Source organism: Anser brachyrhynchus (assembly GCF_964034855.1).
Source record: "Anser brachyrhynchus genome assembly, contig: SCAFFOLD_55, whole genome shotgun sequence".
NCBI lineage: Eukaryota > Metazoa > Chordata > Aves > Anseriformes > Anatidae > Anser > Anser brachyrhynchus.
In genome coordinates, this window is record NW_027663644.1 from 349,072 (window position 1) to 490,212 (window position 141,141).

Consider the following 141,141-nt stretch of genomic DNA (forward strand, 5'->3'; position numbering starts at 1 on the left):
ACCAGTGGGGATGCAGTGCAGTGAGTCCAGAGAGTGCACTGGTACCAGTGGGGATGCAGTGCAGTGAGTCCAGAGAGTGCACTGGCACCACTGCGGATCAGTGCAGTGACTCTAGAGAGTGCACTGGCACCAGTGGGAATGCAGTGCAGTGAGTCCAGAGAGTGCACTGGCACCAGTGGGGATGCAGTGCAGTGAGTGCAGAGAGTGCACTGGCACCAGTGGGGATGCAGTGCAGTGAGTCCCGAGAGTGCACTGGCACCAGTGGGCGTGCAGTGCAATGAGTCCAGAGAGTGCACTGGCACCAGTGGGGATGCAGTGCAGTGAGTCCAGAGAGTTCACTGGCACTACTGGGGATGCAGTGCAGTGAGTCCAGAGAGTGCACTGGCAACAGTGGGCATGCAGTGCAGTGAGTCCAGAGAGTTCACTGGCACCAGTGGGGATGCAGTGCAGTGACTCCAGAGAGTGCACTGGCACCAGTGGGGATGCACTGCAGTGAGTCCAGACAGTGCACTGGCACCAGTGGGGATGCAGTGCAGTGAGTGCAGAGAGTGCACTGGCACCAGTGGGGATGCAGTGTAGTGACTCTAGAGAGTGCACTGGCACCAGTGGGGATGCAGTGCAGTGAGTCCAGAGAGTGCACTGGCACCAGTGGGGATGCAGTGCAGTGAGTCCAGAGAGTGCACTGGCACCAGTGGGCATGCACTGCAGTGACTCCAGAGAGTGCACTGGCACCAGTGGGCGTGCAGTGCAATGAGTCCAGAGAGTGCACTGGCACCAGTGGGGATGCAGTGCAGTGAGTCCAGAGAGTGCCGTGGCACCACTGGGGATGCAGTGCAGTGAGTCCAGAGAGTGCACTGGCACCACTAGGGATGCAGTGCAGTGACTCCAGAAAGTGCACTGGCACTACTGGAGATGCAGTGCAGTGACTCCAGAAAGTGCACTGGCACTACTGGGGATGCAGTGCAGTGAGTCCAGAGAGTGCACTGGCACCAGTGGAGATGCAGTGCAGTGAGTCCAGAGTGTGCACTGGCACCAGTGGGGATGCAGTGTAGTGAGTCCAGAGAGTGCACTGGCACCAGTGGGGTTGCAGTGCAGTGAGTCCAGAGAGTGCACAGGCACCAGTGGGGATGCACTGCAGTGTCTCCAGAGAGTGCACTGGCACCACTGGGGATGCATTGCAGTGACTCCAGAGAGTGCACTGGCACCAGTGGGGATGCAGTGCAGTGAGTCCAGAGAGTGCACTGGCACCAGTGGGGATGCAGTGCAGTGAGTCCAGAGAGTGCACTGGCACCACTGGGAATGCAGTGCAGTGAGTCCAGAGAGTGCACTGGCACCAGTGGGGATGCACTGCAGTGACTCCAGAGAGTGCACTGGCACCAGTGGGGATGCAGTGCAGTGAGTCCAGAGAGTGCACTGGCACCACCGGGGATTCAGTGCAGTGAGTCCAGAGAGTTCACTGGCACCACTAGGGATGCAGTGCAGTGACTCCAGAAAGTGCACTGGCACCAGTGGGGATGCAGTGCAGTGAGTCCAGAGAGTGCACTGGCACCACTGGGAATGCAGTGCAGTGAGTCCAGAGAGTGCACTGGCACCAGTGGGGATGTAGTGCAGTGAGTCCAGAGAGTGCACTGGCACCAGTGGGGATGCAAAGCAGTGACTCCAGAGAGTGCACTGGCACCACTAGGGATGCAGTGCAGTGAGTCCAGAGAGTGCACTGGCACCAGTGGGGATGTAGTGCAGTGATTCCAGAGAGTGCACTGGCACCAGTGGGGATGCAGTGCAGTGAGTCCAGAGAGTGCACTGGCACCAGTGGGGATGCAAAGCAGTGAGTCCAGAGAGTGCACTGGCACCAGTGGGAATGCAGTGCAGTGAGTCCAGAGAGTGCACTGGCACCACTGGGGATGCAGTGCAGTGACTCCAGAAAGTGCACTGGCACTACTGGAGATGCAGTGCAGTGAGTCCAGAGAGTGCACTGGCACCATTGGGGATGCAGTGCAGTGAGTCCAGAGAGTGCACTGGCACCAGTGGGGATGCAGTGCAGTGAGTCCAGAGAGTGCACTGGCACCAGTGGGGATGCAGTGCAGTGAGTCCAGAGAGTGCAATGGCACCAGTGGGAATGGAAAGCAGTGAGTCCAGAGAGTGCACTGGCACCAGTGGGAATGCAGTGCAGTGAGTTGAGAGAGTGCACTGGAACCAGTGCGGATGCACTGCAGTGTCTCCAGAGAGTGCACTGGCACCACTTGTGATGCAGTGCAGTGAGTCCAGAGAGTGCATTGGCACCAGTGGGGATGCAGTGCACTGACTCCAGAGAGTGCACTGGCACCAGTGGGGATGCAGTGCAGTGAGTCCAGAGAGTGCACTGGCACCAGTGGGGTTGCAGTGCAGTGAGTCCAGAGAGTGCACTGGCACCAGTGGGGATGCAGTGCAGTGAGTCTAGAGAGTGCACTGGCAGCAGTGGTGATGCAGTGCAGTGAGTCCAGAGAGTGCACTGGCACCAGTGGGGATGCAGTGCAGTGACTCCAGAGAGTGCTCTGGCAGCAGTGGGGATGCAGTGCAGTGAGTCCAGAGAGTGCACTGGCACCAGTGGGGATGCAGTGCAGTGAGTCCAGAGAGTGCACTGGCACCAGTGGGGATGTAGTGCAGTGAGTCCAGAGAGTGCACTGGCACCAGTGGGGATGCAAAGCAGTGACGCCAGAGAGTGCACTGGCACCAGTGGGGATGCAGTGCAGTGAGTCCAGAGAGTGCACTGGCACCAGTGGGGATGTAATGCAGTGAGTCCAGAGAGTGCACTGGCACCAGTGGGGATGCAGTGCAGTGAGTCCAGAGAGTGCACTGGCACCACTGGGGATGCAGTGCAGTGAGTCCAGAGAGTTCACTGGCACCACTGGGGATGCAGTGCAGTGAGTCCAGAGAGTTCACTGGCACCACTGGGGATGCAGTGCAGTGTAGTGAGTCCTTAGAGTGCACTGGCACCAGTGGGGATGCAGTGCAGTGAGTCCAGAGAGTGCACTGGCACCAGTGGGGATGCACTGCAGTGACTCCAGAGAGTGCACTGGCACCAGTGGGGATGCAGTGCAGTTAGTCCAGAGAGTGCACTGGCACCACCGGGTATTCAGTGCAGTGAGTCCAGAGAGTTCACTGGCACCACTAGGGATGCAGTGCAGTGACTCCAGAAAGTGCACTGGCACCAGTGGGGATGCAGTGCAGTGAGTCCAGAGAGTGCACTGGCACCACTGGGAATGCAGTGCAGTGAGTCCAGAGAGTTCACTGGCACCAGTGGGGATGCAGTGCAGTGAGTCCAGAGAGTTCACTGGCACCAGTGGGGATGCAGTGCAGTGACTCCAGAGAGTGCACTGGCACCAGTGGGGATGCACTGCAGTGAGTCCAGAAAGTGCACTGGCACCAGTGGGGATGCAGTGCAGTGAGTCCAGAGAGTGCACTGGCACCACTGGGAATGCAGTGCAGTGAGTCCAGAGAGTTCACTGGCACCAGTGGGGATGCACTGCAGTGAGTCCAGAAAGTGCACTGGCACTACTGGGGATGCAGTGCAGTGAGTCCAGAGAGTGCACTGGCACCAGTGGAGATGCAGTGCAGTGAGTCCAGAGAGTGCACTGGCACCACTGGGGATGCAGTGTAGTGAGTCCAGAGAGTGCACTGGCACCAGTGGGGTTGCAGTGCAGTGACTCCAGAGAGTGCACTGGCACCAGTGGGTATGCAGTGCAGTGAGTGCAGAGAGTGCACTGGCACCAGTGGGGATGCAGTGCAGTCAGTCCAGAGAGTTCACTGGCACCAGTGGGGATGCAAAGCAGTGACTCCAGAGAGTGCACTGGCAACACTGGGGATGCACTGCAGTGTCTCCAGAGAGTGAACTGGCACCAGTGGGAATGCAGTGCAGTGAGTCCAGAGAGTGCACTGGCATCACTGGGGATGCAGTGCAGTGACTCCAGAGAGTGCACTGGCACCAGTGGGGTTGCAGTGCAGTGACTCCAGAGAGTGCACTGGCACCACTGGGAATGCATTGCAGTGAGTCCAGAGAGTGCACTGGCACCAGTGGGGATGCAGTGCAGTGAGTCCTGAGAGTGCACTGGCACCAGTGGGGATGCAGTGCAGTGACTCCAGAGAGTGTACTGGCACCAGTCGGGATGCAGTGCAGTGAGTCCAGACAGTGCACTGGCACCACTGGGGATGCACTGCAGTGAGTCCAGAGAGTGCACTGGCACCAGTGGGGATGCAGTGCAGTGAGTCCAGAGAGTTCACTGGCACCAGTGGGGATGCAGTGCAGTGAGTCCAGAGAGTGCACTGTCACCAGTGGGGATGCAGTGCAGTGACTCCAGAGAGTGCACTGGCAGCAGTGGGGATGCAGTGCAGTGACTCCAGAGAGTGCACTGGCACCAGTGGGGATGCAGTGCAGTGAGTCCAGAGAGTGCACTGGCACCACTGGGGATGCACCGCAGTGACTCCAGAGAGTGCACTGGCACCAGTGGGGATGCAGTGCAGTGACTCCAGAGAGTGCACTGGCACCAGTGGGTATGCAGTGCAGTGAGTGCAGAGAGTGCACTGGCACCAGTGGGGATGCAGTGCAGTCAGTCCAGAGAGTGCAATGGCACCAGTGGGGATGCAAAGCAGTGACTCCAGAGAGTGCACTGGCACCAGTGGGGATGCACTGCAGTGTCTCCAGAGAGTGCACTGGCACCAGTGGGGATGCAGTGCAGTGAGTCCAGAGAGTGCACTGGCATCACTGGGGATGCAGTGCAGTGAGTCCAGAGAGTGCACTGGCACCAGTGGGGTTGCAGTGCAGTGACTCCAGAGAGTGCACTGGCACCACTGGGGATGCATTGCAGTGAGTCCAGAGAGTGCACTGGCACCAGTGGGGATGCAGTGCAGTGAGTCCTGAGATTGCACTGGCACCAGTGGGAATGCAGTGCAGTGACTCCAGAGAGTGCACTGGCACCAGTCGGGATGCAGTGCAGTGAGTCCAGACAGTGCACTGGCACCACTGGGGATGCACTGCAGTGAGTCCAGAGAGTGCACTGGCACCACTGGGGATGCAGTGCAGTGAGTCCAGAGAGTTCACTGGCACCAGTGGGGATGCAGTGCAGTGAGTCCAGAGAGTGCACTGTCACTAGTGGGGATGCAGTGCAGTGAGTCCAGAGAGTGCACTGGCACCACTAGGGATGCAGTGCAGTGAGTCCAGAAAGTGCACTGGCACTACTGGGGATGCAGTGCAGTGAGTCCAGAGAGTGCACTGGCACCAGTGGGGATGCAGTGCAGTGAGTCCAGAGAGTTCACTGGCACCAGTGGGGATGCCGTGCAGTGACTCCAGAGAGTGCACTGGCACCAGTGGGGATGCACTGCAGTGAGTCCAGACAGTGCACTGGCACCACTGGGGATGCAGTGCAGTGACTCCATAGACTGCACTGGCACCAGTGGGGATGCAGTGCAGTGAGTCCAGAGAGTGCACTGGCACCAGTGGGGATGCAGTGCAGTGAGTCCAGAGAGTGCACTGGCTCCACTAGGGATGCAGTGCAGTGACTCCATAAAGTGCACTGGCACTACTGGGTATGCAGTGCAGTGAGTCCAGAGAGTGCACTGGCACCAGTGGGGATGCAGTGCAGTCAGTCCAGAGAGTGCACTGGCACCACTGGGGATGCAGTGCAGTGAGTCCAGAGAGTGCACTGGCACCAGTGGGGTTGCAGTGCAGTGAGTCCAGAGAGTGCACTGGCACCAGTGGGAATGCAGTGCAGTGAGTCCAGAGAGTGCACTGGCACCAGTGGGGATGCAGTGTAGTGAGTCCAGAGAGTGCACTGGCACCAGTGGGGTTGCAGTGCAGTGAGTCCAGAGAGTGCACTGGCACCAGTGGGAATACAGTGCAGTGAGTCCAGAGAGTGCACTGGCAGCAGTGGGTATGCAGTGCAGTGAGTCCAGAGAGTGCACTGGCACCAGTGGGGATGCAGTGCAGTGAGTCCAGAGAGTGCCGTGGCACCACTGGGGATGCAGTGCAGTGAGTCCAGAGAGTGCACTGGCACCACTAGGGATGCAGTGCAGTGACTCCAGAAAGTGCACTGGCACTACTGGAGATGCAGTGCAGTGAGTCCAGAGAGTGCACTGGCACCAGTCGGGATGCAGTGCAGTGAGTCCAGAGAGTGCACTGGCACCACTGGGGATGCAGTGCAGTGAGTCCAGAGAGTGCACTGGCACCAGTGGGGATGCAGTGTAGTGAGTCCAGAGAGTGCACTGGCACCAGTGGGGTTGCAGTGCAGTGAGTCCAGAGAGTGCACTGGCACCAGTGGGGATGCAGTGCAGTGAGTCCAGAGAGTGCACTGGCATCTGTGGGGATGCAGTGCAGTGAGTCCAGAGAGTGCACTGGCACCACTGGGGATGCAGTGCAGTGACTCCAGAGAGTGCACTGGCACCAGTGGGGATGCAGTGCAGTGAGTCCAGAGAGTCCACTGGCACCAGTGGGGATGCAGTTCAGTGAGCCCAGAGAGTGCACTGGCACCAGTGGGGATGCAGTGCAGTGAGTCCAGAGAGTGCACTGGCACAAGTGGGGATGCAGTGCAGTCAGTCCAGACAGTGCAATGGCACCAGTGGGGATGCAAAGCAGTGAGTCCAGAGAGTGCACTGGCACCAGTGGGAATGCAGTGCAGTGAGTTGAGAGAGTGCACTGGAACCAGTGCGGATGCACTGCAGTGTCTCCAGAGAGTGCACTGTCAGCAGTGGTTATGCAGTGTAGTGAGTCCAGAGAGTGCATTGGCACCAGTGGGGATGCAGTGCAGTGAGTCCAGAGAGTGCACTGGCACCAGTGGGGATGCAGTGCAGTGAGTCCAGAGAGTGCACTGGTACCAGTGGGGATGCAGTGCAGTGAGTCCAGAGAGTGCACTGGCACCACTGCGGATCAGTGCAGTGACTCTAGAGAGTGCACTGGCACCAGTGGGAATGCAGTGCAGTGAGTCCAGAGAGTGCACTGGCACCAGTGGGGATGCAGTGCAGTGAGTGCAGAGAGTGCACTGGCACCAGTGGGGATGCAGTGCAGTGAGTCCCGAGAGTGCACTGGCACCAGTGGGCGTGCAGTGCAATGAGTCCAGAGAGTGCACTGGCACCAGTGGGGATGCAGTGCAGTGAGTCCAGAGAGTTCACTGGCACTACTGGGGATGCAGTGCAGTGAGTCCAGAGAGTGCACTGGCAACAGTGGGCATGCAGTGCAGTGAGTCCAGAGAGTTCACTGGCACCAGTGGGGATGCAGTGCAGTGACTCCAGAGAGTGCACTGGCACCAGTGGGGATGCACTGCAGTGAGTCCAGACAGTGCACTGGCACCAGTGGGGATGCAGTGCAGTGAGTGCAGAGAGTGCACTGGCACCAGTGGGGATGCAGTGTAGTGACTCTAGAGAGTGCACTGGCACCAGTGGGGATGCAGTGCAGTGAGTCCAGAGAGTGCACTGGCACCAGTGGGGATGCAGTGCAGTGAGTCCAGAGAGTGCACTGGCACCAGTGGGGATGCAGTGCAGTGAGTCCCGAGAGTGCACTGGCACCAGTGGGCGTGCAGTGCAATGAGTCCAGAGAGTGCACTGGCACCAGTGGGGATGCAGTGCAGTGAGTCCAGAGAGTGCCGTGGCACCACTGGGGATGCAGTGCAGTGAGTCCAGAGAGTGCACTGGCACCACTAGGGATGCAGTGCAGTGACTCCAGAAAGTGCACTGGCACTACTGGAGATGCAGTGCAGTGACTCCAGAAAGTGCACTGGCACTACTGGGGATGCAGTGCAGTGAGTCCAGAGAGTGCACTGGCACCAGTGGAGATGCAGTGCAGTGAGTCCAGAGTGTGCACTGGCACCAGTGGGGATGCAGTGTAGTGAGTCCAGAGAGTGCACTGGCACCAGTGGGGTTGCAGTGCAGTGAGTCCAGAGAGTGCACAGGCACCAGTGGGGATGCACTGCAGTGTCTCCAGAGAGTGCACTGGCACCACTGGGGATGCATTGCAGTGACTCCAGAGAGTGCACTGGTACCAGTGGGGATGCAGTGCAGTGAGTCCAGAGAGTGCACTGGTACCAGTGGGGATGCAGTGCAGTGAGTCCAGAGAGTGCACTGGCACCACTGCGGATCAGTGCAGTGACTCTAGAGAGTGAACTGGCACCAGTGGGGATGCAGTGCAGTGACTCTAGAGAGTGCACTGGCACCAGTGGGGATGCAGTGCAGTGAGTCCAGAGAGTTCACTGGCACCACTGGGGATGCAGTGCAGTGAGTGCAGAGAGTGCACTGGCACCAGTGGGGATGCAGTGCAGTGAGTCCCGAGAGTGCACTGGCACCAGTGGGCGTGCAGTGCAATGAGTCCAGAGAGTGCACTGGCACCAGTGGGGATGCAGTGCAGTGAGTCCAGAGAGTTCACTGGCACTACTGGGGATGCAGTGCAGTGAGTCCAGAGAGTGCACTGGCACCAGTGGGCATGCAGTGCAGTGAGTCCAGAGAGTTCACTGGCACCAGTGGGGATGCAGTGCAGTGACTCCAGAGAGTGCACTGGCACCAGTGGGGATGCAGTGCAGTGAGTCCAGACAGTGCACTGGCACCAGTGGGGATGCAGTGCAGTGACTCCAGAGAGTGCACTGGCACCAGTGGGGATGCAGTGCAGTGAGTCCAGAGAGTGCACTGGCACCACTGGGGATGCAGTGCAGTCAGTCCAGAGAGTTCACTGGCACCAGTGGGGATGCAAAGCAGTGACTCCAGAGAGTGCACTGGCAACACTGGGGATGCACTGCAGTGTCTCCAGAGAGTGCACTGGCACCAGTGGGGATGCAGTGCAGTGAGTCCAGAGAGTGCACTGGCATCACTGGGGATGCAGTGCAGTGACTCCAGAGAGTGCACTGGCACCACTGGGGTTGCAGTGCAGTGACTCCAGAGAGTGCACTGGCACCACTGGGAATGCATTGCAGTGAGTCCAGAGAGTGCACTGGCACCAGTGGGGATGCAGTGCAGTGAGTCCTGAGAGTGCACTGGCACCAGTGGGGATGCAGTGCAGTGACTCCAGAGAGTGTACTGGCACCAGTCGGGATGCAGTGCAGTGAGTCCAGACAGTGCACTGGCACCACTGGGGATGCACTGCAGTGAGTCCAGAGAGTGCACTGGCACCAGTGGGGATGCAGTGCAGTGAGTCCAGAGAGTTCACTGGCACCAGTGGGGATGCAGTGCAGTGAGTCCAGAGAGTGCACTGTCACCAGTGGGGATGCAGTGCAGTGACTCCAGAGAGTGCACTGGCAGCAGTGGGGATGCAGTGCAGTGACTCCAGAGAGTGCACTGGCACCAGTGGGGATGCAGTGCAGTGAGTCCAGAGAGTGCACTGGCACCACTGGGGATGCACTGCAGTGACTCCAGAGAGTGCACTGGCACCAGTGGGGATGCAGTGCAGTGACTCCAGAGAGTGCACTGGCACCAGTGGTTATGCAGTGCAGTGAGTGCAGAGAGTGCACTGGCACCAGTGGGGATGCAGTGCAGTCAGTCCAGAGAGTGCAATGGCACCACTGGGGATGCACTGCAGTGACTCCAGAGAGTGCACTGGCACCAGTGGGGATGCAGTGCAGTGACTCCAGAGAGTGCACTGGCACCAGTGGGTATGCAGTGCAGTGAGTGCAGAGAGTGCACTGGCACCAGTGGGGATGCAGTGCAGTCAGTCCAGAGAGTGCAATGGCACCAGTGGGGATGCAAAGCAGTGACTCCAGAGAGTGCACTGGCACCAGTGGGGATGCACTGCAGTGTCTCCAGAGAGTTCACTGGCACCAGTGGGGATGCAGTGCAGTGAGTCCAGAGAGTGCACTGTCACCAGTGGGGATGCAGTGCAGTGAGTCCAGAGAGTGCACTGGCACCACTAGGGATGCAGTGCAGTGAGTCCAGAAAGTGCACTGGCACTACTGGGGATGCAGTGCAGTGAGTCCAGAGAGTGCACTGGCACCAGTGGGGATGCAGTGCAGTGAGTCCAGAGAGTTCACTGGCACCAGTGGGGATGCAGTGCAGTGACTCCAGAGAGTGCACTGGCACCAGTGGGGATGCACTGCAGTGAGTCCAGACAGTGCACTGGCACCACTGGGGATGCAGTGCAGTGACTCCATAGACTGCACTGGCACCAGTGGGGATGCAGTGCAGTGAGTCCAGAGAGTGCACTGGCACCAGTGGGGATGCAGTGCAGTGAGTCCAGAGAGTGCACTGGCTCCACTAGGGATGCAGTGCAGTGACTCCATAAAGTGCACTGGCACTACTGGGTATGCAGTGCAGTGAGTCCAGAGAGTGCACTGGCACCAGTGGGGATGCAGTGCAGTCAGTCCAGAGAGTGCACTGGCACCACTGGGGATGCAGTGCAGTGAGTCCAGAGAGTGCACTGGCACCAGTGGGGTTGCAGTGCAGTGAGTCCAGAGAGTGCACTGGCACCAGTGGGAATGCAGTGCAGTGAGTCCAGAGAGTGCACTGGCACCAGTGGGGATGCAGTGTAGTGAGTCCAGAGAGTGCACTGGCACCAGTGGGGTTGCAGTGCAGTGAGTCCAGAGAGTGCACTGGCACCAGTGGGAATACAGTGCAGTGAGTCCAGAGAGTGCACTGGCAGCAGTGGGTATGCAGTGCAGTGAGTCCAGAGAGTGCACTGGCACCAGTGGGGATGCAGTGTAGTGAGTCCAGAGAGTGCCGTGGCACCACTGGGGATGCAGTGCAGTGAGTCCAGAGAGTGCACTGGCACCACTAGGGATGCAGTGCAGTGACTCCAGAAAGTGCACTGGCACTACTGGAGATGCAGTGCAGTGAGTCCAGAGAGTGCACTGGCACCAGTCGGGATGCAGTGCAGTGAGTCCAGAGAGTGCACTGGCACCACTGGGGATGCAGTGCAGTGAGTCCAGAGAGTGCACTGGCACCAGTGGGGATGCAGTGTAGTGAGTCCAGAGAGTGCACTGGCACCACTGGGGATGCAGTGCAGTGAGTCCAGAGAGTGCACTGGCACCAGTGGGGATGCAGTGCAGTGAGTCCAGAGAGTGCACTGGCATCTGTGGGGATGCAGTGCAGTGAGTCCAGAGAGTGCACTGGCACCACTGGGGATGCAGTGCAGTGACTCCAGAGAGTGCACTGGCACCAGTGGGGATGCAGTGCAGTGAGTCCAGAGAGTCCACTGGCACCAGTGGGGATGCAGTTCAGTGAGCCCAGAGAGTGCACTGGCACCAGTGGGGATGCAGTGCAGTGAGTACAGAGAGTGCACTGGCACAAGTGGGGATGCAGTGCAGTGACTCCAGACAGTGCAATGGCACCAGTGGGGATGCAAAGCAGTGAGTCCAGAGAGTGCACTGGCACCAGTGGGAATGCAGTGCAGTGAGTTGAGAGAGTGCACTGGAACCAGTGCGGATGCACTGCAGTGTCTCCAGAGAGTGCACTGTCAGCAGTGGTTATGCAGTGCAGTGAGTCCAGAGAGTGCATTGGCACCAGTGGGGATGCAGTGCAGTGAGTCCAGAGAGTGCACTGGCACCAGTGGGGATGCAGTGCAGTGAGTCCAGAGAGTGCACTGGTACCAGTGGGGATGCAGTGCAGTGAGTCCAGAGAGTGCACTGGCACCACTGCGGATCAGTGCAGTGACTCTAGAGAGTGCACTGGCACCAGTGGGAATGCAGTGCAGTGAGTCCAGAGAGTGCACTGGCACCAGTGGGGATGCAGTGCAGTGAGTGCAGAGAGTGCACTGGCACCAGTGGGGATGCAGTGCAGTGAGTCCCGAGAGTGCACTGGCACCAGTGGGCGTGCAGTGCAATGAGTCCAGAGAGTGCACTGGCACCAGTGGGGATGCAGTGCAGTGAGTCCAGAGAGTTCACTGGCACTACTGGGGATGCAGTGCAGTGAGTCCAGAGAGTGCACTGGCAACAGTGGGCATGCAGTGCAGTGAGTCCAGAGAGTTCACTGGCACCAGTGGGGATGCAGTGCAGTGACTCCAGAGAGTGCACTGGCACCAGTGGGGATGCACTGCAGTGAGTCCAGACAGTGCACTGGCACCAGTGGGGATGCAGTGCAGTGAGTGCAGAGAGTGCACTGGCACCACTGGGGATGCAGTGCAGTGACTCCAGAGAGTGCACTGGCACCAGTGGGGATGCAGTGCAGTGAGTCCAGGGAGTGCACTGGCACCAGTGGGGATGCACTGCAGTGAGTCCAGACAGTGCACTGGCACCAGTGGGGATGCAGAGCAGTGACTCCAGAGAGTGCACTGGCACCAGTGGGGAGGCAGTGCAGTGAGTCCAGAGAGTGCACTGGCACCACTGGGGATGCAGTGCAGTGACTCCAGAGAGTGCACTGGCACCACTAGGGATGCAGTGAAGTGACTCCAGAAAGTGCACTGGCACTGCTGGGGATGCAGTGCAGTGAGTCCAGAGAGTGCACTGGCACCAGTGGGGATGCAGTGTAGTGAGTCCAGAGAGTGCACTGGCACCAGTGGGGATGTAGTGCAGTGAGTCCAGAGAGTGCACTGGCACCAGTGGGGATGCAAAGCAGTGACTCCAGAGAGTGCACTGGCACCAGTGGGGATGCAAAGCAGTGAGTCCAGAGAGTGCACTGGCACCAGTGGGGATGTAGTGCAGTGAGTCCAGAGAGTGCACTGGCACCAGTGGGGATGCACTGCAGTGAGTCCGGAGAGTGCAATGGCACCAGTGGGGATGCAAAGCAGTGAGTCCAGAGAGTGCACTGGCACCAGTGGGAATGCAGTGCAGTGAGTCCAGAGAGTGCACTGGCACCACTGGGGATGCAGTGCAGTGACTCCAGAAAGTGCACTGGCACTACTGGAGATGCAGTGCAGTGAGTCCAGAGAGTGCACTGGCACCAGTGGGGATGCAGTGCAGTGAGTCCAGAGAGTGCACTGGCACCAGTGGGGATGCAGTGCAGTGAGTCCAGAGAGTGCACTGGCACCAGTGGGGATGCAGTGCAGTGAGTCCAGAGAGTGCAATGGCACCAGTGGGAATGCAAAGCAGTGAGTCCAGAGAGTGCACTGGCACCAGTGGGAATGCAGTGCAGTGAGTTGAGAGAGTGCACTGGCACCAGTGGGGATGCAGTGCAGTGTCTCCAGAGAGTGCACTGGCACCACTGGGGATGCAGTGCAGTGAGTCCAGAGAGTGCATTGGCACCAGTGGGGATGCAGTGCACTGACTCCAGAGAGTGCACTGGCACCAGTGGGGATGCAGTGCAGTGAGTCCAGAGAGTGCACTGGCACCAGTGGGGTTGCAGTGCAGTGAGTCCAGAGAGTGCACTGGCACCAGTGGGGATGCAGTGCAGTGAGTCTAGAGAGTGCACTTGCAGCAGTGGTGATGCAGTGCAGTGAGTCCAGAGAGTGCACTGGCACCACTAGGGATGCAGTGCAGTGACTGCAGAGAGTGCTCTGGCAGCAGTGGGGATGCAGTGCAGTGAGTCCAGAGAGTGCACTGGCACCAGTGGTGATGCAGTGCAGTGAGTCCAGAGAGTGCACTGGCACCAGTGGGGATGCAGTGCAGTGACTCCAGAGAGTGCTCTGGCAGCAGTGGGGATGCAGTGCAGTGAGTCCAGAGAGTGCACTGGCACCAGTGGGGATGCAGTGCAGTGAGTCCAGAGAGTGCACTGGCACCAGTGGGGATGTAGTGCAGTGAGTCCAGAGAGTGCACTGGCACCAGTGGGGATGCAGTGCAGTGAGTCCAGAGAGTGCACTGGCACCACTGGGGATGCAGTGCAGTGAGTCCAGAGAGTTCATTGGCACCGCTGGGGATGCAGTGCAGTGAGTCCAGAGAGTTCACTGGCACCACTGGGGATGCAGTGCAGTGTAGTGAGTCCTTAGAGTGCACTGGCACCAGTGGGGATGCAGTGCAGTGAGTCCAGAGAGTGCACTGGCACCAGTGGGGATGCACTGCAGTGACTCCAGAGAGTGCACTGGCACCAGTGGGGATGCAGTGCAGTGAGTCCAGAGAGTGCACTGGCACCACCGGGGATTCAGTGCAGTGAGTCCAGAGAGTTCACTGGCACCACTAGGGATGCAGTGCAGTGACTCCAGAAAGTGCACTGGCACCAGTGGGGATGCAGTGCAGTGAGTCCAGAGAGTGCACTGGCACCACTGGGAATGCAGTGCAGTGAGTCCAGAGAGTGCACTGGCACCAGTGGGGATGCACTGCAGTGACTCCAGAGAGTGCACTGGCACCAGTGGGGATGCAGTGCAGTGAGTCCAGAGAGTGCACTGGCACCACCGGGGATTCAGTGCAGTGAGTCCAGAGAGTTTACTGGCACCACTAGGGATGCAGTGCAGTGACTCCAGAAAGTGCCCTGGCACCAGTGGGGATGCAGTGCAGTGAGTCCAGAGAGTGCACTGGCACCACTGGGAATGCAGTGCAGTGAGTCCAGAGAGTGCACTGGCACCAGTGGGAATGTAGTGCAGTGAGTCCAGAGAGTGCACTGGCACCAGTGGGGATGCAAAGCAGTGACTCCAGAGAGTGCACTGGCACCACTAGGGATGCAGTGCAGTGAGTCCAGAGAGTGCACTGGCACCAGTGGGGATGTAGTGCAGTGATTCCAGAGAGTGCACTGGCACCAGTGGGGATGCAGTGCAGTGAGTCCAGAGAGTGCACTGGCACCACTGGGGATGGAGTGCAGTGAGTCCAGAGAGTGCACTGGCACCAGTGGGAATGCAGTGCAGTGAGTCCAGAGAGTGCACTGGCACCACTGGGGATGCAGTGCAGTGACTCCAGAAAGTGCACTGGCACTACTGGAGATGCAGTGCAGTGAGTCCAGAGAGTGCACTGGCACCATTGGGGATGCAGTGCAGTGAGTCCAGAGAGTGCACTGGCACCAGTGGGGATGCAGTGCAGTGAGTCTAGAGAGTGCACTGGCAGCAGTGGTGATGCAGTGCAGTGAGTCCAGAGAGTGCACTGGCACCAGTGGGGATGCAGTGCAGTGACTCCAGAGAGTGCTCTGGCAGCAGTGGGGATGCAGTGCAGTGAGTCCAGAGAGTGCACTGGCACCAGTGGGGATGCAGTGCAGTGAGTCCAGAGAGTGCACTGGCACCAGTGGGGATGTAGTGCAGTGAGTCCAGAGAGTGCACTGGCACCAGTGGGGATGCAAAGCAGTGACTCCAGAGAGTGCACTGGCACTCTTGGGGATGCAGTGCAGTGAGTCCAGAGAGTGCACTGGCACCAGTGGGGATGTAGTGCAGTGAGTCCAGAGAGTGCACTGGCACCAGTGGGGATGCAGTGCAGTGAGTCCAGAGAGTGCACTGGCACCACTGGGGATGCAGTGCAGTGAGTCCAGAGAGTTCACTGGCACCACTGGGGATGCAGTGCAGTGAGTCCAGAGAGTTCACTGGCACCACTGGGGATGCAGTGCAGTGTAGTGAGTCCTTAGAGTGCACTGGCACCAGTGGGGATGCAGTGCAGTGAATCCAGAGAGTGCACTGGCACCAGTGGGGATGCACTGCAGTGACTCCAGAGAGTGCACTGGCACCAGTGGGGATGCAGTGCAGTGAGTCCAGAGAGTGCACTGGCACCACCGGGGATTCAGTGCAGTGAGTCCAGAGAGTTCACTGGCACCACTAGGGATGCAGTGCAGTGACAACAGAAAGTGCACTGGCACCAGTGGGGATGCAGTGCAGTGAGTCCAGAGAGTGCACTGGCACCACTGGGAATGCAGTGCAGTGAGTCCAGAGAGTTCACTGGCACCAGTGGGGATGCAGTGCAGTGAGTCCAGAGAGTTCACTGGCACCAGTGGGGATGCAGTGCAGTGAGTCCAGAGAGTGCACTGGCACCAGTGGGGATGCACTGCAGTGAGTCCAGAAAGTGCACTGGCACCAGTGGGGATGCAGTGCAGTGAGTCCAGAGAGTGCACTGGCACCACTGGGAATGCAGTGCAGTGAGTCCAGAGAGTTCACTGGCACCAGTGGGGATGCACTGCAGTGAGTCCAGAAAGTGCACTGGCACTACTGGGGATGCAGTGCAGTGAGTCCAGAGAGTGCACTGGCACCAGTGGAGATGCAGTGCAGTGAGTCCAGAGAGTGCACTGGCACCACTGGGGATGCAGTGTAGTGAGTCCAGAGAGTGCACTGGCACCAGTGGGGTTGCAGTGCAGTGACTCCAGAGAGTGCACTGGCACCAGTGGGTATGCAGTGCAGTGAGTGCAGAGAGTGCACTGGCACCAGTGGGGATGCAGTGCAGTCAGTCCAGAGAGTTCACTGGCACCAGTGGGGATGCAAAGCAGTGACTCCAGAGAGTGCACTGGCAACACTGGGGATGCACTGCAGTGTCTCCAGAGAGTGCACTGGCACCAGTGGGGATGCAGTGCAGTGAGTCCAGAGAGTGCACTGGCATCACTGGGGATGCAGTGCAGTGACTCCAGAGAGTGCACTGGTACCACTGGGGTTGCAGTGCAGTGACTCCAGAGAGTGCACTGGCACCACTGGGAATGCATTGCAGTGAGTCCAGAGAGTGCACTGGCACCAGTGGGGATGCAGTGCAGTGAGTCCTGAGAGTGCACTGGCACCAGTGGGGATGCAGTGCAGTGACTCCAGAGAGTGTACTGGCACCAGTCGGGATGCAGTGCAGTGAGTCCAGACAGTGCACTGGCACCACTGGGGATGCACTGCAGTGAGTCCAGAGAGTGCACTGGCACCAGTGGGGATGCAGTGCAGTGAGTCCAGAGAGTTCACTGGCACCAGTGGGGATGCAGTGCAGTGAGTCCAGAGAGTGCACTGTCACCAGTGGGGATGCAGTGCAGTGACTCCAGAGAGTGCACTGGCAGCAGTGGGGATGCAGTGCAGTGACTCCAGAGAGTGCACTGGCACCAGTGGGGATGCAGTGCAGTGAGTCCAGAGAGTGCACTGGCACCACTGGGGATGCACTGCAGTGACTCCAGAGAGTGCACTGGCACCAGTGGGGATGCAGTGCAGTGACTCCAGAGAGTGCACTGGCACCAGTGGGTATGCAGTGCAGTGAGTGCAGAGAGTGCACTGGCACCAGTGGGGATGCAGTGCAGTCAGTCCAGAGAGTGCAATGGCACCAGTGGGGATGCAAAGCAGTGACTCCAGAGAGTGCACTGGCACCAGTGGGGATGCACTGCAGTGTCTCCAGAGAGTGCACTGGCACCAGTGGGGATGCAGTGCAGTGAGTCCAGAGAGTGCACTGGCATCACTGGGGATGCAGTGCAGTGACTCCAGAGAGTGCACTGGCACCAGTGGGGTTGCAGTGCAGTGACTCCAGAGAGTGCACTGGCACCACTGGGGATGCATTGCAGTGAGTCCAGAGAGTGCACTGGCAGCAGTGGGGATGCAGTGCAGTGAGTCCTGAGAGTGCACTGGCACCAGTGGGAATGCAGTGCAGTGACTCCAGAGAGTGCACTGGCACCAGTTGGGATGCAGTGCAGTGAGTCCAGACAGTGCACTGGCACCACTGGGGATGCACTGCAGTGAGTCCAGAGAGTGCACTGGCACCACTGGGGATGCAGTGCAGTGAGTCCAGAGAGTTCACTGGCACCAGTGGGGATGCAGTGCAGTGAGTCCAGAGAGTGCACTGTCACTAGTGGGGATGCAGTGCAGTGAGTCCAGAGAGTGCACTGGCACCACTAGGGATGCAGTGCAGTGAGTCCAGAAAGTGCACTGGCACTACTGGGGATGCAGTGCAGTGAGTCCAGAGAGTGCACTGGCACCAGTGGGGATGCAGTGCAGTGAGTCCAGAGAGTTCACTGGCACCAGTGGGGATGCAGTGCAGTGACTCCAGAGAGTGCACTGGCACCAGTGGGGATGCACTGCAGTGAGTCCAGACAGTGCACTGGCACCACTGGGGATGCAGTGCAGTGACTCCATAGACTGCACTGGCACCAGTGGGGATGCAGTGCAGTGAGTCCAGAGAGTGCACTGGCACCAGTGGGGATGCAGTGCAGTGAGTCCAGAGAGTGCACTGGCTCCACTAGGGATGCAGTGCAGTGACTCCATAAAGTGCACTGGCACTACTGGGTATGCAGTGCAGTGAGTCCAGAGAGTGCACTGGCACCAGTGGGGATGCAGTGCAGTCAGTCCAGAGAGTGCACTGGCACCACTGGGGATGCAGTGCAGTGAGTCCAGAGAGTGCACTGGCACCAGTGGGGTTGCAGTGCAGTGAGTCCAGAGAGTGCACTGGCACCAGTGGGAATGCAGTGCAGTGAGTCCAGAGAGTGCACTGGCACCAGTGGGGATGCAGTGTAGTGAGTCCAGAGAGTGCACTGGCACCAGTGGGGTTGCAGTGCAGTGAGTCCAGAGAGTGCACTGGCACCAGTGGGAATACAGTGCAGTGAGTCCAGAGAGTGCACTGGCAGCAGTGGGTATGCAGTGCAGTGAGTCCAGAGAGTGCACTGGCACCAGTGGGGATGCAGTGCAGTGAGTCCAGAGAGTGCCGTGGCACCACTGGGGATGCAGTGCAGTGAGTCCAGAGAGTGCACTGGCACCACTAGGGATGCAGTGCAGTGACTCCAGAAAGTGCACTGGCACTACTGGAGATGCAGTGCAGTGAGTCCAGAGAGTGCACTGGCACCAGTCGGGATGCAGTGCAGTGAGTCCAGAGAGTGCACTGGCACCACTGGGGATGCAGTGCAGTGAGTCCAGAGAGTGCACTGGCACCAGTGGGGATGCAGTGTAGTGAGTCCAGAGAGTGCACTGGCACCAGTGGGGTTGCAGTGCAGTGAGTCCAGAGAGTGCACTGGCACCAGTGGGGATGCAGTGCAGTGAGTCCAGAGAGTGCACTGGCATCTGTGGGGATGCAGTGCAGTGAGTCCAGAGAGTGCACTGGCACCACTGGGGATGCAGTGCAGTGACTCCAGAGAGTGCACTGGCACCAGTGGGGATGCAGTGCAGTGAGTCCAGAGAGTCCACTGGCACCAGTGGGGATGCAGTTCAGCGAGCCCAGAGAGTGCACTGGCACCAGTGGGGATGCAGTGCAGTGAGTCCAGAGAGTGCACTGGCACAAGTGGGGATGCAGTGCAGTCAGTCCAGACAGTGCAATGGCACCAGTGGGGATGCAAAGCAGTGAGTCCAGAGAGTGCACTGGCACCAGTGGGAATGCAGTGCAGTGAGTTGAGAGAGTGCACTGGAACCAGTGCGGATGCACTGCAGTGTCTCCAGAGAGTGCACTGTCAGCAGTGGTTATGCAGTGTAGTGAGTCCAGAGAGTGCATTGGCACCAGTGGGGATGCAGTGCAGTGAGTCCAGAGAGTGCACTGGCACCAGTGGGGATGCAGTGCAGTGAGTCCAGAGAGTGCACTGGTACCAGTGGGGATGCAGTGCAGTGACTCCAGAAAGTGCACTGGCACTCTTGGGGATGCAGTGCAGTGAGTCCAGAGAGTGCACTGGCACCAGTGGGGATGCAGTGCAGTCAGTCCAGAGAGTGCACTGGCACCAGTGGGGATGCAAAGCAGTGACACCAGAGAGTGCACTGGCACCACTGGGGATGCACTGCAGTGTCTCCATAGAGTGCACTGGCACCAGTGGGGATGCAGTGCAGTGAGTCCAGAGAGTGCACTGGCATCACTGGGGATGCATTGCAGTGACTCCAGAGAGTGCACTGGCACCACTGGGGATGTCGTGCAGTGACTCCAGAGAGTGCACTGGCACCAGTGGGGATGCAGTGCAGTGAGTCCAGAGAGTGCACTGGCACCACTGGGGATGCAGTGCAGTGAGTCCAGAGAGTGCACTAGCACCACTGGGGATGCAGTTCAGCGAGCCCAGAGAGTGCACTGGCACCAGTGGGGATGCAGTGCAGTGAGTCCAGAGAGTGCACTGGCACAAGTGGGGATGCAGTGCAGTCAGTCCAGACAGTGCAATGGCACCAGTGGGGATGCAAAGCAGTGAGTCCAGAGAGTGCACTGGCACCAGTGGGAATGCAGTGCAGTGAGTTGAGAGAGTGCACTGGAACCAGTGCGGATGCACTGCAGTGTCTCCAGAGAGTGCACTGTCAGCAGTGGTTATGCAGTGTAGTGAGTCCAGAGAGTGCATTGGCACCAGTGGGGATGCAGTGCAGTGAGTCCAGAGAGTGCACTGGCACCAGTGGGGATTCAGTGCAGTGAGTCCAGAGAGTGCACTGGCACCACTAGGGATGCAGTGCAGTGACTCCAGAAAGTGCACTGGCACTCTTGGGGATGCAGTGCAGTGAGTCCAGAGAGTGCACTGGCACCAGTGGGGATGCAGTGCAGTCAGTCCAGAGAGTGCACTGGCACCAGTGGGGATGCAAAGCAGTGACACCAGAGAGTGCACTGGCACCACTGGGGATGCACTGCAGTGTCTCCATAGAGTGCACTGGCACCACTGGGGATGCAGTGCAGTGAGTCCAGAGAGTGCACTGGCATCACTGGGGATGCATTGCAGTGACTCCAGAGAGTGCACTGGCACCACTGGGGATGTCGTGCAGTGACTCCAGAGAGTGCACTGGCACCAGTGGGGATGCAGTGCAGTGAGTCCAGAGAGTGCACTGGCACCACTGGGGATGCAGTGCAGTGAGTCCAGAGAGTGCACTAGCACCACTGGGGATGCAGTGCAGTGAGTCCAGAGAGTGCACTGGCACCACTGGGGATGCAGTGCAGTGAGTCCAGGGAGTGCACTGGCACCAGTGGGGATGCACTGCAGTGAGTCCAGACAGTGCACTGGCACCAGTGGGGATGCAGAGCAGTGACTCCAGAGAGTGCACTGGCACCAGTGGGGAGGCAGTGCAGTGAGTCCAGAGAGTGCACTGGCACCACTGGGGATGCAGTGCAGTGAGTCCAGAGAGTGCACTGGCACCAGTGGGGATGTAGTGCAGTGAGTCCAGAGAGTGCACTGGCACCAGTGGGGATGCAAAGCAGTGACTCCAGAGAGTGCACTGGCACCAGTGGGGATGCAGTGTAGTGAGTCCAGAGAGTGCACTGGCACCAGTGGGGATGCAGTGCAGTGAGTCCAGAGAGTGCACTGGCACCAGTGGGGATGCACTGCAGTGAGTCCGGAGAGTGCAATGGCACCAGTGGGGATGCAAAGCAGTGAGTCCAGAGAGTGCACTGGCACCAGTGGGAATGCAGTGCAGTGAGTCCAGAGAGTGCACTGGCAGCACTGGGGATGCAGTGCAGTGACTCCAGAAAGTGCACTGGCACTACTGGAGATGCAGTGCAGTGAGTCCAGAGAGTGCACTGGCACCACTGGGGATGCAGTGCAGTGAGTCCAGAGAGTGCACTGGCAGCAGTGGGGATGCAGTGCAGTGAGTCCAGAGAGTGCACTGGCACCAGTGGGGATGCAGTGCAGTGAGTCCAGAGAGTGCAATGGCACCAGTGGGAATGCAAAGCAGTGAGTCCAGAGAGTGCACTGGCACCAGTGGGAATGCAGTGCAGTGAGTTGAGAGAGTGCACTGGAACCAGTGCGGATGCACTGCAGTGTCTCCAGAGAGTGCACTGGCACCACTGGGGATGCAGTGCAGTGAGTCCAGAGAGTGCATTGGCACCAGTGGGGATGCAGTGCACTGACTCCAGAGAGTGCACTGGCACCAGTGGGGATGCAGTGCAGTGAGTCCAGAGAGTGCACTGGCACCAGTGGGGTTGCAGTGCAGTGAGTCCAGAGAGTGCACTGGCACCAGTGGGGATGCAGTGCAGTGAGTCTAGAGAGTGCACTGGCAGCAGTGGTGATGCAGTGCAGTGAGTCCAGAGAGTGCACTGGCACCAGTGGGGATGCAGTGCAGTGACTCCAGAGAGTGCACTGGCACCAGTGGGGATGTAGTGCAGTGAGTCCAGAGAGTGCACTGGCACCAGTGGGGATGCAAAGCAGTGAGTCCAGAGAGTGCACTGGCACCAGTGGGGATGCAGTGCAGTGAGTCCAGAGAGTGCACTGGCACCAGTGGGGATGTAGTGCAGTGAGTCCAGAGAGTGCACTGGCACCAGTGGGGATGCAGTGCAGTGAGTCCAGAGAGTGCACTGGCACCACTGGGGATGCAGTGCAGTGAGTCCAGAGAGTTCACTGGCACTACTGGGGATGCAGTGCAGTGAGTCCAGAGAGTTCACTGGCACCACTGGGGATGCAGTGCAGTGTAGTGAGTCCTTAGAGTGCACTGGCACCAGTGGGGATGCAGTGCAGTGAGTCCAGAGAGTGCACTGGCACCAGTGGGGATGCACAGCAGTGACTCCAGAGAGTGCACTGGCACCAGTGGGGATGCAGTGCAGTGAGTCCAGAGAGTGCACTGGCACCACCGGGGATTCAGTGCAGTGAGTCCAGAAAGTGCACTGGCACCAGTGGGGATGCAGTGCAGTGAGTCCAGAGAGTGCACTGGCACCACTGGGAATGCAAAGCAGTGAGTCCAGAGAGTGCACTGGCACCAGTGGGGATGTAGTGCAGAGAGTCCAGAGAGTGCACTGGCACCAGTGGGGATGCAAAGCAGTGACTCCAGAGAGTGCACTGGCACCAGTGGGGATGCAAAGCAGTGAGTCCAGAGAGTGCACTGGCACCAGTGGGGATGTAGTGCAGAGAGTCCAGAGAGTGCACTGGCACCAGTGGGGATGCAAAGCAGTGACTCCAGAGAGTGCACTGGCACCAGTGGGGATGCAAAGCAGTGAGTCCAGAGAGTGCACTGGCACCAGTGGGGATGTAGTGCAGTGAGTCCAGAGAGTGCACTGGCACCACTGGGGATGCAGTGCAGTGACTCCAGAGAGTGCACTGGCACCAGTGGGGATGCAAAGCAGTGAGTCCAGAGAGTGCACTGGCACCAGTGGGAATGCAGTGCAGTGAGTGCAGAGAGTGCACTGGCACCACTGGGGATGCAGTGCAGTGACTCCAGAAAGTGCACTGGCACTACTGGAGATGCAGTGCAGTGAGTCCAGAGAGTGCACTGGCACCAGTGGGGATGCAAAGCAGTGAGTCCAGAGAGTGCACTGGCACCAGTGGGGATGTAGTGCAGTGAGTCCAGAGAGTGCACTGGCACCACTGGGGATGCAGTGCAGTGACTCCAGAGAGTGCACTGGCACCAGTGGGGATGCAAAGCAGTGAGTCCAGAGAGTGCACTGGCACCAGTGGGAATGCAGTGCAGTGAGTGCAGAGAGTGCACTGGCACCACTGGGGATGCAGTGCAGTGACTCCAGAAAGTGCACTGGCACTACTGGAGATGCAGTGCAGTGAGTCCAGAGAGTGCACTGGCACCAGTGGGGATGCAGTGCAGTGAGTCCAGAGAGTGCACTGGCACCAGTGGGGATGCAGTGCAGTGAGTCCAGAGAGTGCAATGGCACCAGTGGGAATGCAAAGCAGTGAGTCCAGAGAGTGCAATGGCACCAGTGGGAATGCAGTGCAGTGAGTTGAGAGAGTGCACTGGAACCAGTGCGGATGCACTGCAGTGTCTCCAGAGAGTGCACTGACACCACTGGGGATGCAGTGCAGTGAGTCCAGAGAGTGCATTGGCACCAGCGGGGATGCAGTGCACTGACTCCAGAGAGTGCACTGGCACCAGTGGGGATGCAGTGCAGTGAGTCCAGAGAGTGCACTGGCACCAGTGGGGTTGCAGTGCAGTGAGTCCAGAGAGTGCACTGGCACCAGTGGGGATGCAGTGCAGTGAGTCTAGAGAGTGCACTGGCAGCAGTGGGGATGCAGTGCAGTGAGTCCAGAGAGTGCACTGGCACCAGTGGGGATGCAGTGCAGTGACTCCAGAGAGTGCTCTGGCAGCAGTGGGGATGCAGTGCAGTGAGTCCAGAGAGTGCACTGGCACCAGTGGGGATGCAGTGCAGTGAGTCCAGAGAGTGCACTGGCACCAGTGGGGATGTAGTGCAGTGAGTCCAGAGAGTGCACTGGCACCAGTGGGGATGCAAAGCAGTGACTCCAGAGAGTGCACTGGCACCAGTGGGGATGCAGTGCAGTGAGTCCAGAGAGTGCACTGGCACCAGTGGGGATGTAGTGCAGTGAGTCCAGAGAGTGCACTGGCACCAGTGGGGATGCAGTGCAGTGAGTCCAGAGAGTGCACTGGCACCACTGGGGATGCAGTGCAGTGAGTCCAGAGAGTTCACTGGCACCACTGGGGATGCAGTGCAGTGAGTCCAGAGAGTTCACTGGCACCACTGGGGATGCAGTGCAGTGTAGTGAGTCCTTAGAGTGCACTGGCACTAGTGGGGATGCAGTGCAGTGAGTCCAGAGAGTGCACTGGCACCAGTGGGGATGCACTGCAGTGACTCCAGAGAGTGCACTGGCACCAGTGGGGATGCAGTGCAGTGAGTCCAGAGAGTGCACTGGCACCACCGGGGATTCAGTGCAGTGAGTCCAGAGAGTTCACTGGCACCACTAGGGATGCAGTGCAGTGACTCCAGAAAGTGCACTGGCACCAGTGGGGATGCAGTGCAGTGAGTCCAGAGAGTGCACTGGCACCACTGGGAATGCAGTGCAGTGAGTCCAGAGAGTTCACTGGCACCAGTGGGGATGCAGTGCAGTGAGTCCAGAGAGTTCACTGGCACCAGTGGGGATGCAGTGCAGTGACTCCAGAGAGTGCACTGGCACCAGTGGGGATGCACTGCAGTGAGTCCAGAAAGTGCACTGGCACCAGTGGGGATGCAGTGCAGTGAGTCCAGAGAGTGCACTGGCACCAGTGGAGATGCAGTGCAGTGAGTCCAGAGAGTGCACTGGCACCACTGGGGATGCAGTGTAGTGAGTCCAGAGAGTGCACTGGCACCAGTGGGGTTGCAGTGCAGTGACTCCAGAGAGTGCACTGGCACCAGTGGGTATGCAGTGCAGTGACTCCAGAGAGTGCACTGGCACCAGTGGGGATGCAGTGCAGTCAGTCCAGAGAGTGCAATGGCACCAGTGGTGATGCAAAGCAGTGACTCCAGAGAGTGCACTGGCACCACTGGGGATGCACTGCAGTGTCTCCAGAGATTGCACTGGCACCAGTGGGGATGCAGTGCAGTGAGTCCAGAGAGTGCACTGGCATCACTGGGGATGCAGTGCAGTGACTCCAGAGAGTGCACTGGCACCAGTGGGGTTGCAGTGCAGTGACTCCAGAGAGTGCACTGGCACCACTGGGGATGCATTGCAGTGAGTCCAGAGAGTGCACTGGCACCAGTGGGGATGCAGTGCAGTGAGTCCTGAGAGTGCACTGGCACCAGTGGGGATGCAGTGCAGTGACTCCAGAGAGTGCACTGGCACCAGTCGGGATGCAGTGCAGTGAGTCCAGACAGTGCACTGGCACCACTGGGGATGCACTGCAGTGAGTCCAGAGAGTGCACTGGCACCACTGGGGATGCAGTGCAGTGAGTCCAGAGAGTTCACTGGCACCACTTGGGATGCAGTGCAGTGAGTCCAGAGAGTGCACTGGTACCAGTGGGGATGCAGTGCAGTGACTCCAGAGAGTGCACTGGCACCACTAGGGATGCAGTGCAGTGAGTCCAGAAAGTGCACTGGCACTACTGGGGATGCAGTGCAGTGAGTCCAGAGAGTGCACTGGCACCAGTGGGGATGCAGTGCAGTGAGTCCAGAGAGTTCACTGGCACCAGTGGGGATGCAGTGCAGTGACTCCAGAGAGTGCACTGGCACCAGTGGGGATGCACTGCAGTGAGTCCAGACAGTGCACTGGCACCAGTGGGGATGCAGTGCAGTGAGTCCAGAGAGTGCACTGGCACCAGTGGGGATGCAGTGCAGTGAGTCCAGAGAGTACACTGGCACCACTGGGGATGCAGTGCAGTGTAGTGAGTCCTTAGAGTGCACTGGCACCAGTGGGGATGCAGTGCAGTGAGTCCAGAGAGTGCACTGGCACCACTGGGGATGCACTGCAGTGACTCCAGAGAGTGCACTGGCACCAGTGGGGATGCAGGGCAGTGAGTCCAGAGAGTGCACTGGCACCACCGGGGATTCAGTGCAGTGAGTCCAGAGAGTTCACTGGCACCACTAGGGATGCAGTGCAGTGACTCCAGAAAGTGCACTGGCACCAGAGGGGATGCAGTGCAGTGAGTCCAGAGAGTGCACTGGCACCACTGGGAATGCAGTGCAGTGAGTCCAGAGAGTTCACTGGCACCAGTGGGGATGCAGTGCAGTGAGTCCAGAAAGTGCACTGGCACTACTGGGGATGCAGTGCAGTGAGTCCAGAGAGTGCACTGGCACCAGTGGAGATGCACTGCAGTGAGTCCAGAGAGTGCACTGGCACCACTGGGGATGCAGTGCAGTGAGTCCAGAGAGTGCACTGGCACCAGTGGGGTTGCAGTGCAGTGACTCCAGAGAGTGCACTGGCACCAGTGGGGATGCACTGCAGTGAGTCCAGACAGTGCACTGGCACCAGTGGGGATGCAGTGCAGTGAGTCCAGAGACTGCACTGGCACCACTGGGGATGCAGTGCAGTGAGTCCAGAGAGTTCACTGGCACCACTGGGGATGCAGTGCAGTGTAGTGAGTCCTTAGAGTGCACTGGCACCAGTGGGGATGCAGTGCAGTGAGTCCAGAGAGTGCACTGGAACCACTGGGGATGCACTGCAGTGACTCCAGAGAGTGCACTGGCACCAGTGGGGATGCAGGGCAGTGAGTCCAGAGAGTGCACTGGCACCACCGGGGATTCAGTGCAGTGAGTCCACAGAGTTCACTGGCACCACTAGGGATGCAGTGCAGTGACTCCAGAAAGTGCACTGGCACCAGAGGGGATGCAGTGCAGTGAGTCCAGAGAGTGCACTGGCACCACTGGGAATGCAGTGCAGTGAGTCCAGAGAGTTCACTGGCACCAGTGGGGATGCAGTGCAGTGAGTCCAGAAAGTGCACTGGCACTACTGGGGATGCAGTGCAGTGAGTCCAGAGAGTGCACTGGCACCAGTGGAGATGCAGTGCAGTGAGTCCAGAGAGTGCACTGGCACCACTGGGGATGCAGTGCAGTGAGTCCAGAGAGTGCACTGGCACCAGTGGGGTTGCAGTGCAGTGACTCCAGAGAGTGCACTGGCACCACTGGGGATGCACTGCAGTGTCTCCAGAGAGTGCACTGGCACCAGTGGTGATGCAGTGCAGTGAGTCCAGAGAGTGCACTGGCATCACTGGGGATGCAGTGCAGTGACTCCAGAGAGTGCACTGGCACCACTGGGGTTGCAGTGCAGTGACTCCAGAGAGTGCACTGGCACCACTGGGAATGCATTGCAGTGAGTCCAGAGAGTGCACTGGCACCAGTGGGGATGCAGTGCAGTGAGTCCCGAGAGTGCACTGGCACCAGTGGGGATGCACTGCAGTGAGTCCAGAGAGTGCACTGGCACCACTGGGGATGCAGTGCAGTGAGTCCAGAGAGTTCACTGGCACCAGTGGGGATGCAGTGCAGTGAATCCAGAGAGTGCACTGTTACCAGTGGGGATGCAGTGCAGTGAGTCCAGAGAGTGCACTGGCAGCAGTGGGGATGCAGTGCAGTGACTCCAGAGAGTGCACTGGCACCAGTGGGGATGCAGTGCAGTGAGTCCAGAGAGTGCACTGGCACCACTGGGGATGCAGTGCAGTGACTCCAGAGAGTGCACTGGCACCAGTGGGGATGCAGTGCAGTGAGTCCAGAGAGTGCACTGGCACCAGTGGGGATGCACTGCAGTGAGTCCAGAAAGTGCACTGGCACTACTGGGGATGCAGTGCAGTTAGTCCAGAGAGTGCACTGGCACCAGTGGAGATGCAGTGCAGTGAGTCCAGAGAGTGCACTGGCACCACTGGGGATGCAGTGTAGTGAGTCCAGAGAGTGCACTGGCACCAGTGGGGTTGCAGTGCAGTGACTCCAGAGAGTGCACTGGCACCAGTGGGTATGCAGTGCAGTGAGTGCAGAGAGTGCACTGGCACCAGTGGGGATGCAGTGCAGTCAGTCCAGAGAGTGCAATGGCACCAGTGGGGATGCAAAGCAGTGACTCCAGAGAGTGCACTGGCACCACTGGGGATGCACTGCAGTGTCTCCAGAGAGTGCACTGGCACCAGTGGGGATGCAGTGCAGTGAGTCCAGAGAGTGCACTGGCATCACTGGGGATGCAGTGCAGTGACTCCAGAGAGTGCACTGGCACCAGTGGGGATGCAGTGCAGTGACTCCAGAGAGTGCACTGGCACCACTGGGGATGCATTGCAGTGAGTCCAGAGAGTGCACTGGCACCAGTGGGGATGCAGTGCAGTGAGTCCTGAGAGTGCGCTGGCACCAGTGGGAATGCAGTGCAGTGACTCCAGAGAGTGCACTGGCACCAGTCGGGATGCAGTGCAGTGAGTCCAGACAGTGCACTGGCACCACTGGGGATGCCGTGCAGTGAGTCCAGAGAGTGCACTGTCACCAGTTGGGATGCAGTGCAGTGAGTCCAGAGAGTTCACTGGCACCAGTGGGGATGCAGTGCAGTGAGTCCAGAGAGTGCACTGTCACCAGTGGGGATGCAGTGCAGTGAGTCCAGAGAGTGCACTGGCACCACTAGGGATGCAGTGCAGTGAGTCCAGAAAGTGCACTGGCACTACTGGGGATGCAGTGCAGTGAGTCCAGAGAGTGCACTGGCACCAGTGGGGATGCAGTGCAGTGAGTCCAGAGAGTTCACTGGCACCAGTGGGGATGCAGTGCAGTGACTCCAGAGAGTGCACTGGCACCAGTGGGGATGCACTGCAGTGAGTCCAGACAGTGCACTGGCACCACTGGGGATGCAGTGCAGTGACTCCAGAGACTGCACTGGCACCACTGGGGATGCAGTGCAGTGAGTCCAGAGAGTGCACTGGCACCAGTGGGGATGCAGTGCAGTGAGTCCAGAGAGTGCACTGGCTCCACTAGGGATGCAGTGCAGTGACTCCATAAAGTGCACTGGCACTACTGCGTATGCAGTGCAGTGAGTCCAGAGAGTGCACTGGCACCAGTGGGGATGCAGTGCAGTCAGTCCAGAGAGTGCACTGGCACCCCTGGGGATGCAGTGCAGTGAGTCCAGAGAGTGCACTGGCACCAGTGGGGTTGCAGTGCAGTGAGTCCAGAGAGTGCACTGGCACCAGTGGGAATGCAGTGCAGTGAGTCCAGAGAGTGCACTGGCAGCAGTGGGGATGCAGTGTAGTGAGTCCAGAGAGTGCACTGGCACCAGTGGGGTTGCAGTGCAGTGAGTCCAGAGAGTGCACTGGCACCAGTGGGAATACAGTGCAGTGAGTCCAGAGAGTGCACTGGCAGCAGTGGGGATGCAGTGCAGTAAGTCCAGAGAGTGCACTGGCACCACTGGGGACGCAGTGCAGTGACTCCAGAGAGTGCACTGGCACCAGTGGGGATGCAGTGCAGTGAGTCCAGAGAGTTCACTGGCACCAGTGGGGATGCAGTGCAGTGAGTCCAGAGAGTGCACTGGCACCAGTGGGGTTGCAGTGCAGTGAGTCCAGAGAGTGCACTGGCACCAGTGGGGATGCAGTGCAGTGAGTCCAGAGAGTGCAGTGGCACCAGTGGGGATGCAAAGCAGTGACTCCAGAGAGTGCACTGGCACCAGTGGGGATGCAGTGCAGTGAGTCCAGAGAGTGCATTGGCACCAGTGGGGATGCCGTGCAGTGACTCCAGAGAGTGCACTGGCAGCAGTGGGGATGCAGTGCAGTGAGTCCAGAGAGTGCACTGGCACCACTGGGGATGCAGTGCAGTGAGTCCAGAGAGTGCACTGGCACCACTGGGGATGCAGTGCAGTGAGTCTAGAGAGTGCACTGGCAGCACGGTGATGCAGTGCAGTGAGTCCAGAGAGTGCACTGGCACCAGTGGGGATGCAGTGCAGTGACTCCAGAGAGTGCTCTGGCAGCAGTGGGGATGCAGTGCAGTGAGTCCAGAGAGTGCACTGGCACCAGTGGGGATGCAGTGCAGTGACTCCAGACAGTGCACTGGCACCAGTGGGGATGCAGTGCAGTGAGTCCAGAGAGTGCACTGGCACCAGTGGGGATGCAGTGCAGTGAGTCCAGAGAGTGCATTGGCACCACTGGGGATGCAGTGCAGTGAGTCCAGAGAGTGCACTGGCACCAGTGGGGATGCAGTGCAGTGACTCCAGAGAGTGCACTGGCACCACTGGGGATGCAGTGCAGTGAGTCCAGAGAGTGCACTGGCACCACTGGGGATGCAGTGCAGTGACTCCAGAGAGTGCACTGGCAGCAGTGGGGATGCAGTGCAGTGAGTCCAGAGAGTGCACTGGCACCAGTGGGGATGCAGGGCAGTGAGTCCAGGGAGTGCACTGGTAGCAGTGGGGATGCAGTGCAGTGAGTCCAGAGAGTTCACTGGCACCAGTGGGGATGCAGTGCAGTGACTCCAGAGAGTGCACTGGCACCAGTGGGGATGCAGTGCAGTGAGTCCAGAGAGTTCACTGGCACCAGTGGGGATGCAGTGCAGTGAGTCCAGAGAGTGCACTGGCACCAGTGGGGATGCAGTGCAGTGAGTCCTTATAGTGCACTGGCACCACTGGGGATGCAGTGCAGTGACTCCAGAGAGTGCACTGGCACCAGTGCGGATGCAGTGTAGTGAGTCCAGAGAGTTCACTGGCACCAGTGGGGTTGCAGTGCAGTGAATCCAGAGAGTGCACTGGCACCAGTGGGGATGCAGTGCAGTGAGTCCAGGCAGTTCACTGGCACCAGTGGGGATGCAGTGCAGTGAGTCCAGGCAGTTCACTGGCACCAGTGGGGATGCAGTGCATTGTCTCCAGAGAGTATAGTGGCACCAGTGGGGATGCAGTGCAGTGACTCCAGAGAGTGCACTGGCACCAGTGGGGATGCAGTGCAGTGAGTCCAGAGAGTGCACTGGCACCAGTGGGGTTGCAGTGCAGTGAGTCCAGAAAGTGCACTGGCACCAGTGGGGATGCAGTGCAGTGAGTCCAGAGAGTGCACTGGCACCACTGGGGATGCAGTGCAGTGACTCCAGAGAGTGCACTGGCACCAGTGGGGATGCAGTGCAGTGAGTCCAGAGAGTGCACTGGCACCAGTGGGGTTGCAGTGCAGTGAGTCCAGAGAGTGCACTGGCACCAGTGCGGTTGCAGTGCAGTGAGTCCAGAGAGTGCACTGGCACCAGTGGGGATGCAGTGCAGTGAGTCCAGAGAGTGCACTGGCAGCAATGGGGATGCAGTGCAGTGACTCCAGAGAGTGCACTGGCACCACTGGGGATGCAGTGCAATGAGTCCAGAGAGTGCACTGGCACCACTGGGGATGCAGTGCAGTGAGTCCAGAGAGTTCACTGGCACCAGTGGGGATGCAGTGCAGTGAGTCCAGAGAGTGCACTGTTACCAGTGGGGATGCAGTGCAGTGACTCCAGAGAGTGCACTGGCAGCAGTGGGGATGCAGTGCAGTGACTCCAGAGAGTGCACTGGCACCAGTGGGGATGCAGTGCAGTGAGTCCAGAGAGTGCACTGGCACCAGTGGGGTTGCAGTGCAGTGAGTCCAGAGAGTGCACTGGCACCAGTGGGGATGCAGTGCAGTGAGTCCAGAGAGTGCACTGGCAGCAATGGGGATGCAGTGCAGTGACTCCAGAGAGTGCACTGGCACCACTGGGGATGCAGTGCAATGAGTCCAGAGAGTGCACTGGCACCACTGGGGATGCAGTGCAGTGAGTCCAGAGAGTTCACTGGCACCAGTGGGGATGCAGTGCAGTGAGTCCAGAGAGTGCACTGTTACCAGTGGGGATGCAGTGCAGTGACTCCAGAGAGTGCACTGGCAGCAGTGGGGATGCAGTGCAGTGACTCCAGAGAGTGCACTGGCACCAGTGGGGATGCAGTGCAGTGAGTCCAGAGAGTGCACTGGCACCACTGGGGATGCACTGCAGTGACTCCAGAGAGTGCACTGGCACCAGTGGGGATGCAGTGCAGTGAGTCCAGAGAGTGCACTGGCACCAGTGGGGATGCACTGCAGTGAGTCCAGAAAGTGAACTGGCACTACTGGGGATGCAGTGCAGTGAGTCCAGAGAGTGCACTGGCACCAGTGGAGATGCAGTGCAGTGAGTCCAGAGAGTGCACTGGCACCACTGGGGATGCAGTGTAGTGAGTCCAGAGAGTGCACTGGCACCAGTGGGTATGCAGTGCAGTGAGTGCAGAGAGTGCACTGGCACCAGTGGGGATGCAGTGCAGTCAGTCCAGCGAGTGCAATGGCACCAGTGGGGATGCAAAGCAGTGACTCCAGAGAGTGCACTGGCACCACTGGGGATGCACTGCAGTGTCTCCAGAGAGTGCACTGGCACCAGTGGGGATGCAGTGCAGTGAGTCCAGAGAGTGCACTGGCACCACTGGGGATGCAGTGCAGTGACTCCAGAGAGTGCACTGGCACCAGTGGGGTTGCAGTGCAGTGACTCCAGAGAGTGCACTGGCACTACTGGGGATGCAGTGCAGTGAGTCCAGAGAGTGCACTGGCACCACTGGGGATGCAGTGCAGTGAGTCCAGAGAGTGCACTGGCACCACTAGGGATGCAGTGCAGTGTCTCCAGAAAGTGCACTGGCACTACTGGGGATGCAGTGCAGTGAGTCCAGAGAGTGCACTGGCACCAGTGGTGTTGCAGTGCAGTGAGTCCAGAGAGTGCACTGGCACCAGTGGGGATGCAGTGCAGTGAGTCCAGAGAGTGCACTGGCACCAGTGGGGTTGCAGTGCAGTGAGTCCAGAGAGTGCACTGGCACCAGTGGGGATGCAGTGCAGTGAGTCCAGAGAGTGCACTGGCAGCAATGGGGATGCAGTGCAGTGACTCCAGAGAGTGCACTGGCACCACTGGGGATGCAGTGCAATGAGTCCAGAGAGTGCACTGGCACCAGTGGGGATGCAGTGCAGTGAGTCCAGAGAGTTCACTGGCACCAGTGGGGATGCAGTGCAGTGAGTCCAGAGAGTGCACTGGCACCAGTGGGGTTGCAGTGCAGTGAGTCCAGAGAGTGCACTGGCACCAGTGGGGATGCAGTGCAGTCAGTCCAGAGAGTGCAATGGCACCAGTGGGGATGCAAAGCAGTGAGTCCAGAGAGTGCACTGGCACCAGTGGGAATGCAGTGCAGTGAGTTGAGAGAGTGCACTGGAACCAGTGGGGATGCACTGCAGTGTCTCCAGAGAGTGCACTGGCACCAGTGGGGATGCAGTGCAGTGAGTCCAGAGAGTGCATTGGCACCAGTGGGAATGCAGTGCAGTGAGTCCAGAGAGTGCACTGGCACCACTGGGGATGCAGTGCAGTGAGTCCAGAGAGTGCACTGGCACCAGTGGGGATGCAGTGCAGTGACTCCAGAGAGTGCACTGGCAGCAGTGGGGATGCAGTGCAGTGAGTCTAGAGAGTGCACTGGCACCAGTGGGGATGCAGTGCAGTGAGTCCAGAGAGTGCACTGGCACCAGTGGGGATGCAGTGCAGTGACTCCAGACAGTGCACTGGCACCAGTGGGGATGCAGTGCAGTGAGTCCAGAGAGTGCACTGGTACCAGTGGCGTTGGAGTGCAGTGACTCTAGAGAGTGCACTGGCACCAGTGGGGATGCAGTGCAGTGACTCCAGAGTGTGCACTGGCACCACTGGGGATGCAGTGCAGTGTGTCCAGAGAGTGCATTGGCACCACTGGGGATGCAGTGCAGTGAGTCCAGAGAGTGCACTGGCACCAGTGGGGATGCAGTGCAGTGACTCCAGAGAGTGCACTGGCACCACTGGGGATGCAGTGCAGTGAGTCCAGAGAGTGCACTGGCACCCGTGGGGATGCAGTGCAGTGACTCCAGAGAGTGCACTGGCAGCAGTGGGGATGCAGTGCAGTGAGTCCAGAGAGTGCACTGGCACCAGTGGGGATGCAGGGCAGTGAGTCCAGGGAGTGCACTGGTAGCAGTGGGGATGCAGTGCAGTGAGTCCAGAGAGTTCACTGGCACCAGTGGGGATGCAGTGCAGTGACTCCAGAGAGTGCACTGGCACCAGTGGGGATGCAGTGCAGTGAGTCCAGAGAGTTCACTGGCACTACTGGGGATGCAGTGCAGTGAGTCCAGAGAGTGCACTGGCACCAGTGGGGATGCAGTGCAGTGAGTCCTTATAGTGCACTGGCACCACTGGGGATGCAGTGCAGTGACTCCAGAGAGTGCACTGGCACCAGTGGGGGATGCAGTGTAGTGAGTCCAGAGAGTTCACTGGCACCAGTGGGGTTGCAGTGCAGTGAATCCAGGCAGTTCACTGGCACCAGTGGGGATGCAGTGCAGTGAGTCCAGGCAGTTCACTGGCACCAGTGGGGATGCATTGCAGTGTCTCCAGAGAGTATAGTGGCACCAGTGGGGATGCAGTGCAGTGACTCCAGAGAGTGCACTGGCACCAGTGGGGATGCAGTGCAGTGAGTCCAGAGAGTGCACTGGCACCAGTGGGGATGCAGTGCAGTGAGTCCAGAAAGTGCACTGGCACCAGTGGGGATGCAGTGCAGTGAGTCCAGAGAGTGCACTGGCACCACTGGGGATGCAGTGCAGTGACTCCAGAGAGTGCACTGGCACCAGTGGGGATGCAGTGCAGTGAGTCCAGAGAGTGCACTGGCACCAGTGGGGATGCACTGCAGTGAGTCCAGAGAGTGCACTGGCACCAGTGGGGATGCAGTGCAGTGAGTCCAGAGAGTGCACTGGCACCAGTGGGCATGCAGTGCAGTGAGTCCAGAGAGTGCACTGGCAACAGTGCGGTTGCAGTGCAGTGAGTCCAGAGAGTGCACTGGCACCAGTGGGGATGCAGTGCAGTGAGTCCAGAGAGTGCACTGGCACCAGTGGGGATGCAGTGCAGTGAGTCCAGAGAGTGCACTGGCACCAGTGGGGTTGCAGTGCAGTGGGTCCAGAGAGTGCACTGGCACCAGTGGGGATGCAGTGCAGTGAGTCCAGAGAGTGCACTGGCAGCAATGGGGATGCAGTGCAGTGACTCCAGAGAGTGCACTGGCACCACTGGGGATGCACTGCAATGAGTCCAGAGAGTGCACTGGCACCACTGGGGATGCAGTGCAGTGAGTCCAGAGAGTTCACTGGCACCAGTGGGGATGCAGTGCAGTGAGTCCAGAGAGTGCACTGTTACCAGTGGGGATGCAGTGCAGTGACTCCAGAGAGTGCACTGGCAGCAGTGGGGATGCAGTGCAGTGACTCCAGAGAGTGCACTGGCACCAGTGGGGATGCAGTGCAGTGAGGCCAGAGAGTGCACTGGCACCACTGGGGATGCACTGCAGTGACTCCAGAGAGTGCACTGGCACCAGTGGGGATGCAGTGCAGTGAGTCCAGAGAGTGCACTGGCACCAGTGGGGATGCACTGCAGTGAGTCCAGAAAGTGCACTGGCACTACTGGGGATGCAGTGCAGTGAGTCCAGAGAGTGCACTGGCACCACTGGAGATGCAGTGCAGTGAGTCCAGAGAGTGCACTGGCACCACTGGGGATGCAGTGTAGTGAGTCCAGAGAGTGCACTGGCACCAGTGGGGTTGCAGTGCAGTGACTCCAGAGAGTGCACTGGCACCAGTGGGGATGCAGTGCAGTGAGTCCAGAGAGTGCACTGGCACCAGTGGGGATGCAGTGCAGTCAGTCCAGAGAGTGCAATGGCACCAGTGGGGATGCAAAGCAGTGACTCCAGAGAGTGCACTGGCACCACTGGGGATGCACTGCAGTGTCTCCAGAGAGTGCACTGGCACCAGTGGGGATGTAGTGCAGTGAGTCCAGAGAGTGCACTGGCATCACTGGGGATGCAGTGCAGTGACTCCAGAGAGTGCACTGGCACCAGTGGGGTTGCAGTGCAGTGACTCCAGAGAGTGCACTGGCACCACTGGGGATGCATTGCAGTGAGTCCAGAGAGTGCACTGGCACCAGTGGGGATGCAGTGCAGTGAGTCCTGAGAGTGCGCTGGCACCAGTGGGAATGCAGTGCAGTGACTCCAGAGAGTGCACTGGCACCAGTCGGGATGCAGTGCAGTGAGTCCAGACAGTGCACTGGCACCACTGGGGATGCCTTGCAGTGAGTCCAGAGAGTGCACTGTCACCAGTGGGGATGCAGTGCAGTGAGTCCAGAGAGTTCACTGGCACCAGTGGGGATGCAGTGCAGTGAGTCCAGAGAGTGCACTGTCACCAGTGGGGATGCAGTGCAGTGAGTTCAGAGAGTGCACTGGCACCACTAGGGATGCAGTGCAGTGAGTCCAGAAAGTGCACTGGCACTACTGGGGATGCAGTGCAGTGAGTCCAGAGAGTGCACTGGCACCAGTGGGGATGCAGTGCAGTGAGTCCAGAGAGTTCACTGGCACCAGTGGGGATGCAGTGCAGTGACTCCAGAGAGTGCACTGGCACCAGTGGGGATGCACTGCAGTGAGTCCAGACAGTGCACTGGCACCACTGGGGATGCAGTGCAGTGACTCCAGAGAGTGCACTGACACCAGTGGGGATGCAGTGCAGTGAGTCCAGAGAGTGCACTAGCACCACTGGGGATGCAGTTCAGCGAGCCCAGAGAGTGCACTGGCACCAGTGGGGATGCAGTGCAGTTACTCCATAAAGTGCACTGGCACTACTGCGTATGCAGTGCAGTGAGTCCAGAGAGTGCACTGGCACCAGTGGGGATGCAGTGCAGTCAGTCCAGAGAGTGCACTGGCACCCCTGGGGATGCAGTGCAGTGAGTCCAGAGAGTGCACTGGCACCAGTGGGGTTGCAGTGCAGTGAGTCCAGAGAGTGCACTGGCACCAGTGGGAATGCAGTGCAGTGAGTCCAGAGAGTGCACTGGCAGCAGTGGGGATGCAGTGTAGTGAGTCCAGAGAGTGCACTGGCACCAGTGGGGTTGCAGTGCAGTGAGTCCAGAGAGTGCACTGGCACCAGTGGGAATACAGTGCAGTCAGTCCAGAGAGTGCACTGGCAGCAGTGGGGATGCAGTGCAGTAAGTCCAGAGAGTGCACTGGCACCACTGGGGACGCAGTGCAGTGACTCCAGAGAGTGCACTGGCACCAGTGGGGATGCAGTGCAGTGAGTCCAGAGAGTGCACTGGCACCAGTGGGGATGCAGTGCAGTGAGTCCAGAGAGTGCACTGGCACCAGTGGGGTTGCAGTGCAGTGACTCCAGAGAGTGCACTGGCACCAGTGGGGATGCAGTGCAGTCAGTCCAGAGAGTGCAGTGGCACCAGTGGGGATGCAAAGCAGTGACTCCAGAGAGTGCACTGGCACCAGTGGGGATGCAGTGCAGTGAGTCCAGAGAGTGCATTGGCACCAGTGGGGATGCCGTGCAGTGACTCCAGAGAGTGCACTGGCAGCAGTGGGGATGCAGTGCAGTGAGTCCAGAGAGTGCACTGGCACCAGTGGGGATGCAGTGCAGTGACTCCAGAGAGTGCACTGGCACCAGTGGGGATGCAGTGCAGTGAGTCTAGAGAGTGCACTGGCACCAGTGGGGATGCAGTGCAGTGAGTCCAGAGAGTGCACTGGCACCAGTGGGGATGCAGTGCAGTGACTCCAGAGAGTGCTCTGGCAGCAGTGGGGATGCAGTGCAGTGAGTCCAGAGAGTGCACTGGCACCAGTGGGGATGCAGTGCAGTGAGTCCAGAGAGTGCACTGGCACCACTGGGGATGCAGTGCAGTGAGTCCAGAGAGTGCACTGGCACCAGTGGGGATGCAGTGCAGTGAGTCCAGAGAGTTCACTGGCACCACTGGGGATGCAGTGCAGTGACTCCAGAGAGTGCACTGGCACCAGTGGGGATGCACTGCAGTGAGTCCAGAGAGTGCATTGGCACCAGTGGGGATGCTGTGCAGTGAGTCCAGAGAGTGCACTGGTACAAGTGGGTATGCAGTGCAGTGAGTTCAGAGAGTGCACTGGCACCACTGCGGATCAGTGCAGTGACTCTAGAGAATGCACTGGCACCAGTGGGGTTGGAGTGCAGTGACTGTAGAGAGTGCACTGGCACCACTGCGGATCAGTGCAGTGACTCTAGAGAGTGCACTGTCACCAGTGGGGATGCAGTGCAGTGAGTGCAGAGAGTGCACTGGCAGCAGTGGGGATGCAGTGCAGTGAGTCCAGACAGTGCACTGGCACCACTGGGGATGCAGTGCAGTGAGTCCAGAGAGTGCACTGGAACCACTGGGGATGCAGTGCAGTGAGTCCAGAGAGTTCACTGGCACCAGTGGGGATGCAGTGCAGTGACTGCAGAGAGTGCACGGGCACCAGTGGGGATGCACTGCAATGACTCCAGAGAGTGCATTGGCACCAGTGGGGATGCAGTGCAGTGACTCCAGAGAGTGCACTGGCACCAGTGGGGATGCAGTGCAGTGAGTCCAGAGAGTGCACTGGCACCAGTGGGGATGCAGTGCAGTGACTCCAGAGAGTGCACTGGCACCAGTGGGGATGCAGTGCAGTGAGTCCAGAGAGTGCACTGGCACCAGTGGGGATGCAGTGTAGTGAGTCCAGAGAGTTCACTGGCACCAGTGGGGTTGCAGTGTAGTGAGTCCAGAGAGTGCACTGGCACCACTGGGGATGCAGTGCAGTGAGTCCCGAGAGTGCACTGGCACCACTGGGGATGCAGTGCAGTGAGCCCAGAGAGTGCACTGGCACCAGTGGGGATGCAGTGCAGTGAGTCCAGAGAGTGCACTGGCACCAGTGGGGTTGCAGTGCAGTGAGTCCAGAGAGTGCACTGGCACCACTGCGGATGCAGTGCAGTGACTCCAGAGAGTGCACTGGCACCAGTGGGGATGCAGTGCAGTGAGTCCAGAGAGTGCACTGGCACCAGTGGGGATGCAGTGCAGTGAGTCCAGAGAGTGCACTGGCACCAGTGGGGATGCAGTGTAGTGAGTCCAGAGAGTTCACTGGCACCAGTGGGGTTGCAGTGTAGTGAGTCCAGAGAGTGCACTGGCACCACTGGGGATGCAGTGAAGTGAGTCCCGAGAGTGCACTGGCACCAGTGGGGATGCAGTGCAGTGACTCCAGAGAGTGCACTGGCACCAGTGGGGATGCAGTGCAGTGACTCCAGAGAGTGCACTGGCACCAGTGGGGATGCAGTGCAGTGAGTCCAGAGAGTGCACTGGCACCACTGGGGATGCAGTGCAGTGACTCCAGAGCGTGCACTGGCACCAGTGGGGATGCAGTGCAGTGAGTCCGGAGAGTGCACTGGCACCAGTGGGGATGCAGTGCAGTGAGTCCAGAGAGTGCACTGGCACCACTTGGGATGCGGTGCAGTGACTCCAGAAAGTGCACTGGCACTACTGGGGATGCAGTGCAGTGAGTCCCGAGAGTGCACTGGCACCACTGGGGATGCAGTGCAGTGAGCCCAGAGAGTGCACTGGCACCAGTGGGGATGCAGTGCAGTGAGTCCAGAGAGTGCACTGGCACCAGTGGGGTTGCAGTGCAGTGAGTCCAGAGAGTGCACTGGGACCAGTGGGCATGCAGTGCAGTGACTCCAGAGAGTGCACTGGCAGCAGTGGGGTTGCAGTGCAGTGAGCCCAGAGAGTGCCCTGGCACCAGTGGGGATGCAGTGCAGTGAGTCCAGAGAGTGCACTGGCACCAGTTGGGATGCAGTGCAGTGGGTCCGAAGAGTGCACTGGCACCAGTGGGGATGCAGTGCAGTGACTCCAGAGAGTGCACTTGCACCAGTGGGGATGCAGTGCAGTGAGTCCAGAGAGTGCACTGGCACCACTGGGGATGCAGTGCAGTGAGTCCAGAGAGTGCACTGGCACCAGTGGGGATGCAGTGCAGTGAGTCCAGAGAGTGCACTGGCACCACTTGGGATGCGGTGCAGTGACTCCAGAAAGTGCACTGGCACTACTGGGGATGCAGTGCAGTGAGTCCCGAGAGTGCACTGGCACCAGTGGGGATGCAGTGCAGTGAGTCCAGAGAGTGCACTGGCAGCAGTGGGGCTGCAGTGCAGTGAGTCCAGAGAGTGCACTGGCAGCAGTGGGGATGCAGTGCAGTGACTCCAGAGAGTGGACTGGCACCAGTGGGGATGCACTGCAGTGAGTCCAGAGAGTGCACTGGCACCAGTGGGGATGCAGTGCAGTGACTCCAGAGAGTGCACTGGCACCACGGGGGATGCAGTGCAGTGACTCCAGACAGTGCACTGGCACCAGTGGGGATGCACTGCAGTGACTCCAGAGAGTGCATTGGCACCAGTGGGGATGCAGTGCAGTGACTCCAGAGAGTGCACTGGCACCACTGGGGATGCAGTGCAGTGAGTCCAGAGAGTTCACTGGCACCAGTGGGGATGCAGTGCAGTGACTCCAGAGAGTGCACTGGCACTACTGGGGATGCAGTGTAGTGAGTCCAGAGAGTGCACTGGCACCAGTGGGCATGCACTGCAGTGAGTCCAGAGAGTGCATTGGCACCAGTGGGGATGTAGTGCAGTGAGTCCAGAGAGTGCACTGGCACCACTGGGGATGCAGTGCAGTGAGTCCAGAGAGTGCACTGGCACCACTGGGGATGCAGTGCAGTGAGTCCAGAGAGTTCACTGGCACCACTAGGGATGCAGTGCAGTGACTCCAGAAAGTGCACTGGCACTACTGGGGATGCAGTGCAGTGAGTCCAGAGAGTGCACTGGCACCAGTGGGGGTGCAGTGCAGTGAGTCCAGAGAGTGCACTGGCACCAGTGGGGATGCAGTGCAGTGAGTCCAGAGAGTGCACTGGCACCAGTGGGGATGCACTGCAGTGAGTCCTTAGATTGCACTGGCACCAGTGGGGATGCAGTGCAGTGAGTCCAGAGAGTGCACTGGCACCAGTGGGGATGCAGTGTAGTGAGTCCAGAGAGTGCACTGGCACCAGTGGGGATGCAGTGCAGTGAGTCCAGAGAGTGCATTGGCACCAGTGGGGATGCAGTGCAGTGACTCCAGAGAGTACACTGGCACCACTGGGGATGCACTGCAGTGACTCCAGAGAGTGCACTGTCACCACTGGGGATGCAGTGCAGTGAGTCCAGAGAGTTCACTGGCACCACCAGGGATGCAGTGCAGTGACTCCAGAAAGTGCACTGGCACCAGTGGGGATGCAGTGCAGTGAGTCCAGAGAGTGCACTGGCACCACTGGGGATGCAGTGCAGTGAGTCCAGAGAGTTCACTGGCACCAGTGGGGATGCAGTGCAGTGACTCCAGAGAGTGCACTGGCACCAGTGGGGATGCACTGCAGTGAGTCCAGACAGTGCACTGGCACCACTGGGGATGCAGTGCAGTGACTCCAGAGAGTGCACTGGCACCACTGGGGATGCAGTGCAGTGAGTCCAGAGAGTGCACTGGCATCACTGGGGATGCAGTGCAGTGACTCCAGAGAGTGCACTGGCACCACTAGGGATGCAGTGCAGGGACTCCAGAAAGTGCACTGGCACCAGTGGGGATGCAGTGCAGTGAGTCCAGAGAGTGCACTGGCACCAGTGGGGATGCAGTGCGATGAGTCCAGAGAGTGCACTGGCACCAGTGGGGATGCAGTGTAGTGAGTCCAGAGAGTGCACTGGCACCAGTGGGGTTGCAGTGCAGTGATTCCAGAGAGTGCACTGGCACCACTGGGGATGCAGTGCAGTGAGTCCAGAGAGTGCACTGGCACCACTGGGGATGCATTGCAGTGACTCCAGAGAGTGCACTGGCACCAGTGGGGATGCAGTGCAGTGAGTCCAGAGAGTTCACTGGCACCAGTGGGGATGCAGTGCAGTGAGTCCAGAGAGTGCACTGGCACCAGTGGGGTTGCAGTGCAGTGAGTCCAGAGAGTGCACTGGCACCAGTGGGGATGCAGTGCAGTCAGTCCAGAGAGTGCAATGGCACCAGTGGGGATGCAAAGCAGTGAGTCCAGAGAGTGCACTGGCACCAGTGGGAATGCAGTGCAGTGAGTTGAGAGAGTGCACTGGAACCAGTGGGGATGCACTGCAGTGCCTCCAGAGAGTGCACTGGCACCAGTGGGGATGCAGTGCAGTGAGTCCAGAGAGTGCATTGACACCAGTGGGGATGCAGTGCAGTGACTCCAGAGAGTGCAATGGCACCAGTGGGGATGCAGTGCAGTGAGTCCAGAGAGTGCACTGGCACCACTGGGGATGCAGTGCAGTGACTCCAGAGAGTGCACTGGCACCAGTGGGGATGCAGTGCAGTGAGTCTAGAGAGTGCACTGGCACCACTGGGGATGCAGTGCAGTGACTCCAGAGAGTGCACTGGCACCAGTAGGGATGCAGTGCAGTGACTCCAGAGAGTGCTCTGGCAGCAGTGGGGATGCAGTGCAGTGAGTCCAGAGAGTGCACTGGTACCAGTGGGGTTGGAGTGCAGTGACTCTAGAGAGTGCACTGGCACCAGTGGGGATGCAGTGCAGTGAGTGCAGAGAGTGCACTGGCACCAGTGGGGATGCACTGCAGTGAGTCCAGACAGTGCACTGGCACTAGTGGGGATGCAGTGCAGTGACTCCAGAGAGTGCACTGGCACCAGTGGGGATGGAGTGCAGTGAGTCCAGAGAGTGCACTGGCACCACTAGGGATGCAGTGCAGTGTCTCCAGAAAGTGCACTGGCACTACTGGGGATGCAGTGCAGTGAGTCCAGAGAGTGCACTGGCACCAGTGGTGTTGCAGTGCAGTGAGTCCAGAGAGTGCACTGGCACCAGTGGGGATGCAGTGCAGTGAGTCCAGAGAGTGCACTGGCACCAGTGGGGTTGCAGTGCAGTGAGTCCAGAGAGTGCACTGGCACCAGTGGGGATGCAGTGCAGTGAGTCCAGAGAGTGCACTGGCAGCAATGGGGATGCAGTGCAGTGACTCCAGAGAGTGCACTGGCACCACTGGGGATGCAGTGCAATGAGTCCAGAGAGTGCACTGGCACCAGTGGGGATGCAGTGCAGTGAGTCCAGAGAGTTCACTGGCACCAGTGGGGATGCAGTGCAGTGAGTCCAGAGAGTGCACTGGCACCAGTGGGGTTGCAGTGCAGTGAGTCCAGAGAGTGCACTGGCACCAGTGGGGATGCAGTGCAGTCAGTCCAGAGAGTGCAATGGCACCAGTGGGGATGAAAAGCAGTGAGTCCAGAGAGTGCACTGGCACCAGTGGGAATGCAGTGCAGTGAGTTGAGAGAGTGCACTGGAACCAGTGGGGATGCACTGCAGTGTCTCCAGAGAGTGCACTGGCACCAGTGGGGATGCAGTGCAGTGAGTCCAGAGAGTGCATTGGCACCAGTGGGAATGCAGTGCAGTGACTCCAGAGAGTGCACTGGCACCACTGGGGATGCAGTGCAGTGAGTCCAGAGAGTGCACTGGCACCAGTGGGGATGCAGTGCAGTGACTCCAGAGAGTGCACTGGCAGCAGTGGGGATGCAGTGCAGTGAGTCTAGAGAGTGCACTGGCACCAGTGGGGATGCAGTGCAGTGAGTCCAGAGAGTGCACTGGCACCAGTGGGGATGCAGTGCAGTGACTCCAGACAGTGCACTGGCACCAGTGGGGATGCAGTGCAGAGAGTCCAGAGAGTGCACTGGTACCAGTGGGGTTGGAGTGCAGTGACTCTAGAGAGTGCACTGGCACCAGTGGGGATGCAGTGCAGTGACTCCAGAGAGTGCACTGGCACCAGTGGGGATGCAGTGCAGTGAGTCCAGAGAGTGCATTGGCACCACTGGGGATGCAGTGCAGTGAGTCCAGAGAGTGCACTGGCACTACTGCGTATGCAGTGCAGTGACTCCAGAGAGTGCACTGGCACCACTGGGGATGCAGTGCAGTGAGTCCAGAGAGTGCACTGGCACCACTGGGGATGCAGTGCAGTGACTCCAGAGAGTGCACTGGCAGCAGTGGGGATGCAGTGCAGTGAGTCCAGAGAGTGCACTGGCACCAGTGGGGATGCAGGTCAGTGAGTCCAGGGAGTGCACTGGTAGCAGTGGGGATGCAGTGCAGTGAGTCCAGAGAGTTCACTGGCACCAGTGGGGATGCAGTGCAGTGACTCCAGAGAGTGCACTGGCACCAGTGGGGATGCAGTGCAGTGAGTCCAGAGAGTTCACTGGCACTACTGGGGATGCAGTGCAGTGAGTCCAGAGAGTGCACTGGCACCAGTGGGGATGCAGTGCAGTGAGTCCTTATAGTGCACTGGCACCACTGGGGATGCAGTGCAGTGACTCCAGAGAGTGCACTGGCACCAGTGGGGATGCAGTGTAGTGAGTCCAGAGAGTTCACTGGCACCAGTGGGGTTGCAGTGCAGTGAATCCAGAGAGTGCACTGGCACCAGTGGGGATGCAGTGCAGTGAGTCCAGGCAGTTCACTGGCACCAGTGGGGATGCAGTGCAGTGAGTCCAGGCAGTTCACTGGCACCAGTGGGGATGCAGTGCAGTGTCTCCAGAGAGTATAGTGGCACCAGTGGGGATGCAGTGCAGTGACTCCAGAGAGTGCACTGGCACCAGTGGGGATGCAGTGCAGTGAGTCCAGAGAGTGCACTGGCACCAGTGGGGTTGCAGTGCAGTGAGTCCAGAAAGTGCACTGGCACCAGTGGGGATGCAGTGCAGTGAGTCCAGAGAGTGCTCTGGCACCACTGGGGATGCAGTGCAGTGACTCCAGAGAGTGCACTGGCACCAGTGGGGATGCAGTGCAGTGAGTCCAGAGAGTGCACTGGCACCAGTGGGGATGCACTGCAGTGAGTCCAGAGAGTGCACTGGCACCAGTGGGGATGCAGTGCAGTGAGTCCAGAGAGTGCACTGGCACCAGTGGGCATGCAGTGCAGTGAGTCCAGAGAGTGCACTGGCACCAGTGGGGTTGCAGTGCAGTGAGTCCAGAGAGTGCACTGGCACCAGTGGGGATGCAGTGCAGTGAGTCCAGAGAGTGCACTGGCACCAGTGGGGTTGCAGTGCAGTGAGTCCAGAGAGTGCACTGGCCCCACTGGGGATGCAGTGCAGTGAGTCCAGAGAGTGCACTGGCACCAGTGGGGTTGCAGTGCAGTGAGTCCAGAGAGTGCACTGGCACCAGTGGGGATGCAGTGCAGTGAGTCCAGAGAGTGCACTGGCAGCAATGGGGATGCAGTGCAGTGACTCCAGAGAGTGCACTGGCACCACTGGGGATGCAGTGCAATGAGTCCAGAGAGTGCACTGGCACCAGTGGGGATGCAGTGCAGTGAGTCCAGAGAGTTCACTGGCACCAGTGGGGATGCAGTGCAGTGAGTCCAGAGAGTGCACTGGCACCAGTGGGGTTGCAGTGCAGTGAGTCCAGAGAGTGCACTGGCACCAGTGGGGATGCAGTGCAGTCAGTCCAGGGAGTGCAATGGCACCAGTGGGGATGCAAAGCAGTGAGTCCAGAGAGTGCACTGGCACCAGTGGGAATGCAGTGCAGTGAGTTGAGAGAGTGCACTGGAACCAGTGGGGATGCACTGCAGTGTCTCCAGAGAGTGCACTGGCACCAGTGGGGATGCAGTGCAGTGAGTCCAGAGAGTGCATTGGCACCAGTGGGAATGCAGTGCAGTGACTCCAGAGAGTGCACTGGCACCACTGGGGATGCAGTGCAGTGAGTCCACAGAGTGCACTGGCACCAGTGGGGATGCAGTGCAGTGAGTCCAGAGAGTGCACTGGCACCAGTGGGGTTGCAGTGCAGTGAGTCCAGAGAGTGCACTGGCACCAGTGGGGATGCAGTGCAGTGAGTCCAGAGAGTGCACTGGCACCACTGGGGATGCAGTGCAGTGACTCCAGAGAGTGCACTGGCACCAGTGGGGATGCAGTGCAGTGAGTCCAGAGAGTGCACTGGCACCAGTGGGGATGCACTGCAGTGAGTCCAGAGAGTGCACTGGCACCAGTGGGGATGCAGTGCAGTGAGTCCAGAGAGTGCACTGGCACCAGTGGGCATGCAGTGCAGTGAGTCCTTAGATTGCACTGGCACCAGTGGGGATGCAGTGCAGTGAGTCCAGAGAGTGCACTGGCACCAGTGGGGATGCAGTGCAGTGAGTCCAGGCAGTTCACTGGCACCAGTGGGGATGCAGTGCAGTGAGTCCAGAGAGTGCACTGGCACCAGTGGGCATTCAGTTCAGTGTGTCCAGAGAGTGCATTGGCACCAGTGGGGATGCAGTGCAGTGACTCCAGAGAGTGCACTGGCACCACTGGGGATGCACTGCAGTGACTCCAGAGAGTGCACTGGCACCAGTGGGGATGCCGTGCAGTGAGTCCAGAGAGTGCACTGGCACCACTGGGGATGCAGTGCAGTGAGTCCAGAGAGTGCACTGGCACCAGTGGGCATGCAGTGCAGTGAGTCCTTAGATTGCACTGGCACCAGTGGGGATGCAGTGCAGTGAGTCCAGAGAGTGCACTGGCACCAGTGGGGATGCAGTGCAGTGACTCCAGAGACTGCACTGGCACCAGTGGGGATGCAGTGCAGTGAGTCCAGAGAGTGCACTGGCACCAGTGGGCATTCAGTTCAGTGTGTCCAGAGAGTGCATTGGCACCAGTGGGGATGCAGTGCAGTGACTCCAGAGAGTGCACTGGCACCACTGGGGATGCACTGCAGTGACTCCAGAGAGTGCACTGGCACCAGTGGGGATGCCGTGCAGTGAGTCCAGAGAGTGCACTGTCACCAGTGGGGATGCAGTGCAGTGACTCCAGAAAGTGCACTGGCACTACTGGGGATGCAGTGCAGTGAGTCCAGAGAGTTCACTGGCACCAGTGGGGATGCAGTGCAGTGAGTCTAGAGAGTTCACTGGCACCAGTGGGGATGCAGTGCAGTGAGTCCAGAGAGTGCACTGGCACCAGTGGGGATGCAGTGCAGTGAGTCCAGAGAGTGCACTGGCAGCAGTGGGGCTGCAGTGCAGTGAGTCCAGAGAGTGCATTGGCACCAGTGGGGATGCAGTGCAGTGAGTCCAGAGAGTACACTGGCACCAGTGGGGATGCAGTGTAGTGACTCCAGAGAGTGCACTGGCAACAGTGGGGTTGCAGTGCAGTGACGCCAGAGAGTGCACTGGCACCAGTGGGTAGGCAGTGCAGTGAGTCCAGAGAGTGCACTGGCACCAGTGGGGATGCAGTGCAGTCAGTCCAGAGAGTGCAATGGCACCAGTGGGGATGCAGTGCAGTGAGTCCAGAGAGTGCACTGGCACCAGTGGGAATGCAGTGCAGTGAGCCCAGAGAGTGCACTAGCACCACTGGGGATGCACTGCAGTGTCTCCGGAGAATGCACTGGCACCACTGGGGATGCAATGCAGTGAGTCCAGAGAGTGCACTGTCAGCACTGGTGATGCAGTGCAGTGAGTCCAGAGAGTGCACTGGCACCTGTGGGGATGCACTGCAGTGACTCCAGAGAGTGCACTGGCACCAGTGGGGATGCAGTGCAGTGAGTCCAGAGAGTGCACTGACTCCACTGAGGATCAGTGCAGTGACTCCATAGAGTGCACTGGCACCAGTGGGGTTGGAGTGCAGTGACTCTAGAGAGTGCACTGGCACCAGTGGGGATTCAGTGCAGTGAGTCCAGAGAGTGCACTGGCACCAGTGGGGATGCAGTGCAGTGAGTGCAGAGAGTGCACTGGCACCAGTGGGGATGCAGTGCAGTGACTCCAGAGAGTGCACTGGCACCACTAGGGATGCAGTGCAGTGAGTCCAGAGAGTGCACTGGCACTACTGGGTATGCAGTGCAGTGAGTCCAGAGAGTGCACTGGCAGCAGTGGGGATGCAGTGCAGTGAGTCCAGAGAGTTCACTGGCACCAGTGGGGATGCAGTGCAGTGACTCCAGAGAGTTCACTGGCACCAGTGCGGATGCACTGCAGTGAGTCCAGACAGTGCACTGGCACCAGTGGGGATGCAGTGCAGTGACTCCAGAGAGTGCACTGGCACCAGTGGGGATGCAGTGCAGTGAGTCCAGAGAGTGCAATGGCACCAGTGGGGATGCAAAGCAGTGACTCCAGAGAGTTCACTGGCACCAGTGGGGATGCAGTGCAGTGACTCCAGAGAGTGCACTGGCACCACTGGGGTTTCAGTGCAGTGAGTCCAGAGAGTGCACTGGCACCAGTAAGGATGCAGTGCAGTCAGTCCAGAGAGTGCACTGGCACCAGTGGGAATGCAGTGCAGTGAGTTGAGAGAGTGCACTGGAACCAGTGGGGATGCACTGCAGTGTATCCAGAGAGTGCACTGGCACCAGTGGAGATGCATTGCAGTGACTCCAGAGAGTGCACTGGCACCAGTGGGGATGCAGTGCAGTGACTCCAGAGAGTGCTCTGGCAGCAGTGGGGATGTAGTGCAGTGAGTTGACAGAGTGCACTGGAACCAGTGGGGATGCACTGCAGTGTCTCCAGAGAGTGCACCGGCACCAGTGGGGATGCAGTGCAGTGAGTCCAGAGAGTGCATTGGCACCAGTGGGGATGCAGTGCAGTGAGTCCAGAGAGTTCACTGGCACCAGTGGGGATGCAGTGCAGTGACTCCAGAGAGTGCACTGGCACCAGTGGGGATGCAGTGCAGTGAGTCCAGAGAGTTCACTGGCACTACTGGGGATGCAGTGCAGTGAGTCCAGAGAGTGCACTGGCACCATTGGGGATGCAGTGCAGTGAGTCCTTATAGTGCACTGGAACCAGTGGGGATGCAGTGCAGTGACTCCAGAGAGTGCACTGGCACCAGTGGGGATGCAGTGTAGTGAGTCCAGAGAGTTCACTGGCACCAGTGGGGTTGCAGTGCAGTGAGTCCAGGCAGTTCACTGGCACCAGTGGGGATGCAGTGCAGTGTCTCCAGAGAGTATAGTGGCACCAGTGGGGATGCAGTGCAGTGACTCCAGAGAGTGCACTGGCACCAGTGGGGATGCAGTGCAGTGAGTCCAGAGAGTGCACTGGCACCAGTGGGGTTGCAGTGCAGTGAGTCCAGAGAGTGCACTGGCACCATTGGGGATGCAGTGCAGTGAGTCCTTATAGTGCACTGGAACCAGTGGGGATGCAGTGCAGTGACTCCAGAGAGTGCACTGGCACCAGTGGGGATGCAGTGCAGTGAGTCCAGAGAGTGCACTGGCACCAGTGGGGTTGCAGTGCAGTGAGTCCAGAGAGTGCACTGGCACCAGTGGGGATGCAGTGTAGTGACTCCAGAGAGTGCACTGGCACCACTGGGGATGCAGTGCAGTGAGTCCAGAGAGTGCACTGGCACCAGTGGGGATGCAGTGCAGTGAGTCCAGAGAGTGCACTGGCACCAGTGGGGATGCACTGCAGTGAGTCCAGAGAGTGCACTGGCACCAGTGGGGATGCAGTGCAGTGAGTCCAGAGAGTGCACTGGCACCAGTGGGCATGCAGTGCAGTGAGTCCTTAGATTGCACTGGCACCAGTGGGGATGCAGTGCAGTGAGTCCAGAGAGTGCACTGGCACCAGTGGGGATGCCGTGCAGTGACTCCAGAGAGTGCACTGGCACCAGTGGGCATTCAGTTCAGTGTGTCCAGAGAGTGCTTTGGCACCAGTGGGGATGCAGTGCAGTGACTCCAGAGAGTGCACTGGCACCACTGGGGATGCACTGCAGTGACTCCAGAGAGTGCACTGGCACCAGTGGGGATGCCGTGCAGTGAGTCCAGAGAGTGCACTGTCACAAGTGGGGATGCAGTGCAGTGAGTCCAGAGAGTTCACTGGCACCACCAGGGATGCAGTGCAGTGACTCCAGAAAGTGCACTGGCACTACTGGGGATGCAGTGCAGTGAGTCCAGAGAGTGCACTGGCACCACTGGGGATGCAGTGCAGTGATTCCAGAGAGTGCACTGGCACCAGTGGGGATGCAGTGCAGTGAGTCCAGAGAGTGCACTGGCACCAGTGGGGATGCAGTGCAGTGAGTCCAGAGAGTGCACTGGCAGCAGTGGGGCTGCAGTGCAGTGAGTCCAGAGAGTGCATTGGCACCAGTGGGGATGCAGTGCAGTGAGTCCAGAGAGTGCACTGGCACCAGTGGGGATGCAGTGTAGTGACTCCAGAGAGTGCACTGGCAACAGTGGGGTTGCAGTGCAGTGACGCCAGAGAGTGCACTGGCACCAGTGGGTAGGCAGTGCAGTGAGTCCAGAGAGTGCACTGGCACCAGTGGGGATGCAGTGCAGTCAGTCCAGAGAGTGCAATGGCACCAGTGGGGATGCAAAGCAGTGAGTCCAGAGAGTGCACTGGCACCAGTGGGAATGCAGTGCAGTGAGCCCAGAGAGTGCACTAGCACCACTGGGGATGCACTGCAGTGTCTCCGGAGAATGCACTGGCACCACTGGGGATGCAGTGCAGTGAGTCCAGAGAGTGCACTGGCACCACTGGGGATGCAGTGCAGTGAGTCCAGAGAGTGCACTGGCACCTGTGGGGATGCACTGCAGTGACTCCAGAGAGTGCACTGGCACCAGTGGGGATGCAGTGCAGTGAGTCCAGAGAGTGCACTGACTCCACTGAGGATCAGTGCAGTGACTCCATAGAGTGCACTGGCACCAGTGGGGTTGGAGTGCAGTGACTCTAGAGAGTGCACTGGCACCAGTGGGGATTCAGTGCAGTGAGTCCAGAGAGTGCACTGGCACCAGTGGGGATGCAGTGCAGTGAGTGCAGAGAGTGCACTGGCACCAGTGGGGATGCAGTGCAGTCAGTCCAGAGAGTGCACTGGCACCACTGGGGATGCACTGCAGTGAGTCCAGAGAGTGCACTGGCACCAGTGGGGATGCAGTGCAGTGAGTGCAGAGAGTCCACTGGCACCAGTGGGGATGCAGTGCAGTGAGTCCAGAGAGTGCACTGGCACCAGTGGGGATGCAGTGCAGTGACTCCAGAGAGTGCACTGGCACCACTAGGGATGCAGTGCAGTGACTCCAGAGAGTGCACTGGCACTACTGGGTATGCAGTGCAGTGAGTCCAGAGAGTGCACTGGCAGCAGTGGGGATGCAGTGCAGTGAGTCCAGAGAGTTCACTGGCACCAGTGGGGATGCAGTGCAGTGACTCCAGAGAGTTCACTGGCACCAGTGCGGATGCACTGCAGTGAGTCCAGACAGTGCACTGGCACCAGTGGGGATGCAGTGCAGTGACTCCAGAGAGTGCACTGGCACCACTGGGGATGCAGTGCAGTGAGTCCAGAGAGTGCACTGGCACTAGTGGGGATGCAGTGCAGTGAGTCCAGAGAGTTCACTGGCACCAGTGGGGATGCAGTGCAGTGAGTCCAGAGAGTGCACTGGCACCACTGGGGTTTCAGTGCAGTGAGTCCAGAGAGTGCACTGGCACCAGTGGGGATGCAGTGCAGTCAGTCCAGAGAGTGCACTGGCACCAGTGGGAATGCAGTGCAGTGAGTTGAGAGAGTGCACTGGAACCAGTGGGGATGCACTGCAGTGTATCCAGAGAGTGCACTGGCACCAGTGGAGATGCATTGCAGTGACTCCAGAGAGTGCACTGGCACCAGTGGGGATGCAGTGCAGTGAGTCCAGAGAGTGCTCTGGCAGCAGTGGGGATGTAGTGCAGTGAGTTGACAGAGTGCACTGGAACCAGTGGGGATGCACTGCAGTGTCTCCAGAGAGTGCACCGGCACCACTGGGGATGCAGTGCAGTGAGTCCAGAGAGTGCATTGGCACCAGTGGGGATGCAGTGCAGTGACTCCAGAGAGTGCACTGGCACCAGTGGGGATGCAGTGCAGTGAGTGCAGAGAGTGCACTGGCACCAGTGGGGATGCAGTGCAGTCAGTCCAGAGAGTGCAATGGCAGCAGTGGGGATGCAAAGCAGTGAGTCCAGAGAGAGGACTGGCACCAGTGGGAATGCAGTGCAGTGAGTTGAGAGAGTGCACAGGAACCAGTGCGGATGCACTGCAGTGTCTCCAGAGAGTGCACTGGCACCAGTGGGGATGCAGTGCAGTGAGTCCAGAGAGTGCATTGGCACCAGTGGGGATGCAGTACATTGAGTCCAGAGACTGCACGGGCACCAGTGGGGATGCAGTGCAGTGAGTCCAGAGAGTGCACTGGCACCAGTGGGGATGCAGTGCAGTGAGTCCAGAGAGTGCACTGGCACCAGTGGGGTTGCAGTGCAGTGAGTGCAGAGAGTGCACTGGCACCAGTGGTGATGCAGTGCAGTGAGTCCAGAGAGTGCACTGGCACCACTGGGGATGCAGTGCAGTGAGTCCAGAGAGTGCACTGGCACCAGTGGGGATGCAGTGCAGTGAGTCCAGAGAGTGCACTGGCACCACTGGGGATGCAGTGCAGTGAGTCCAGAGAGTGCACTGGCACCAGTGGGGATGCAAAGCAGTGACTCCAGAGAGTGCACTGGCACCACTTGGGATGCACTGCAGTGAGTCCAGAGAGTGCATTGGCACCAGTGGGGATGTAGTGCAGTGAGTCCAGAGAGTGCACTGGCACCAGTGGGGATGCAGTGCAGTGAGTCCTTAGACTGCACTGGCACCACTGGGGTTGCAGTGCAGTGAGTCCAGAGAGTGCACTGGCACCAGTGGGCATGCAGTGCAGTGAGTCCAGAGAGTGCACTGGCACCAGTGGGGATGCAGTGCAGTGAGTGCAGAGAGTGCACTGGTACCAGTGGGGATGCAGTGCAGTGAGTCCAGAGAGTTCACTGGTACCACTAGGGATGCAGTGCAGTGACTCCAGAAAGTGCACTGGCACTACTGGGGATGCAGTGCAGTGAGTCCAGAGAGTGCACTGGCACCAGTGGGGATGCAGTGCAGTGAGTCCAGAGAGTGCTCTGGCACCAGTGGGCATGCAGTGCAGTGAGTCCTTAGATTGCACTGGCACCATTGGGCATGCAGTGCAGTGACTCCAGAGAGTTCACTGGCACCAGTGCGGATGCACTGCAGTGAGTCCAGACAGTGCACTGGCAGCAGTGGGGATGCAGTGCAGTGAGTCCAGAGAGTGCACTGGCACCACTGGGGATGCAGTGCAGTGAGTCCAGAGAGTGCACTGGCACTAGTGGGGATGCAGTGCAGTGAGTCCAGAGAGTTCACTGGCACCAGTGGGGATGCAGTGCAGTGACTCCAGAGAGTGCACTGGCACCACTGGGGTTTCAGTGCAGTGAGTCCAGAGAGTGCACTGGCACCAGTGGGGATGCAGTGCAGTCAGTCCAGAGAGTGCACTGGCACCAGTGGGGATGCAGTGCAGTGAGTCCAGAGAGTGCACTGGCACCACTGGGGATGCAGTGCAGTGAGTCCAGAGAGTGCACTGGCACCAGTGGGGATGCAGTGCAGTGAGTCCAGAGAGTGCACTGGCACCACTGGGGATGCAGTGCAGTGAGTCCAGAGAGTGCACTGGCACCAGTGGGGATGCAAAGCAGTGACTCCAGAGAGTGCACTGGCACCACTTGGGATGCACTGCAGTGAGTCCAGAGAGTGCATTGGCACCAGTGGGGATGTAGTGCAGTGAGTCCAGAGAGTGCACTGGCACCAGTGGGGATGCAGTGCAGTGAGTCCTTAGACTGCACTGGCACCACTGGTGTTGCAGTGCAGTGAGTCCAGAGAGTGCACTGGCACCAGTGGGCATGCAGTGCAGTGAGTCCAGAGAGTTCACTGGCACCAGTGGGGATGCAGTGCAGTGAGTGCAGAGAGTGCACTGGTACCAGTGGGGATGCAGTGCAGTGAGTCCAGAGAGTTCACTGGTACCACTAGGGATGCAGTGCAGTGACTCCAGAAAGTGCACTGGCACTACTGGGGATGCAGTGCAGTGAGTCCAGAGAGTGCACTGGCACCAGTGGGGATGCAGTGCAGTGAGTCCAGAGAGTGCTCTGGCACCAGTGGGCATGCAGTGCAGTGAGTCCTTAGATTGCACTGGCACCAGTGGGCATGCAGTGCAGTGAGTCCAGAGAGTGCACTGGCACCAGTGGGGATACAGTGCAGTGAGTCCAGAGAGTGCACTGGCACCAGTGGGCATGCAGTGCAGTGTGTCCAGAGAGTGCATTGGCACCAGTGGGGATGCAGTGCAGTGAGTCCAGAGAGTGCACTGGCACCACTGGGGATGCACTGCAGTGACTCCAGAGAGTGCACTGGCACCAGTGGGGATGCAGTGCAGTGAGTCCAGAGAGTGCACTGGCACCACTAGGGATGCAGTGCAGTGAGTCCAGAGAGTGCACTGGCACCAGTTGGGATGCAGTGCAGTGAGTCCAGAGAGTGCTCTGGCACCAGTGGGCATGCAGTGCAGTGAGTCCTTAGATTGCACTGGCACCAGTGGGCATGCAGTGCAGTGAGTCCAGAGAGTGCACTGGCACCAGTGGGGATACAGTGCAGTGAGTCCAGAGAGTGCACTGGCACCAGTGGGCATGCAGTGCAGTGTGTCCAGAGAGTGCATTGGCACCAGTGGGGATGCAGTGCAGTGACTCCAGAGAGTGCACTGGCACCAGTGGGGATGCCGTGCAGTGAGTCCAGAGAGTGCACTGTCACCAGTGGGGATGCAGTGCAGTGAGTCCAGAGAGTTCACTGGCACCACCAGGGATGCAGTGCAGTGACTCCAGAAAGTGCACTGGCACTACTGGGGATGCAGTGCAGTGAGTCCAGAGAGTGCACTGGCACCAGTGGGGATGCAGTGCAGTGAGTCCAGAGAGTGCACTGGCACCAGTGGGGATGCAGTGCAGTGAGTCCAGAGAGTGCACTGGCACCACTGGGGATGCAGTGCAGTGAGTCCAGAGAGTGCACTGGCACCAGTGGGGATGCAGTGCAGTGAGTCCAGAGAGTTCACTGGCACCACTGGGGATGCAGTGCAGTGACTCCAGAAAGTGCACTGACACTACTGGGGATGCAGTGCAGCGACTCTAGAGAGTGCACTGGCAGCAGTGGGGATGCAGTGCAGTGAGTCCAGAGAGTGCACTGGCACCAGTGGGGATGCAGTGTAGTGAGTCCAGAGAGTGCACTGGCAACAGTGGGGTTGCAGTGCAGTGACGCCAGAGAGTGCACTGGCACTAGTGAGTATGCAGTGCAGTGAGTCCAGAGAGTACATTGGCACCAGTGGGGATGCAGTGCAGTGACTCCAGAGAGTGCAATGGCACCAGTGGGGATGCAAAGCAGTGACTCCAGAGAGTGCACTGGCACCAGTGGGAATGCAGTGCAGTGAGTCCAGAGAGTGCACTGGCAGCAGTGGGGCTGCAGTGCAGTGAGTCCAGAGAGTGCACTGGCACCTGTGGGGATGCACTGCAGTGACTCCAGAGAGTGCACTGGCACCACTGGGGATGCAGTGCAGTGAGTCCAGAGAGTGCACTGGCACCAGTGGGGATGCAGTGCAGTGAGTCCAGAGAGTGCACTGGCACCACTGAGGATCAGTGCAGTGACTCCATAGAGTGCACTGGCACCAGTGGGGTTGGAGTGCAGTGAGTCCAGAGAGTGCACTGGCACCAGTGGGGATTCAGTGCAGTGAGTCCAGAGAGTGCACTGGCACCACTGGGGATGCAGTGCAGTGAGTGCAGAGAGTGCATTGGCACCAGTGGGGATGCAGTGCAGTGAGTCCAGAGAGTGCACTGGCACCACTGGTGATGCACTGCAGTGAGTCCAGAGAGTGCACTGTCACCAGTGGGGATGCAGTGCAGTGAGTCCAGAGAGTGCACTGGCACCACTGGGGATGCAGTGCAGTGAGTCCAGAGAGTGCACTGGCACCAGTGGGGATGCAGTGCAGTGAGTCCAGAGAGTACACTGGCACCAGTGGGAATGCAGTGCAGGGAGTCCAGAGAGTGCACTGGCACTACTGGGGATGCAGTGCAGTGAGTCCAGAGAGTGCACTGGCACCAGTTGGGATGCAGTGCAGTGAGTCCAGAGAGTTCAGTGGTACCAGTGGGGATGCAGTGCAGTGAGTCCAGAGAGTGCACTGGCACCACTAGGGATGCAGTGCAGTGAGTCCAGAGAGTGCACTGGCACCAGTTGGGATGCAGTGCAGTGAGTCCAGAGAGTTCAGTGGTACCAGTGGGGATGCAGTGCAGTGAGTCCAGAGAGTGCACTGGCACCAGTGGGGATGCAGTGCAGTGAGTCCAGAGAGTGCACTGGCACCACTGGGGATGCAGTGCAGTGACTCCAGAGAGTGCACTGGCACCACTAGGTATGCAGTGCAGTGACTCCAGAAATTGCACTGGCACTACTGGGGATGCAGTGCAGTGAGTCTAGAGAGTGCACTGGCACCACTGGGGATGCAGTGCAGTGAGTCCAGAGAGTGCACTGGCACCAGTGGGGATGCAGTGTAGTGAGTCCAGAGAGTGCACTGGCACCAGTGGGGTTGCAGTGCAGTGAGTCCAGAGAGTGCACTGGCACCAGTGGGGATGCAGTGCAGTGAGTCCAGAGAGTGCACTGGCACCACTGGGGATGCAGTGCAGTGAGTCCAGAGAGTGCACTGCCACCACTGGGGATGCAGTGCAGTGACTCCAGAGAGTGCACTGGCACCACTGGGGATGCAGTGCAGTGAGTCCAGAGAGTGCACTGGCACCACTGGGGATGCAGTGCAGTGAGTCCAGAGAGTTCACTGGCACCAGTGGTGTTGTAGTGCAGTGAGTCCAGAGAGTGCACTGGCACCAGTGGGGATGCAGTGCAGTGAGTCCAGAGAATGCACTGGCAGCAGTTGTGATGCAGTGCAGTGAGTCCAGAGAGTGCAATGGCACCAGTGGGGATGCAAAGCAGTGAGTCCAGAGAGTGCACTGGCACCAGTGGGAATGCAGTGCAGTGAGTTGACAGAGTGCACTGGAACCAGTGGGGATGCACTGCAGTGACTCCAGAGAGTGCACTGGCACCACTAGGGATGCAGTGCAGTGAGTCCAGGCAGTTCACTGGCACCAGTGGGGATGCAGTGCAGTGAGTCCAGAGAGTGCACTGGCACCAGTGGGGATGCAGTGCAGTGAGTCCAGAGAGTGCACTGGCACCAGTGGGGATGCAGTGCAGTGTCTCCAGAGAGTGTACTGGCACCACTGGGGATGCAGTGCAGTGAGCCCAGAGAGTGCACTGGCACCAGTGGGGATGCAGTGCAGTGAGTCCAGAGAGTGCACTGGCACCACTGAGGATCAGTGCAGTGACTCCATAGAGTGCACTGGCACCAGTGGGGTTGGAGTGCAGTGACTCTAGAGAGTGCACTGGCACCAGTGGGGATTCAGTGCAGTGAGTCCAGAGAGTGCACTGGCACCACTGGGGATGCAGTGCAGTGAGTGCAGAGAGTGCATTGGCACCAGTGGGGATGCAGTGCAGTGAGTCCAGAGAGTGCACTGGCACCACTGGTGATGCACTGCAGTGAGTCCAGAGAGTGCACTGTCACCAGTGGGGATGCAGTGCAGTGAGTCCAGAGAGTGCACTGGCACCACTGGGGATGCAGTGCAGTGAGTCCAGAGAGTGCACTGGCACCAGTGGGGATGCAGTGCAGTGAGTCCAGAGAGTACACTGGCACCAGTGGGAATGCAGTGCAGGGAGTCCAGAGAGTGCACTGGCACTACTGGGGATGCAGTGCAGTGAGTCCAGAGAGTGCACTGGCACCAGTTGGGATGCAGTGCAGTGAGTCCAGAGAGTTCAGTGGTACCAGTGGGGATGCAGTGCAGTGAGTCCAGAGAGTGCACTGGCACCACTAGGGATGCAGTGCAGTGAGTCCAGAGAGTGCACTGGCACCAGTTGGGATGCAGTGCAGTGAGTCCAGAGAGTTCAGTGGTACCAGTGGGGATGCAGTGTAGTGAGTCCAGAGAGTGCACTGGCACCAGTCGGGATGCAGTGCAGTGAGTCCAGAGAGTGCACTGGCACCACTGGGGATGCAGTGCAGTGACTCCAGAGAGTGCACTGGCATCACTAGGTATGCAGTGCAGTGACTCCAGAAATTGCACTGGCACTACTGGGGATGCAGTGCAGTGAGTCTAGAGAGTGCACTGGCACCACTGGGGATGCAGTGCAGTGAGTCCAGAGAGTGCACTGGCACCAGTGGGGATGCAGTGTAGTGAGTCCAGAGAGTGCACTGGCACCAGTGGGGTTGCAGTGCAGTGAGTACAGAGAGTGCACTGGCACCAGTGGGGATGCAGTGCAGTGAGTCCAGAGAGTGCACTGGCACCACTGGGGATGCAGTGCAGTGAGTCCAGAGAGTGCACTGCCACCACTGGGGATGCAGTGCAGTGACTCCAGAGAGTGCACTGGCACCACTGGGGATGCAGTGCAGTGAGTCCAGAGAGTGCACTGGCACCACTGGGGATGCAGTGCAGTGAGTCCAGAGAGTTCACTGGCACCAGTGGTGTTGTAGTGCAGTGAGTCCAGAGAGTGCACTGGCACCAGTGGGGATGCAGTGCAGTGAGTCCAGAGAATGCACTGGCAGCAGTTGTGATGCAGTGCAGTGAGTCCAGAGAGTGCAATGGCACCAGTGGGGATGCAAAGCAGTGAGTCCAGAGAGTGCACTGGCACCAGTGGGAATGCAGTGCAGTGAGTTGACAGAGTGCACTGGAACCAGTGGGGATGCACTGCAGTGACTCCAGAGAGTGCACTGGCACCACTAGGGATGCAGTGCAGTGAGTCCAGGCAGTTCACTGGCACCAGTGGGGATGCAGTGCAGTGAGTCCAGAGAGTGCACTGGCACCAGTGGGGATGCAGTGCAGTGAGTCCAGAGAGTGCACTGGCACCAGTGGGGATGCAGTGCAGTGTCTCCAGAGAGTGTACTGGCACCACTGGGGATGCAGTGCAGTGAGCCCAGAGAGTGCACTGGCACCAGTGGGGATGCAGTGCAGTGAGTCCAGAGAGTGCACTGGCACCACTGGGGTTGCAGTGCAGTGAGTCCAGAGACTGCACTGGCACCAGTGGGGATGCAGTGCAGTGAGTCCAGAGAGTGCACTGGCAGCAGTGGGGCTGCAGTGCAGTGAGTCCAGAGAGTGCATTGGCACCAGTGGGGATGCAGTGCAGTGAGTCCAGAGAGTGCACTGGCACCAGTGGGGATGCAGTGCAGTGAGTCCAGAGAGTGCACTGGCACCACTGGGGATGCAGTGCAGTGACTCCAGAGAGTGCACTGGCACCAGTGGGGATGCACTGCAGTGAGTCCAGAGAGTGCACTGGCACCAGTGGGGATGCAGTGCAGTGACTCCAGAGAGTGCACTGGCACCAGTGGGGATGCACTGCAGTGACTCCAGAGAGTGCATTGGCACCAGTGGGGATGCAGTGCAGTGACTCCAGAGAGTGCACTGGCACCACTGGAGATGCAGTGCAGTGATTCCAGAGAGTGCACTGGCAGCAGTGGGGATGCAGTGCAGTGAGTCCAGAGAGTGCACTGGCACCAGTCGGGATGCAGTGCAGTGAGTCCAGAGAGTGCACTGGCACCACTGTGGATGCAGTGCAGTGAGTCCAGAGAGTGCACTGGCACCACTGGGGATGCACTGCAGTGAGCCCAGAGAGTGCACTGGCACCACAGGGAATGCACTGCAGTGAGTACAGAGAATCCACTGGCACTACTGGGGATGCAGTGCAGTGAGTCCAGAGAGTGCACTGGCACCACTGGGGATGCAGTGCAGTGAGTCCAGAGAGTGCACTGGCACCAGTGCGCATGCAGTGCAGTGAGTCCAGAGAGTGCACTGGCACCAGTGGGGATGCAGTGCAGTGAGTCCAGAGAGTGCACTGGCACCACTGGGGATGCAGTGCAGTGAGTCCAGAGAGTTCACTGGCACCAGTGGGGATGCAGTGCAGTGAGTCCAGAGAGTGCACTGGCACCACTGGGGATGCAGTGTAGTCAGTCCAGAGAGTGCACTGGCAACACTGGAGATGCAGTGCAGTGAGTCCAGTGAATGCACTGGCACCAGTGGGGATGCAAAGCAGTGACTCCAGAGAGTGCACTGGCACCACAGGGGATGCACTGCAGTGAGTCCAGAGAGTGCACTGTCACCACTGGGGATGCAGTGCAGTGACTCCAGAGAGTGCACTGGCACCACTAGGGATGCAGTGCAGTGAGTTCAGAAAGTGCACTGGCACTACTGGGGATGCAGTTCAGTGAGTCCAGAGAGTGCACTGGTACCACTGGGGATGCAGTGCAGTGAGTCCAGAGAGTGCACTGGTACCAGTGGGGATGCAGTGCAGTGAGTCCAGAGAGTGCACTGGCACCAGTGGGGATCAGTGCAGTGACTCTAGAGAGTGAACTGGCACCAGTGGGGTTGGAGTGCAGTGACTCTAGAGAGTGCACTGGCACCAGTGGGCATGCAGTGCAGTGAGTCCAGAAAGTGCACTGGCACCAGTGGGGATGCAGTGCAGTGAGTCCAGAGAGTGCACTGGCACCAGTGGGGATGCAGTGCAGTGAGTCCAGAGAGTGCACTGGCACCACCGGGGATTCAGTGCAGTGAGTCCAGAGAGTTCACTGGCACCAGTGGGATGTAGTGCAGTGACTCCAGAAAGTGCACTGGAACTACTGGGGATGCAGTGCAGTGACTCCAGAGAGTGCACTGGCACCAGTGGGGATGCAGTGCAGTGAGTCCAGAGAGTGCACTGGCACCACCGGGGATTCAGTGCAGTGAGTCCAGAGAGTTCACTGGCACCACTAGGGATGCAGTGCAGTGACTCCAGAGAGTGCACTGGCAGCAGTGGGGCTGCAGTGCAGTGAGTCCAGAGAGTGCACTGGCACCACTGGGGATGCAGTGCAGTGAGTCCAGAGAGTGCACTGGTACCAGTGGGGATGCAGTGCAGTGAGTCCAGAGAGTGCACTGGCACCACTGCGGATCAGTGCAGTGACTCTAGAGAGTGAACTGGCACCAGTGGGGTTGGAGTGCAGTGACTCTAGAGAGTGCACTGACACCAGTGGGGATGCAGTGTAGTGAGTCCTGAGAGTGCACTGGCACCAGTGGGGATGCAGTGCAGTGAGTCCAGAGAGTGCACTGGCACCAGTGGGCATGCAGTGCAGTGAGTCCTTATAGTGCACTGGCACCACTGGGGATGCAGTGCAGTGACTCCAGAGAGTGCATTGGCACCAGTGGGGATGCAGTGCAGTGACTCCAGAGAGTGCACTGGCACCAGTGGGGATGCAGTGCAGTGAGTCCAGAGAGTGCACTGGCACCACTGGGGATGCAGTGCAGTGAGTCCAGAGAGTTCACTGGCATCAGTGGGGTTGCAGTGCAGTGAGTCCAGAAAGTGCACTGGAACTACTGGGGATGCAGTGCAGTGAGTCCAGAGAGTGCAATGGCACCAGTGGGAATGCAGTGCAGTGAGTCCAGAGAGTGCACTGGCACCACTGGGGATGCAGTGCAGTGAGTCCAGAGAGTGCACTGGCACCACTGGGGATGCAGTGCAGTGAGTCCAGAGAGTGCACTGGCATCACTGGGGATGCAGTTCAGTGAGTGCAGAGAGTGCACTGGCACCACTGGGGATGCAGTGCAGTGAGTGCAGAGAGTGCACTGGCACCACTGGGGATGCACTGCAGTGAGTCCAGAGAGTGCAGTGGCACCATTGGGGATGCAGTGCTGTGAGTCCAGAGAGTGCACTGGCACCACTGGGGTTTTAGTGCAGTTAGTCCAGAGAGTGCCCTTGCACCAGTGGGGATACACTGCAGTGTGTCCAGAGAGTGCACTGGCACCACTGGGGATGCAGTGCAGTGAGTACAGAGAGTGCACTGTCAACACTGGGGATGCACTGCAGTGAGTCCAGAGAATGACCTGGCACTAATGGGGATGCAGTGCAGTGACTCGAAAGAGTGCACTGGCACCACTGCGGATGCACTGCAGTGAGTCCGGAGAGTGCCCTGGCACCACAGGGGATGCAGTGCAGTTAGTCGAGAGAGTGCACTGGCACCACTGGGGATGCAGTGCAGTAAGTCCAGAGAGTGCACTGGCACCACAGGGGATGCAGTGCAGTGAGTCCAGAGAGTGCACTGGCACCAGTGGGGATGCAGTGCGGTGAGTCCAGAGAGTGCACTGGCACCACTGGGGATGCAGTGCAGTGAGTCCGGAGAGTGCCCTGGCACCACAGGGGATGCAGTGCAGTTAGTCCAGAGAGTGCATTGGCACCACTGGGGATGCAGTGCAGTAAGTCCAGAGAGTGCACTGGCACCACAGGGGATGCAGTGCAGTGAGTCCAGAGAGTGCACTGGCACCAGTGGGGATGCAGCGCAGTGACTCCAGAGAGTGCACTGGCACCAGTGGGGATGCAGTGCAGTGACTCCAGAGAGTGCATTGGCACCAGTGGGGATGCAGTGCAGTGACTCCAGAGAGTGCACTGGCATCACTGGGGATGCAGTGCAGTGAGTCCAGAGAGTGCACTGGCACAAAAGGGGATGCAGTGCAGTGAGTCCAGAGAGTGCACTGGCACAAGTCGTGATGCAGTGCAGTGAGTCCAGAGATTGCACTGGCACCACTGGGGATGCAGTGCAGTGAGTCCAGAGAGGGCACTGGCACCACTGGGGATGCAGTGCAGTGAGTCCAGAGAGTGCACTGGCCCCACAGGGGATGCACTGCAGTGAGTACAGAGAGTCCACTGGCACTACTGGGTATGCAGTGCAGTGAGTCGAGAGAGTGCACTGGCACCACTGCGGATCAGTGCAGTGACTCTAGAGAGTGCACTGGCGCCAGTGGGGTTGGAGTGCAGTGACTCTAGAGAGTGCACTGGCACCAGTGGGGATGCAGTGTAGTGAGTCCTGAGAGTGCACTGGCACCAGTGGGCATGCAGTGCAGTGAGTCCAGAGAGTGCACTGGCACCAGTGGGGATGCAGTGCAGTGAGTCCAGAGAGTGCACTGGCACCACTGGGGATGCACTGCAGTGAGTCCAGAGAGTGCACTGGCACCAGTGGGGATGCAGTGCAGTGAGTCCAGAGAGTGCACTGGCACCACTGGGGATGCAGTGCAGTGACTCCAGAGAGTGCACTGGCACCAGTGGGGATGCAGTGCAGTGAGTCCAGAGAGTGCACTGGCACCACTGGGGATGCAGTGCAGTGACTCCATAGAGTGCACTGGCACCATTGGGGTTGGAGTGCAGTGACTCTAGAGAGTGCACTGGCACCAGTGGGGATGTAGTGCAGTGAGTCCAGAGAGTGCACTGGCAGCAGTGGGGATGCAGTGCAGTGAGTGCAGAGAGTGCACTGGCACCAGTGGGAATGAAGTGCAGTGAGTCCAGAGAGTGCAGTTGCACCAGTGGGGATGCAGTGCAGTGAGTCCTTATAGTGCACTGGCACCACTGGGGATGCAGTGCAGTGAGTCCAGAGAGTGCACTGGCACCAGTGGGGATGCAGTGCAGTGAGTCCAGAGAGTGCACTTGCACCACTGGGGATGCAGTGCAGTGAGACCAGAGAGTGCACTGGCACCACTGGGGATGCAGTGCAGTGACTCCAGAGAGTTCACTGGCACCACTGGGGATGCTGTGCAGTGCAGTGAGTCCTTAGAGTGCACTGGCACCAGTGGGGATGCATTGCAGTGACTCCAGAGAGTGCACTGGCACCACTAGGGATGCAGTGCAGTGACTCCAGAAAGTGCACTGGCACTACTGGGGATGCACTGCAGTGAGTCCAGAGAGTGCACTGGCACCAGTGGGGATGCAGTACAGTGAGTCCAGATAGTGCACTGGCACCACTGGGGATGCAGTGCAGTGTAGTGAGTCCTTAGAGTGCACTGGCACCAGTGGGGATGCAGTGCAGTGAGTGCAGAGAGTGCACTGGCACCACTGGGGATGCAGTGCAGTGACTCCAGAGAGTTCACTGGCACCAGTGGGGTTGCAGTGCAGTGAGTCCAGAGAGTGCACTGGCACCAGTGGGGATGCAGTGCAGTGAGTCCAGAGAGTTCACTGGCACCACTAGGGATGCAGTGCAGTGACTCCAGAAAGTGCACTGGCACTACTGGGGATGCAGTGCAGTGAGTCCAGAGAGTGCACAGGCACCAATGGGGATGCAGTGCAGTTAGTCCAGAGAGTGCACTGGCACCACTGGGGATGCAGTGCAGTGAGTCCAGAGAGTTCACTGGCACCAGTGGGGATGCAGTGCAGTGAGTCCAGAGAGTGCACTGGCACCACTGGGGATGCAGTGCAGTGAGTCCAGAGAGTTCACTGGCACCACTTGGGATGCGGTGCAGTGACTCCAGAAAGTGCACTGGCACTACTGGGGATGCAGTGCAGTGAGTCCAGAGAGTGCACTGGCACCAGTGGAGATGCAGTGCAGTGAGTCCAGAGAGTGCACTGGCACCAGTGGAGATGCAGTGTAGTGAGTCCAGAGAGTGCACTGGCACCAGTGGGGTTGCAGTGCAGTGACTCCAGAGAGTGCAATGGTACCAGTGGGGATGCAAAGCAATGAGTCCAGAGAGTGCACTGGCACCACTGGGGATGCAGTGCAGTGAGTCCAGAGAGTGCACTGGCAACACTGGGGATGCAGTGCAGTGAGTCCAGAGAGTGCACCGGCATCACTGGGGATGCAGTGCAGTGACTCCTGAGAGTGCACTGGCACCAGTGTGGTTGTAGTGCACTGACTCCAGAGAGTGCACTGGCACCAGTGGGGATGTAGTGCAGTGAGTCCAGAGAGTGCACTGGTACCAGTGGGGATGCAGTGCAGTGAGTCCAGAGAGTGCACTGGCACCACTGCGGATCAGTGCAGTGACTCTAGAGAGTGCACTGGCACCAGTGGGGTTGGAGTGCAGTGACTCTAGGGAGTGCACAGGTACCAGTGGGGATGCAGTGCAGTGTCTCCAGAGAGTGCACTGGCACCACTGGGGATGCAGTGCAGTGAGTCCAGAGAGTGCACTGGCACCAGTGGGTATGCAGTGCAGTGAGTCCCTATAGTGCACTGGCACCAGTGGGGATGCAGTGCAGTGAGTCCAGAGAGTGCACTGGCACTACTGGGGATGCAGTGCAGTGACTCCAGAGAGTGCACTGGCACCACCGGGGATTCAGTGCAGTGAGTCCAGAGAGTACACTGGCACCACTGGGGATGCACTGCAGTGACTCCAGAGAGTGCACTGGCATCAGTGGGGATGCCGTGCAGTGAGTCCAGAGAGTGCACTGGCACCAGTGGGGATGCAGTGCAGTGAGTCCAGAGAGTGCACTGGCACCACTGCGGATCAGTGCAGTGACTCTAGAGAGTGCACTGGCACCAGTGGGGTTCGAGTGCAGTGACTCTAGAGAGTGCACTGGCACCAGTGGGGTTGCAGTGTAGTGAGTACAGAGAGTGCACTGGCACCACTAGGGAGGCAGTGCAGTGACTCCAGAAAGTGTACTGGCACTACTGGGGATGCAGTGCAGTGAGTCCTTATAGTGCACTGGCACCAGTGGGGATGCAGTGCAGTGAGTCCAGAGAGTGGACTGGCACCAGTGGGGATGCAGTGCAGTGTCTCCAGAGAGTGTACTGGCACCACTGGGGATGCAGTGCAGTGACTCCAGAGAGTGCACTGGCACCAGTGGGGATGCAGTGCAGTGAGTCCAGAGAGTGCACTGGCACCAGTGGGGATGCAGTGCAGTGAGTCCAGAGAGTGCACTGGCACCAGTGGTTATGCAGTGCAGTGAGTCCAGAGAGTGCACTGGTAGCAGTGGGGCTGCAGTGCAGTGAGTCCAGAGAGTGCATTGGCACCAGTGGGGATGCAGTGCAGTGAGTCCAGAGAGTGCACTGGCACCAGTGGGGATGCAGTGCAGTGACTCCAGAGAGTGCACTGGCACCACTGGGGATGCACTGCAGTGAGTCCAGAGAGTGCACTGGCACCAGTGGGGATGCACTGCAGTGAGTCCAGACCGTGCACTGGCACCAGTGGGGATGCAGTGCCGTGACTCCAGAGAGTTCACTGGCACCAGTGGGGATGCACTGCAGTGACTCCAGAGAGTGCATTGGCACCAGTGGGGATGCAGTGCAGTGACTCCAGAGAGTGCACTGGCACCACTGGGGATGCAGTGCAGTGAGTCCAGAGAGTGCACTGGCAGCAGTGGGGATGCAGTGCAGTGAGTCCAGAGAGTGCACTGGCACCAGTCGGGATGCAGTGCAGTGAGTCCAGAGAGTGCACTGGCACCACTGGGGATGCAGTGCAGTGAGTCCAGAGAGTGCACTGGCACCACTGGGGATGCAGTGCAGTGAGTCCAGAGAGTGCACTGGCACCACTGGGGTTTTAGTGCAGTTAGTCCAGAGAGTGCCCTTGCACCACTGGGGATACACTGCAGTGTGTCCAGAGAGTGCACTGGCACCAGTGGGGATGCAGTGCAGTGAGTCCAGAGAGTGCACTGTCAACACTGGGGATGCACTGCAGTGAGTCCAGAGAATGACCTGGCACTAATGGGGATGCAGTGCAGTGAGTCCAGAGAGTGCACTGGCACCAGTGGGGATGCAGTGCAGTGAGTCCGGAGAGTGCCCTGGCACCACAGGGGATGCAGTGCAGTTAGTCGAGAGAGTGCACTGGCACCACTGGGGATGCAGTGCAGTAAGTCCAGAGAGTGCACTGGCACCACAGGGGATGCAGTGCAGTGAGTCCACAGAGTGCACTGGCACCAGTGGGGATGCAGTGCAGTGAGTCCAGAGAGTGCACTGGCACCACTGGGGATGCAGTGCAGTGAGTCCGGAGAGTGCACTGGCACCACAGGAGATGCAGTGCAGTTAGTCCAGAGAGTGCATTGGCACCACTGGGGATGCAGTGCAGTAAGTCCAGAGAGTGCACTGGCACCACAGGGGATGCAGTGCAGTGAGTCCAGAGAGTGCACTGGCACCAGTGGGGATGCACTGCAGTGAGTCCAGAGAGTGCACTGGCACCAGTGGGGATGCAGTGCAGTGAGTCCAGAGAGTGCACTGGCACCACTGGGGATGCACTGCAGTGAGTCCAGACCGTGCACTGGCACCAGTGGGGATGCAGTGCAGTGACTCCAGAGAGTGCACTGGCACCAGTGGGGATGCACTGCAGTGAGTGCAGAGAGTGCATTGGCACCAGTGGGGATGCAGTGCAGTGACTCCAGAGAGTGCACTGGCACCACTGGGGATGCAGTGCAGTGAGTCCAGAGAGTGCACTGGCAGCAGTGGGGATGCAGTGCAGTGAGTCCAGAGAGTGCACTGGCACAAGTCGTGATGCAGTGCAGTGAGTCCAGAGATTGCACTGGCACCACTGGGGATGCAGTGCAGTGAGTCCAGAGAGTGCACTGGCACCACTGGGGATGCAGTGCAGTGAGTCCAGAGAGTGCACTGGCCCCACAGGGGATGCACTGCAGTGAGTACAGAGAGTCCACTGGCACTACTGGGGATGCAGTGCAGTGAGTCGAGAGAGTGCACTGGCACCACTGCGGATCAGTGCAGTGACTCTAGAGAGTGCACTGGCACCTATGGGGATGCAGTGTAGTGAGTCCTGAGAGTGCACTGGCACCAGTGGGGATGCAGTGCAGTGAGTCCAGAGAGTGCACTGGCACCAGTGGGGATGCACTGCAGTGACTCCAGAGAGTGCACTGGCACCAGTGGGGATGCAGTGCAGTGAGTCCAGAGAGTGCATTGGCACCAGTGGGGATGCAGTGCAGTGAGTCCAGAGAGTGCACTGGCACCAGTGGGGATGCAGTGCAGTGAGTCCAGAGAGTGCACTGGCACCACTGGGGATGCAGTGCAGTGAGTCCAGAGAGTGCACTGGCACCACCGGGGATTCACTGCAGTGAGTCCAGAGAGTGCACTGGCACCACTGGGGATGCAGTGCAGTGAGTCCAGAGAGTTCACTGGCACCACTTGGGATGCGGTGCAGTGACTCCAGAAAGTGCACTGGCACTACTGTGGATGCAGTGCAGTGAGTCCAGAGAGTCGACTGGCACCAGTGGAGGTGCAGTGCAGTGAGTCCAGAGAGTGCACTGGCACCAGTGGGGATGCAGTGTAGTGAGTCCAGAGAGTGCACTGGCACCAGTGGGGTTGCAGTGCAGTGAGTCCAGAGAGTGCACTGGCACCAGTGGGTATGCAGTGCAGTGAGTGCAGAGAGTGCACTGGCACCAGTGGGGATGCAGTGCAGTCAGTTCAGAGAGTGCAATGGCACCAGTGGGGATGCAAAGCAGTGACTCCAGAGAGTGCACTGGCACCACTGGGGATGCAGTGCAGTGTCTCCAGAGAGTGCACTGGCACCACTGGGGATGCAGTGCAGTGAGTCCAGAGAGTGCACTGGCATCACTGGGGATGCAGTTCAGTGAGTGCAGAGAGTGCACTGGCACCACTGGGGATGCAGTGCAGTGAGTGCAGAGAGTGAACTGGCACGACTGGGGATGCACTGCAGTGAGTCCAGAGAGTGCAGTGGCACCATTGGGGATGCAGTGCTGTGAGTCCAGAGAGTGCACTGGCACCACTGGGGTTTTAGTGCAGTTAGTCCAGAGAGTGCCCTTGCACCACTGGGGATACACTGCAGTGTGTCCAGAGAGTGCACTGGCACCACTGGGGATGCAGTGCAGTGAGTCCAGAGAGTGCACTGTCTACACTGGGGATGCACTGCAGTGAGTCCAGAGAATGACCTGGCACTAATGGGGATGCAGTGCAGTGATTCGAAAGAGTGCACTGGCACCACTGCGGATGCACTGCAGTGAGTCCGGAGAGTGCCCTGGCACCACAGGGGATGCAGTGCAGTTAGTCCAGAGAGTGCACTGGCACCACTGGGGATGCAGTGCAGTGAGTCCAGAGAGTGCACTGGCACCACTGGGGATGCAGTGCAGTGAGTCCAGAGAGTGCACTGGCACCACTGGGGATGCAATGCAGTGAGTCCAGAGAGTGCTCTGGCTCCACTGGGGATGCAGTGCAGTGAGTACAGAGAGTGCACTGGCACCACTGGGGATGCAGTGCAGTGAGTACAGAGAGTGCAATGGCAGCACAGGGGATGCACTGCTGTGATTCCAGAGAGTGCACTGGCACCACTGGTGATGCAGTGCAGTGAGTCCAGAGAGTGCATTGGCACCACTGGGAATGCACTGCAGTGAGACCAGAGAGTGCACTTGCACCACTGGGGATGCAGTGCAGTGAGTCCAGAGAGTGCACTGGCACCACTGGGGATGCACTGCAGTGAGTCCAGAGAGTGCACTGGCACCACTGGGGATGCACTGCAGTGAGTCCAGAGAGTGCACTGGCACCACAGGGGATGCACTGCAGTGAGTCCAGAGAGTGCACTGGCACCACTGGGGATGCAGTGCAGTAAGTCCAGAGAGTGCACTGGCACCACAGGGGATGCAGTGCAGTGAATCCAGAGAGTGCACTGGCACCACTGGGGATGCAGTGCAGTGAGTCCAGAGAGTGCACTGGCACCTTGGGGATGCAGTGCAGTGAGTCCAGAGAGTGCACTGGCACCAGTGGGGATGCAGTGCAGTGACTCCAGAGAGTGCACTGGCAGCAGTGGGGATGCAGTGCAGTGAGTCCAGAGAGTGCACTGGCACCACTGGGGATGCAGTGCAGTGACTCGAGAGAGTGCACTGGCACCACTGGGGATGCAGTGCAGTGACTCCAGAGAGTGCACTGGCACCAGTGGGGATGCAGTGCAGTGACTGCAGAAAGTGCACTGGCACTACTGGGGATGCAGTGCAGTGAGTCCAGAGAGTGCACTGGCACCAGTGGGGATGCAGTGCAGTGAGTCCAGAGAGTGCACTGGCACCACTGGGGATGCACTGCAGTGACTCCAGAGACTGCACTGGCACCAGTGGGGATGCAGTGTAGTGAGTCCAGAGAGTGCACTGGCACCAGTGGGGTTGCAGTGCAGTGAGTCCAGAGAGTGCACTGGCACCAGTGGGGATGCAGTGCAGTGAGTCCAGAGAGTGCACTGGCACCACTGGGGATGCAGTGCAGTGAGTCCTTATAGTGCACTGGCACCAGTGGGGATGCAGTGCAGTGAGTCCAGAGAGTGCACTGGCACCAGTAGGGATGCAGTGCAGTGACTCCAGAGAGTGCATTGACACCAGTGGGGATGCAGTGCAGTGAGTCCAGAGAGTGCACTGGCACCACTGGGGATGCACTGCAGTGACTCCAGAGAGTGCACTGGCACCAGTGGGGATGCCGTGCAGTGAGTCCAGAGAGTGCACTGGCACCAGTGGGGATGCAGTGCAGTGAGTCCAGAGAGTGCACTGGCACCACTTCGGATCAGTGCAGTGACTCTAGAGAGTGCACTGGCACCAGTGGGGTTGGAGTGCAGTGACTCTAGAGAGTGCACTGGCACCAGTGGGGATGCAGTGCAGTGAGTCCAGAGAGTGCACTGGCACCACTAGGGAGGCAGTGCAGTGACTCCAGAAAGTGCACTGGCACTACTGGGGATGCAGTGCAGTGAGTCCAGACAGTGCACTGGCACCAGTGGGGATGCAGTGCAGTGAGTCCAGGCAGTTCACTGGCACCAGTGGGGATGCAGTGCAGTGACTCCAGAGAGTGCACTGGCACCTGTGGGAATGCAGTTCAGTGAGTCCAGAGAGTGCACTGGCACCAGTGGGGATGCAGTGCAGTGTCTCCAGAGAGTGTACTGGCACCACTGGGGATGCAGTGCAGTGACTCCAGGGAGTGCACTGGCACCAGTGGGGATGCAGTGCAGTGAGTCCAGAGAGTGCACTGGCACCAGTGGGGTTGCAGTGCAGTGACTCCAGAGAGTGCACTGGTAGCAGAGGGGATGCAGTGCAGTGACTCCAGAGAGTGCACTGGCACCACTAGGGATGCAGTGCAGTGAGTCCAGAGAGTGCATTGGCACCAGTGGGGATGCAAAGCAGTGACTCCAGAGAGTGCACTGGCACCACTGGGGATGCAGTGCAGTGAGTCCAGAGAGTGCACTGGCACCACTGGGGATGCAGTGCAGTGAGTCCAGAGAGTGCACTGGCACCACTGGGGATGCAATGCAGTGAGTCCAGAGAGTGCTCTGGCTCCACTGGGGATGCAGTGCAGTGAGTACAGAGAGTGCACTGGCACCACTGGGGATGCAGTGCAGTGAGTACAGAGAGTGCAATGGCAGCACAGGGGATGCAGTGCAGTGATTCCAGAGAGTGCACTGGCACCACTGGTGATGCAGTGCAGTGAGTCCAGAGAGTGCACTGGCACCACTGGGGATGCACTGCAGTGAGTCCAGAGAGTGCACTGGCACCACTGGGGATGCACTGAAGTGAGTCCAGAGAGTGCACTGGCACCACAGGGGATGCACTGCAGTGAGTCCAGAGAGTGCACTGGCACCACTGGGGATGCAGTGCAGGAAGTCCAGAGAGTGCACTGGCACGACAGGGGATGCAGTGCAGTGACTCCAGAGAGTGCACTGGCACCACAGGGGATGCAGTGCAGTGAGTCCAGAGAGTGCACTGGCACTACTGGGGATGCAGTGCAGTGAGTCCAGAGAGTGCACTGGCACCAGTGGGGATGCAGTGCAGTGAGTCCAGAGAGTGCACTGGCACCACTGGGAATGCAGTGCAGTGAGTCCAGAGACTGCACTGGCACCAGTGGGGATGCAGTGTAGTGAGTCCAGAGAGTGCACTGGCACCAGTGGGGATGCAGTGCAGTGACTGCAGAGAGTGCACGGGCACCAGTGGGGATGCAGTGCAGTCAGTCCAGAGAGTGCACTGGCAGCAGTGGGGATGCAGTGCAGTCAGTCCAGAGAGTGCACTGGCACCAGTGGGGATGCACTGCAGTGAGTCCAGAGAGTGCATTGGCACCAGTGGGGATGTAGTGCAGTGAGTCCAGAGAGTGCACTGGCACCAGTGGGGATGCAGTGCAGTGAGTCCTGAGAGTGCACTGGCACCAGTGGGGATGCAGTGCAGTGAGTGCAGAGAGTGCACTGGCACCAGTGGGGATGCAGTGCAGTGAGTCCAGAGAGTGCACTGGCACCACTGGGGATGCAGTGCAGTGAGTCCTTATAGTGCACTGGCACCAGTGGGGATGCAGTGCAGTGAGTCCAGAGAGTGCACTGGCACCAGTAGGGATGCAGTGCAGTGACTCCAGAGAGTGCATTGACAAAAGTGGGGATGCAGTGCAGTGAGTCCAGAGAGTGCACTGGCACCACTGGGGATGCACTGCAGTGACTCCAGAGAGTGCACTGGCACCAGTGGGGATGCCGTGCAGTGAGTCCAGAGAGTGCACTGGCACCAGTGGGGATGCAGTGCAGTGAGTCCAGAGAGTGCACTGGCACCACTTCGGATCAGTGCAGTGACTCTAGAGAGTGCACTGGCACCAGTGGGGTTGGAGTGCAGTGACTCTAGAGAGTGCACTGGCACCAGTGGGGATGCAGTGCAGTGAGTCCAGAGAGTGCACTGGCACCACTAGGGAGGCAGTGCAGTGACTCCAGAAAGTGCACTGGCACTACTGGGGATGCAGTGCAGTGAGTCCAGAGAGTGCACTGGCACCAGTGGGGATGCAGTGCAGTGAGTCCAGGCAGTTCACTGGCACCACTGGGGATGCACTGCAGTGACTCCAGAGGGTGCACTGGCACCAGTGGGAATGCAGTGCAGTGAGTCCAGAGAGTGCACTGGCACCAGTGGGGATGCAGTGCAGTGTCTCCAGAGAGTGTACTGGCACCAGTGGGGATGCAGTGCAGTGACTCCAGGGAGTGCACTGGCACCAGTGGGGATGCAGTGCAGTGAGTCCAGAGAGTGCACTGGCACGAGTGGTGTTGCAGTGCAGTGACTCTAGAGAGTGCACTGGTACCAGTGGGGATGCAGTGCAGTGACTCCAGAGAGTGCACTGGCAGCAGTGGGGCTGCAGTGCAGTGAGTCCAGAGAGTTCACTGGCACCAGTGGGGATGCAGTGCAGTGACTCCAGAGAGTGCACTGGCAGCAGTGGGGATGCAGTGCAGTGAGTCCAGAGAGTGCACTGGCACCACTGGGGATGCAGTGCAGTGAGTCCAGAGAGTGCACTGGCACCACTAGGGATGCAGTGCAGTGACTGCAGAAAGTGCACTGGCACTACTGGGGATGCAGTGCAGTGAGTCCATAGAGTGCACTGGCAGCAGTGGGGATGCAGTGCAGTGAGTCCAGAGAGTGCACTGGCACCACTGTGGATGCAGTGCAGTGAGTCCAGAGAGTGCACTGGCACCACTAGGGATGCAGTGCAGTGACTGCAGAAAGTGCACTGGCACTACTGGGGATGCAGTGCAGTGAGTCCAGAGAGTGCACTGGCACGAGTGGGGTTGCAGTGCAGTGACTCCAGAGAGTGCACTGGTACCAGTGGGGATGCAGTGCAGTGACTCCAGAGAGTGCACTGGCAGCAGTGGGGCTGCAGTGCAGTGAGTCCAGAGAGTTCACTGGCACCAGTGGGGATGCAGTGCAGTGAGTCCAGAGAGTGCACTGGCACCAGTGGGGATGCAGTGCAGTGAGTCCAGAGAGTGCACTGGCACCACTGGGGATGCAGTGCAGTGAGTCCAGAGAGTGCACTGGCACCACTGGGGATGCAGTGCAGTGAGTCCAGAGAGTGCACTGGCACCAGTGGGGATGCAGTGCAGTGACTCCAGAGACTGCACTGGCACCAGTGGGGATGCAGTGTAGTGAGTCCAGAGAGTGCACTGGCACCAGTGGGGTTGCAGTGCAGTGAGTCCAGAGAGTGCACTGGCACCAGTGGGGATGCAGTGCAGTGAGTCCAGAGAGTGCACTGGCACCACTGGGGATGCAGTGCAGTGAGTCCTGAGAGTGCACTGGCACCACTTCGGATCAGTGCAGTGACTCTAGAGAGTGCACTGGCACCAATGTGGTTGGAGTGTAGTGACTCTGAGAGTGCACTGGCACTACTGGGGATGCAGTGCAGTGAGTCCACAGAGTGCACTGGCACCAGTGGGGATGCAGTGCAGTGAGTCCAGGCAGTTCACTGGCACCAGTGGGGATGCAGTGCAGTGACTCCAGAGAGTGCACTGGCACCAGTGGGAATGCAGTGCAGTGAGTCCAGAGAGTGCACTGGCACCAGTGGGGATGCAGTGCAGTGTCTCCAGAGAGTGTACTGGCGCCACTGGGGATGCAGTGCAGTGACTCCAGAGAGTGCACTGGCACCAGTGGGCATGCAGTGCAGTGAGTCCAGAGAGTCGACTGGCACCAGTGGGGTGCAGTGCAGTGAGTCCAGAGAGTGCACTGGCACCAGTGGGGATGCAGTGTAGTGAGTCCAGAGAGTGCACTGGCACCAGTGGGGTTGCAGTGCAGTGAGTCCAGAGAGTGCACTGGCACCAGTGGGTATGCAGTGCAGTGAGTGCAGAGAGTGCACTGGCACCAGTGGGGATGCAGTGCAGTGAGTCCAGAGAGTGCATTGGCACCAGTGGGGATGCAAAGCAGTGACTCCAGAGAGTGCACTGGCACCACTGGTGATGCAGTGCAGTGAGTCCAGAGAGTGCACTGGCACCAGTGGGGATGCAGTGCAGTGAGTCCAGAGAGTGCACTGGCACCACTGGGGATGCAATGCAGTGAGTCCAGAGAGTGCTCTGGCTCCACTGGGGATGCAGTGCAGTGAGTCCAGAGAGTGCACTGGCACCACTGGGGATGCAGTGCAGTAAGTACAGAGAGTGCAATGGCAGCACAGGGGACGCACTGCAGTGATTCCAGAGAGTGCACTGGCACCACTGGTGATGCAGTGCAGTGAGTCCAGAGAGTGCATTGGTACCACTGGGAATGCACTGCAGTGAGTCCAGAGAGTGCACTGGCACCAATGGGGATGCACTGAAGTGAGTCCAGAGAGTGCACTGGCACCACAGGGGATGCACTGCAGTGAGTCCAGAGAGTGCACTGGCACCACAGGGGATGCAGTGCAGTAAGTCCAGAGAGTGCACTGGCACCACAGGGGATGCAGTGCAGTGATTCCAGAGAGTGCACTGTCACCACTGGGGATGCAGTGCAGTGAGTCCAGAGAGTGCACTGGCACCAGTGGGGATGCAGTGCAGTGAGTCCAGAGAGTTCACTGGCACCAGTGGGGATGCAGTGCAGTGACTCCAGAGAGTGCACTGGCAGCAGTGGGGATGCAGTGCAGTGAGTCCAGAGAGTGCACTGGCACCAGTGGGGATGCAGAGCAGTGACTCCAGAGAGTGCACTGGCACCACTGGGGATGCAGTGCAGTGAGTCCAGAGAGTGCACTGGCACCACTAGGGATGCAGTGCAGTGACTCCAGAAAGTGCACTGGCACTACTGGGGATGCAGTGCAGTGAGTCCAGAGAGTGCACTGGCACCACAGGGGATGCAGTGCAGTGAGTCCAGAGAGTGCACTGGCACCACTGGGGATGCACTGCAGTGACTCCAGAGAGTGCTCTGGCACCAGTGGGGATGCAGTGTAGTGAGTCCAGAGAGTGCACTGGCACCAGTGGGGTTGCAGTGCAGTGAGTCCAGAGAGTGCACTGGCACCAGTGGGGATGCAGTGCAGTGAGTCCAGAGAGTGCACTGGCACCACTGGGGATGCAGTGCAGTGAGTCCTGAGAGTGCACTGGCACCAGTGGGGATGCAGTGTAGTGAGTCCAGAGAGTGCACTGGCACCAGTGGGGTTTCAGTGCAGTGAGTCCAGAGAGTGCACTGGCACCAGTGGGGATGCAGTGCAGTGAGTCCAGAGAGTGCACTGGCACCAGTGGGGATGCAGTGCAGTCAGTCCAGAGAGTGCACTGGCACCAGTGGGGATGCACTGCAGTGAGTCCAGAGAGTGCATTGGCACCAGTGGGGATGTAGTGCAGTGAGTCCAGAGAGTGCACTGGCACCAGTGGGGATGCAGTGCAGTGAGTCCAGAGACTGCACTGGCACCACTGGGGATGCAGTGCAGTGAGTCCTGAGAGTGCACTGGCACCAGTGGGGATGCAGTGCAGTGAGTCCATAGAGTGCACTGGTACCAGTGGGGATGCAGTGCAGTGAGTCCAGAGAGTGCACTGGCACCACTTCGGATCAGTGCAGTGACTCTAGAGAGTGCACTGGCACCAGTGGGGTTGGAGTGTAGTGACTCTAGAGAGTGCACTGGCACCAGTGGGGATGCAGTGCAGTGAGTCCAGAGAGTGCACTGGCACCACTAGGGAGGCAGTGCAGTGACTGCAGAAAGTGCACTGGCACTACTGGGGATGCAGTGAAGTGAGTCCACAGAGTGCACTGGCACCAGTGGGGATGCAGTGCAGTGAGTCCAGGCAGTTCACTGGCACCAGTGGGGATGCAGTGCAGTGACTCCAGAGAGTGCACTGGCACCAGTGGGAATGCAGTGCAGTGAGTCCAGAGAGTGCACTGGCACCAGTGGGGATGCAGTGCAGTGTCTCCAGAGAGTGTACTGGCGCCACTGGGGATGCAGTGCAGTGACTCCAGAGAGTGCACTGGCACCAGTGGGCATGCAGTGCAGTGAGTCCAGAGAGTCGACTGGCACCAGTGGGGTGCAGTGCAGTGAGTCCAGAGAGTGCACTGGCACCAGTGGGGATGCAGTGTAGTGAGTCCAGAGAGTGCACTGGCACCAGTGGGGTTGCAGTGCAGTGAGTCCAGAGAGTGCACTGGCACCATTGGGTATGCAGTGCAGTGAGTGCAGAGAGTGCACTGGCACCAGTGGGGATGCAGTGCAGTGAGTCCAGAGAGTGCACTGGCACCAGTGGGGATGCAGTGCAGTGAGTCCAGAGAGTGCACTGGCACCACTGGGGATGCAATGCAGTGAGTCCAGAGAGTGCTCTGGCTCCACTGGGGATGCAGTGCAGTGAGTCCAGAGAGTGCACTGGCACCACTGGGGATGCAGTGCAGTGAGTACAGAGAGTGCAATGGCAGCACAGGGGATGCACTGCAGTGATTCCAGAGAGTGCACTGGCACCACTGGTGATGCAGTGCAGTGAGTCCAGAGAGTGCATTGGTACCACTGGGAATGCACTGCAGTGAGTCCAGAGAGTGCGCTGGCACCACTGGGGATGCAGTGCAATGAGTCCAGAGAGTGCACTGGCACCACTGGGGATGCACTGCAGTGAGTCCAGAGAGTGCACTGGCACCACAGGGGATGCACTGCAGTGAGTCCAGAGAGTGCACTGGCACCACTGGGGATGCAGTGCAGTAAGTCCAGAGAGTGCACTGGCACCACAGGGGATGCAGTGCAGTGATTCCAGAGAGTGCACTGGCACCACTGGGGATGCAGTGCAGTGAGTCCAGAGAGTGCACTGGCACCAGTGGGGATGCAGTGCAGTGAGTCCAGAGAGTGCACTGGCACCAGTGGGGATGCAGTGCAGTGACTCCAGAGAGTGCACTGGCAGCAGTGGGGATGCAGTGCAGTGACTCCAGAGAGTGCACTGGCACCAGTGGGGATGCAGTGCAGTGACTCCAGAGAGTGCACTGGCACCACTGGGGATGCAGTGCAGTGAGTCCTGAGAGTGCACTGGCACCACTAGGGATGCAGTGCAGTGACTGCAGAAAGTGCACTGGCACTACTGGGGATGCAGTGCAGTGAGTCCAGAGAGTGCACTGGCACCAGTGGGGATGCAGTGCAGTGAGTCCAGAGAGTGCACTGGCACCACTGGGGATGCACTGCAGTGACTCCAGAGACTGCACTGGCACCAGTGGGGATGCAGTGTAGTGAGTCCAGAGAGTGCACTGGCACCAGTGGGGTTGCAGTGCAGTGAGTCCAGAGAGTGCACTGGCACCAGTGGGGATGCAGTGCAGTGAGTCCAGAGAGTGCACTGGCACCACTGGGGATGCAGTGCAGTGACTCCAGAGAGTGCACTGGCACCACTGGGGATGCAGTGCAGTGACTCCAGAGAGTGCACTGGCACCACTAGGGATGTAGTGCAGTGACTCCAGAAAGTGCACTTGCACTACTGCAGATGCAGTGCAGTGAGTCCAGAGAGTGCACTGTAACCACCACCGGGATGCAGAGCAGTGAGTCCAGAGAGTGCACTGGCACCACTGGGGATGCAGTGCAGTGAGTCCTGAGAGTGCACTGGCACCACTGGGGATGCAGTGTAGTGAGTCCAGAGAGTGCACTGGCACCAGTGGGGTTGCAGTGCAGTGAGTCCTTAGAGTGCACTGGCACCAGTGGGGATGCAGTGCAGTGAGTCCAGAGAGTGCACTGGCACCAGTGGGGATGCAGTGCAGTCAGTCCAGAGAGTGCACTGGCACCAGTGGGGATGCACTGCAGTGAGTCCAGAGAGTGCATTGGCACCAGTGGGGATGTAGTGCATTGAGTCCAGAGAGTGCACTGGCACCAGTGGGGATGCAGTGCAGTGAGTCCAGAGACTGCACTGGCACCACTGGGGATGCAGTGCAGTGAGTCCAGGGAGTGCACTGGCACCAGTTGGGATGCAGTACAGTGACTCCATAGAGTGCACTGGCACCAGTGGGGATGCAGTGCAGTGAGTCCAGAGAGTGCATTGGTACCAGTGGGGATGCAGTGCAGTGAGTCCAGAGAGTGCACTGGCACCACTGCGGATCAGTGCAGTGACTCTAGAGAGTGCACTGGCACCAGTGGGGTTGGAGTGCAGTGACTCTAGAGAGTGCACTGGCACCAGTGGGGATGCAGTGTAGTGAGTCCTGAGAGTGCACTGGCACCAGTGGGGATGCAGTGCAGTGAGTGCAGAGAGTGCACTGGCACCATTGGGGATGCAGTGCAGTGAGTCCAGAGAGTGCACTGGCACCACTGGGGATGCAGTGCAGTGAGTCCTTATAGTGCACTGGCACCAGTGGGGATGCAGTGCAGTGAGTCCAGAGAGTGCACTGGCACCAGTAGGGATGCAGTGCAGTGACTCCAGAGAGTGCATTGACACCAGTGGGGATGCAGTGCAGTGAGTCCAGAGAGTGCACTGGCACCACTGGGGATGCACTGCAGTGACTCCAGAGAGTGCACTGGCACCAGTGGGGATGCCGTGCAGTGAGTCCAGAGAGTGCACTGGCACCAGTGGGGATGCAGTGCAGTGAGTCCAGAGAGTGCACTGGCACCACTTCGGATCAGTGCAGTGACTCTAGAGAGTGCACTGGCACCAGTGGGGTTGGAGTGCAGTGACTCTAGAGAGTGCACTGGCACCAGTGGGGATGCACTGCAGTGAGTCCAGAGAGTGCACTGGCACCACTAGGGAGGCAGTGCAGTGACTCCAGAAAGTGCACTGGCACTACTGGGGATGCAGTGCAGTGAGTCCAGAGAGTGCACTGGCACCAGTGGGGATGCAGTGCAGTGAGTCCAGGCAGTTCACTGGCACCAGTGGGGATGCAGTGCAGTGACTCCAGAGAGTGCACTGGCACCAGTGGGAATGCAGTTCAGTGAGTCCAGAGAGTGCACTGGCACCAGTGGGGATGCAGTGCAGTGTCTCCAGAGAGTGTACTGGCACCACTGGGGATGCAGTGCAGTGACTCCAGGGAGTGCACTGGCACCAGTGGGGATGCGGTGCAGTGAGTCCAGAGAGTGCACTGGCACCAGTGGGGTTGCAGTGCAGTGACTCCAGAGAGTGCACTGGTACCAGTGGGGATGCAGTGCAGTGAGTCCAGAGAGTGCACTGGCACCACTAGGGATGCAGTGCAGTGAGTCCAGAGAGTGCATTGGCACCAGTGGGGATGCAAAGCAGTGACTCCAGAGAGTGCACTGGCACCACTGGGGATGCAGTGCAGTGAGTCCAGAGAGTGCACTGGCACCAGTGGGGATGCAGTGCAGTGAGTCCAGAGAGTGCACTGGCACCACTGGGGATGCAATGCAGTGAGTCCAGAGAGTGCTCTGGCTCCACTGGGGATGCAGTGCAGTGAGTACAGAGAGTGCACTGGCACCACTGGGGATGCAGTGCAGTGAGTACAGAGAGTGCAATGGCAGCACAGGGGATGCAGTGCAGTGATTCCAGAGAGTGCACTGGCACCACTGGTGATGCAGTGCAGTGAGTCCAGAGAGTGCATTGGTACCACTGGGAATGCACTGCAGTGAGTCCAGAGAGTGCACTGGCACCACTGGGGATGCAGTGCAATGAGTCCAGAGAGTGCACTGGCACCACTGGGGATGCACTGCAGTGAGTCCAGAGAGTGCACTGGCACCACTGGGGATGCACTGAAGTGAGTCCAGAGAGTGCACTGGCACCACAGGGGATGCACTGCAGTGAGTACAGAGAGTGCACTGGCACCACTGGGGATGCAGTGCAGGAAGTCCAGAGAGTGCACTGGCACCACAGGGGATGCAGTGCAGTGACTCCAGAGAGTGCACTGGCAGCAGTGGGGATGCAGTGCAGTGAGTCCAGAGAGTGCACTGGCACTACTGGGGATGCAGTGCAGTGAGTCCAGAGAGTGCACTGGCACCAGTGGGGATGCAGTGCAGTGAGTCCAGAGAGTGCACTGGCACCACTGGGGATGCAGTGCAGTGAGTCCTGAGAGTGCACTGGCAGCAGTGGGGATGCAGTGTAGTGAGTCCCGAGAGTGCACTGGCACCGGTGGGGTTGCAGTGCAGTGACTCCAGAGAGTGCACTGGCACCACTGGGGATGCAGTGCAGTGAGTCCAGAGAGTGCACTGGCACCACTGGGGATGCAGTGCAGTGAGTCCTGAGAGTGCACTGGCACCAGTGGGGATGCAGTGTAGTGAGTCCAGAGAGTGCACTGGCACCAGTGGGGATGCAGTGCAGTGAGTCCAGAGAGTGCACTGGCACCAGTGGGGATGCAGTGCAGTCAGTCCAGAGAGTGCACTGGCACCAGTGGGGATGCACTGCAGTGAGTCCAGAGAGTGCATTGGCACCAGTGGGGATGTAGTGCAGTGAGTCCAGAGAGTGCACTGGCACCAGTGGGGATGCAGTGCAGTGAGTCCTGAGAGTGCACTGGCACCAGTGGGGATGCAGTGCAGTGAGTGCAGAGAGTGCACTGGCACCAGTGGGGATGCAGTGCAGTGAGTCCAGAGAGTGCACTGGCACCACTGGGGATGCAGTGCAGTGAGTCCTTATAGTGCACTGGCACCAGTGGGGATGCAGTGCAGTGAGTCCAGAGAGTGCACTGGCACCACTGGGGATGCAGTGCAGTGAGTCCAGAGAGTGCATTGACAAAAGTGGGGATGCAGTGCAGTGAGTCCAGAGAGTGCACTGGCACCACTGGGGATGCACTGCAGTGACTCCAGAGAGTGCACTGGCACCAGTGGGGATGCCGTGCAGTGAGTCCAGAGAGTGCACTGGCACCAGTGGGGATGCAGTGCAGTGAGTCCAGAGAGTGCACTGGCACCACTTCGGATCAGTGCAGTGACTCTAGAGAGTGCACTGGCACCAGTGGGGTTGGAGTGCAGTGACTCTAGAGAGTGCACTGGCACCAGTGGGGATGCAGTGCAGTGAGTCCAGAGAGTGCACTGGCACCACTAGGGAGGCAGTGCAGTGACTCCAGAAAGTGCACTGGCACTACTGGGGATGCAGTGCAGTGAGTCCAGAGAGTGCACTGGCACCAGTGGGGATGCAGTGCAGTGAGTCCAGGCAGTTCACTGGCACCAGTGGGGATGCAGTGCAGTGACTCCAGAGAGTGCACTGGCACCAGTGGGAATGCAGTGCAGTGAGTCCAGAGAGTGCACTGGCACCAGTGGGGATGCAGTGCAGTGTCTCCAGAGAGTGTACTGGCACCAGTGGGGATGCAGTGCAGTGACTCCAGGGAGTGCACTGGCACCAGTGGGGATGCAGTGCAGTGAGTCCAGAGAGTGCACTGGCACCAGTGGGGTTGCAGTGCAGTGACTCCAGAGAGTGCACTGGTACCAGTGGGTATGCAGTGCAGTGACTCCAGAGAGTGCACTGGCAGCAGTGGGGCTGCAGTGCAGTGAGTCCAGAGAGTGCATTGGCACCAGTGGGGATGCAAAGCAGTGACTCCAGAGAGTGCACTGGCACCACTGGGGATGCAGTGCAGTGAGTCCAGAGAGTGCACTGGCACCAGTGGGGATGCAGTGCAGTGAGTCCAGAGAGTGCACTGGCACCACTGGGGATGCAATGCAGTGAGTCCAGAGAGTGCTCTGGCTCCACTGGGGATGCAGTGCAGTGAGTACAGAGAGTGCAATGGCAGCACAGGGGATGCAGTGCAGTGATTCCAGAGAGTGCACTGGCACCACTGGGGATGCAGTGCAGTGAGTCCAGAGAGTGCATTGGTACCACTGGGAATGCACTGCAGTGAGTCCAGAGAGTGCACTGGCACCACTGGGGATGCAGTGCAATGAGTCCAGAGAGTGCACTGGCACCACTGGGGATGCACTGCAGTGAGTCCAGAGAGTGCACTGGCACCACTGGGGATGCACTGAAGTGAGTCCAGAGAGTGCACTGGCACCACAGGGGATGCAGTGCAGTGAGTCCAGAGAGTGCACTGGCACCATTGGGGATGCAGTGCAGTAAGCCCAGAGAGTGCACTGGCACCACAGGGGATGCAGTGCAGTGAGTCCAGAGAGTGCACTGGCACCAGTGGGGATGGAGTGCAGTGAGTCCAGAGAGTTCACTGGCACCAGTGGGGATGCAGTGCAGTGACTCCAGAGAGTGCACTGGCACCACTGGGGATGCAGTGCAGTGAGTCCAGAGAGTGCACTGGCACCACTGGGGATGCAGTGCAGTGAGTCCAGAGAGTGCACTGGCACCACTGGGGATGCAGTGCAGTGAGTCCAGAGAGTGCACTGGCACCACTAGGGATGCAGTGCAGTGACTCCAGAAAGTGCACTGGCACTACTGGGGATGCAGTGCAGTGAGTCCAGAGAGTGCACTGGCACCAGTGGGTATGCAGTGCAGTGAGCCCAAAGAGTGCACTGGAACCACTGGGGATGCACTGCAGTGACTGCAGAGACTGCACTGGCACCAGTGGGGATGCAGTTTAGTGAGTCCAGAGAGTGCAGTGGCACCATTGGGGATGCAGTGCTGTGAGTCCAGAGAGTGCACTGGCACCACTGGGGTTTTAGTGCAGTTAGTCCAGAGAGTGCCCTTGCACCACTGGGGATACACTGCAGTGTGTCCAGAGAGTGCACTGGCACCACTGGGGATGCAGTGCAGTGAGTCCAGAGAGTGCACTGTCAACACTGGGGATGCACTGCAGTGAGTCCAGAGAATGACCTGGCACTAATGGGGATGCAGTGCAGTGAGTCCAAAGAGTGCACTGGCACCACTGCGAATGCACTGCAGTGAGTCCGGAGAGTGCCCTGGCACCACAGGGGATGCAGTGCAGTTAGTCCAGAGAGTGCACTGGCACCAGTGGGGATGCAGTGCAGTGAGTCCAGAGAGTGCACTGGCACCACTGGGGATGCAGTGCAGTGAGTCCAGAGAGTGCACTGACACCAGTGGGTATGCAGTGCTGTGAGTGCAGAGAGTGCACTGGCACCAGTGGGGATGCAGTGCAGTCAGTCCAGAGAGTGCAATGGCACCAGTGGGGATGCAAAGCAGTGAGTCCAGAGAGTGCACTGGCACCAGTGGGGATGCAGTGCAGTGAGTCCAGAGAGTGCACTGGCACCACTGGGGATGCAATGCAGTGAGGCCAGAGAGTGCTCTGGCTCCACTGGGGATGCAGTGCAGTGAGTACAGAGAGTGCACTGGCACCAGTGGGGATGCAGTGCAGTGAGTACAGAGAGTGCAATGGCAGCACAGGGGATGCACTGCAGTGATTCCAGAGAGTGCACTGGCACCACTGGGGATGCACTGCAGTGAGTCCAGAGAGTGCATTGGTACCACTGGGGATGCAGTGCAATGAGTCCAGAGAGTGCACTGGCACCACTGGGGATGCACTGCAGTGAGTCCAGAGAGTGCACTGGCACCACAGGGGATGCAGTGCAGTGAGTCCAGAGAGTGCACTGGCACCACTGGGGATGCAGTGCAGTGAGTCCAGAGAGTGCACTAGCACCACTGGGGATGGAGTGCAGTGAGTCCAGAGAGTTCACTGGCACCAGTTGGGATGCAGTGCAGTGACTCCAGAGAGTGCAATGGCAGTAGTGGGGATGCAGTGCAGTGAGTCCAGAGAGTGCACTGGCACCACTGGGGATGCAGTGCAGTGAGACCAGAGAGTGCACTGGCACCAGTGGGGATGCAGTGCAGTGAGTCCAGAGAGTGCACTGGCACCACTAGGGATGCAGTGCAGTGACTCCAGAAAGTGCACTGGCACTACTGGGGATGCAGTGCAGTGAGTCCAGAGAGTGCACTGGCACCAGTGGGGATGCAGTGCAGTGAGTCCAGAGAGTGCACTGGCACCACCGGGGATGCACTGCAGTGAGTCCAGAGACTGCACTGGCACCAGTGGGGATGCAGTGTAGTGAGTCCAGAGAGTGCACTGGCACCAGTGGGGTTGCAGTGCAGTGAGTCCAGAGAGTGCACTGGCACCAGTGGGGATGCAGTGCAGTGAGTCCAGAGAGTGCACTGGCACCACTGGGGATGCAGTGCAGTGACTCCAGAGAGTGCACTGGCACCAGTGGGGATGCAGTGCAGTGGCTCCAGAGAGTGCACTGGCACCACTAGGGATGCAGTGCAGTGACTCCAGAAAGTGCACTGGCACTACTGGGGATGCAGTGCAGTGAGTCCAGAGAGTGCACTGGCACCAGTGGGGATGCAGTGCAGTGACTCCAGAGAGTGCACTGGCACCACTGGGGATGCAGTGCAGTGAGTCCTGAGAGTGCACTGGCAGCAGTGGGGATGCAGTGTAGTGAGTCCCGAGAGTGCACTGGCACCGGTGGGGTTGCAGTGCAGTGAGTCCAGAGAGTGCACTGGCACCAGTGGGGATGCAGTGCAGTCAGTCCAGAGAGTGCACTGGTACCAGTGGGGATGCAGTGCAGTGAGTCCAGAGAGTGCACTGGCACCACTGCGGATAAGTGCAGTGACTCTAGAGAGTGCACTGGCACCAGTGGGGTTGGAGTGCAGTGACTCTAGAGAGTGCACTGGCACCAGAGGGGATGCAGTGTAGTGAGTCCTGAGAGTGCACTGGCACCAGTGGGGATGCAGTGCAGTGAGTGCAGAGAGTGCACTGGCACCAGTGGGGATGCAGTGCAGTGAGTCCAGAGAGTGCACTGGCACCACTGGGGATGCAGTGCAGTGAGTCCTTAGAGTGCACTGGCACCAGTGGGGATGCAGTGCAGTGAGTCCAGAGAGTGCACTGGCACCAGTAGGGATGCAGTGCAGTGACTCCAGAGAGTGCATTGACACCAGTGGGTATGCAGTGCAGTGAGTCCAGAGAGTGCACTGGCACCACTGGGGATGCACTGCAGTGACTCCAGAGAGTGCACTGGCACCAGTGGGGATGCCGTGCAGTGAGTCCAGAGAGTGCACTGGCACCAGTGGGGATGCAGTGTAGTGAGTTCAGAGAGTGCACTGGCACCAGTGGGGTTGCAGTGCAGTGAGTCCAGAGAGTGCACTGGCACCAGTGGGAATACAGTGCAGTGAGTCCAGAGAGTGCACTGGCAGCAGTGGGGATGCAGTGCAGTGAGTCCAGAGAGTGCACTGGCACCAGTGGGGATGCAGTGCAGTGAGTCCAGAGAGTGCCGTGGCACCACTGGGGATAAAGTGCAGTGAGTCCAGAGAGTGCACTGGCACCACTAGGGATGCAGTGCAGTGACTCCAGAAAGTACACTGGCACTACTGGAGATGCAGTGCAGTGAGTCCAGAGAGTTCACTGGCACCAGTGGGGATGCAGTGCAGTGAGTCCAGAGAGTGCACTGGCACCACTGGGGATGCAGTGCAGTGAGTCCAGAGAGTGCACTGGCACCAGTGGGGATGCAGTGTAGTGAGTCCAGAGAGTGCACTGGCACCAGTGGGGTTGCAGTGCAGTGAGTCCAGAGAGTGCACTGGCACCAGTGGGGATGCAGTGCAGTGAGTCCAGAGAGTGCACTGGCATCTGTGGGGATGCAGTGCAGTGAGTCCAGAGAGTGCACTGGCACCACTGGGGATGCAGTGCAGTGACTCCAGAGAGTGCACTGGCACCAGTGGGGATTCAGTGCAGTGAGTCCAGAGAGTGCACTGGCACCAGTGGGGATGCAGTGCAGTGAGTGCAGAGAGTGCACTGGCACCAGTGGGGATGCAGTGCAGTGACTCCAGAGAGTGCACTGGCACCAGTGGGGTTGCAGTGCAGTCAGTCCACACAGTGCAATGGCACCAGTGGGGATGCAAAGCAGTGAGTCCAGAGAGTGCACTGGCACCAGTGGGAATGCAGTGCAGTGAGTTGAGAGAGTGCACTGGAACCAGTGCGGATGCACTGCAGTGTCTCCAGAGAGTGCACTGGCAGCAGTGGTTATGCAGTGCAGTGAGTCCAGAGAGTGCATTGGCACCAGTGGGGATGCAGTGCAGTGAGTCCAGAGAGTGCACTGGCACCAGTGGGGATGCAGTGCAGTGAGTCCAGAGAGTGCACTGGTACCAGTGGGGATGCAGTGCAGTGAGTCCAGAGAGTGAACAGGCACCACTGCGGATCAGTGCAGTGACTCTAGAGAGTGCACTGCCACCAGTGGGAATGCAGTGCAGTGAGTCCAGAGAGTGCACTGGCAGCAGTGGTTATGCAGTGCAATGAGTGCAGAGAGTGCACTGGCACCAGTGGGGATGCAGTGCAGTGAGTCCCGAGAGTGCACTGGCACCAGTGGGCGTGCAGTGCAATGAGTCCAGAGAGTGCACTGGCACCACTGGGGATGCAGTGCAGTGAGTCCAGAGAGTTCACTGGCACTACTGGGGATGCAGTGCAGTGAGTCCAGAGAGTGCACTGGCAGCAGTGGGCATGCAGTGCAGTGAGTCCAGAGAGTTCACTGGCACCAGTGGGGATGCAGTGCAGTGACTCCAGAGAGTGCACTGGCACCAGTGGGGATGCACTGCAGTGAGTCCAGACAGTGCACTGGCACCAGTGGGGATGCAGTGCAGTGACTCCAGAGAGTGCACTGGCACCAGTGGGGATGCAGTGCAGTGACTCCAGAGAGTGCACTGGCACCAGTGGGGATGCAGTGCAGTGAGTCCAGAGAGTGCACTGGCACCAGTGGGGATGCAGTGCAGTGAGTCCAGAGAGTGCACTGGCAGCAGTGGGGATGCAGTGCAGTGACTTCAGAAAGTGCACTGGCACTACTGGAGATGCAGTGCAGTGACTCCAGAAAGTGCACTGGCACTACTGGGGATGCAGTGCAGTGAGTCCAGAGAGTGCACTGGCACCAGTGGAGATGCAGTGCAGTGAGTCCAGAGAGTGCACTGGCACCAGTGGGGATGCAGTGTAGTGAGTCCAGAGAGTGCACTGGCACCAGTGGGGTTGCAGTGCAGTGAGTCCAGAGAGTGCACTGGCACCAGTGGGGATGCAGTGCAGTGTCTCCAGAGAGTGCACTGGCACCACTGGGGATGCAGTGCAGTGAGTCCAGAGAGTGCACTGGCACCAGTGGGGATGCAGTGCAGTGAGTCCAGAGAGTGCACTGGTACCAGTGGGGATGCAGTGCAGTGAGTCCAGAGAGTGCACTGGCACCACTGCGGATCAGTGCAGTGACTCTAGAGAGTGAACTGGCACCAGTGGGGATTCAGTGCAGTGACTCTAGAGAGTGCACTGGCACCAGTGGGGATGCAGTGCAGTGAGTCCAGAGAGTGCACTGGCACCAGTGGGGATGCAGTGCAGTGAGTCCCGAGAGTGCACTGGCACCAGTGGGCGTGCAGTGCAATGAGTCCAGAGAGTGCACTGGCACCAGTGGGGATGCAGTGCAGTGAGTCCAGAGAGTTCACTGGCACTACTGGGGATGCAGTGCAGTGAGTCCAGAGAGTGCACTGGCAGCAGTGGGCATGCAGTGCAGTGAGTCCAGAGAGTTCACTGGCACCAGTGGGGATGCAGTGCAGTGACTCCAGAGAGTGCACTGGCACCAGTGGGGATGCAGTGCAGTGAGTCCAGACAGTGCACTGGCACCACTGGGGATGCAGTGCAGTGACTCCAGAGAGTGCACTGGCACCAGTGGGGATGCACTGCAGTGAGTCCAGAGAGTGCACTGGCACCAGTGGGGATGCAGTGCAGTGAGTCCAGAGAGTGCACTGGCACCAGTGGGGATGCAGTGCAGTGAGTCCAGAGAGTGCCGTGGCACCACTGGGGATGCAGTGCAGTGAGTCCAGAGAGTGCACTGGCACCACTAGGGATGCAGTGCAGTGACTCCAGAAAGTGCACTGGCACTACTGGAGATGCAGTGCAGTGACTCCAGAAAGTGCACTGGCACTACTGGGGATGCAGTGCAGTGAGTCCAGAGAGTGCACTGGCACCAGTGGAGATGCAGTGCAGTGAGTCCAGAGTGTGCACTGGCACCAGTGGGGATGCAGTGTAGTGAGTCCAGAGAGTGCACTGGCACCAGTGGGGTTGCAGTGCAGTGAGTCCAGAGAGTGCCGTGGCACCACTGGGGATGCAGTGCAGTGAGTCCAGAGAGTGCACTGGCAGCAGTGGGGATGCAGTGCAGTGAGTCCAGAGAGTGCACTGGCACCACTGGGGATGCAGTGCAGTGACTCCAGAGAGTGCACTGGCACCAGTGGGGATGCAGTGCAGTGAGTCCAGAGAGTCCACTGGCACTAGTGGGGATGCAGTTCAGTGAGCCCAGAGAGTGCACTGGTACCAGTGGGGATGCAGTGCAGTGTGTACAGAGAGTGCACTGGCACAAGTGGGGATGCAGTGCAGTCAGTCCAGACAGTGCAATGGCACCAGTGGGGATGCAAAGCAGTGAGTCCAGATTGTGCACTGCCACCAGTGGGAATGCAGTGCAGTGAGTTGAGAGAGTGCACTGGAACCAGTGCGAATGCACTGGAGTGTCTCCAGAGAGTGCACTGGCAGCAGTGGTTATGCAGTGCAGTGAGTCCAGAGAGTGCATTGGCACCAGTGGGGATGCAGTGCAGTGAGTCCAGAGAGTGCACTGGCACCAGTGGGGATGCAGTGCAGTGAGTCCAGAGAGTGTACTGGCACCAGTGGGGATGCAGTGCAGTGACTCCAGAGAGTGCACTGGCACCAGTAGGGATGCAGTGAAGTGAGTCCAGAGAGTGCACTGGCACCAGTGGGGATGCAGTGCAGTGAGTCCAGAGAGTGCACTGGCACCACGTGGGGATGCAGTGCAGTGAGTCCTGAGAGAGTTCACTGGCACCGCTTGGCATGCAGTGCAGTGACTCCAGAAAGTGCACTGGCACCAGTGGGGATGCAGTGCAGCGACTCTAGAGAGTGCACTGGCACCAGTGGGGATGCAGTGCAGTGAGTCCAGAGAGTGCACTGGCACCAGTGGGGATGCAGTGCAGTGAGTCCACAGAGTGCATTGGCACCAGTGGGGATGCAGTGTAGTGAGTCCAGAGAGTGCACTGTCAACAGTGGTTATGCAGTGCAGTGACTCCAGAAAGTGCACTGGCACCAGTGGGGATGCAGAGCAGTGAGTCCAGAGAGTGCACTGGCACCAGTGGGGATGCAGTGCAGTGAGTCCAGAGAGTGCACTGGCACCACTGGGGATGCAGTGCAGTGAGTCCAGAGAGTGTACTGGCACCACTGGGGATGCAGTGCAGTGACTCCAGAGAGTGCACTGGCACCACTGGGGATGCAGTGAAGTGAGTCCAGAGAGTGCACTGGCACCACTGGGGATGCAGTGCAGTGAGTCCAGAGAGTTCACTGGCACCACTGGGGATGCAGTGCAGTGAGTCCAGAGAGTGCACTGGCACCAGTGGGGATGCAGTGCAGTGAGTCCAGAGAGTTCACTGGCACTACTGGTGATGCAGTGCAGTGACTCCAGAGAGTGCACTGGCAGCAGTGGGGATGCAGTGCAGCGACTCTAGAGAGTGCACTGGCACCAGTGGGGATGCAGTGCAGTGAGTCCAGAGAGTGCACTGGCACCAGTGGGGATGCAGTGCAGTGAGTCCAGAGAGTGCATTGGCACCAGTGGGGATGCAGTGCAGTGAGTCCAGAGAGTCCACTGGCACCAGTGGGGATGCAGTGTAGTGAGCCCAGAGAGTGCACTGGCACCAGTGGGGATGCAGTGCAGTGAGTCCAGAAAGTGCAATGGCACCAGTGGGGATGCAAAGCAGTGAGTCCAGAGAGTGCACTGGCACCAGTGGGAATGCAGTGCAGTGAGTTGAGAGAGTGCACTGGAACCAGTGCGGATGCACTGCAGTGTCTCCAGAGAGTGCACTGGCAGCAGTGGTTATGCAGTGCAGTGAGTCCAGAGAGTGCATTGGCACCAGTGGGGATGCAGTGCAGTGAGTCCAGAGAGTGCACTGGCACCAGTGGGGATGCAGTGCAGTGAGTCCAGAGAGTGCACTGGCACCAGTGGGGATGCAGTGCAGTGACTCCAGAGAGTGCACTGGAACTACTGGGGATGCAGTGCAGTGAGTCCAGAGAGTGTACTGGCACCAGTGGGGATGCAGTGCAGTGACTCCAGAGAGTGCACTGGCACCGCTTGGGATGCAGTGCAGTGACTCCAGAAAGTGCACTGGCACCAGTGGGGATGCAGTGCAGCGACTCTAGAGAGTGCACTGGCACCAGTGGGGATGCAGTGCAGTGAGTCCAGAGAGTGCACTGGCACCACTGGGGATGCAGTGCAGTGAGTCCAGAGAGTGCATTGGCACCAGTGGGGATGCAGTGTAGTGAGTCCAGAGAGTGCACTGTCAACAGTGGTTATGCAGTGCAGTGACTCCAGAAAGTGCACTGGCACCAGTGGGGATGCAGAGCAGTGAGTGCAGAGAGTGCACTGGCACCAGTGGGGATGCAGTGCAGTGAGTCCAGAGAGTGCACTGGCATCACTGGGGATGCAGTGCAGTGACTCCAGAGAGTGCACTGGCACCAGTGGGGATGCAGTGCAGTGAGTCCAGAGAGTGCACTGGTACCAGTGGGGATGCAGTGCAGTGAGTCCAGAGAGTGCACTGGCACCACTGCGGATCAGTGCAGTGACTCTAGAGAGTGAACTGGCACCAGTGGGGATGCAGTGCAGTGACTCTAGAGAGTGCACTGTGAGCAGTGGGGATTCAGTGCAGTGAGTCCAGAGAGTGCACTGGCACCAGTGGGGATGCAGTGCAGTGAGTCCAGAGAGTGCACTGGCACCAGTGGGGATGCAGTGCAGTGAGTCCAGAGAGTGCACTGGCAGCAGTGGGGATGCAGTGCAGTGAGTCCAGAGAGTGCACTGGCACCACTGGGGATGCAGTGCAGTGAGTCCAGAGAGTGCACTGGCACCAGTGGGGATGCAGTGCAGTGAGTCCAGAGAGTGCACTGGCACTACTGGGGATGCAGTGCAGTGAGTCCAGAGAGTGCACTGGCACCAGTGGGGATGCAGTGCAGTGAGTCCAGAGAGTGCACTGGCACCAGTGGGGATGCAGTGCAGTGAGTCCAGAGAGTTCACTGGCACCACTGGGGATGCAGTGCAGTGTAGTGAGTCCTTAGAGTGCACTGGCACCAGTGGGGATGCAGTGCAGTGAGTCCAGAGAGTGCACTGGCACCACTGGGGATGCAGTGCAGTGACTCCAGAGAGTGCACTGGCACCAGTGGGGATGCAGTGCAGTGAGTCCAGAGAGTGCACTGGCACCACCGGGGATTCAGTGCAGTGAGTCCAGAGAGTTCACTGGCACCACTAGGGATGCAGTGCAGTGACTCCAGAAAGTGCACTGGCACTACTGGGGATGCAGTGCAGTGAGTCCAGAGAGTGCACTGGCACCAGTGGGGATGCAGTGCAGTGAGTCCAGAGAGTGCACTGGCACCAGTGGGGATGCAGTGCAGTGAGTCCAGAGAGTTCACTGGCACCAGTGGGGATGCACTGCAGTGTCTCCAGAGAGTGCACTGGCACCACTGGGGATGCTTTGCAGTGACTCCAAAGAGTGCACTGGCACCAGTGGGGATGCAGTGCAGTGAGTCCAGAGAGTGCACTGGTACCAGTGGGGATGCAGTGCAGTGAGTCCAGAGAGTGCACTGGCACCACTGCGGATCAGTGCAGTGACTCTAGAGAGTGAACTGGCACCAGTGGGGATTCAGTGTAGTGACTCTAGAGAGTGCACTGGCACCAGTGGGGATGCAGTGCAGTGAGTCCAGAGAGTGCACTGGCACCAGTGGGGATGCAGTGCAGTGAGTGCAGAGAGTGCACTGGCACCAGTGGGGATGCAGTGCAGTGAGTCCCGAGAGTGCACTGGCACCAGTGGGCGTGCAGTGCAATGAGTCCAGAGAGTGCACTGGCACCAGTGGGGATGCAGTGCAGTGAGTCCAGAGAGTTCACTGGCACCAGTGGGGATGCAGTGCAGTGAGTCCAGAGAGTGCACTGGCACCAGTGGGGATGCAGTGCAGTGACTCCAGAGAGTTCACTGGCAACAGTGGGGATGCAGTGCAGTGAGTCCAGAAAGTGCACTGGCACTACTGGGGATGCAGTGCAGTGAGTCCAGAGAGTGCACTGGCACCAGTGGGGATGCAGTGCAGTGAGTCCAGAGAGTTCACTGGCACCAGTGGGGATGCAGTGCAGTGAGTCCAGAGAGTGCACTGGCACCAGTGGGGATGCAGTGCAGTGAGTCCAGACAGTGCACTGGCACCAGTGGGGATGCAGTGCAGTGACTCCAGAGAGTGCACTGGCACCAGTGGGGATGCAGTGCAGTGAGTCCAGAGAGTGCCGTGGCACCACTGGGGATGCAGTGCAGTGAGTCCAGAGAGTGCACTGGCACCACTAGGGATGCAGTGCAGTGACTCCAGAAAGTGCACTGGCACTAGTGGAGATGCAGTGCAATGAGTCCAGAGAGTGCACTGGCACCAGTCGGGATGCAGTGCAGTGAGTCCAGAGAGTGCACTGGCACCAGTGGGGATGCAGTGCAGTGAGTCCAGAGAGTGCACTGGCACCAGTGGGGATGCAGTGTATTGAGTCCAGAGAGTGCACTGGCACCAGTGGGAATGCAGTGCAGTGAGTTGACAGAGTGCACTGGAACCAGTGGGGATGCAGTGCAGTGAGTCCAGAGAGTGCACTGGCAGCAGTGGGGATGCAGTGCAGTGAGTCCAGAGAGTGCACTGGCACCACTAGGGATGCAGTGCAGTGAGTCCAGAGAGTGCACTGGCACCAGTGGGGATGCAGTGCAGTGAGTCCAGAGAGTCCACTGGCACCAGTGGGGATGCAGTGCATTGAGCCCAGAGAGTGCACTGGCAACACTGGGGATGCAGTGCAGTGAGTCCAGAGAGTGCACTGGCACCACTGGGGATGCAGTGCAGTCAGTCCAGAGAGTGCAATGGCACCAGTGGGGATGCAAAGCAGTGAGTCCAGAGAGTGCACTGGCACCTTTGGGGATGTAGTGCAGTGAGTCCAGAGAGTGCACTGGCACCAGTGGGGATGCAAAGCAGTGACTCCAGAGAGTGCACTGGCACCAGTGGGGATGCAGTGCAGTGAGTCCAGAGAGTGCAATGGCACCAGTGGGGATGCAAAGCAGTGAGTCCAGAGAGTGCACTCGCACCAGTGGGAATGCAGTGCAGTGAGTTGAGAGAGTGCACTGGAACCAGTGGGGATGCACTGCAGTGTCTCCAGAGAGTGCAGTGGCACCAGTGGGGATGCAGTGCAGTGAGTCCAGAGAGTGCACTGGCACCAGTGGGGATGCAGTGCAGTGAGTCCAGAGAGTGCACTGGCACCAGTGGGGATGCAGTGCAGTGACTCCAGAGAGTGCACTGGCACCACTGGGGATGCAGTGCAGTGAGTCCAGAGAGTCCACTGGCACCAGTGGGGATGCAGTGCAGTGAGCCCAGAGAGTGCACTGGCACCAGTGGGGATGCAGTGCAGTGAGTCCAGAGAGTGCAGTTGCACCAGTGGGGATGCAGTGCAGTGAGTCCAGAGAGTGCACTGGCACCAGTGGGGATGTAGTGCAGTGAGTCCAGAGAGTGCACTGGCACTAGTGGGTATGCAAAGCAGTGACTCCAGAGAGTGCACTGACACCAGTGGGGATGCAGTGCAGTGAGTGCAGAGAGTGCACTGGCACCAGTGGGGATGTAGTGCAGTGAGTCCAGAGAGTGCATTGGCACCAGTGGGGATGCAGTGCAGTGAGTCCAGAGAGTGCACTGGCACCAGTGGTGATGCAGTGCAGTGAGTCCAGAGAGTGCACTGGCACCACTGGGGATGCAGTGCAGTGAGTCCAGAGAGTTCACTGGCACCACTGGGGATGCAGTGCAGTGTAGTGAGTCCTTAGAGTGTACTGGCACCAGTGGGGATGCAGTGCAGTGAGTCCAGACAGTGCACTGGCACCACTGGGGATGCAGTGCAGTGAGTCCAGAGAGTGCACTGGCACCAGTGGGGATGCAGTGTAGTGAGTCCAGAGAGTGCACTGGCACCAGTGGGGTTGCAGTGCAGTGAGTCCAGAGAGTGCACTGGCACCAGTGGGGATGCAGTGCAGTGAGTCCAGAGAGTGCACTGGCAGCAGTGGGGATGCAGTGCAGTGAGTCCAGAGAGTGCACTGGCACCACTGGGGATGAAGTGCAGTGACTCCAGAGAGTGCACTGGCACCAGTGGGGATGCAGTGCAGTGAGTCCAGAGAGTCCACTGGCACCAGTGGGGATGCAGTGCAGTGAGCCCAGAGAGTGCACTGGCACCACTGGGGATGCAGTGCAGTGAGTCCAGAGAGTGCACTGGCACCACTGGGGATGCAGTGCAGTGAGTCCAGAGAGTGCACTGGCACCAGTGGGGATGCAGTGCAGTGAGTCCAGAGAGTGCACTGGCACCACTAGGGATGCAGTGCAGTGACTCCAGAAAGTGCACTGGCACTCTAGGGGATGCAGTGCAGTGAGTCCAGAGAGTGCACTGGCACCAGTGGGGATGCAGTGCAGTCAGTCCAGAGAGTGCACTGGCACCAGTGGGGATGCAAAGCAGTGACACCAGAGAGTGCACTGGCACCACTGGGGATGCACTGCAGTGTCTCCATAGAGTGCACTGGCACCACTGGGGATGCAGTGCAGTGAGTCCAGAGAGTGCACTGGCATCACTGGGGATGCAGTGCAGTGACTCCAGAGAGTGCACTGGCACCAGTGGGTTTGCAGTGCAGTGAGTCCAGAGAGTGCACTGGCACCACTGGGGATGCATTGCAGTGAGTCCAGAGAGTGCACTGGCACCAGTGGGGATGTCGTGCAGTGACTCCAGAGAGTGCACTGGCACCAGTGGGGATGCAGTGCAGTGAGTCCAGAGAGTGCACTGGCACCACTGGGGATGCAGTGCAGTGAGTCCAGAGAGTGCACTGGCACCACTGGGGATGCAGTGCAGTGAGTCCAGAGAGTGCACTGGCACCAGTGGGGATGCAGTGCAGTGAGTCCAGGGAGTGCACTGGCACCAGTGGGGATGCACTGCAGTGAGTCCAGACAGTGCACTGGCACCAGTGGGGATGCAGAGCAGTGACTCCAGAGAGTGCACTGGCACCAGTGGGGAGGCAGTGCAGTGAGTCCAGAGAGTGCACTGGCACCACAGGTGATGCAGTGCAGTGACTCCAGAGAGTGCACTGGCACCACTAGGGATGCAGTGAAGTGACTCCAGAAAGTGCACTGGCACTACTGGGGATGCAGTGCAGTGAGTCCAGAGAGTGCACTGGCACCAGTGGGGATGCAGTGCAGTGAGTCCAGAGAGTGCACTGGCACCAGTGGGGATGTAGTGCAGTGAGTCCAGAGAGTGCACTGGCACCAGTGGGGATGCAAAGCAGTGACTCCAGAGAGTGCACTGGCACCAGTGGGGATGCAGTGTAGTGAGTCCAGAGAGTGCACTGGCACCAGTGGGGATGTAGTGCAGTGAGTCCAGAGAGTGCACTGGCACCAGTGGGGATGCACTGCAGTGAGTCCGGAGAGTGCAATGGCACCAGTGGGGATGCAAAGCAGTGAGTCCAGAGAGTGCACTGGCACCAGTGGGGATGCAGTGCAGTGAGTCCAGAGAGTGCACTGGCACCACTGGGGATGCAGTGTAGTGACTCCAGAAAGTGCACTGGCACTACTGGAGATGCAGTGCAGTGAGTCCAGAGAGTGCACTGGCACCAGTGGGGATGCAGTGCAGTGAGTCCAGAGAGTGCACTGGCACCAGTGGGGATGCAGTGCAGTGAGTCCAGAGAGTGCACTGGCACCAGTGGGGATGCAGTGCAGTGAGTCCAGAGAGTGCAATGGCACCAGTGGGAATGCAAAGCAGTGAGTCCAGAGAGTGCACTGGCACCAGTGGGAATGCAGTGCAGTGAGTTGAGAGAGTGCACTGGAACCAGTGCGGATGCACTGCAGTGTCTCCAGAGAGTGCACTGGCACCAGTGGGTATGCAGTGCAGTGAGTCCAGAGAGTGCATTGGCACCAGTGGGGATGCAGTGCACTGACTCCAGAGAGTGCACTCGCACCAGTGGGGATGCAGTGCAGTGAGTCCAGAGAGTGCACTGGCACCAGTGGGGTTGCAGTGCAGTGAGTCCAGAGAGTGCACTGGCACCAGTGGGGATGCAGTGCAGTGAGTCTAGAGAGTGCACTGGCAGCAGTGGTGATGCAGTGCAGTGAGTCCAGAGAGTGCACTGGCACCAGTGGGGATGCAGTGCAGTGAGTCCAGAGAGTGCTCTGGCAGCAGTGGGGATGCAGTGCAGTGAGTCCAGAGAGTGCACTGGCACCAGTGGGGATGCAGTGCAGTGAGTCCAGAGAGTGCACTGGCACCAGTGGGGATGTAGTGCAGTGAGTCCAGAGAGTGCACTGGCACCAGTGGGGATGCAAAGCAGTGACTCCAGAGAGTGCACTGGCACCAGTGGGGATGCAGTGCAGTGAGTCCAGAGAGTGCACTGGCACCAGTGGGGATGTAGTGCAGTGAGTCCAGAGAGTGCACTGGCACCAGTGGGGATGCAGTGCAGTGAGTCCAGAGAGTGCACTGGCACCACTGGGGATGCAGTGCAGTGAGTCCAGAGAGTTCACTGGCACCACTGGGGATGCAGTGCAGTGAGTCCAGAGAGTTCACTGGCACCACTGGGGATGCAGTGCAGTGTAGTGAGTCCTTAGAGTGCACTGGCACCAGTGGGGATGCAGTGCAGTGAGTCCAGAGAGTGCATTGGCACCAGTGGGAATGCACTGCAGTGAGTCCAGAGAGTGCACTGGCACCACTGGGGATGCACTGCAGTGAGTCCAGAGAGTGCACTGGCACCACCGGGGATTCAGTGCAGTGACTCCAGAGAGTGCACTGGCACCAGTGGGGATGCAAAGCAGTGACTCCAGAGAGTGCACTGGCACCAGTGGGGATGCAAAGCAGTGACTCCAGAGAGTGCACTGGCACCAGTGGGGATGCAAAGCAGTGAGTCCAGAGAGTGCACTGGCACCAGTGGGGATGTAGTGCAGTGAGTCCAGAGAGTGCACTGGCACCAGTGGGGATGCAGTGCAGTGACTGCAGAGACTGCACTGGCACCAGTGGGGATGCAAAGCAGTGAGTCCAGAGAGTGCACTGGCACCAGTGGGAATGCAGTGCAGTGAGTCCAGAGAGTGCACTGGCACCACTGGGGATGCAGTGCAGTGACTCCAGAAAGTGCACTGGCACTACTGGAGATGCAGTGCAGTGAGTCCAGAGAGTGCACTGGCACCAGTGGGGATGCAGTGCAGTGAGTCCAGAGAGTGCACTGGCACCAGTGGGGATGCAGTGCAGTGAGTCCAGAGAGTGCACTGGCACCAGTGGGGATGCAGTGCAGTGAGTCCAGAGAGTGCAATGGCACCAGTGGGAATGCAAAGCAGTGAGTCCAGAGAGTGCACTGGCACCAGTGGGAATGCAGTGCAGTGAGTTGAGAGAGTGCACTGGAACCAGTGCGGATGCACTGCAGTGTCTCCAGAGAGTGCACTGGCACCACTGGGGATGCAGTGCAGTGAGTCCAGAGAGTGCATTGGCACCAGTGGGGATGCAGTGCACTGACTCCAGAGAGTGCACTGGCACCAGTGGGGATGCAGTGCAGTGAGTCCAGAGAGTGCACTGGCACCAGTGGGGTTGCAGTGCAGTGAGTCCAGAGAGTGCACTGGCACCAGTGGGGATGCAGTGCAGTGAGTCTAGAGAGTGCACTGGCAGCAGTGGTGATGCAGTGCAGTGAGTCCAGAGAGTGCACTGGCACTGCTGGGGATGCAGTGCAGTGACTCCAGAGAGTGCTCTGGCAGCAGTGGGGATGCAGTGCAGTGAGTCCAGAGAGTGCACTGGCACCAGTGGGGATGCAGTGCAGTGAGTCCAGAGAGTGCACTGGCACCAGTGGGGATGTAGTGCAGTGAGTCCAGAGAGTGCACCGGCACCAGTGGGGATGCAAAGCAGTGACTCCAGAGAGTGCACTGGCACCAGTGGGGATGCAGTGCAGTGAGTCCAGAGAGTGCACTGGCACCAGTGGGGATGTAGTGCAGTGAGTCCAGAGAGTGCACTGGCACCAGTGGGGATGCAGTGCAGTGAGTCCAGAGAGTGCACTGGCACCACTGGGGATGCAGTGCAGTGAGTCCAGAGAGTTCACTGGCACCACTGGGGATGCAGTGCAGTGAGTCCAGAGAGTTCACTGGCACCACTGGGGATGCAGTGCAGTGTAGTGAGTCCTTAGAGTGCACTGGCACTAGTGGGGATGCAGTGCAGTGAGTCCAGAGAGTGCACTGGCACCAGTGGGGATGCAGTGCAGTGACTCCAGAAAGTGCACTGGCACCAGTGGGGATGCAGTGCAGTGAGTCCAGAGAGTGCACTGGCACCACTGGGAATGCAGTGCAGTGAGTCCAGAGAGTTCACTGGCACCAGTGGGGATGCAGTGCAGTGAGTCCAGAGAGTTCACTGGCACCAGTGGGGATGCAGTGCAGTGACTCCAGAGAGTGCACTGGCACCAGTGGGGATGCACTGCAGTGAGTCCAGAAAGTGCACTGGCACCAGTGGGGATGCAGTGCAGTGAGTCCAGAGAGTGCACTGGCACCAGTGGAGATGCAGTGCAGTGAGTCCAGAGAGTGCACTGGCACCACCGGGGATGCAGTGTAGTGAGTCCAGAGAGTGCACTGGCACCAGTGGGGTTGCAGTGCAGTGAGTCCAGAGAGTGCACTGGCACCAGTGGGTATGCAGTGCAGTGACTCCAGAGAGTGCACTGGCACCAGTGGGGATGCAGTGCAGTCAGTCCAGAGAGTGCAATGGCACCAGTGGTGATGCAAAGCAGTGACTCCAGAGAGTGCACTGGCACCACTGGGGATGCACTGCAGTGTCTCCAGAGATTGCACTGGCACCAGTGGGGATGCAGTGCAGTGAGTCCAGAGAGTGCACTGGCATCACTGGGGATGCAGTGCAGTGACTCCAGAGAGTGCACTGGCACCAGTGGGGTTGCAGTGCAGTGACTCCAGAGAGTGCACTGGCACCACTGGGGATGCATTGCAGTGAGTCCAGAGAGTGCACTGGCACCAGTGGGGATGCAGTGCAGTGAGTCCTGAGAGTGCACTGGCACCAGTGGGGATGCAGTGCAGTGAGTCCAGAGAGTGCACTGGCACCAGTCGGGATGCAGTGCAGTGAGTCCAGACAGTGCACTGGCACCACTGGGGATGCACTGCAGTGAGTCCAGAGAGTGCACTGGCACCAGTGGGGATGCAGTGCAGTGAGTCCAGAGAGTTCACTGGCACCACTTGGGATGCAGTGCAGTGAGTCCAGAGAGTGCACTGGTACCAGTGGGGATGCAGTGCAGTGACTCCAGAGAGTGCACTGGCACCACTAGGGATGCAGTGCAGTGAGTCCAGAAAGTGCACTGGCACTACTGGGGATGCAGTGCAGTGAGTCCAGAGAGTGCACTGGCACCAGTGGAGATGCAAAGCAGTGAGTCCAGAGAGTGCACTGGCACCAGTGGGGATGTAGTGCAGTGAGTCCAGAGAGTGCACTGGCACCAGTGGGGATGCAGTGCAGTGACTGCAGAGACTGCACTGGCACCAGTGGGGATGCAAAGCAGTGAGTCCAGAGAGTGCACTGGCACCAGTGGGAATGCAGTGCAGTGAGTCCAGAGAGTGCACTGGCACCACTGGGGATGCAGTGCAGTGACTCCAGAAAGTGCACTGGCACTACTGGAGATGCAGTGCAGTGAGTCCAGAGAGTGCACTGGCACCAGTGGGGATGCAGTGCAGTGAGTCCAGAGAGTGCACTGGCACCAGTGGGGATGCAGTGCAGTGAGTCCAGAGAGTGCACTGGCACCAGTGGGGATGCAGTGCAGTGAGTCCAGAGAGTGCAATGGCACCAGTGGGAATGCAAAGCAGTGAGTCCAGAGAGTGCACTGGCACCAGTGGGAATGCAGTGCAGTGAGTTGAGAGAGTGCACTGGAACCAGTGCGGATGCACTGCAGTGTCTCCAGAGAGTGCACTGGCACCACTGGGGATGCAGTGCAGTGAGTCCAGAGAGTGCATTGGCACCAGTGGGGATGCAGTGCAGTGAGTCCAGAGAGTGCACTGGCACCAGTGGGGATGCAGTGCAGTGAGTCCAGAGAGTGCACTGGCACCAGTGGGGTTGCAGTGCAGTGAGTCCAGAGAGTGCACTGGCACCAGTGGGGATGCAGTGCAGTGAGTCTAGAGAGTGCACTGGCAGCAGTGGTGATGCAGTGCAGTGAGTCCAGAGAGTGCACTGGCACCAGTGGGGATGCAGTGCAGTGACTCCAGAGAGTGCTCTGGCAGCAGTGGGGATGCAGTGCAGTGAGTCCAGAGAGTGCACTGGCACCAGTGGGGATGCAGTGCAGTGAGTCCAGAGAGTGCACTGGCACCAGTGGGGATGTAGTGCAGTGAGTCCAGAGAGTGCACTGGCACCAGTGGGGATGGAAAGCAGTGACTCCAGAGAGTGCACTGGCACCAGTGGGGATGCAGTGCAGTGACTCCAGAGAGTGCACTGGCACCAGTGGGGATGTAGTGCAGTGAGTCCAGAGAGTGCACTGGCACCAGTGGGGATGCAGTGCAGTGAGTCCAGAGAGTGCACTGGCACCACTGGGGATGCAGTGCAGTGAGTCCAGAGACTGCACTGGCACCACTGGGGATGCAGTGCAGTGAGTCCAGAGAGTTCACTGGCACCACTGGGGATGCAGTGCAGTGTAGTGAGTCCTTAGAGTGCACTGGCACTAGTGGGGATGCAGTGCAGTGAGTCCAGAGAGTGCACTGGCACCAGTGGGGATGCAGTGCAGTGACTCCAGAAAGTGCACTGGCACCAGTGGGGATGCAGTGCAGTGAGTCCAGAGAGTGCACTGGCACCACTGGGAATGCAGTGCAGTGAGTCCAGAGAGTTCACTGGCACCAGTGGGGATGCAGTGCAGTGAGTCCAGAGAGTTCACTGGCACCAGTGGGGATGCAGTGCAGTGACTCCAGAGAGTGCACTGGCACCAGTGGGGATGCACTGCAGTGAGTCCAGAAAGTGCACTGGCACCAGTGGGGATGCAGTGCAGTGAGTCCAGAGAGTGCACTGGCACCAGTGGAGATGCAGTGCAGTGAGTCCAGAGAGTGCACTGGCACCACTGGGGATGCAGTGTAGTGAGTCCAGAGAGTGCACTGGCACCAGTGGGGTTGCAGTGCAGTGACTCCAGAGAGTGCACTGGCACCAGTGGGTATGCAGTGCAGTGACTCCAGAGAGTGCACTGGCACCAGTGGGGATGCAGTGCAGTCAGTCCAGAGAGTGCAATGGCACCAGTGGTGATGCAAAGCAGTGACTCCAGAGAGTGCACTGGCACCACTGGGGATGCACTGCAGTGTCTCCAGAGATTGCACTGGCACCAGTGGGGATGCAGTGCAGTGAGTCCAGAGAGTGCACTGGCATCACTGGGGATGCAGTGCAGTGACTCCAGAGAGTGCACTGGCACCAGTGGGGTTGCAGTGCAGTGACTCCAGAGAGTGCACTGGCACCACTGGGGATGCATTGCAGTGAGTCCAGAGAGTGCACTGGCACCAGTGGGGATGCAGTGCAGTGAGTCCTGAGAGTGCACTGGCACCAGTGGGGATGCAGTGCAGTGACTCCAGAGAGTGCACTGGCACCAGTCGGGATGCAGTGCAGTGAGTCCAGACAGTGCACTGGCACCACTGGGGATGCACTGCAGTGAGTCCAGAGAGTGCACTGGCACCAGTGGGGATGCAGTGCAGTGAGTCCAGAGAGTTCACTGGCACCACTTGGGATGCAGTAGAGTGAGTCCAGAGAGTGCACTGGTACCAGTGGGGATGCAGTGCAGTGAGTCCAGAGAGTTCACTGGCACCAGTGGGGATGCAGTGCAGTGAGTCCAGAGAGTTCACTGGCACCAGTGGGGATGCAGTGCAGTGAGTCCAGAGAGTGCACTGGCACCAGTGGGGATGCACTGCAGTGAGTCCAGACAGTGCACTGGCACCAGTGGGGATGCAGTGCAGTGAGTCCAGAGACTGCACTGGCACCAGTGGGGATGCAGTGCAGTGAGTCCAGAGAGTTCACTGGCACCACTGGGGATGCAGTGCAGTGTAGTGAGTCCTTAGAGTGCACTGGCACCAGTGGGGATGCAGTGCAGTGAGTCCAGAGAGTGCACTGGCACCACTGGGGATGCACTGCAGTGACTCCAGAGAGTGCACTGGCACCAGTGGGGATGCAGTGCAGTGAGTCCAGAGAGTGCACTGGCACCACCGGGGATTCAGTGCAGTGAGTCCAGAGAGTTCACTGGCACCACTAGGGATGCAGTGCAGTGACTCCAGAAAGTGCACTGGCACCAGAGGGGATGCAGTGCAGTGAGTCCAGAGAGTGCACTGGCACCACTGGGAATGCAGTGCAGTGAGTCCAGAGAGTTCACTGGCACCAGTGGGGATGCACTGCCGTGAGTCCAGAAAGTGCACTGGCACTACTGGGGATGCAGTGCAGTGAGTCCAGAGAGTGCACTGGCACCAGTGGGGATGCAGTGCAGTGAGTCCAGAGAGTGCACTGGCACCAGTGGGGATGCAGTGCAGTGAGTCCAGAGAGTTCACTGGCACCAGTGGGGATGCAGTGCAGTGAGTCCAGAGAGTGCACTGGCACCAGTGGGGATGCACTGCAGTGAGTCCAGACAGTGCACTGGCACCAGTGGGGATGCAGTGCAGTGAGTCCAGAGACTGCACTGGCACCAGTGGGGATGCAGTGCAGTGAGTCCAGAGAGTTCACTGGCACCACTGGGGATGCAGTGCAGTGTAGTGAGTCCTTAGAGTGCACTGGCACCAGTGGGGATGCAGTGCAGTGAGTCCAGAGAGTGCACTGGCACCACTGGGGATGCACTGCAGTGACTCCAGAGAGTGCACTGGCACCAGTGGGGATGCAGTGCAGTGAGTCCAGAGAGTGCACTGGCACCACCTGGGATTCAGTGCAGTGAGTCCAGAGAGTTCACTGGCACCACTAGGGATGCAGTGCAGTGACTCCAGAAAGTGCACTGGCACCAGAGGGGATGCAGTGCAGTGAGTCCAGAGAGTGCACTGGCACCACTGGGAATGCAGTGCAGTGAGTCCAGAGAGTTCACTGGCACCAGTGGGGATGCACTGCCGTGAGTCCAGAAAGTGCACTGGCACTACTGGGGATGCAGTGCAGTGAGTCCAGAGAGTGCACTGGCACCAGTGGAGATGCAGTGCAGTGAGTCCAGAGAGTGCACTGGCACCAGTGGGGATGCAGTGTAGTGAGTCCAGAGAGTGCACTGGCACCAGTGGGGTTGCAGTGCAGTGACTCCAGAGAGTGCACTGGCACCAGTGGGTATGCAGTGCAGTGAGTGCAGAGAGTGCACTGGCACCAGTGGGGATGCAGTGCAGTCAGTCCAGAGAGTGCAATGGCACCAGTGGGGATGCAAAGCAGTGACTCCAGAGAGTGCACTGGCACCACTGGAGATGCACTGCAGTGTCTCCAGAGAGTGCACTGGCACCAGTGGGGATGCAGTGCAGTGAGTCCAGAGAGTGCACTGGCATCACTGGGGATGCAGTGCAGTGACTCCAGAGAGTGCACTGGCACCACTGGGGTTGCAGTGCAGTGACTCCAGAGAGTGCACTGGCACCACTGGGAATGCATTGCAGTGAGTCCAGAGAGTGCACTGGCACCAGTGGGGATGCAGTGCAGTGAGTCCTGAGAGTGCACTGGCACCAGTGGGGATGCAGTGCAGTGACTCCAGAGAGTGCACTGGCACCACTGGGAATGCAGTGCAGTGAGTCCAGACAGTGCACTGGCACCACTGGGGATGCACTGCAGTGAGTCCAGAGAGTGCACTGGCACCACTGGGGATGCAGTGCAGTGAGTCCAGAGAGTGCACTGGCACCAGTGGGGATGCAGTGCAGTGAGTCCAGAGAGTGCACTGGCACCAGTGGGGATGCAGTGCAGTGACTCCAGAGAGTGCACTGGCACCACTAGGGATGCAGTGCAGTGACTCCAGAGAGTGCACTGGCACCAGTGGGGATGCAGTGCAGTGAGTCCAGAGAGTGCACTGGCACCAGTGGGGATGCAGTGCAGTGACTCCAGAGAGTGCACTGGCACCAGTGGGTATGCAGTGCAGTGAGTGCAGAGAGTGCACTGGCACCAGTGGGGATGCAGTGCAGTCAGTCCAGAGAGTGCAATGGCACCAGTGGGGATGCAAAGCAGTGACTCCAGAGAGTGCACTGGCACCACTGGGGATGCACTGCAGTGTCTCCAGAGAGTGCACTGGCACCAGTGGGGATGCAGTGCAGTGAGTCCAGAGAGTGCACTGGCATCACTGGGGATGCAGTGCAGTGACTCCAGAGAGTGCACTGGCACCAGTGGGGTTGCAGTGCAGTGACTCCAGAGAGTGCACTGGCACCACTGGGGATGCATTGCAGTGAGTCCAGAGAGTGCACTGGCACCACTGGGGATGCATTGCAGTGAGTCCAGAGAGTGCACTGGCACCAGTGGGAATGCAGTGCAGTGACTCCAGAGAGTGCACTGGCACCAGTCGGGATGCAGTGCAGTGAGTCCAGACAGTGCACTGGCACCACTGGGGATGCACTGCAGTGAGTCCAGAGAGTGCACTGGCACCACTGGGGATGCAGTGCAGTGAGTCCAGAGAGTTCACTGGCACCAGTGGGGATGCAGTGCAGTGAGTCCAGAGAGTGCACTGTCACCAGTGGGGATGCAGTGCAGTGAGTCCAGAGAGTGCACTGGCACCACTAGGGATGCAGTGCAGTGAGTCCAGAAAGTGCACTGGCACTACTGGGGATGCAGTGCAGTGAGTCCAGAGAGTGCACTGGCACCAGTGGGGATGCAGTGCAGTGAGTCCAGAGAGTTCACTGGCACCAGTGGGGATGCAGTGCAGTGACTCCAGAGAGTGCACTGGCACCAGTGGGGATGCACTGCAGTGAGTCCAGACAGTGCACTGGCACCACTGGGGATGCAGTGTAGTGAGTCCAGAGAGTGCACTGGCACCAGTGGGGATGCAGTGCAGTGAGTCCAGAGAGTGCACTGGCACCAGTGGGGATGCAGTGCAGTGAGTCCAGAGAGTGCACTGGCTCCACTAGGGATGCAGTGTAGTGACTCCATAAAGTGCACTGGCACTACTGGGTATGCAGTGCAGTGAGTCCAGAGAGTGCACTGGCACCAGTGGGGATGCAGTGCAGTCAGTCCAGAGAGTGCACTGGCACCACTGGGGATGCAGTGCAGTGAGTCCAGAGAGTGCACTGGCACCAGTGGGGTTGCAGTGCAGTGAGTCCAGAGAGTGCACTGGCACCAGTGGGAATGCAGTGCAGTGAGTCCAGAGAGTGCACTGGCAGCAGTGGGGATGCAGTGTAGTGAGTCCAGAGAGTGCACTGGCACCAGTGGGGTTGCAGTGCAGTGAGTCCAGAGAGTGCACTGGCACCAGTGGGAATACAGTGCAGTGAGTCCAGAGAGTGCACTGGCAGCAGTGGAGATGCAGTGCAGTGAGTCCAGAGAGTGCACTGGCACCACTGGGGATGCAGTGCAGTGACTCCAGAGAGTGCACTGGCACCAGTGGGGATGCAGTGCAGTGAGTCCAGAGAGTTCACTGGCACCAGTGGGGATGCAGTGCAGTGACTCCAGAGAGAGCACTGGCACCAGTGGGGTTGCAGTGCAGTGAGTCCAGAGAGTGCACTGGCACCAGTGGGGATGCAAAGCAGTGACTCCAGAGAGTGCACTGGCACCAGTGGGAATGCAGTGCAGTGAGTTGAGAGAGTGCACTGGAACCAGTGGGGATGCACTGCAGTGTCTCCAGAGAGTGCACTGGCACCACTGGGGATGCAGTGCAGTGAGTCCAGAGAGTGCACTGGCACCAGTGGGGATGCCGTGCAGTGACTCCAGAGAGTGCACTGGCAGCAGTGGGGATGCAGTGCAGTGAGTCCAGAGAGTGCACTGGCACCAGTGGGGATGCAGTGCAGTGACTCCAGAGAGTGCACTGGCACCAGTGGGGATGCAGTGCAGTGAGTCTAGAGAGTGCACTGGCACCAGTGGGGATGCAGTGCAGTGAGTCCAGAAAGTGCACTGGCACCAGTGGGGATGCAGTGCAGTGACTCCAGAGAGTGCTCTGGCAGCAGTGGGGATGCAGTGCAGTGAGTCCAGAGAGTGCACTGGCACCAGTGGGGATGCAGTGCAGTGAGTCCAGAGAGTGCACTGGCACCACTGGGGATGCAGTGCAGTGAGTCCATAGAGTGCACTGGCAGCAGTGGGGCTGCAGTGCAGTGAGTCCAGAGAGTGCACTGGCAGCAGTGGGGATGCAGTGCAGTGACTCCAGAGAGTGGACTGGCACCAGTGGGGATGCACTGCAGTGAGTCCAGAAAGTGCACTGGCACCAGTGGGGATGCAGTGCAGTGACTCCAGAGAGTGCACTGGCACCACGGGGGATGCAGTGCAGTGACTCCAGACAGTGCACTGGCACCACTGGGGATGCACTGCAGTGACTCCAGAGAGTGCATTGGCACCAGTGGGGATGCAGTGCAGTGACTCCAGAGAGTGCACTGGCACCACTGGGGATGCAGTGCAGTGAGTGCAGAGAGTGCACTGGCAGCAGTGGGGATGCAGTGCAGTCAGTCCAGAGAGTGCACTGGCACCACTGGGGATGCAGTGCAGTGAGTCCAGAGAGTTCACTGGCACCACTGGGGATGCAGTGCAGTGAGTCCAGAGAGTGCACTGGCACCACTGGGGATGCAGTGCAGTGAGTCCAGAGAGTTCACTGGCATCACTGGGGATGCAGTGCAGTGACTCCAGAGAGTGCACTGGCACTACTGGGGATGCAGTGTAGTGAGTCCAGAGAGTGCACTGGCACCAGTGGGCATGCACTGCAGTGAGTCCAGAGAGTGCATTGGCACCAGTGGGGATGTAGTGCAGTGAGTCCAGAGAGTGCACTGGCACCACTGGGGATGCAGTGCAGTGAGTCCAGAGAGTGCACTGGCACCACTGGGGATGCAGTGCAGTGAGTCCAGAGAGTTCACTGGCACCACTAGGGATGCAGTGCAGTGACTCCAGAAAGTGCACTGGCACTACTGGGGATGCAGTGCAGTGAGTCCAGAGAGTGCACTGGCACCAGTGGGGGTGCAGTGCAGTGAGTCCAGAGAGTGCACTGGCACCAGTGGGGATGCAGTGCAGTGAGTCCAGAGAGTGCACTGGCACCAGTGGGGATGCAGTGCAGTGAGTCCTTAGATTGCACTGGCACCAGTGGGGATGCAGTGCAGTGAGTCCAGAGAGTGCACTGGCACCAGTGGGGATGCAGTGCAGTGAGTCCAGAGAGTGCACTGGCACCAGTGGGGATGCAGTGCAGTGAGTCCAGAGAGTGCATTGGCACCAGTGGGGATGCAGTGCAGTGACTCCAGAGAGTACACTGGCACCACTGGGGATGCACTGCAGTGACTCCAGAGAGTGCACTGGCACCACTGGGGATGTCGTGCAGTGAGTCCAGAGAGTGCACTGTCACCACTGGGGATGCAGTGCAGTGAGTCCAGAGAGTTCACTGGCACCACCAGGGATGCAGTGCAGTGACTCCATAAAGTGCACTGGCACCAGTGGGGATGCAGTGCAGTGAGTCCAGAGAGTGCACTGGCACCAGTGGGGATGCAGTGTAGTGAGTCTAGAGAGTGCACTGGCACCACTGGGGATGCAGTGCAGTGAGTCCAGAGAGTTCACTGGCACCAGTGGGGATGCAGTGCAGTGACTCCAGAGAGTGCACTGGCACCAGTGGGGATGCACTGCAGTGAGTCCAGACAGTGCACTGGCACCAGTGGGGATGCAGTGCAGTGAGTCCAGAGAGTGAATTGGCACCAGTGGGGATGCAGTGCAGTGAGTCCAGAGAGTGCACTGGCATCACTGGGGATGCAGTGCAGTGAGTCCAGAGAGTGCACTGGCACCACTAGGGATGCAGTGCAGTGACTCCAGAAAGTGCACTGGCACCAGTGGGGATGCAGTGCAGTGAGTCCAGAGAGTGCACTGGCACCAGTGGGGATGCAGTGCGATGAGTCGAGAGAGTGCACTGGCACCAGTGGGGATGCAGTGTAGTGAGTCCAGAGAGTGCACTGGCACCAGTGGGGTTGCAGTGCAGTGACTCCAGAGAGTGCACTGGCACCAGTGGGGATGCAGTGCAGTGAGTCCAGAGAGTGCACTGGCACCACTGGGGATGCAGTGCAGTGAGTCCAGAGAGTGCAGTGGCACCAGTGGGGATGCAGTGCAGTGACTCCAGAGAGTGCACTGGCACCAGTGGGGATGCAGTGCAGTGAGTCCAGAGAGTTCACTGGCACCAGTGGGGATGCAGTGCAGTGAGTCCAGAGAGTGCACTGGCACCACTGGGGATGCAGTGCAGTGAGTCCAGAGAGTGCACTGGCACCAGTGGGGATGCAAAGCAGTGACTCCAGAGAGTGCACTGGCACCAGTGGGGATGCAGTGCAGTGAGTCCAGAGAGTGCACTGGCACCAGTGGGGATGTAGTGCAGTGAGTCCAGAGAGTGCACTGGCACCAGTGGGGATGCAGTGCAGTGAGTCCAGAGAGTGCACTGGCACCACTGGGGATGCAGTGCAGTGAGTCCAGAGAGTTCACTGGCACCACTGGGGATGCAGTGCAGTGAGTCCAGAGAGTTCACTGGCACCACTGGGGATGCAGTGCAGTGTAGTGAGTCCTTAGAGTGCACTGGCACCAGTGGGGATGCAGTGCAGTGAGTCCAGAGAGTGCATTGGCACCAGTGGGAATGCACTGCAGTGAGTCCAGAGAGTGCACTGGCACCACTGGGGATGCACTGCAGTGAGTCCAGAGAGTGCACTGGCACCACCGGGGATTCAGTGCAGTGACTCCAGAGAGTGCACTGGCACCAGTGGGGATGCAAAGCAGTGACTCCAGAGAGTGCACTGGCACCAGTGGGGATGCAAAGCAGTGACTCCAGAGAGTGCACTGGCACCAGTGGGGATGCAAAGCAGTGAGTCCAGAGAGTGCACTGGCACCAGTGGGGATGTAGTGCAGTGAGTCCAGAGAGTGCACTGGCACCAGTGGGGATGCAGTGCAGTGACTGCAGAGACTGCACTGGCACCAGTGGGGATGCAAAGCAGTGAGTCCAGAGAGTGCACTGGCACCAGTGGGAATGCAGTGCAGTGAGTCCAGAGAGTGCACTGGCACCACTGGGGATGCAGTGCAGTGACTCCAGAAAGTGCACTGGCACTACTGGAGATGCAGTGCAGTGAGTCCAGAGAGTGCACTGGCACCAGTGGGGATGCAGTGCAGTGAGTCCAGAGAGTGCACTGGCACCAGTGGGGATGCAGTGCAGTGAGTCCAGAGAGTGCACTGGCACCAGTGGGGATGCAGTGCAGTGAGTCCAGAGAGTGCAATGGCACCAGTGGGAATGCAAAGCAGTGAGTCCAGAGAGTGCACTGGCACCAGTGGGAATGCAGTGCAGTGAGTTGAGAGAGTGCACTGGAACCAGTGCGGATGCACTGCAGTGTCTCCAGAGAGTGCACTGGCACCACTGGGGATGCAGTGCAGTGAGTCCAGAGAGTGCATTGGCACCAGTGGGGATGCAGTGCACTGACTCCAGAGAGTGCACTGGCACCAGTGGGGATGCAGTGCAGTGAGTCCAGAGAGTGCACTGGCACCAGTGGGGTTGCAGTGCAGTGAGTCCAGAGAGTGCACTGGCACCAGTGGGGATGCAGTGCAGTGAGTCTAGAGAGTGCACTGGCAGCAGTGGTGATGCAGTGCAGTGAGTCCAGAGAGTGCACTGGCACTGCTGGGGATGCAGTGCAGTGACTCCAGAGAGTGCTCTGGCAGCAGTGGGGATGCAGTGCAGTGAGTCCAGAGAGTGCACTGGCACCAGTGGGGATGCAGTGCAGTGAGTCCAGAGAGTGCACTGGCACCAGTGGGGATGTAGTGCAGTGAGTCCAGAGAGTGCACCGGCACCAGTGGGGATGCAAAGCAGTGACTCCAGAGAGTGCACTGGCACCAGTGGGGATGCAGTGCAGTGAGTCCAGAGAGTGCACTGGCACCAGTGGGGATGTAGTGCAGTGAGTCCAGAGAGTGCACTGGCACCAGTGGGGATGCAGTGCAGTGAGTCCAGAGAGTGCACTGGCACCACTGGGGATGCAGTGCAGTGAGTCCAGAGAGTTCACTGGCACCACTGGGGATGCAGTGCAGTGAGTCCAGAGAGTTCACTGGCACCACTGGGGATGCAGTGCAGTGTAGTGAGTCCTTAGAGTGCACTGGCACTAGTGGGGATGCAGTGCAGTGAGTCCAGAGAGTGCACTGGCACCAGTGGGGATGCAGTGCAGTGACTCCAGAAAGTGCACTGGCACCAGTGGGGATGCAGTGCAGTGAGTCCAGAGAGTGCACTGGCACCACTGGGAATGCAGTGCAGTGAGTCCAGAGAGTTCACTGGCACCAGTGGGGATGCAGTGCAGTGAGTCCAGAGAGTTCACTGGCACCAGTGGGGATGCAGTGCAGTGACTCCAGAGAGTGCACTGGCACCAGTGGGGATGCACTGCAGTGAGTCCAGAAAGTGCACTGGCACCAGTGGGGATGCAGTGCAGTGAGTCCAGAGAGTGCACTGGCACCAGTGGAGATGCAGTGCAGTGAGTCCAGAGAGTGCACTGGCACCACCGGGGATGCAGTGTAGTGAGTCCAGAGAGTGCACTGGCACCAGTGGGGTTGCAGTGCAGTGAGTCCAGAGAGTGCACTGGCACCAGTGGGTATGCAGTGCAGTGACTCCAGAGAGTGCACTGGCACCAGTGGGGATGCAGTGCAGTCAGTCCAGAGAGTGCAATGGCACCAGTGGTGATGCAAAGCAGTGACTCCAGAGAGTGCACTGGCACCACTGGGGATGCACTGCAGTGTCTCCAGAGATTGCACTGGCACCAGTGGGGATGCAGTGCAGTGAGTCCAGAGAGTGCACTGGCATCACTGGGGATGCAGTGCAGTGACTCCAGAGAGTGCACTGGCACCAGTGGGATTGCAGTGCAGTGACTGCAGAGAGTGCACTGGCACCACTGGGGATGCATTGCAGTGAGTCCAGAGAGTGCACTGGCACCAGTGGGGATGCAGTGCAGTGAGTCCTGAGAGTGCACTGGCACCAGTGGGGATGCAGTGCAGTGAGTCCAGAGAGTGCACTGGCACCAGTCGGGATGCAGTGCAGTGAGTCCAGACAGTGCACTGGCACCACTGGGGATGCACTGCAGTGAGTCCAGAGAGTGCACTGGCACCAGTGGGGATGCAGTGCAGTGAGTCCAGAGAGTTCACTGGCACCACTTGGGATGCAGTGCAGTGAGTCCAGAGAGTGCACTGGTACCAGTGGGGATGCAGTGCAGTGACTCCAGAGAGTGCACTGGCACCACTAGGGATGCAGTGCAGTGAGTCCAGAAAGTGCACTGGCACTACTGGGGATGCAGTGCAGTGAGTCCAGAGAGTGCACTGGCACCAGTGGGGATGCAAAGCAGTGAGTCCAGAGAGTGCACTGGCACCAGTGGGGATGTAGTGCAGTGAGTCCAGAGAGTGCACTGGCACCAGTGGGGATGCAGTGCAGTGACTGCAGAGACTGCACTGGCACCAGTGGGGATGCAAAGCAGTGAGTCCAGAGAGTGCACTGGCACCAGTGGGAATGCAGTGCAGTGAGTCCAGAGAGTGCACTGGCACCACTGGGGATGCAGTGCAGTGACTCCAGAAAGTGCACTGGCACTACTGGAGATGCAGTGCAGTGAGTCCAGAGAGTGCACTGGCACCAGTGGGGATGCAGTGCAGTGAGTCCAGAGAGTGCACTGGCACCAGTGGGGATGCAGTGCAGTGAGTCCAGAGAGTGCACTGGCACCAGTGGGGATGCAGTGCAGTGAGTCAAGAGAGTGCAATGGCACCAGTGGGAATGCAAAGCAGTGAGTCCAGAGAGTGCACTGGCACCAGTGGGAATGCAGTGCAGTGAGTTGAGAGAGTGCACTGGAACCAGTGCGGATGCACTGCAGTGTCTCCAGAGAGTGCACTGGCACCACTGGGGATGCAGTGCAGTGAGTCCAGAGAGTGCATTGGCACCAGTGGGGATGCAGTGCACTGACTCCAGAGAGTGCACTGGCACCAGTGGGGATGCAGTGCAGTGAGTCCAGAGAGTGCACTGGCACCAGTGGGGTTGCAGTGCAGTGAGTCCAGAGAGTGCACTGGCACCAGTGGGGATGCAGTGCAGTGAGTCTAGAGAGTGCACTGGCAGCAGTGGTGATGCAGTGCAGTGAGTCCAGAGAGTGCACTGGCACCAGTGGGGATGCAGTGCAGTGACTCCAGAGAGTGCTCTGGCAGCAGTGGGGATGCAGTGCAGTGAGTCCAGAGAGTGCACTGGCACCAGTGGGGATGCAGTGCAGTGAGTCCAGAGAGTGCACTGGCACCAGTGGGGATGTAGTGCAGTGAGTCCAGAGAGTGCACTGGCACCAGTGGGGATGGAAAGCAGTGACTCCAGAGAGTGCACTGGCACCAGTGGGGATGCAGTGCAGTGACTCCAGAGAGTGCACTGGCACCAGTGGGGATGTAGTGCAGTGAGTCCAGAGAGTGCACTGGCACCAGTGGGGATGCAGTGCAGTGAGTCCAGAGAGTGCACTGGCACCACTGGGGATGCAGTGCAGTGAGTCCAGAGACTGCACTGCCACCACTGGGGATGCAGTGCAGTGAGTCCAGAGAGTTCACTGGCACCAGTGGGGATGCAGTGCAGTGTAGTGAGTCCTTAGAGTGCACTGGCACTAGTGGGGATGCAGTGCAGTGAGTCCAGACAGTGCACTGGCACCACTGGGGATGCACTGCAGTGAGTCCAGAGAGTGCACTGGCACCAGTGGGGATGCAGTGCAGTGAGTCCAGAGAGTTCACTGGCACCACTTGGGATGCAGTGCAGTGAGTCCAGAGAGTGCACTGGTACCAGTGGGGATGCAGTGCAGTGACTCCAGAGAGTGCACTGGCACCACTAGGGATGCAGTGCAGTGAGTCCAGAAAGTGCACTGGCACTACTGGGGATGCAGTGCAGTGAGTGCAGAGAGTGCACTGGCACCAGTGGGGATGCAAAGCAGTGAGTCCAGAGAGTGCACTGGCACCAGTGGGGATGTAGTGCAGTGAGTCCAGAGAGTGCACTGGCACCAGTGGGGATGCAGTGCAGTGACTGCAGAGACTGCACTGGCACCAGTGGGGATGCAAAGCAGTGAGTCCAGAGAGTGCACTGGCACCAGTGGGAATGCAGTGCAGTGAGTCCAGAGAGTGCACTGGCACCACTGGGGATGCAGTGCAGTGACTCCAGAAAGTGCACTGGCACTACTGGAGATGCAGTGCAGTGAGTCCAGAGAGTGCACTGGCACCAGTGGGGATGCAGTGCAGTGAGTCCAGAGAGTGCACTGGCACCAGTGGGGATGCAGTGCAGTGAGTCCAGAGAGTGCACTGGCACCAGTGGGGATGCAGTGCAGTGAGTCAAGAGAGTGCAATGGCACCAGTGGGAATGCAAAGCAGTGAGTCCAGAGAGTGCACTGGCACCAGTGGGAATGCAGTGCAGTGAGTTGAGAGAGTGCACTGGAACCAGTGCGGATGCACTGCAGTGTCTCCAGAGAGTGCACTGGCACCACTGGGGATGCAGTGCAGTGAGTCCAGAGAGTGCATTGGCACCAGTGGGGATGCAGTGCACTGACTCCAGAGAGTGCACTGGCACCAGTGGGGATGCAGTGCAGTGAGTCCAGAGAGTGCACTGGCACCAGTGGGGTTGCAGTGCAGTGAGTCCAGAGAGTGCACTGGCACCAGTGGGGATGCAGTGCAGTGAGTCTAGAGAGTGCACTGGCAGCAGTGGTGATGCAGTGCAGTGAGTCCAGAGAGTGCACTGGCACCAGTGGGGATGCAGTGCAGTGACTCCAGAGAGTGCTCTGGCAGCAGTGGGGATGCAGTGCAGTGAGTCCAGAGAGTGCACTGGCACCAGTGGGGATGCAGTGCAGTGAGTCCAGAGAGTGCACTGGCACCAGTGGGGATGTAGTGCAGTGAGTCCAGAGAGTGCACTGGCACCAGTGGGGATGGAAAGCAGTGACTCCAGAGAGTGCACTGGCACCAGTGGGGATGCAGTGCAGTGACTCCAGAGAGTGCACTGGCACCAGTGGGGATGTAGTGCAGTGAGTCCAGAGAGTGCACTGGCACCAGTGGGGATGCAGTGCAGTGAGTCCAGAGAGTGCACTGGCACCACTGGGGATGCAGTGCAGTGAGTCCAGAGACTGCACTGGCACCACTGGGGATGCAGTGCAGTGAGTCCAGAGAGTTCACTGGCACCAGTGGGGATGCAGTGCAGTGTAGTGAGTCCTTAGAGTGCACTGGCACTAGTGGGGATGCAGTGCAGTGAGTCCAGAGAGTGCACTGGCACCAGTGGGGATGCAGTGCAGTGACTCCAGAAAGTGCACTGGCACCAGTGGGGATGCAGTGCAGTGAGTCCAGAGAGTGCACTGGCACCACTGGGAATGCAGTGCAGTGAGTCCAGAGAGTTCACTGGCACCAGTGGGGATGCAGTGCAGTGAGTCCAGAGAGTTCACTGGCACCAGTGGGGATGCAGTGCAGTGACTCCAGAGAGTGCACTGGCACCAGTGGGGATGCACTGCAGTGAGTCCAGAAAGTGCACTGGCACCAGTGGGGATGCAGTGCAGTGAGTCCAGACAGTGCACTGGCACCAGTGGAGATGCAGTGCAGTGAGTCCAGAGAGTGCACTGGCACCACTGGGGATGCAGTGTAGTGAGTCCAGAGAGTGCACTGGCACCAGTGGGGTTGCAGTGCAGTGACTCCAGAGAGTGCACTGGCACCAGTGGGGATGCAGTGCAGTGACTCCAGAGAGTGCACTGGCACCAGTGGGGATGCAGTGCAGTCAGTCCAGAGAGTGCAATGGCACCAGTGGTGATGCAAAGCAGTGACTCCAGAGAGTGCACTGGCACCACTGGGGATGCACTGCAGTGTCTCCAGAGATTGCACTGGCACCAGTGGGGATGCAGTGCAGTGAGTCCAGAGAGTGCACTGGCATCACTGGGGATGCAGTGCAGTGACTCCAGAGAGTGCACTGGCACCAGTGGGGTTGCAGTGCAGTGACTCCAGAGAGTGCACTGGCACCACTGGGGATGCATTGCAGTGAGTCCAGAGAGTGCACTGGCACCAGTGGGGATGCAGTGCAGTGAGTCCTGAGAGTGCACTGGCACCAGTGGGGATGCAGTGCAGTGACTCCAGAGAGTGCACTGGCACCAGTCGGGATGCAGTGCAGTGAGTCCAGACAGTGCACTGGCACCACTGGGGATGCACTGCAGTGAGTCCAGAGAGTGCACTGGCACCAGTGGGGATGCAGTGCAGTGAGTCCAGAGAGTTCACTGGCACCACTTGGGATGCAGTGCAGTGAGTCCAGAGAGTGCACTGGTACCAGTGGGGATGCAGTGCAGTGACTCCAGAGAGTGCACTGGCACCACTAGGGATGCAGTGCAGTGAGTCCAGAAAGTGCACTGGCACTACTGGGGATGCAGTGCAGTGAGTCCAGAGAGTGCACTGGCACCAGTGGGGATGCAGTGCAGTGAGTCCAGAGAGTTCACTGGCACCAGTGGGGATGCAGTGCAGTGAGTCCAGAGAGTGCACTGGCACCAGTGGGGATGCACTGCAGTGAGTCCAGACAGTGCACTGGCACCAGTGGGGATGCAGTGCAGTGAGTCCAGAGTCTGCACTGGCACCAGTGGGGATGCAGTGCAGTGAGTCCAGAGAGTTCACTGGCACCACTGGGGATGCAGTGCAGTGTAGTGAGTCCTTAGAGTGCACTGGCACCAGTGGGGATGCAGTGCAGTGAGTCCAGAGAGTGCACTGGCACCACTGGGGATGCACTGCAGTGACTCCAGAGAGTGCACTGGCACCAGTGGGGATGCAGTGCAGTGAGTCCAGAGAGTGCACTGGCACCACCGGGGATTCAGTGCAGTGAGTCCAGAGAGTTCACTGGCACCACTAGGGATGCAGTGCAGTGACTCCAGAAAGTGCACTGGCACCAGAGGGGATGCAGTGCAGTGAGTCCAGAGAGTGCACTGGCACCACTGGGAATGCAGTGCAGTGAGTCCAGAGAGTTCACTGGCACCAGTGGGGATGCACTGCCGTGAGTCCAGAAAGTGCACTGGCACTACTGGGGATGCAGTGCAGTGAGTCCAGAGAGTGCACTGGCACCAGTGGAGATGCAGTGCAGTGAGTCCAGAGAGTGCACTGGCACCACTGGGGATGCAGTGTAGTGAGTCCAGAGAGTGCACTGGCACCAGTGGGGTTGCAGTGCAGTGACTCCAGAGAGTGCACTGGCACCAGTGGGTATGCAGTGCAGTGAGTGCAGAGAGTGCACTGGCACCAGTGGGGATGCAGTGCAGTCAGTCCAGAGAGTGCAATGGCACCAGTGGGGATGCAAAGCAGTGACTCCAGAGAGTGCACTGGCACCACTGGAGATGCACTGCAGTGTCTCCAGAGAGTGCACTGGCACCAGTGGGGATGCAGTGCAGTGAGTCCAGAGAGTGCACTGGCATCACTGGGGATGCAGTGCAGTGACTCCAGAGAGTGCACTGGCACCACTGGGGTTGCAGTGCAGTGACTCCAGAGAGTGCACTGGCACCACTGGGAATGCATTGCAGTGAGTCCAGAGAGTGCACTGGCACCAGTGGGGATGCAGTGCAGTGAGTCCTGAGAGTGCACTGGCACCAGTGGGGATGCAGTGCAGTGACTCCAGAGAGTGCACTGGCACCACTGGGAATGCAGTGCAGTGAGTCCAGACAGTGCACTGGCACCACTGGGGATGCAGTGCAGTGAGTCCAGAGAGTGCACTGGCACCACTGGGGATGCAGTGCAGTGAGTCCAGAGAGTTCACTGGCACCAGTGGGGATGCAGTGCAGTGAGTCCAGAGAGTGCACTGGCACCAGTGGGGATGCAGTGCAGTGACTCCAGAGAGTGCACTGGCACCACTAGGGATGCAGTGCAGTGACTCCAGAGAGTGCACTGGCACCAGTGGGGATGCAGTGCAGTGAGTCCAGAGAGTGCACTGGCACCAGTGGGGATGCAGTGCAGTGACTCCAGAGAGTGCACTGGCACCAGTGGGTATGCAGTGCAGTGAGTGCAGAGAGTGCACTGGCACCAGTGGGGATGCAGTGCAGTCAGTCCAGAGAGTGCAATGGCACCAGTGGGGATGCAAAGCAGTGACTCCAGAGAGTGCACTGGCACCACTGGGGATGCACTGCAGTGTCTCCAGAGAGTGCACTGGCACCAGTGGGGATGCAGTGCAGTGAGTCCAGAGAGTGCACTGGCATCACTGGGGATGCAGTGCAGTGACTCCAGAGAGTGCACTGGCACCAGTGGGGTTGCAGTGCAGTGACTCCAGAGAGTGCACTGGCACCACTGGGGATGCATTGCAGTGAGTCCAGAGAGTGCACTGGCACCACTGGGGATGCATTGCAGTGAGTCCAGAGAGTGCACTGGCACCAGTGGGAATGCAGTGCAGTGACTCCAGAGAGTGCACTGGCACCAGTCGGGATGCAGTGCAGTGAGTCCAGACAGTGCACTGGCACCACTGGGGATGCACTGCAGTGAGTCCAGAGAGTGCACTGGCACCACTGGGGATGCAGTGCAGTGAGTCCAGAGAGTTCACTGGCACCAGTGGGGATGCAGTGCAGTGAGTCCAGAGAGTGCACTGTCACCAGTGGGGATGCAGTGCAGTGAGTCCAGAGAGTGCACTGGCACCACTAGGGATGCAGTGCAGTGAGTCCAGAAAGTGCACTGGCACTACTGGGGATGCAGTGCAGTGAGTCCAGAGAGTGCACTGGCACCAGTGGGGATGCAGTGCAGTGAGTCCAGAGAGTTCACTGGCACCAGTGGGGATGCAGTGCAGTGAGTCCAGAGAGTGCACTGGCACCAGTGGGGATGCACTGCAGTGAGTCCAGACAGTGCACTGGCACCACTGGGGATGCAGTGCAGTGACTCCATAGACTGCACTGGCACCAGTGGGGATGCAGTGCAGTGAGTCCAGAGAGTGCACTGGCACCAGTGGGGATGCAGTGCAGTGAGTCCAGAGAGTGCACTGGCTCCACTAGGGATGCAGTGTAGTGACTCCATAAAGTGCACTGGCACTACTGGGTATGCAGTGCAGTGAGTCCAGAGAGTGCACTGGCACCAGTGGGGATGCAGTGCAGTCAGTCCAGAGAGTGCACTGGCACCACTGGGGATGCAGTGCAGTGAGTCCAGAGAGTGCACTGGCACCAGTGGGGTTGCAGTGCAGTGAGTCCAGAGAGTGCACTGGCACCAGTGGGAATGCAGTGCAGTGAGTCCAGAGAGTGCACTGGCAGCAGTGGGGATGCAGTGTAGTGAGTCCAGAGAGTGCACTGGCACCAGTGGGGTTGCAGTGCAGTGAGTCCAGAGAGTGCACTGGCACCAGTGGGAATACAGTGCAGTGAGTCCAGAGAGTGCACTGGCAGCAGTGGAGATGCAGTGCAGTGAGTCCAGAGAGTGCACTGGCACCACTGGGGATGCAGTGCAGTGACTCCAGAGAGTGCACTGGCACCAGTGGGGATGCAGTGCAGTGAGTCCAGAGAGTTCACTGGCACCAGTGGGGATGCAGTGCAGTCACTCCAGAGAGTGCACTGGCACCAGTGGGGTTGCAGTGCAGTGAGTCCAGAGAGTGCACTGGCACCAGTGGGGATGCAGTGCAGTCAGTCCAGAGAGTGCAGTGGCACCAGTGGGGATGCAAAGCAGTGACTCCAGAGAGTGCACTGGCACCAGTGGGAATGCAGTGCAGTGAGTTGAGAGAGTGCACTGGAACCAGTGGGGATGCACTGCAGTGTCTCCAGAGAGTGCACTGGCACCACTGGGGATGCAGTGCAGTGAGTCCAGAGAGTGCACTGGCACCAGTGGGGATGCCGTGCAGTGACTCCAGAGAGTGCACTGGCAGCAGTGGGGATGCAGTGCAGTGAGTCCAGAGAGTGCACTGGCACCAGTGGGGATGCAGTGCAGTGACTCCAGAGAGTGCACTGGCACCAGTGGGGATGCAGTGCAGTGAGTCTAGAGAGTGCACTGGCACCAGTGGGGATGCAGTGCAGTGAGTCCAGAAAGTGCACTGGCACCAGTGGGGATGCAGTGCAGTGACTCCAGAGAGTGCTCTGGCAGCAGTGGGGATGCAGTGCAGTGAGTCCAGAGAGTGCACTGGCACCAGTGGGGATGCAGTGCAGTGAGTCCAGAGAGTGCACTGGCACCACTGGGGATGCAGTGCAGTGAGTCCAGAGAGTGCACTGGCACCAGTGGGGATGCAGTGCAGTGAGTCCAGAGAGTTCACTGGCACCACTGGGGATGCAGTGCAGTGACTCCAGAGAGTGCACTGGCACCAGTGGGGATGCACTGCAGTGAGTCCAGAGAGTGCATTGGCACCAGTGGGGATGCAGTGCAGTGAGTCCAGAGAGTGCACTGGTACCAGTGGGGATGCAGTGCAGTGAGTTCAGAGAGTGCACTGGCACCACTGCGGATCAGTGCAGTGACTCTAGAGAATGCACTGGCACCAGTGGGGTTGGAGTGCAGTGACTGTAGAGAGTGCACTGGCACCACTGCGGATCAGTGCAGTGACTCTAGAGAGTGCACTGTCACCAGTGGGGATGCAGTGCAGTGAGTGCAGAGAGTGCACTGGCAGCAGTGGGGATGCAGTGCAGTGAGTCCAGAGAGTGCACTGGCACCACTGGGGATGCAGTGCAGTGAGTCCAGAGAGTGCACTGGAACCACTGGGGATGCAGTGCAGTGAGTCCAGAGAGTTCACGGGCACCAGTGGGGATGCAGTGCAGTGACTCCAGAGAGTGCATTGGCACCAGTGGGGATGCAGTGCAGTGACTCCAGAGAGTGCACTGGCACCAGTGGGGATGCAGTGCAGTGAGTCCAGAGAGTGCACTGGCACCAGTGGGGATGCAGTGCAGTGACTCCAGAGAGTGCACTGGCACCAGTGGGGATGCAGTGCAGTGAGTCCAGAGAGTGCACTGGCACCAGTGGGGATGCAGTGTAGTGAGTCCAGAGAGTTCACTGGCACCAGTGGGGTTGCAGTGTAGTGAGTCCAGAGAGTGCACTGGCACCAGTGGGGATGCAGTGCAGTGACTCCAGAGAGTGCACTGGCACCACTGGGGATGCAGTGCAGTGAGTCCAGAGAGTGCACTGGCACCAGTGGGGATGCAGTGCAGTGAGTCCAGGCAGTTCACTGGCACCAGTGGGGATGCAGTGCAGTGTCTTCAGAGAGTATACTGGCACCACTGGGGATGCACTGCAGTGAGCCCAGAGAGTGCACTGGCACCAGTGGGGATGCAGTGCAGTGAGTCCAGAGAGTGCACTGGCACCAGTGGGGTTGCAGTGCAGTGAGTACAGAGAGTGCACTGGCACCAGTGGGCATGCAGTGCAGTGACTCCAGAGAGTGCACTGGCAGCAGTGGGGTTGCAGTGCAGTGAGCCCAGAGAGTGCACTGGCACCAGTGGGGATGCAGTGCAGTGAGTCCAGAGAGTGCACTGGCACCAGTTGGGATGCAGTGCAGTGGGTCCGAAGAGTGCACTGGCACCAGTGGGGATGCAGTGCAGTGACTCCAGAGAGTGCACTTGCACCAGTGGGGATGCAGTGCAGTGAGTCCAGAGAGTGCACTGGCACCAGTGGGGATGCAGTGCAGTGAGTCCAGAGAGTGCACTGGCACCAGTGGGGATGCAGTGCAGTGAGTCCAGAGAGTTCACTGGCACCACTTGGGATGCGGTGCAGTGACTCCAGAAAGTGCACTGGCACTACTGGGGATGCAGTGCAGTGAGTCCAGAGAGTGCACTGGCACCACTGGGGATGCAGTGCAGTGAGTCCATAGAGTGCACTGGCAGCAGTGGGGCTGCAGTGCAGTGAGTCCAGAGAGTGCACTGGCAGCAGTGGGGATGCAGTGCAGTGACTCCAGAGAGTGGACTGGCACCAGTGGGGATGCACTGCAGTGAGTCCAGAAAGTGCACTGGCACCAGTGGGGATGCAGTGCAGTGACTCCAGAGAGTGCACTGGCACCACGGGGGATGCAGTGCAGTGACTCCAGACAGTGCACTGGCACCACTGGGGATGCACTGCAGTGACTCCAGAGAGTGCATTGGCACCAGTGGGGATGCAGTGCAGTGACTCCAGAGAGTGCACTGGCACCACTGGGGATGCAGTGCAGTGAGTGCAGAGAGTGCACTGGCAGCAGTGGGGATGCAGTGCAGACAGTCCAGAGAGTGCACTGGCACCACTGGGGATGCAGTGCAGTGAGTCCAGAGAGTTCACTGGCACCACTGGGGATGCAGTGCAGTGAGTCCAGAGAGTGCACTGGCACCACTGGGGATGCAGTGCAGTGAGTCCAGAGAGTTCACTGGCACCAGTGGGGATGCAGTGCAGTGACTCCAGAGAGTGCACTGGCACTACTGGGGATGCAGTGTAGTGAGTCCAGAGAGTGCACTGGCACCAGTGGGCATGCACTGCAGTGAGTCCAGAGAGTGCATTGGCACCAGTGGGGATGTAGTGCAGTGAGTCCAGAGAGTGCACTGGCACCACTGGGGATGCAGTGCAGTGAGTCCAGAGAGTGCACTGGCACCACTGGGGATGCAGTGCAGTGAGTCCAGAGAGTTCACTGGCACCACTAGGGATGCAGTGCAGTGACTCCAGAAAGTGCACTGGCACTACTGGGGATGCAGTGCAGTGAGTCCAGAGAGTGCACTGGCACCAGTGGGGGTGCAGTGCAGTGAGTCCAGAGAGTGCACTGGCACCAGTGGGGATGCAGTGCAGTGAGTCCAGAGAGTGCACTGGCACCAGTGGGGATGCAGTGCAGTGAGTCCTTAGATTGCACTGGCACCAGTGGGGATGCAGTGCAGTGAGTCCAGAGAGTGCACTGGCACCAGTGGGGATGCAGTGCAGTGAGTCCAGAGAGTGCACTGGCACCAGTGGGGATGCAGTGCAGTGAGTCCAGAGAGTGCATTGGCACCAGTGGGGATGCAGTGCAGTGACTCCAGAGAGTACACTGGCACCACTGGGGATGCACTGCAGTGACTCCAGAGAGTGCACTGGCACCACTGGGGATGTCGTGCAGTGAGTCCAGAGAGTGCACTGTCACCACTGGGGATGCAGTGCAGTGAGTCCAGAGAGTTCACTGGCACCACCAGGGATGCAGTGCAGTGACTCCATAAAGTGCACTGGCACCAGTGGGGATGCAGTGCAGTGAGTCCAGAGAGTGCACTGGCACCAGTGGGGATGCAGTGTAGTGAGTCCAGAGAGTGCACTGGCACCACTGGGGATGCAGTGCAGTGAGTCCAGAGAGTTCACTGGCACCAGTGGGGATGCAGTGCAGTGACTCCAGAGAGTGCACTGGCACCAGTGGGGATGCACTGCAGTGAGTCCAGACAGTGCACTGGCACCAGTGGGGATGCAGTGCAGTGAGTCCAGAGAGTGAATTGGCACCAGTGGGGATGCAGTGCAGTGAGTCCAGAGAGTGCACTGGCATCACTGGGGATGCAGTGCAGTGAGTCCAGAGAGTGCACTGGCACCACTAGGGATGCAGTGCAGTGACTCCAGAAAGTGCACTGGCACCAGTGGGGATGCAGTGCAGTGAGTCCAGAGAGTGCACTGGCACCAGTGGGGATGCAGTGCGATGAGTCGAGAGAGTGCACTGGCACCAGTGGGGATGCAGTGTAGTGAGTCCAGAGAGTGCACTGGCACCAGTGGGGTTGCAGTGCAGTGACTCCAGAGAGTGCACTGGCACCAGTGGGGATGCAGTGCAGTGAGTCCAGAGAGTGCACTGGCACCACTGGGGATGCAGTGCAGTGAGTCCAGAGAGTGCAGTGGCACCAGTGGGGATGCAGTGCAGTGACTCCAGAGAGTGCACTGGCACCAGTGGGGATGCAGTGCAGTGAGTCCAGAGAGTTCACTGGCACCAGTGGGGATGCAGTGCAGTGAGTCCAGAGAGTGCACTGGCACCAGTGGGGATGCAGTGCAGTGAGTCCAGAGAGTGCACTGGCACCAGTGGGGATGCAGTGCAGTCAGTTCAGAGAGTGCAATGGCACCAGTGGGGATGCAAAGCAGTGAGTCCAGAGAGTGCACTGGCACCAGTGGGAATGCAGTGCAGTGAGTTGAGAGAGTGCACTGGAACCAGTGGGGATGCACTGCAGTGTCTCCAGAGAGTGCACTGGCACCAGTGGGGATGCAGTGCAGTGAGTCCAGAGAGTGCATTGACACCAGTGGGGATGCAGTGCAGTGAGTCCAGAGAGTGCAATGGCACCAGTGGGGATGCAGTGCAGTGAGTCCAGAGAGTGCACTGGCACCACTGGGGATGCAGTGCAGTGACTCCAGAGAGTGCACTGGCACCAGTGGGGATGCAGTGCAGTGAGTCTAGAGAGTGCACTGGCACCACTGGGGATGCAGTGCAGTGAGTTCAGAGAGTGCACTGGCACCAGTAGGGATGCAGTGCAGTGACTCCAGAGAGTGCTCTGGCAGCAGTGGGAATGCAGTGCAGTGAGTCCAGAGAGTGCACTGGTACCAGTGGGGTTGGAGTGCAGTGACTCTAGAGAGTGCACTGGCACCAGTGGGGATGCAGTGCAGTCAGTCCAGAGAGTGCACTGGCTCCAGTGGGGATGCACTGCAGTGAGTCCAGACAGTGCACTGGCACTAGTGGGGATGCAGTGCAGTGACTCCAGAGAGTACACTGGCACCAGTGGGGATGGAGTGCAGTGAGTCCAGAGAGTGCACTGGCACCACTGGGGATGCAGTGCAGTGAGTCCAGAGAGTGCACTGGCACCACTAGGGATGCAGTGCAGTGACTCCAGAAAGTGCACTGGCACTACTGGGGATGCAGTGCAGTGAGTCCAGAGAGTGCACTGGCACCAGTGGGGATGCAGTGCAGTGAGTCCAGAGAGTGCACTGGCACCACTGGGGATGCAGTGCAATGAGTCCAGAGAGTGCACTGGCACCAGTGGGGATGCAGTGCAGTGAGTCCAGAGAGTTCACTGGCACCAGTGGGGATGCAGTGCAGTGAGTCCAGAGAGTGCACTGGCACCAGTGGGGTTGCAGTGCAGTGAGTCCAGAGAGTGCACTGGCACCAGTGGGGATGCAGTGCAGTCAGTCCAGAGAGTGCAATGGCACCAGTGGGGATGCAAAGCAGTGAGTCCAGAGAGTGCACTGGCACCAGTGGGAATGCAGTGCAGTGAGTTGAGAGAGTGCACTGGAACCAGTGGGGATGCACTGCAGTGTCTCCAGAGAGTGCACTGGCACCAGTGGGGATGCAGTGCAGTGAGTCCAGAGAGTGCATTGGCACCAGTGGGAATGCAGTGCAGTGACTCTAGAGAGTGCACTGGCACCACTGGGGATGCAGTGCAGTGAGTCCAGAGAGTGCACTGGCACCAGTGGGGATGCAGTGCAGTGACTCCAGAGAGTGCACTGGCAGCAGTGGGGATGCAGTGCAGTGAGTCTAGAGAGTGCACTGGCACCAGTGGGGATGCAGTGCAGTGAGTCCAGAGAGTGCACTGGCACCAGTGGGGATGCAGTGCAGTGAGTCCAGACAGTGCACTGGCACCAGTGGGGATGCAGTGCAGTGAGTCCAGAGAGTGCACTGGTACCAGTGGGGTTGGAGTGCAGTGACTCTAGAGAGTGCACTGGCACCAGTGGGGATGCAGTGCAGTGACTCCAGAGAGTGCACTGGCACCACTGGGGATGCAGTGCAGTGAGTCCAGAGAGTGCATTGGCACCACTGGGGATGCAGTGCAGTGAGTCCAGAGAGTGCACTGGCACCAGTGGGGATGCAGTGCAGTGACTCCAGAGAGTGCACTGGCACCACTGGGGATGCAGTGCAGTGAGTCCAGAGAGTGCACTGGCACCACTGGGGATGCAGTGCAGTGACTCCAGAGAGTGCACTGGCAGCAGTGGGGATGCAGTGCAGTGAGTCCAGAGAGTGCACTGGCACCAGTGGGGATGCAGGGCAGTGAGTCCAGGGAGTGCACTGGTAGCAGTGGGGATGCAGTGCAGTGAGTCCAGAGAGTTCACTGGCACCAGTGGGGATGCAGTACAGTGACTCCAGAGAGTGCACTGGCACCAGTGGGGATGCAGTGCAGTGAGTCCAGAGAGTTCACTGGCACTACTGGGGATGCAGTGCAGTGAGTCCAGAGAGTGCACTGGCACCAGTGGGGATGCAGTGCAGTGAGTCCTTATAGTGCACTGGCACCAGTGGGGATGCAGTGCAGTGACTCCAGAGAGTGCACTGGCACCAGTGGGGATGCAGTGTAGTGAGTCCAGAGAGTTCACTGGCACCAGTGGGGTTGCAGTGCAGTGAATCCAGAGAGTGCACTGGCACCAGTGGGGATGCAGTGCAGTGAGTCCAGGCAGTTCACTGGCACCAGTGGGGATGCAGTGCAGTGAGTCCAGGCAGTTCACTGGCACCAGTGGGGATGCAGTGCAGTGTCTCCAGAGAGTATAGTGGCACCAGTGGGGATGCAGTGAAGTGACTCCAGAGAGTGCACTGGCACCAGTGGGGATGCAGTGCAGTGAGTCCAGAGAGTGCACTGGCACCAGTGGGGTTGCAGTGCAGTGAGTCCAGAGAGTGCACTGGCACCAGTGGGGATGCAGTGCAGTGAGTCCAGAGAGTGCACTGGCACCAGTGGGGATGCAGTGCAGTGACTCCAGAGAGTGCACTGGCACCAGTGGGGATGCAGTGCAGTGAGTCCAGAGAGTGCACTGGCACCAGTGGGGATGCACTGCAGTGAGTCCAGAGAGTGCACTGGCACCAGTGGGGATGCAGTGCAGTGAGTCCAGAGAGTGCACTGGCACCAGTGGGCATGCAGTGCAGTGAGTCCTTAGATTGCACTGGCACCAGTGGGGATGCAGTGCAGTGAGTCCAGAGAGTGCACTGGCACCAGTGGGGTTCGAGTGCAGTGACTCCAGAGAGTGCACTGGCACCACTGGGGATGCACTGCAGTGAGTCCAGAGAGTGCACTGGCACCAGTGGGGATGCCGTGCAGTGAGTCCAGAGAGTGCACTGTCACCAGTGGGGATGCAGTGCAGTGAGTCCAGAGAGTTCACTAGCACCACCAGGGATGCAGTGCAGTGACTCCAGAAAGTGCACTGGCACTACTGGGGATGCAGTGCAGTGAGTCCAGAGAGTTCACTGGCACCAGTGGGGATGCAGTGCAGTGAGTCCAGAGAGTTCACTGGCACCAGTGGGGATGCAGTGCAGTGAGTCCAGAGAGTGCACTGGCACCACTGGGGATGCAGTGCAGTGAGTCCAGAGAGTGCACTGGCAGCAGTGGGGCTGCAGTGCAGTGAGTCCAGAGAGTGCATTGGCACCAGTGGGGATGCAGTGCAGTGAGTCCAGAGAGTTCACTGGCACCAGTGGGGATGCAGTGCAGTGAGTCCAGAGAGTGCACTGGCACCAGTGGGGTTGCAGTGCAGTGAGTCCAGAGAGTGCACTGGCACCAGTGGGGATGCAGTGCAGTCAGTCCAGAGAGTGCAATGGCACCAGTGGGGATGCAAAGCAGTGAGTCCAGAGAGTGCACTGGCACCAGTGGGAATGCAGTGCAGTGAGTTGAGAGAGTGCACTGGAACCAGTGGGGATGCACTGCAGTGTCTCCAGAGAGTGCACTGGCACCAGTGGGGATGCAGTGCAGTGAGTCCAGAGAGTGCATTGGCACCAGTGGGAATGCAGTGCAGTGACTCCAGAGAGTGCACTGGCACCACTGGGGATGCAGTGCAGTGAGTCCAGAGAGTGCACTGGCACCAGTGGAGATGCAGTGTAGTGACTCCAGAGAGTGCACTGGCAGCAGTGGGGATGCAGTGCAGTGAGTCTAGAGAGTGCACTGGCACCAGTGGGGATGCAGTGCAGTGAGTCCAGAGAGTGCACTGGCACCAGTGGGGATGCAGTGCAGTGAGTCCAGAGAGTGCACTGGCACCAGTGGGGATGCAGTGCAGTGAGTCCAGAGAGTGCACTGGTACCAGTGGGGTTGGAGTGCAGTGACTCTAGAGAGTGCACTGGCACCAGTGGGGATGCAGTGCAGTGACTCCAGAGAGTGCACTGGCACCACTGGGGATGCAGTGCAGTGAGTCCAGAGAGTGCATTGGCACCACTGGGGATGCAGTGCAGTGAGTCCAGAGAGTGCACTGGCACCAGTGGGGATGCAGTGCAGTGACTCCAGAGAGTGCACTGGCACCACTGGGGATGCAGTGCAGTGAGTCTAGAGAGTGCACTGGCACCACTGGGGATGCAGTGCAGTGACTCCAGAGAGTGCACTGGCAGCAGTGGGGATGCAGTGCAGTGAGTCCAGAGAGTGCACTGGCACCAGTGGGGATGCAGGGCAGTGAGTCCAGGGAGTGCACTGGTAGCAGTGGGGATGCAGTGCAGTGAGTCCAGAGAGTTCACTGGCACCAGTGGGGATGCAGTCCAGTGACTCCAGAGAGTGCACTGGCACCAGTGGGGATGCAGTGCAGTGAGTCCAGAGAGTTCACTGGCACTACTGGGGATGCAGTGCAGTGAGTCCACAGAGTGCACTGGCACCAGTGGGGATGCAGTGCAGTGAGTCCTTATAGTGCACTGGCACCAGTGGGGATGCAGTGCAGTGACTCCAGAGAGTGCACTGGCACCAGTGGGGATGCAGTGTAGTGAGTCCAGAGAGTTCACTGGCACCAGTGGGGTTGCAGTGCAGTGAATCCAGAGAGTGCACTGGCACCAGTGGGGATGCAGTGCAGTGAGTTCAGGCAGTTCACTGGCACCAGTGGGGATGCAGTGCAGTGAGTCCAGGCAGTTCACTGGCACCAGTGGGGATGCAGTGCAGTGTCTCCAGAGAGTATAGTGGCACCAGTGGGGATGCAGTGCAGTGACTCCAGAGAGTGCACTGGCACCAGTGGGGATGCAGTGCAGTGAGTCCAGAGAGTGCACTGGCACCAGTGGGGTTGCAGTGCAGTGAGTCCAGAGAGTGCACTGGCACCAGTGGGGATGCAGTGCAGTGAGTCCAGAGAGTGCACTGGCACCACTGGGGATGCAGTGCAGTGACTCCAGAGAGTGCACTGGCACCAGTGGGGATGCAGTGCAGTGAGTCCAGAGAGTGCACTGGCACCAGTGGGGATGCACTACAGTGAGTCCAGAGAGTGCACTGGCACCAGTGGGGATGCAGTGCAGTGAGTCCAGAGAGTGCACTGGCACCAGTGGGCATGCAGTGCAGTGAGTCCTTAGATTGCACTGGCACCAGTGGGGATGCAGTGCAGTGAGTCCAGAGAGTGCACTGGCACCAGTGGGGATGCAGTGCAGTGACTCCAGAGAGTGCACTGGCACCACTGGGGATGCACTGCAGTGACTCCAGAGAGTGCACTGGCACCAGTGGGGATGCCGTGCAGTGAGTCCAGAGAGTGCACTGTCACCAGTGGGGATGCAGTGCAGTGAGTCCAGAGAGTTCACTAGCACCACCAGGGATGCAGTGCAGTGACTCCAGAAAGTGCACTGGCACTACTGGGGATGCAGTGCAGTGAGTCCAGAGAGTTCACTGGCACCAGTGGGGATGCAGTGCAGTGAGTCCAGAGAGTTCACTGGCACCAGTGGGGATGCAGTGCAGTGAGTCCAGAGAGTGCACTGGCACCAGTGGGGATGCAGTGCAGTGAGTCCAGAGAGTGCACTGGTAGCAGTGGGGCTGCAGTGCAGTGAGTCCAGAGAGTGCATTGGCACCAGTGGGGATGCAGTGCAGTGAGTCCAGAGAGTGCACTGGCACCAGTGGGGATGCAGTGTAGTGACTCCAGAGAGTGCACTGGCAACAGTGGGGTTGCAGTGCAGTGACGCCAGAGAGTGCACTGGCACCAGTGGGTAGGCAGTGCAGTGAGTCCAGAGAGTGCACTGGCACCAGTGGGGATGCAGTGCAGTCAGTCCAGAGAGTGCACTGGCACCAGTGGGGATGCAGTGCAGTGAGTCCAGAGAGTGCACTGGCACCAGTGGGAATGCAGTGCAGTGAGCCCAGAGAGTGCACTAGCACCACTGGGGATGCACTGCAGTGTCTCCGGAGAATGCACTGGCACCACTGGGGATGCAGTGCAGTGAGTCCAGAGAGTGCACTGGCACCACTGGGGATGCAGTGCAGTGAGTCCAGAGAGTGCACTGGCACCAGTGGGGATGCACTGCAGTGACTCCAGAGAGTGCACTGGCACCAGTGGGGATGCAGTGCAGTGAGTCCAGAGAGTGCACTGACTCCACTGAGGATCAGTGCAGTGACTCCATAGAGTGCACTGGCACCAGTGGGGTTGGAGTGCAGTGACTCTAGAGAGTGCACTGGCACCAGTGGGGATTCAGTGCAGTGAGTCCAGAGAGTGCACTGGCACCAGTGGGGATGCAGTGCAGTGAGTGCAGAGAGTGCACTGGCACCAGTGGGGATGCAGTGCAGTCAGTCCAGAGAGTGCACTGGCACCACTGGGGATGCACTGCAGTGAGTCCAGAGAGTGCACTGGCACCAGTGGGGATGCAGTGCAGTGAGTGCAGAGAGTCCACTGGCACCAGTGGGGATGCAGTGCAGTGAGTCCAGAGAGTGCACTGGCACCAGTGGGGATGCAGTGCAGTGACTCCAGAGAGTGCACTGGCACCACTAGGGATGCAGTGCAGTGAGTCCAGAGAGTGCACTGGCACCAGTGGGGATGCAGTGCAGTGAGTCCAGAGAGTGACTGGCAGCAGTGGGGATGCAGTGCAGTGAGTCCAGAGAGTTCACTGGCACCGGTGGGGATGCAGTGCAGTGACTCCAGAGAGTTCACTGGCACCAGTGCGGATGCACTGCAGTGAGTCCAGAGAGTGCACTGGCACCAGTGGGGATGCAGTGCAGTGACTCCAGAGAGTGCACTGACACCAGTGGGGATGCAGTGCAGTGAGTCCAGAGAGTGCACTGGCACTAGTGGGGATGCAGTGCAGTGAGTCCAGAGAGTTCACTGGCACCAGTGGGGATGCAGTGCAGTGAGTCCAGAGAGTGCACTGGCACCAGTGGGAATGCAGTGCAGTGAGTTGACAGAGTGCACTGGAACCAGTGGGGATGCAGTGCAGTGAGTCCAGAGAGTGCAGTGGCACCACTGGGGATGCAGTGCAGTGACTCCAGAGAGTGCACTGGCACCAGTGGGGATGCAGTGCAGTGACTCCAGAGAGTGCACTGGCACCAGTGGAGATGCAGTGCAGTGAGTCCAGAGAGTGCACTGGCACTAGTGGGGATGCACTGCAGTGACTCCAGAGAGTGCACTGGCACCAGTGGGGATGCAAAGCAGTGAGTCCAGAGAGTGCACTGGCACCAGTGGGAATGCAGTGCAGTGAGTCCAGAGAGTGCAGTGGCACCACTGGGGATGCAGTGCAGTGAGTCCAGAGAGTGCACTGGCACCAGTGGGGATGCAGTGCAGTGAGTTGACAGAGTGCACTGGAACCAGTGGGGATGCAGTGCAGTGAGTCCAGAGAGTGCAGTGGCACCACTGGGGATGCAGTGCAGTGACTCCAGAGAGTGCACTGGCACCAGTGGGGATGCACTGCAGTGAGTCCAGAGAGTGCACTGGCAGCAATGGGGATGCAGTGCAGTGACTCCAGAGAGTGCACTGGCACCAGTGGGGATGCACTGCAGTGACTCCAGAGAGTGCATTGGCACCACTGGGGATGCAGTGCAGTGACTCCAGAGAGTGCACTGGCACCACTGGAGATGCAGTGCAGTGACTCCAGAGAGTGCACTGGCAGCAGTGGGGATGCAGTGCAGTGAGTCCAGAGAGTGCACTGGCACCAGTCGGGATGCAGTGCAGTGAGTCCAGAGAGTGCACTGGCACCACTGGGGATGCAGTGCAGTGAGTCCAGAGAGTGCACTGGCACCACTGGGGATGCACTGCAGTGAGTCCAGAGAGTGCACTGGCACCACAGGGAATGCACTGCAGTGAGTACAGAGAATCCACTGGCACTACTGGGGATGCAGTGCAGTGAGTCCAGAGAGTGCACTGGCACCAGTGGGGATGCAGTGCAGTGAGTCCAGAGAGTGCACTGGCACCAGTGCGCATGCAGTGCAGTGAGTCCAGAGAGTGCACTGGGACCAGTGGGGATGCAGTGCAGTGAGTCCAGAGAGTGCACTGGCACCACTGGGGATGCAGTGCAGTGAGTCCAGAGAGTTCACTGGCACCAGTGGGGATGCAGTGTAGTCAGTCCAGAGAGTGCACTGGCAACACTGGAGATGCAGTGCAGTGAGTCCAGTGAATGCACTGGCACCAGTGGGGATGCAAAGCAGTGACTCCAGAGAGTGCACTGGCACCACAGGGGATGCACTGCAGTGAGCCCAGAGAGTGCACTGTCACCACTGGGGATGCAGTGCAGTGACTCCAGAGAGTGCACTGGCACCACTAGGGATGCAGTGCAGTGAGTTCAGAAAGTGCACTGGCACTACTGGGGATGCAGTTCAGTGAGTCCAGAGAGTGCACTGGCACCAGTGGGGATGCAGTGCAGTGAGTCCAGAGAGTGCACTGGTACCAGTGGGGATGCAGTGCAGTGAGTCCAGAGAGTGCACTGGCACCACTGCGGATCAGTGCAGTGACTCTAGAGAGTGAACTGGCACCAGTGGGGTTGGAGTGCAGTGACTCTAGAGAGTGCACTGGCACCAGTGGGCATGCAGTGCAGTGAGTCCTTATAGTGCACTGGCACCAGTGGGGATGCAGTGCAGTGAGTCCAGAGAGTGCACTGGCACCAGTGGGGATGCAGTGCAGTGAGTCCAGAGAGTGCACTGGCACCACCGGGGATTCAGTGCAGTGAGTCCAGAGAGTTCACTGGCACCACTAGGGATGTAGTGCAGTGACTCCAGAAAGTGCACTGGAACTACTGGGGATGCAGTGCAGTGACTCCAGAGAGTGCACTGGCACCAGTGGGGATGCAGTGCAGTAAGTCCAGAGAGTGCACTGGCACCACCGGGGATTCAGTGCAGTGAGTCCAGAGAGTTCACTGGCACCACTAGGGATGCAGTGCAGTGACTCCAGAGAGTGCACTGGCAGCAGTGGGGCTGCAGTGCAGTGAGTCCAGAGAGTGCATTGGCACCAGTGGGGATGCAAAGCAGTGACTCCAGAGAGTGCACTGGCACCAGTGGGGATGCAGTGCAGTGAGTCCAGAGAGTGCACTGGCACCACTGGGGATGCAGTGCAGTGACTCCAGAGAGTGCACTGGCACCAGTGGGGATGCAGTGCAGTGACTCCAGAGAGTGCACTGGCACCAGTGGGGATGCAGTGCAGTGACTCCAGAGAGTGCACTGGCACCAGTGGTGATGCACTGCAGTGAGTCCAGACAGTGCACTGGTAGCAGTCGGGATGCAGTGCAGTGACTCCAGAGAGTGCACAGGCACCAGTGGGGATGCACTGCAGTGACTCCAGAGAGTGCATTGGCACCAGTGGGGATGCAGTGCAGTGACTCCAGAGAGTGCACTGGCACCACTGGGGATGCAGTGCAGTGAGTCCAGAGAGTGCACTGGCAGCAGTGGGGATGCAGTGCAGTGAGTCCAGAGAGTGCACTGTCACCACTGGGGATGCAGTGCAGTGAGTCCAGAGAGTGCACTGGCACCAGTGGGGATGCAGTGCAGTGAGTCCAGAGAGTTCACTGGCACCAGTGGGGATGCAGTGCAGTGACTCCAGAGAGTGCACTGGCACCAGTGGGTATGCAGTGCAGTGAGTCCAGAGAGTGCACTGGCACCAGTGGGGATGCAGTGCAGTGAGTCCAGAGAGTGCACTGGCACCAGTGGGGATGCAGTGCAGTGACTCCAGAGAGTGCACTGGCACCAGTGGGGATGCAGTTTAGTGAGTCCAGAGAGTGCACTGGCACCAGTGGGGATGCAGTGCAGTGAGTCCAGAGAGTGCACTGGCAATACTGGAGATGCAGTGTAGTGAGTCCAGAGAATGCACGGGCACCAGTGGGGTTGCAGTGCAGTGAGTCTAGAGAGTGCATTGGCAGCAGTGGGGATGCAGTGCAGTGAGTCCAGAGAGTGCACTGGCACCAGTGGGGATGCAGTGCAGTGAGTCCAGAGAGTGCACTGGCACCAGTGGGGATGCAGTGCAGTGAGTCCAGAGAGTGGTAGCAGTGGGGATGCAGTGTAGTGACTCTAGAGAGTGCACTGGCACCAGTGGGGTTGGAGTGCAGTGACTCTAGAGAGTGCACTGGCACCACTGGGGACGCAGTGCAGTGAGTCCAGAGAGTGCACTGGCACCAGTGGGGATGCAGTGCAGTGAGTGCAGAGAGTGCACTGGCACCAGTGGGGATGCAGTGCAGTGACTCCAGAGAGTGCACTGGCACCAGTGGGGATGCAGTGCAGTGAGTCCAGAGAGTGCACTGGCACCAGTGGGGATGCAGTTTAGTGAGTCCAGAGAGTGCAGTTGCACCAGTGGGGATGCAGTGCAGTGAGTCCAGAGAGTGCACTGGCACCACTGGGGATGCAGTGCAGTGAGTCCAGAGAGTGCACTGGCACCAGTGGGGATGCAGTGCAGTGAGTCCAGAGAGTGCACTGGCACCACTGGGGATGCAGTGCAGTGAGACCAGAGAGTGCACTGGCACCACTGGGGATGCAGTGCAGTGACTCCAGAGAGTTCACTGGCACCACTGGGGATGCAGTGCAGTGCAGTGAGTCCTTAGAGTGCACTGGCACCAGTGGGGATGCATTGCAGTGACTCCAGAGAGTGCAGTGGCACCACTGGGGATGCAGTGCAGTGAGTCCAGAGAGTGCACTGGCACCATTGGGGATGCAGTGCAGTGAGTCCAGAGAGTTCACTGGCACCACTAGGGATGCAGTGCAGTGACTCCAGAAAGTGCACTGGCACTACTGGGGATGCACTGCAGTGAGTCCAGAGAGTGCACTGGCACCAGTGGGGATGCAGTGCAGTGAGTCCAGAGAGTGCACTGGCACCAGTGGGGATGCAGTGCAGTGTCTCCAGAGAGTGTAGAGTGTACTGGCACCAGTGGGGATGCAGTGCAGAGAGTCCAGAGAGTGCACTGGCACCAGTGGTGCTGCAGTGCAGTGAGTCCAGAGAGTGCATTGGCACCAGTGGGGATGCAGTGCAGTGAGTCCAGAGAGTGCACTCGCCCCACTGGGGATGCAGTGCAGTGAGTCCAGAGAGTGCACTGGCACCACTGGGGATGCAGTGCAGTGACTCCAGAGAGTGCACTGGCACCAGTGGGGATGCACTGCAGTGAGTCCAGACCGTGCACTGGCACCAGTGGGGATGCAATGCAGTGACTCCAGAGAGTGCACTGGCACCAGTGGGGATGCACTGCAGTGACTCCAGAGAGTGCATTGGCACCAGTGGGGATGCAGTGCAGTGAGTCCAGAGAGTGCACTGGCACCACTGGGGATGCAGTGCAGTGAGTCCAGAGAGTGCACTGGCAGCAGTGGGGATGCAGTGCAGTGAGTCCAGAGAGTGCACTGGCACCAGTGGGGATGCAGTGCAGTGAGTTAAGAGAGTGCACTGGCACCACTGGGGATGCAGTGCAGTGAGTCCAGAGAGTGCACTGGCACCACTGGGGATGCAGTGCAGTGAGTCCAGAGAGTGCACTGGCCCCACAGGGGATGCACTGCAGTGAGTCCAGAGAGTGCACTGGCACTACTGGGGATGCAGTGCTGTGAGTCGAGAGAGTGCATTGGCACCACTGCGGATCAGTGCAGTGACTCTAGAGAGTGCACTGGCACCAGTGGGTATGCAGTGCAGTGAGTCCCTATAGTGCACTGGCACCAGTGGGGATGCAGTGCAGTGAGTCCAGAGAGTGCACTGGCACTACTGGGGATGCAGTGCAGTGACTCCAGAGAGTGCACTGGCACCACCGGGGATTCAGTGCAGTGAGTCCAGAGAGTACACTGGCACCACTGGGGATGCACTGCAGTGACTCCAGAGAGTGCACTGGCATCAGTGGGGATGCCGTGCAGTGAGTCCAGAGAGTGCACTGGCACCAGTGGGGATGCAGTGCAGTGAGTCCAGAGAGTGCACTGGCACCACTGCGGATCAGTGCAGTGACTCTAGAGAGTGCACTGGCACCAGTGGGGTTGGAGTGCAGTGACTCTAGAGAGTGCACTGTCACCAGTGGGGATGCAGTGTAGTGAGTCCAGAGAGTGCACTGGCACCACTAGGGAGGCAGTGCAGTGACTCCAGAAAGTGCACTGGCACCACTGGGGATGCAGTGCAGTGAGTCCAGAGAGTGCACTGGCCCCACTGGGGATGCAGTGCAGTGAGTCCAGAGAGTGCACTGGCACCACTGGGGATGCAGTGCAGTGACTCCAGAGAGTGCACTGGCACCACTGGGGATGCACTGCAGTGAGTCCAGACCGTGCACTGGCACCAGTGGGGATGCAGTGCAGTGACTCTAGAGAGTGCACTGGCACCAGTGGGGATGCACTGCAGTGACTCCAGAGAGTGCATTGGCACCAGTGGGGATGCAGTGCAGTGACTCCAGAGAGTGCACTGGCACCAGTGGGGATGCAGTGCAGTGAGTCCAGAGAGTGCACTGGCACCACGGGGGATGCAGTGCAGTGAGTCCAGAGAGTGCACTGGCACCAGTCGGGATGCAGTGCAGTGAGTCCAGAGAGTGCACTGGCACCACTGGGGATGCAGTGCAGTGAGTCCTGAGAGTGCACTGGCACCAGTGGGGATGCAGTGCAGTGAGTCCAGAGAGTGCACTGGCCCCACAGGGGATGCACTGCAGTGAGTCCAGAGAGTCCACTGGCACTACTGGGGATGCAGTGCTGTGAGTCGAGAGAGTGCACTGGCACCACTGCGGATCAGTGCAGTGACTCTAGAGAGTGCACTGGCACCAGTGGGGTTGGAGTGCAGTGACTCTAGAGAGTGCACTGACACCAGTGGGGATGCAGTGTAGTGAGTCCTGAGAGTGCACTGGCACCAGTGGGGATGCAGTGCAGTGAGTGCAGAGAGTGCACTGGCACCAGTGGGCATGCAGTGCAGTGAGTCCTTATAGTGCACTGGCACCAGTGGGGATGCAGTGCAGTGAGTCCAGAGAGTGCATTGGCACCAGTGGGGATGCAGTGCAGTGACTCCAGAGAGTGCACTGGCACCAGTGGGAATGCAGTGCAGTGAGTCCAGAGAGTGCACTGGCACCACTGGGGATGCAGTGCAGTGAGTCCAGAGAGTTCACTGGCACCACTAGGGATGCAGTGCAGTGACTCCAGAAAGTGCACTGGAACTACTGGGGATGCAGTGCAGTGAGTCCAGAGAGTGCACTGGCACCAGTGGGAATACAGTGCAGTGAGTCCAGAGAGTGCACTGGCACCACTGGGGATGCAGTGCAGTGAGTCCAGAGAGTGCACTGGCACCACTGGGGATGCAGTGCAGTGAGTCCAGAGAGTGCACTGGCACCACCGGGGATTCACTGCAGTGAGTCCAGAGAGTGTACTGGCACCAGTGGGGATGCAGTGCAGTGAGTCCAGAGAGTGCACTGGCACCAGTGGGGATGCAGTGTAGTGAGTCCAGAGAGTGCACTGGCACCAGTGGGGTTGCAGTGCAGTGAGTCCAGAGAGTGCACTGGCACCAGTGGGTATGCAGTGCAGTGAGTGCAGAGAGTGCACTGGCACCAGTGGGGATGCAGTGCAGTCAGTCAAGAGAGTGCAATGGCACCAGTGGGGATGCAAAGCAGTGAGTCCAGAGAGTGCACTGGCACCACTGGGGATGCAGTGCAGTGAGTCCAGAGAGTGCACTGGCATCACTGGGGATGCAGTTCAGTGAGTGCAGAGAGTGCACTGGCACCACTGGGGATGCAGTGCAGTGAGTGCAGAGAGTGCACTGGCACCACTGGGGATGCACTGCAGTGAGTCCAGAGAGTGCAGTGGCACCATTGGGGATGCAGTGCTGTGAGTCCAGAGAGTGCACTGGCACCACTGGGGTTTTAGTGCAGTTAGTCCAGAGAGTGCCCTTGCACCACTGGGGATACACTGCAGTGTGTCCAGAGAGTGCACTGGCACCACTGGGGATGCAGTGCAGTGAGTACAGAGAGTGCACTGTCAACACTGGGGATGCACTGCAGTGAGTCCAGAGAATGACCTGGCACTAATGGGGATGCAGTGCAGTGACTCGAAAGAGTGCACTGGCTATCGCGGATGCAGTGCAGTGAGTCCGGAGAGTGCCCTGGCACCACAGGGGATGCAGTGCAGTTAGTCGAGAGAGTGCACTGGCACCACTGGGGATGCAGTGCAGTAAGTCCAGAGAGTGCACTGGCACCACAGGGGATGCAGTGCAGTGACTCCAGAGAGTGCACTGGCACCAGTGGGGATGCAGTGCAGTGAGTCCAGAGAGTGCACTGGCACCACTGGGGACGCAGTGCAGTGAGTCCGGAGAGTGCCCTGGCAGCACAGGGGATGCAGTGCAGTTAGTCCAGAGAGTGCATTGGAAAAACTGGGGATGCAGTGCAGTAAGTCCAGAGAGTGCACTGGCACCACAGGGGATGCAGTGCAGTGAGTCCAGAGAGTGCACTGGCACCAGTGGGGATGCAGTGCAGTGAGTCCAGAGAGTGCACTGGCACCACTGGGGATGCAGTGCAGTGACTCCAGAGAGTGCACTGGCACCAGTGGGGATGCACTGCAGTGAGTCCAGACCGTGCACTGGAACCAGTGGGGATGCAGTGCAGTGACTCCAGAGAGTGCACTGGCACCACTGGGGATGCAGTGCAGTGACTCCAGAGAGTGCATTGGCACCAGTGGGGATGCAGTGCAGTGACTCCAGAGAGTGCACTGGCACCAGTGGGGATGCAGTGCAGTGAGTCCAGAGAGTGCACTGGCAGCAGTGGGGATGCAGTGCAGTGAGTCCAGAGAGTGCACTGGCACAAGTCGTGATGCAGTGCAGTGAGTCCAGAGATTGCACTGGCACCACTGCGGATGCAGTGCAGTGAGTCCAGAGAGTGCACTGGCACCAGTGGGGATGCAGTGCAGTGAGTCCAGAGAGTGCACTGGCCCCACAGGGGATGCACTGCAGTGAGTCCAGAGAGTCCACTGGCACTACTGGGGATGCAGTGCAGTGAGTCGAGAGAGTGCACTGGCACCACTGCGGATCAGTGCAGTGACTCTAGAGAGTGCACTGGCGCCAGTGGGGTTGGAGTGCAGTGACTCTAGAGAGTGCACTGGCACCAGTGGGGATGCAGTGTAGTGAGTCCTGAGAGTGCACTGGCACCACTGGGGATGCAGTGCAGTGAGTCCAGAGAGTGCACTGGCACCAGTGGGGATGCAGTGCAGTGAGTCCAGAGAGTTCACTGGCACCACTGGGGATGCAGTGCAGTGAGTCCAGAGAGTGCACTGGCACTACTGGGGATGCAGTGTATTGAGTCCAGAGAGTGCACTGGCACCAGTCGGGATGCAGTGCAGTGACTCCAGAGAGTGCACTGGCACCAGTGGGGATGCAGTGCAGTGAGTCCAGAGAGTGCACTGGCACCAGTGGGCATGCAGTGCAGTGAGTCCAGAGAGTGCACTGGCACCAGTGGGGATGCAGTGCAGTGAGTCCAGAGAGTGCACTGGCACCAGTGGGGATGCAGTGCAGTGACTCCAGAGAGTGCACTGGCACCAGTGGGGATGCAGTGCAGTGAGTCCAGAGAGTGCACTGGCACCACTGGGGATGCAGTGCAGTGACTCCATAGAGTGCACTGGCACCATTGGGGTTGGAGTGCAGTGACTCTAGAGAGTGCACTGGCACCAGTGGGGATGTAGTGCAGTGAGTCCAGAGAGTGCACTGGCACCAGTGGGGATGCAGTGCAGTGAGTGCAGAGAGTGCACTGGCACCAGTGGGAATGAAGTGCAGTGAGTCCAGAGAGTGCAGTTGCACCAGTGGGGATGCAGTGCAGTGAGTCCAGAGAGTGCACTGGCACCACTGGGGATGCAGTGCAGTGAGTCCAGAGAGTGCACTGGCACCAGTGGGGATGCAGTGCAGTGAGTCCAGAGAGTGCACTTGCACCACTGGGGATGCAGTGCAGTGAGACCAGAGAGTGCACTGGCACCACTGGGGATGCAGTGCAGTGACTCCAGAGAGTTCACTGGCACCACTGGGGATGCAGTGCAGTGCAGTGAGTCCTTAGAGTGCACTGGCACCAGTGGGGATGCATTGCAGTGACTCCAGAGAGTGCAGTGGCACCACTGGGGATGCAGTGCAGTGAGTCCAGAGAGTGCACTGGCACCATTGGGGATGCAGTGCAGTGAGTCCAGAGAGTTCACTGGCACCACTAGGGATGTAGTGCAGTGACTCCAGAAAGTGCACTGGCACTACTGGGGATGCACTGCAGTGAGTCCAGAGAGTGCACTGGCACCAGTGGGGATGCAGTACAGTGAGTCCAGAGAGTGCACTGGCACCACTGGGGATGCAGTGCAGTGTAGTGAGTCCTTAGAGTGCACTGGCACCAGTGGGGATGCAGTGCAGTGAGTGCAGAGAGTGCACTGGCACCACTGGGGATGCAGTGCAGTGACTCCAGAGAGTGCACTGGCACCAGTGGGGTTGCAGTGCAGTGAGTCCAGAGAGTGCACTGGCACCACCGGGGATTCAGTGCAGTGAGTCCAGAGAGTTCACTGGCACCACTAGGGATGCAGTGCAGTGACTCCAGAAAGTGCACTGGCACTACTGGGGATGCAGTGCAGTGAGTCCAGAGAGTGCACAGGCACCAATGGGGATGCAGTGCAGTTAGTCCAGAGAGTGCACTGGCACCAGTGGGGATGCAGTGCAGTGAGTCCAGAGAGTGCACTGGCACCAGTGGGGATGCAGTGCAGTGAGTCCAGAGAGTGCACTGGCACCACTGGGGATGCAGTGCAGTGAGTCCAGAGAGTGCACTGGCACCACTGGGGATGCAGTGCAGTGAGTCCAGAGAGTGCACTGGCCCCACAGGGGATGCACTGCAGTGAGTACAGAGAGTCCACTGGCACTACTGGGGATGCAGTGCTGTGAGTCGAGAGAGTGCACTGGCACCACTGCGGATCAGTGCAGTGACTCTAGAGAGTGCACTGGCACCAGTGGGGTTGGAGTGCAGTGACTCTAGAGAGTGCACTGACACCAGTGGGGATGCAGTGTAGTGAGTCCTGAGAGTGCACTGGCACCAGTGGGGATGCAGTGCAGTGAGTGCAGAGAGTGCACTGGCACCAGTGGGCATGCAGTGCAGTGAGTCCTTATAGTGCACTGGCACCAGTGGGGATGCAGTGCAGTGAGTCCAGAGAGTGCATTGGCACGAGTGGGGATGCAGTGCAGTGACTCCAGATAGTGCACTGGCACCAGTGGGGATGCACTGCAGTGAGTTCAGAGAGTGCACTGGCACCAGTGGGGATGCAATACAGTGAGTCCAGAGAGTGCACTGGCACCACTGGGGATGCAGTGCAGTGTAGTGAGTCCTTAGAGTGCACTGGCACCAGTGGGGATGCAGTGCAGTGAGTGCAGAGAGTGCACTGGCACCACTGGGGATGCAGTGCAGTGACTCCAGAGAGTGCACTGGCACCAGTGGGGTTGCAGTGCAGTGAGTGCAGAGAGTGCACTGGCACCACCGGGGATTCAGTGCAGTGAGTCCAGAGAGTTCACTGGCACCACTAGGGATGCAGTGCAGTGACTCCAGAAAGTGCACTGGCACTACTGGGGATGCAGTGCAGTGAGTCCAGAGAGTGCACAGGCACCAGTGGGGATGCAGTGCAGTGACTCCAGAGAGTGCACTGGCACCACTGGGGATGCAGTGCAGTGAGTCCAGAGAGTGCACTGGCACCAGTGGGGATGCAGTGCAGTGAGTCCAGAGAGTGCACTGGCACCAGTGGGGATGCAGTGCAGTGAGTCCAGAGAGTGCACTGGCACCACTGGGGATGCAGTGCAGTGAGTCCAGAGAGTGCACTGGCACCACTGGGGATGCAGTGCAGTGAGTCCAGAGAGTGCACTGGCCCCACAGGGGATGCACTGCAGTGAGTACAGAGAGTCCACTGGCACTACTGGGGATGCAGTGCTGTGAGTCGAGAGAGTGCACTGGCACCACTGCGGATCAGTGCAGTGACTCTAGAGAGTGCACTGGCACCAGTGGGGTTGGAGTGCAGTGACTCTAGAGAGTGCACTGACACCAGTGGGGATGCAGTGTAGTGAGTCCTGAGAGTGCACTGGCACCAGTGGGGATGCAGTGCAGTGAGTGCAGAGAGTGCACTGGCACCAGTGGGGATGCAGTGCAGTGAGTCCAGAGAGTGCACTGGCACCAGTGGGGATGCAGTGCAGTGAGTCCAGAGAGTGCATTGGCACGAGTGGGGATGCAGTGCAGTGACTCCAGAGAGTGCACTGGCACCAGTGGGGATGCAGTGCAGTGAGTCCAGAGAGTGCACTGGCACCAGTGGGGATGCAGTGCACTGAGTCCAGAGAGTTCACTGGCACCACTAGGGATGCAGTGCAGTGACTCCAGAAAGTGCACTGGCACCACTGGGGATGCAGTGCAGTGAGTCCAGAGAGTGCACTGGCACCACTTGGGATGCAGTGCAGTGACTCCAGAAAGTGCACTGGCACTACTGGGGATGCAGTGCAGTGAGTCCAGAGAGTCGACTGGCACCAGTGGAGGTGCAGTGCAGTGAGTCCAGAGAGTGCACTGGCACCAGTGGGGATGCAGTGTAGTGAGTCCAGAGAGTGCACTGGCACCAGTGGGGTTGCAGTGCAGTGAGTCCAGAGAGTGCACTGTCACCAGTGGGTATGCA